Raw genomic sequence first — 144,179 nt, 5'->3', positions numbered from 1 at the left:
TCTCCTAGTCCATCTTAGTCTGGCAGCTATGCCGAAACCTGTTCAGCATCATAGCAACATGCAAGCCTCCACTGACAGATGGGTGGTGGCTGCTCGTGAGGTACATTGGGCTGGGAATCAAACCCGGCTCTCCTGCATGGAGTGCAAAGGTTCTACCAGTGAACTACCAGTGCTCCCTTATGTACTTTAGTAACCATATTATCTCAGTTGGGATCTAAGATTTGCCAGTTTATAACTGTCTCAGCTGCTGCTAATTCATTGATCTCTGTAGTGGTTGCAACAGCTGATATCTTTTGGACTTTCTTCAGTGGTTAGCGTCTTTGGCATTTGTGGCTTTACCCCCATTGATGGGCTCTTGCTATAAACTAAATATAGGTGAACCAAATTATTTGAAATGCAATAGAGCTTTCAAATAAATCCTCTAGTTGCTCCTTTGCAAAGGTAGGGATTCTTTTACAAAGCCAATAATCTCTTCCTGCACAGGCTTTGTAAATCTGGAATTCAGTCTATTGGGCTTGCTTAAAACAGGTAGACCCTTCCATATTTGCAACTCTGAGTGCTAGTCTTTTGGCTTAATTTTAATTTAAAGAATCAAGAGTAGATTGCTCCAATCACGCTTAGGTTTTGGCAGACTTGATGGTTACTGTGTAAAGAGTAATTTGGTGTAATGTGGCATGGGGGTGAAACTGTGCTTCAGAGTAATATATATGGTCCAGATTGCTACATGGGTAAATTTTGAATACCTTTGACTTTCTTCTAAAATTTACCAGGATTTTTGGGAGATTGCACTCTACAGAAAACAATCAACCTACCTCCATGAACAACTGCCTCCCTTGCCATGAGATCAGAAGAAATGGATGGTTATTACGGAGCGTTTTTGATCAAAGATTCTATAGAAGAATTTTGATTAAAGGGGGAAGAATATGAAACAGAACCTCAAATTCTCCATGTAAGCCAGACTTTCTAGAGCTATTGAGGCTGTATGAACCCACAAAACTATCACCCTGAGATAACCTTTAAACTTTAAACTGAAATGATCCCCTTTTGTCTTCTTTGAACCAAAAAAATAGTTTATCTTCGTAAGTAAAGTATGTCTACCTTGAGCATTATGCTCTTTTAAAGAATTATCTATGTGAGATCCAGTTGACAACAGCAACTCAAAAAGTTAGATGAGAAGCTTAGAGGGCAGTTTAAGTCTAAGTCAATGGTGGTAGAACAATTTGGAGAATGATGGGGAGAATGGTTCCACAACTTGGAGAATGTAATCAATGTCAATGAATTGTACATGTAGAAATTGTTGAAATGGTGTATGACTGTATATTTCACCAAAATAAAACGCACACACAAAACCAACCAACCAACAAAAAGCCAATACTCCACATAACTAAAAAAAATGAGCACTAAACCTCTGATTCTGTTCACAGAGTGGCAGCAACAAGAACGGATGAAGCTAGCACAGAGATATACAGGCAGAGCAAAGAAATATCTACTGTGATGTAAAACAACACCACAAAGATAGAAAAGGACAACATTAATTGAAGGAGAATTTTTTTTCTAACCTGTAGGATATAGAGCTAAAAATAAGGCCTCCTTTCTATAAAGGAAGACTGGGTCATGTCCTTTAAATTTCTCCTTTGTGCCCCTCAGTGCCATGCTTTTATCTCGTATCCCTTGCCATCCAACCCTCCAGGGAGGAAAGGAATCTGGCTTTGTCCCCGCCAGAACTTCAAAGCAAACGCAGCGCTTTGTCTCAGCGCTCTATCACCTTCACGAAATGCTGATACATTTTCTACAGAGGAAATCGGTTGGTGGGAGTTCAGGCAGGATTTGCAGAAAAAGAAAATTCCTTCCTGCAACCAAGATAGGATGCATTTAAAGTCATCTCCCCCAGGATAAAGATTCTGCTATCCTGGTCCCACGGAGGCCTGGTGATGCAGTGTTTAAAGCACTGGGCTGCTAACTGAAAGGTTGGAGGTTTGAACCCACCAGCCACTCCTCTGGAGAAAGACGTGGCAGTCTGCTTGCGTAAAAATTACAGCCGTGGTCTTCTATTCATCTGTTATCAATTCAATAAACATTTATTGAGTGCAAAAAAATTTGTATGTATATTACAGCCTTGGAAACTCCATGGTTCTACTCTGTCACGTGGAGTCATTATGAGTCAGAATTGACTTGACAGCAATGGGTATATTGGTCCCAGGATAAAACCCACCCAAACCCACTGCCTGTCTGTTTGTTTTTCTTTCTTTTTTTGTATTATTGTACTTTAGATGAAGGTTTGCAGAACAAACTAGCTTCTCATTAAACAATTAGTACACATACTGTTTTGTGACATTGGTTACCAACCCACGCCATGTCAACACTCCTCTTCTCGACCTTGGGTTCCCTATCACCAACCTTCCTGTCCCCTCCTACCTTCTAGTCCTTGCCATTGGGCTGGTGTGCCCTTTAGTCTTGTTTTGTTTTATGGGCCTGTCTAATCTTTGGCTGAAGGGTGAACCTCTGGAGTGACTTCATTACTCAGCTAAAATGGAGTCCAGGAGCCATAGTCTCAGGGTTTCTCCAGTCTCTGTCAGGCCAGTAAGTCTGGCCTTTCTTTGTGAGTTAGAATTTTGTTCTACATTTTTCTCCAGCTCTGTTTGGGACTCTCTATTGTGATCTCTGTCAGAGTAGTCAGTGGTGGTAGCCGGGCACCATCTAGTTGTGCTGGACTCAGTCTGGTGGAGGCCATGGTAGATGTGGTCCATTAGTCCTTTGGATTAATCTTTGCCTTGTGTCTTTGGTTTTCTTCATTCTCCCTTGCTCCCGATGGGATGAGACCAGTAGAGTATCTTAGATGGCCACTCACACCAACGCTGTAAATCTTTATGGAAGCAGACGGCAACATCTTTCTCCCATGGGGCGGCTGGCAGATTCGAACCTTGGACCTTCTGCTTAGCAGCCGAGCTCTTTAACCACTGCACCACCAGGGCTCCTTTCCTAGGATAAAGACTGCAGTATTGCTGGCTTTGATCCTACAGACTTCAAGGGTTCCTCTCTGGAACGCTATGCCAAGCAACAAAGGAATTAGGGGGGAAAAAAAGAAAGAAAGCCCACCTAAATACACTGTCCCACCAACTGCCTACATTTTTTTCAAGATTTTGAGCTGAATGCTCTTCAGCCTGATGAATTTTCAAAAGGAAAACTCCAATTCTGACTGCTCAGCTCAGTCAACCTCCTTGAGCTTTTCTCTCGGGTTCTTGAAATCCTCAGTGTGCTTTACAGCTTGAAATTGAGAGGGAGGGCATTTCAGGGGATCAATCACAGATAATAGGAGGGCTCTGTGCTGCTACAGCTTAAAAGAACACTGTTTTCAGAAATCATGAACAAGAGCACCATTAGGAGCATTTAATTATTTCTATGAATACATTATGAACTCCTCCATTGCCAGAACTAAAAACTGCCTTATAATGGCATTTAAATGAATTTCATTCCGTGAAAATGAGACTTGAAAATCAAACAGGCAAACAATGGCATTTTTTTTCTTGTTGGCTCCTCAAAACTGTTGTTTCATCCAAACACAAGATGAACGTTGTTCCTGTCATGTAAGACGTGATATAAACATAACTTTCCTCACAGTTTCAAAACCCTAGTTTTGTAATATTCCAGGGCAACTCTAACTACTTCAAGAATATTGTGAAATCTTAAAAAAAAACTCTACACAATTGAATTGAAAATATAAATACATGGCATGAAGAATTTTTAGAGGTGGAATCACCAATCGCTAATTACAGAAATGTAGTTCTTCAACTGTGAATATACTCAAAACATGAATTGTTGTCAATTGCCCAAAGGCCTGGGATCTAAAGGATGCCAGATTGAGCTATAAATACCAAAAAATAAGAAAGTAAATAAACATTTCAAGTATATTCAACTTTGTTGTTGTTGGGTGCTGTCAAGTAGATTCAGACTCAGAGTGACCCCATGTGACAGAGGAGAAGTACCCTATAGAGTTTTCTTGGCTGTAATCTTTACAGGAGCAGATCACCAGGTCTTTTTCCCCAGGCACTACTGGTGGGTTTGAACTGCCAAACTTTCGGTTAGCAGGCAAGCACTTAACCATTGTGCCACCAGGAGATACATATATATACTTATACAGGTAGTCCCCAACTTATGACATATTCAAGTTAAACCACACTGTCATGGATTGAATTGTGTCCCCCTAAAATATCTGTCAGCTTGGCTAGGTCATGATTCCCAGTATTGTGTGATTGTCCACCATTTTGTCATCTGTTGTGATTTTCCTTTGTGTTATAAATCCTATTTCTATGATGTTGACGAGATGGGATTAGTGGCAGTTCTGTTAATGAGGCAGGACTCGATCTACAAGGCTGGATTGCATCTTGAGCCAATCTCCTTTGAGGTATAAAAAAGAGAAATGAGCAGAGAGACAGGCTGACCTCATACCACCAAGAAAGCAGCCCCAAGAGCAGGGCGTGTCCTTTGGACCTGAGGTTCCTGCACAGAGAAGCTCTTAGACCATGGCAAGACTGATGACAAGGACTTTCTTCCAGAGTCGACAGAGAGAGAAAGCCTTCCCCTGGAGGTGGTGCCCTGAATTTGAACTTCTAGCCTACTAGACTGTGAGAGAATAAACTTCTGTTTGTTAAAGCCATCCACTTGTGGTATTTTTGTTATAGCAGCACTAGATAACTAAGACACACACTTATGACAGTCTTTTTTTTTTTTTTGTACATCTTATTGTTAGTAATATGTACTACATAAAATGTCAAAATATAGTGAGACTTCCTCTCATGTATTTTGGACATGTTATCAGGCAGGACCAGTTCCTGGAGAGGGACATCATGCTTGGTAAAGTAGAGGGTCAGCGAAAAAGAGGAAGACCCTCAATACAATGGGCTCATACATAGCAACAGTTGGAAAGATAGGGCAGGACCGGGCAGTGTTTCGTTCTATTGTACGTAGGATCACTGAGTTGGAACTGACTCCATGGCACCTAACCACAACAAGTTTATATGTAATGTTTCCAAGCTCAAAAACAAAGATCGGATTTTTAAGGATGCTGATAATAAAAGGCAATAATAATGAAAACTTAAAAAAAAAAAAAGGTATATATATATGTTGTGACAGAGCCCTGGTGGCGCAGTGGTTAGGCGTTCGGCTGCTAACTAAAAGGTCGGCAGTTCAAATCTACCAGCCGCTCCTTGGAAACCATATGGGGCAGTTCATCTCTGTCCTATAGGGTCGCTATGAGTCAGAATCAACTCAACCACGACAGATTTTGACTCTTTTATATGTTGTGACACAGTCTTTTGCTGGAGCAATACGCAGCCATTTGCAATGATATTTACGAAGAGTTGTGATGCTGGCAAAGTGTTTCGTAGTGAAAAAAGACAAAAGCCAAATGGCATATATAGTATTAGCATAAATATATAAAAGAAATGTAGAAAACAAGACTAGAAGGAGAGATGCCAAATATTTTAATGGTGTGTATGTGGAGGGGGTGTTGGCTGGGGGAGGACTGGGTTATGGGTGGAATTATTTTTTTTCTGCTGTATGTCCTTTCATATATTTCTAATGAGGGTGTATTACTTTGGTATTTGTGATTTTTAACAAAGCTTAAAAAGAAAACATGGATTCATTGCTATGCCTTCCCTGAAGTCAGTCGTTCTTAATCCATTTATTATTTTTGCGAAGGTTCACGTTAGAGAAGCCCTTTGTTGTTGGTGGGTGCCGTCAAGTGGATTCCGACTCCTAGCTACCCCATGTGACAGAGTAGAACTGCCCCATAGGGTTTCCTAGGCCGTAATCTTTATAGGAGCAGACTGCCAGGTCTTTCTCCAGAGGAGAACCCCCAACCTTTTGGTTAGCAGTCAAGTGCTTAACTATTGCTATGTTATATGCAGACTTCCTCCAACGGTTGTTGTAGTCACTTTGCCAAGAGAAGGTGGGTGAAAAGGCTAACTGGGGCAGGTTTCCATCTAGACGCAGTACATGGTACACTGCATGTATCTGTTAAATGACTGTCACTGATTATTGAGGGTTATTTTAATGGGTAAACAAAAATACTCTTTTTAGAAAATGTTCTACATTCTACTTTTGTGAGTAGCATCTGGGGTCTTAAAAGCTTGTGAGCAGCCATCTAAGATACTCCACTGGTCTCACCCCGTCTGGAGCAAAGGAGAATGAAGAAAACCAAAGACACTAGGGAAAGATTAGTCCAAAGGACTAATGGACCACAACTACCACAGCCTCCACCAGACTGAATCCAGTACAACTAGATGGTACCCAGCTACCACCACTGACTGCTCTGACAGGGATCACAATAAAGGGTCACAGACAGAGCTGGAGAAAAATGTAGAACAAAATTCTAACTCACAAAAAAAGACCAGACTTACTGGCCTGACAGAGATTGAAGAAACCCCAAGAGTATGGCCCCTGGACACCCTTTTAGCTCGGTAGTGAAGTCACTCCCAAGGTTCACCCTTCAACCAAAGATTAGACAGGCCCATAAAACAAAAGCAGACTAAAGGGGCACACAAGCCCAGGGGCAAGGACTAGAAGGCAGAAGGGGACAGGAAAGTTGGTAATAGGGAACCTAAGTTCGAGAAAGGGAGAGTGTTGACATGGCGTGGGTTGGTAACCAATGTCACAAAACAGTATGTGTACTAATTGTTTAATGAGAAGCTAGTTTGTTCTGCAAACCTTCATCTAAAGTACAATAATAATAATAATACTCCTTTTATTCCTTCAGGAAAAACCAGATGGCTTAGAGCCTAGTGAACAGCTTAAAAGGGTGTGCAGGCAGAAAACAGGACAGTTCCAAAAAAGAGGCTTTGTTTTTATTTCAATAGAAGCTGAGCATCAGAAGGGACTTCTTTTAATGGGAAGCTCTGCCAGAATTGGGGCTTGAACTGAGGGTCCAGATGAAATAGCGCTCTGGTATTCACCAAGAACAGCTTGGCCTGGAGCAAGAGTAGAAGAAGAACGGGACTAAAAGAATACAGACTTTTCAGGAGTCTGGATGACAGTAGACCAAAGCAGACCTGACTTGTGAGGATGGACAGAGCTCTCCAAGCCACAGGCCTGAGTCACCTGAACCAAAACCAACCCAACCAGTTGCCATGGAGTCAGCTCTGACTCATGGTGACCCCATGTGTGTCAGAGAAGAATTGTGCTCCATAGGGTTTTCGAAGGCTGATTTTTTTGTAAGTAGATCACCAGGTCTTTCTTCTGAGGCACCTTTGGGTGGACTCAAACCTCCAGCCTTTCAGTGAGCAGGTAGGCGTGTTAACCGTTGCACCACCCAGGGACTCTGAACCAAACTAGACTCTATTTTGTTACCTATAACCACCTACCCATGGACAGATTGCACCCTTGTCAATTACCCTCATATAGAGGAAAGTTATCTTCATCATCACGCTCAAAAAGACTGGCCTGAGAGTATGTTGTTATCATGATGATGATGACCTACCAGAGAAAAGTACAGGGAGGATGATGTAAAGCCCAAGGCACAGAGCTGCCTGCGCTGCTGTGGCTCTCTCCTGGAGGTACCTACCACAAGTAACAATGCTGGTTAAATTGGTGTTCCTTATTGGGGCTGAAAGGGGCCCAGGTGGTGCAACTGTTAAGAGCCGTACTGGTAGTTGAAAGGTTGGTGGTTTGAACCTCCCCAGTGGCTCCACGGATGAAAAACCTGGCAATCTGCTTCTGTAAAGATTGCAGCCAAGAAAATTCTATGGGGCAATTCTACTCCATCAGAGCCCAGGTGGCACAGTGGTTAAGAGCTTGGCTGCTAACCAGAAGGTCGGCAGTTCGAATCCACCAGCCAATCCTTGGAAACCCTGTGGGGCAATTCTACTCTGTCCTACATGATTGCTATGAGTCAGAATCAACTCGGCAGCCACGGGTTTTCTACTCTGTTACATGGGGTAGATATAAGTCAGAAACAACTCAACGGCACCCAATAACAACATAGGTAGTTGCTTGGGAAGGTCGTATTTCAATGTATAAGTCTGTCTCTGTAACAGCATCACTGTCTTTGCTGTAATTCTTTCCCATATATGACGACCTGCCATGCCTGCTGTACAGGGCAATGGGACTGATCTGGTCCTGTTGGCTCTACTGTAAAATATGTCCAGGATCCAATGAGTTTCTGTGATGGAAAATTTTGGAAATGGATGGTGGTGATGGTTGCACAACATGATGAATGTAAACCGCTATTACTGAATTCTATGTGTAAAAAAATGTTTAAATGGCAAACGTTCTGTTACATGTATATTTACCACAATAAAAAAATTTAATGTTGAAATGGGAAATATTTTACTACATATTACATTTTTACTACAATAAGAAGTGTAAAAAAAAATAAGCATATGTATTACTACTAAAATATAGACGTTACTGCTCTCAAGTTGACTCCAACTCATGGCGGCCTTCTGGAAACCAGAACAAAATGCTGCCCGGTCCCGTGTCATCCTCAGAATTGCCAGTATGTTCAAGTCTATCGTTGTAGCTGTTAAGCCAATCCATCTCACCTCGGGTTTTCCTTGCCCTGCTGACCCTCCGCTTCACCAAACATGTTATCCTCATCCAACAATTGATCCCTCCTGATGACATGTCCAAAACAAGCGAGTTGAACAATGTTCTGTAGTGATGCGTAAAGTTTTCATTGGTTGATTGTCAGAAGTTGATCCCCAAGCCTTCCTTCCTAGCCTATCTAAGTCTGGAAGCTCTGCTGAAACCTGTCCACCATTGGTGACCCTGCTGGTATTGAAATACCGGTAGCATAGCTTCTAACGTCATAGCAACACGCAAGCCACCATGGTACACAGTTATTGTGTCCCATCTTCCTGTGTCATTTTATTCATAACACTTAACACAATCTGAAATGGCCATATTTATTTTAGTTATTTATTTGCTTGTGTCCTTCTTGTTGTTGTTGCTAGGTGATGTTGAGTTGGTTCCAACTCATAGCCATCCTATGTACAACAAAATCAAACACTGCCTGGTCCTGCACCATCCTCACAATCTTTGCTATGTTTGTGCCCATTGCTGCAGCCACTGTGTCAATTCATCTCATTGACGAATTTCGTTTTTTTGCTGACTCTCTACTTTACCAAGCATGATAGTCCTTCTCCAGGGACTGCTCCCTCCTGATAACTTGTCAAAATTACGTGAGATGAAGTCTCCTCGCCTTCCTCCCTTCTAAGGAGCATTCTGGCTGTACTTCTTCCAAGACAGATTTGTTTATTCTTCTGGCAGTCCATGGTATATTCAATATTCTTCACCAACACCATAATTCAAAGGCATCAATTCTTCTTCAGTCTTCCTTATTCATTGTCTAGCTCTCACATGCATTCAAGGTGATTGAAAATACCATGGCTTGGGTCACACATATCTTAGTCCTCAAGGTGATATCTTTGCTTTTAACAGTTTGAAGAGGTCTTTTGCAGCAGATTTGCCCAATGCAATAAATCCTTTGATTTCTTGATTGCTGCTTCCATGGGTATTGATTGTGGATCCAAGTAAAATGAAATCCTTGACAACTTCAATCTTTTCTCTGTTTATCGTGTTATTGCTTTTTGGTCCAGTTGTGAGGATTTTTGTTTTCTTTATGTTGAGGTGTAATCCATACTGAAGGCTGTAGTCTTTGATCTTCATCAGTAAGTGCTTCAAGTCCTCTTCACTTTCAGCAAGCAAGGTTGTGTCATCTGCATAGGACATGTTGTTAATGAGTCTTCCTCCAATCCTCATGCCGCGTTCCTCTTCATATAGTGCACTTCTCGGATTATTTGCTCAGCACACAGATTGAATAAGTATGATGAAAGGATACAACCCTGACACACACCTTTCCTGATTTGAAACCATGCAGTATCCCCTTGTTCTGTTCGAACGACTGCCTCTTGGTCTATGAACAGGTTCCTCATGAGCACAATTAAGTGTTCTGGAATTCCCATTCTTCACGTTCTTTCCTTTCTTGTGTATTATTTGTCTCCCCATACTAGAATTCCAGCTTCACAAGAGCACAGATTTTGTATCTCTTGTTCACCACTTTAGCATTGATGCTTAACACAGTGTCTTTTCATTGTAGGTGCTAGGGGTTTGTATTAAAGCAAAGAGCAATCAGTGGTTTTGTATAATGTTTTATTACCTTTCCCCAATGCACCCATGTTTCCAAAATATTTTCACCTGCTAAACTGCATTAGTAAAGTTTTTATTGATGAGCAAGTTAAAGTTTGTGTTAATAAATTTTTCCTGTGAGATAATCAATGCCACCACATTCCAGCCAAAATCTAAGAAATTTGACATATGATTTCCTGGATGAGTCTCATCAGTCATAAACACACAATTTCTAGTAATCTTTTTTTTTTCCTTTGGTGAAAACATACACACCAGAACATCCCCCAACACAACTTCCACACTCACCACTCAATGACATTGATTACATTTTTCACGTTGGGCCACCATTATCGCTATCCTTGCCCAGAAGGTTCTACCGCCATTAACATAAACTCAATCCCACCCAAACAAAAATTCCCCCTGTTCCCATCTGTCCCACCCCTTGGTAACTGTTAATAATCTTTGGTTTCTATATATTTGATTATTTCATATAAGTGAGATCATACTGTATTTGCCCTTTGCAACTGACGTTGCATAATGTTTTAAGGTTCACCCATGTTGTGGCATACATCAGGATTTTGTTTCTTTTTACAGCTGCGTAATATTCTATTGCATATATATACCATATTTTATTTCTCCATTCATCTGTTGGTAGACATTTCGGTTGTTTCTATTTTTTGATTATTGTGAACAGTGCTGCAAAGAGCCTCGGTGTACAGGTTTCTGTTTGTGTTTCTAGCATTGGAATTGCTGGGTCCTATGGTAATTCTATGTTCTACTAATCTTTTGAAAGGGTTGAAAGTATCTTAAGAATTCCTTCTCTCTTCCCTATTACCATCTGTTCAGATTCCTGATGTCAATAAACACAAGCTGAAAATCTCATGGATTAATCTTTGTGAGTTTTGCCACTCTAAGTTTCTATGATTCTGTTGTTGTGAGTTGTCATCCAGTTGGGTCTGACTCATGGCAACCCCACATACAACAGAACGAAACATTGTCTGGCCCTGTTGCATCTTCACCATTGCTGGTATGCTCGAGTCCATTGTGGCCACTGTATATTGTGAGTGCCTTCCAACCTAGGGGGCTCATCTTCCAGCACTATAATGGACAATATTTTGTTGTGAGCCATAGGGTTTTCATTAGCTACGTTTTGGAAGTAGATCTCCAGACCTTTCTTCCTAGTCTTATTCTGGAAGCTCCACTGAAACTATAGGTGACCCTGCTGGTATTTGAAATGCTGGTGGCATAGCTTTCAATATCACAGCAACATGCCAAGACATCACGGTGTGATAGTGACAGATGTGTGGTGGTCTATGATTCTAGGAGATACTAGAATGTGTCAGCTGATAAAAAATCAGAAGTGTCACCCTCCATTCAGAACCATTTTGCCTTTACTTGTCTATGTGACTAAAGTGAATCCAAGATCCACAGCCAGTCGGGTTAGTTGAGCTAAGAAGGAAGGCTGAGCCAATACCATCCACCTTAGCTAAGGAATCCATGAATTGTCCCATAACAAAGGCTCCGTTCCAACAATGAGAGGCCCCTATCCTTGATATGAAAGCTTTATTCTATCTTGTAGTCAGCAAAAAGCTTTTACAAGAATGAAAACAAACACATCCATGGTGCTATAAGTAAAGGGTGGATAAGGATCCAGCTCAGAGGCATGCCAACGCCACTCAAGAACGGGGATCATCCAGCAGCTGCTCAGAGAACTGCAGCACATCCCTGACAGTGGAGAAGTTTCATTTTATACTTGGCGTCCTAGGAATTATTATTCATACAATTTGTTGATAAACTTGAATCCTCATACATTTATTTACCACAGGAACTGGAACAAAATAGTACATGCCAATGTAAAGAACATGCGCGCGCGTGTGCACACACACACACACACACACTCGAGTATAATTGGAGCTTAAATTTTTCTTTCTTTATTTTATTTTTGGTGAAAATACACACGTCAAGACAAGCTTCCGTTTAACAATTTCATCACGTATTGTTCAGTGACACTGGTTACATTTTTTACATTGAATCAACATTCTCTGCTCCAATTTCTGCTCTAATTGTTTCACCCAGTCTTAGGCTGGGTTCTCTAGAGGAGCAAAACCAGTGAAGCGTATATATAAATAAAGATAGACAGATTTATTTCAAGAAAATGGCTCACTCAGTTGTGGAGGCTGCCAAGTCCCAAATCCACAGGTCAGGCGTCAGGCTGGAGGCTTCTCCTGACTCACATGGTTGCAGGGGCTGACCATAGGTCAGGCAGAAGGCTACTGGCTCATGGGGTTGTGGGAGCTGGCATATTTCAAAATCTGCACATCAGATGGCAGCTTACTGGCTCACATCGCAAGAACCAGAGGTCAGAAGATGACGAGTCAGATGCAGTACGGAGAGAGGGCAAGCTTTGCCAGAACAACCATATATATTGGATGCAGGTCACACCCCACAAGGAAACTCTCCTTTCAACTGATTGGCTGCTCACATCAGATCCCAAAATGGCAGATGATTACATAATATCTGCCAAACCACTGAGAATTATGGCATAACCAACTTGACACATAACCTTAACCATCACACTTCCCCATTAATTTAGACTCACAGCTCCCCTAAACTTATCTATGCTTTAGAGTTCCTGTTGTTCCTTTGGTCTCATATAGATCATTTTTTAAAAGAGCACAATACTTAACGGTGACTTTCTTTCCTTTTTGAGCTAAACTTTTTTGTTATTGTTGCTTAAAGATGACTCCAAGTTTCAGTTCAAGGTTTAAGGAGTATCCTTGGGCAATAGTCTTGGGGGTTCCTCCAGCCTCAATGGGTCCACCTAAGTTTGAATTATTTGGGAATTTGAGGTTCTGTTCCACATTTTTTCCCTGTCTATCAGGATCCATCTATTGTGTCCCTGATTGAAAGGTTCAGTAATGGTAACCGGGCACCATCCAGTTCTTGCGATCTCATGCTAGAAGAAGCAGTGGTTCATGGACGCTATTGGTCCTGTAGTCCAGTTGCTTCTCTGATTCTTGGGTTTCCTCCTTCCTCTGTTGTGAGGCTTAGATTTTTGCAAAGAAAAACACCTTCAACAACAACAAAAGAAACTTTTCCCAAAGTATTTTTATGATTACTATTTGGTGTATTCTAAAGGAACAAGCTTATTCAGAGCACACTGGCATGTAACTTAATCACCATACAATACAAGCCCAGAAGGCCCACCAGGAGGGGGTAAAGGCATACTCTGGCTTCCAGCAGAATTACCCTTCATTTTGCTCAATGTGCAGCCTGGAAGAAAATACCAATTTGAAATTCAACAAGCACCTCTTTGGAACACTTTTGAAAAATGAGCTTTGGGCCATTTGCTTAAGTCATAAAGGGATGGAGGTTGCAAGAAAAAGAAGGGTAAGAAGTCACTAGATATGTTCAAATTCCAAGCATTTTATAGTGTTGGGAAATGTGTTTAAGCTGGCCATCACTTTATATTAATAAATGTTAGTGGTGTGATTGGTTTTCAAATAAATGGTAAAAATTGATTTTTAATTTCTTTTACTATTTCACAACGTAGATCTGCCTGTAATTGTATTTGTACAGAAGGTAAGAACACCCTTTTAGGAATAAGACAAACCCAAGGATTTGATGGGTAATTTATATCTTTAAAAGAAGGTAAACTCAAAGGCCACCCTTTTCTTAAGCCAACAATTTATTTCTAGGTCCTGAAGCTACTTCTCTGCTCTTGATGTGTACGGAAGAAAAGTGTATATGCATGAGCGAAGTAGACTGATCCTTTGTTCTTCTGAGGTTTCCATTCCACTTGGCCATTAAGGAATTAGCACAAACTGCCACGTGGTGCTATTTCTAATTGTCCCCTGCCCTTTTCCTTAGAATTAAACAAACCTGAGTGTGAATCCTGGTGACCTTGAGAAAGTCATTTAACTTTTGAGTCTTCATCTGTTAAATTGGGCATAATACTGTGGCCTCATGTGTGGGCAGCGGTGGTTCAGTGGTGGAATTCTCACCTTCCATGCGGGAGACCCGGGTTCAGTTCCTGGCCAGTGCACCTCATATGCATCCACCACTCATCCCTCAGTGGAGGCTTGTGTGTTGCTGTGAGGTTGAACAGGTTTCAGCAGGGCTTCCAGACTAAGACTAGGAAGAAAGGCCTGGCAATCTGGTTCTGAAAATCAGCCAGTGAAAACCCTATGGGTCACAATGGTCTGATCCTTAACTGATCATGAGCAACATTTCATTTTCTTGTGCATAGGGACCCCAAGTTATCAAGTTGTGGGCTGATATGATGCAACAAAGAACAACACCAAAATATGGCCTCACAGGGTTGTTGTAAAGATTACGTGAAATAAAAGTGTAAAGCCCCAAACACCATGCCTGGCTCGCGGAGGTTACTTGTGGGGAGGTTACTGGCTTCCCTTCTGCTCCTTCCCTCTTTTTTCTCTCTATTCTCCTCTTGTCTTTTCCTTCTCTTGTCCTCACCTTCTATGTCCTTAAAATGCACATATGTGATACAGTCCAGGAAGGTTTGGTGGTGAGGTGGGGGAATATTCCAGGCCCTTCCTCCTTCGGCTGCCTGATGAAAGCCCCGTGCGGTATGAAGAACTACAAGTAAAATAGCTCCACGCATTCCTTCATTTCTGTGACTTTGTAACTGGTATAATTCCCCCTGGACAAGTTAACAAAAAAATCCAGGCATAACCAGAGTTGAGGGCCATGAGGAGATGGGGAAGGTCAAAGGTGCTTGCCCTGCACTCCTCCGAGAAGCAGAGCAGCCAAGGGGATCAATGTCATCCCCTGCCTCTTGCCCAGGGGATGGCACCTGTGTTTGCTGCTTGTATTTTCAGTTAGCTTACATTTTTGCAAACTGTATGTATGGATGTTACAGATTGAACTGTGTCGCTCAGAAATATGTGTTGCAAATCCCTGGTGGCACAGTGGTTAAGAACTCAGGCTGCTAACCAAAAGGTCAGCAGTTCGAATCCACCATCCGCTCCTTGGAAACCATATGGGGAAGTTCTACTCTGTCCTATAGGGTCACTATGAGTTGGGATCGACTCAACTGCAATGGGTTTGGTTTTTTGGTTGTATACCTGTGGGTATAACCCCATTTGGGAATGGATTTTCTTTGTTACATTAATAAGGCATTATTAGTATAGGGTGTGTTTTAAGTCAATCTCTTTTGAGATATAAAAGAGCAGAGTAAGTAAGCAACAAGCAAGTAGATATGGGGGAAGATACACGCCGCATGAAGATCACCAAGGAATCAAGGAGCAGAAGCTGAGAAGAGACAAGGACCTTTCCCCAGAGCAAACAGAGAAGGAAAGGCTTCCCCTAGAGCTGGAGCCCTGAATTCCAACTTCTAGCCTCCAAAACTGTGAGAAAATAAATTTATGTTTGTTAAAACCATCCACTTGTGGTATTTCTGTTATAGCAGCACTAGATAACTAAGACAATGGGTATACTGGTTCTCTTCTGTTTTACGTTCGACTTATATTCTATACAAACCAAAAAAACCAAACCCATTTTGGTCAAGTTGATTCCGATTCATGGCGACCCCATGTGTTACAGAGTAGAACTGCTCCATAGGGTTTTCTTGGCTGTAATCTTTATGGAAGCAGATCACCAGGCCTTTCTTTCATGGTGCCACTGGGTGGGTTTGAACTGCCAAACTATAGGTTGGTATCCAGGGACCTATATTCTATATAGCACCCAGAAGTATTTTGGATGAAGCATGCTCTGCACTCTCTAGGATTTATGGAAAAGATAACTTGGCTAAAAGATAAGGAATAATGGAGATTCTAATCAATAATGAAATTACTGGGAATAGTTATTCAAATCTTCAGACTAGCCTCATGCTCACTGCCAAATCCGTCTTTGTTCAAATTGCTGCAAGGTTTTGAAGTACTTACTAAATAAAGCATTTTAGGGAAATTCCTCATGCTGGATTGTCTATGAGCAGGAAGTAATATTTTGTCTCCACTTTGGAACTAGTGTGGAATCCATGTGTTTTCCTTTTCAAGCTAAATCTGAGCGTTTGTGATTTCAGTTTTGTTGAAAGAAGACAAGACACAAATTCCACTAAAATCCCAAACGCAGAATTGTGAAATGTGCTTCTGGGGCTTTAAAAATTAACAAAATAGAAGAATTAGATGGTTCCTGGCTACCACTACCGACCTTTCTGCTCAGAACCACAATAGACGGATCCTGATAAAATGGGAGAAAAATGTGGAATAGCGCTCAAATTCTTAAGAAATCCAGGCTTATTGGATTAGTTCAGACTAGAGGACTTCCTGAGACTATTGCCCTGAAATACCCTTTAAACCTTGAACTAGAATTATCCCCTGATGTCACCCTGTAGCTAAACAACAGATTGGCACACAAAATAAAGAATATCACCCGTGAGTAATGAGCCTCTTTAAAAAATCATCTCTAGGAGACCAACTGGTCAACATCTACTCTAAAGCAAAGATGAGAAGGTAAGGGGGCAGGGCAACCAGAGCACTGGAAATGGTACAACCAGAAGGGAATGAATGAGAATGAGGACACATTGTGAATAATTTGTGTAGAAATTGTTCAGTGGGAACCTAATTTGCTGTGTAAACTTTCAACTTAAACACAATAAAATACTATTTTAAAAATTAACCAAATTGCTGTGTTACTCTCATTTCTACAGGATCCTGATCTCACTGAAGTACCTATACGCTCATTTGAATGGCACTCGGGTATAAGCTGAGGGATGGAAAAGCAACAATAGGGGACATAACAGAAGGAAACACACAGAGGAACATTTCATGAAAAACGGAAGCACAGTGACAAAACAGACAATTCCTCACCAAACCGCCAGAGAACTCTGAAACCCACTGTTAGATCTGGGCGTACCCAGGAGCCGGGGGCAAGCTTTGTTTATAAGTCAGGAATGGTAGTGATTGTATACTGATTGTACTTTCCTTGCTCACCTAAGACAATCCAATGGATCTTGTAAGGCAATGTGGTCCCAACAGGGTTGTTAGGAGAGTCCTGAGATGCAGTACCCACCTACGGAGCTTTTTTAGCGTCTTCAGTTGAGTCTGCGAGCAACTGCTATGCGGTGGACCCTCACAGGGTACCAGAGAAGGTTAGGATTTTAGATGCCTATACATGATACTTTAAGAGGTGGATACCTGGAACCCTCTGCCCCCAGCTCTTCACTTGGCTGGCTCTTTTTCATTTGGGACTCAGTTCAAATGTCATCTTTTTCAAGACCTTCTTTGATGATTGTTGTTAGTTAACCATCAAGTTGGCTCCAAACAAAACAGTGCTCACGTTTGTTCCCGTGTTATGAGAGTTGTTGTTAGTTGCTGTCGAGTCGACTGCGACTCATGGCAACCCCGTGTGCAGTGGAATGAAACGCTGCCTGGTCTTGTGCCATCTTCGCCATTGTTGGTATATTGGTAAGGCCACTGTGGACTGTGAGTGCCTTCCAGCCTAGGGGGCTTATCTTCCAGCACTGTATTGGACAATATTCTGCTGTGATCCAGAGTTTGCATTGGCTGATTTTCGGAAGTAGATCTCCAGGCCTGTCTTCCTAGTCTGTCTTAGTCTGGAAGCTCTGCTGAAACCTGTCCACCATGGGTAACCCTGCTGGTATTTGAAATACTGGTGGCATAGCTTCCAGAGTCACAGCAACACACAAACCACCACAGTATGACACATTGACAGACGGACGGTGGATTACCCACTCTAAAGCCACCCTCCCCCAAACATCTGTCACTTTTCATTTCATTATCCCATTTTACTCTTTTTATAGCATTTTAACTACCTAAAATTACTTCACATATTTATTAGGTTACCTGTTGGGTATATTCACTGTCTCCCCAACTAAAATACAAGCTCCATGAGAACTGGATCTTGTCTGTCCTGTAGGTGCATGCGCCCTGGTGTCTGACACTCAGGAGGCAAGAGCAGAGGTCTTACCTGCCAAGGATGCCGCAAGACCACATCATTTCCAAATGTCTTGCCCTCGGTCCTTCTGAGGCTGAAACTATGATTGATAAAGGTTTAGGGAGGGTTATGGACTACATGCTTCCTAGTTCCAGAGGATGAGTAGAAGCTAGTCAGATGAGGAGGCAGCGAAAAGACATACCAGATGGAGGGGTCAGTTTGTGCAAAATCACGGAAGTCTGAAAGAATCTGTCGAGTCCTCAGATTTGCAAGTCTGTTGGTGTGACTGGAGCGAGCAGGCATTGAAGGGTGGAGAAAACCCGTTGCTAAAGAGTCAATTCCGACTTGTAACGACGCTATAGGACAGAACAGAACTGCCCCATAGGGTTTTCAAGGCTGTAATTTTTACAGAAGCAAGACTGTCATATCTATCTCCCGTGGAGGGCTTGGTGGGTTTGAGGCACTGACCTTTCGGTTAGCAGCTGAACACTTAACCACTGCTCCACCAGGGCTCCTGACAGGTGGAGAGAGGTTAAAAAAAAAAAAAAAAATCTGGCAGGATGGAACAATTGAGGTATTTAGCAAACATGGAAAGATGGTATCATAGAAAAGTGTGTGTCATTTTTTGAAAGATAATGAGTGCGAGCATTTCTAGAATACCTCATGTCTATCAGGCAATGTGCTAAGTGCTTTACAAACTATTTTATCTGGCCCTCCCAACAACTGTATGAAATAGACACTAACATTCACCATATTTAAGGTTGAGGAGCTCCCATTGTACACAGGTTAAGTAAACTTGCCCATGGCGCTGGTGAGTGATAGAGTTGGAATCCAATCTCAGGCAGCCTGACTTCAGAGCCATTCAAGAGCAAGGGAGTGGCCGATAGAGTCAAGGAGTCAGGTAAGTGGTCAAGGACGATAAGACCTGACATATGTCCATGGTATTTGGTAGTTAAGAGTCTGTGCCTGTGAGTCTGAGTGAAGTGTGAGGGAAGGCGAGGACGCTGAATGCCACAGTGACTGCGACAGGGCTGTCATGCATGGCCTTGATAAATGCACATTGCACAATTCCAGGAGGTACTGTTCATAGTGACTGCTATTCGAATGACTCCTGCGGTTGTGTAATGTACAACCTGTACAAGCCTACACAGCAGTCCTGAATGAGGGTTAGATTGAGCACATGGATGTACTCCCATCTACTTGGAAGAAGCTTGATGCTAAGGAAGGAACAAGAAAGGGTAGGACTTAGAGCAAAGCATTGAGAAATGGGAGAGCTTATATATATATTTTAAGATGGAAGAAATTTGAGCCTATTTCCATGCTATGGAGAAGTAGATTGTTTTGCCTGGGATAGTCCCAGCTTACCTGTTGTCCCAGAATAATTGTTAATAGTGCCCACTTTCACACTCTGATTGTTCCTGGTTTGGACAACATATTATACAGTCACCGTAGGTGGAAGAACTAGAGGAGAGGGAGAGGCAGACGATGTAAGAGAGGAAAGTGTTGTTTGCTGGTACAAAGAGGGGATGGCTCCCAGGCCAGGCAGAGGGATAAGGCTTCCTCTGAAACAGGACAAGTGATAGGTAAGAGAATGTGTGGATGATAATAGGTAAGGGGCTGATACAAATTTGTGAGATTTCTTACTTGATCTCTTTTCTCTGTGAAGCAAGTGGCCATGACGTCACAGTCCAATCTGTTGATCATGAGATCACCTTTTCATAAATGTGATTCCATTGGCTTCTGTCAGAAGAGGCAGACAGGAAACAACCGAAATGCCCATCAACCGATGAATGAATAAACAAAATGTGGTACATACATACAATGGAATATTATTCAGCCATAAAGAGAAATGAAGTCTTGATGCATGCCACAACATGGATGAGTCTTGAAAACAACATGCTGAGTGAAACAGTCAGTCGCAAAAGGGCAAATACTGTATGATCTCATTTACGTGAAATACACGAATATATGGAGACCAGACCAGAGGATACTGTGCAGTTTAAAATCAGGAAAGGTGTGTGTCACGGTCGTAGCCTTTCACCACACTTATTCAATCTGTATGCTGAGCAGATAATCTGAGAAGCTGGACTATATGAAGAACATGGCATCAGGACTGGAGGAAGACTCATTAACAACCTGCAGTATGCAGATGACACAACCTTGCTTGCTGAAAGTAAAAAGGACTTGAAGCACCGATAAACATCAAAGACCACAGCCTGCAGTATGGATTACACCTTAACATAAAGAAGACAAAAATCCTCACAACCAGACAAAAAAGCAATAAAAAGACTGAAATTGTCAAGGATTTCATTTTACTTGGATCCATAATCAACACTAATGGAAGCAGCAGTCAAGAAATCACATAACATTTGGCATTGAGTGAATCATCTGCAAAAGAGCTCTTTAAAGTGTTAAATAGCAAAGATGTTACTTTGAGGACTGAGGTGTGCCTGACGCAGGCCATGGTGTTTACAGTTGCCTCCTATGCATGTGAAAGCTGGACAATGAATAAGAACTACCAAAGAAGAACTGATGCCTTTGAATTATGGTGTTGGTGAAGAATATTGAATATACCATACACTGCCAGAAGAAGAACAAGTCTGTCTTGGAAGAAGTACAGCCAGAATGCTCCTTGGAAGCGAGGATGGTGAGACTTTGACTCATGTACTTTGGACATGTTATCCGGAGAGATCTATCTTTGGAGAAGGACATCATGCTTGGTAAAGTAGACAGTCAGTGAAAAAGAGGATGACCTTCAATGGGATGGATTAACATAGTGGCTGCAACAACGAGCTCAAAAATAACAAGGATTGTGAGGACGGCGCCAGACCAGGCAGTGTTTCCTTCTGTTGTACATAGGGTTGCTATGAGTCAGAACCGACTTGACAGCACCTAACAACAACAACAAGGCGTGGAAGGGAGGGGGAAAGGGAAAGTCTTTGCTTAGGAGGCACTGAGCTTCTGTAAATGGTAGTGGAATGATTTGGAAAAGGATAGCGAGAATGGTGGCACAATGTAGAGAGAGAAATCAAGGTCACTAAATTATACACGCAGTTGTTGTCTGCCGCCGAGTCAATTCCGACTCATAGCGACCCTATAGAACAGAGGAGAACTGTCCCATAGGATTTCCTAGACTCCTGTAATCTTTATGGGAGCAGATCGCTAGGTCTTTTCTCCCATTGAGTGGCTGGTGGGTTCGAACCGGTGACCTTTCAGTTAGCAGCGAAGCACTTAACCACTGTGCCACCAGGGCTCCTTATACATGTAAAATTGTTGAATGTTTTGTTGTGTATATTTTCACCACAAAGAAAGAAAGAAAAGGCAGACAGTGTGGATGACTTTGTGCTGAGTGTGAACAAATAATTGAAAACACAGGCTCTTAGAGAAGTTGGTTTACAAATGTTAATATTATATGTGAAAATGTTGGCATAGCAGAATGACCTAAAGAGACAAATCTAGACCATCAATAATTGAAATGTGCATCACTGTATCCTCATTTCATGATGGTAATTATGCTCAGAACTTATTATTGAGAGATTAGTATGGGCTAGAAACTGTTCCAAGTTTTAAATCGATATATTTTAATATAATGTTCTAAATGTATGCACTTTTCTATTTTTATTATTCCTTTTTTTATAGATGAAGAAATTGACTAACACAAGTTTACACATCACACATTTAGTGGAGTCCCTGGGTGGCACAAACGATTAAGCGCTTGACTACTGGCTGAAAGGTCGAAGGTTCGAACCCACCCAGAGGCTCCTCAGAACACAGGGCTGGCACTCTGCTTCCATAAGGTCACAGCCTTGAGAACCCTATGGAGTAGTTCTACTCTGCACACATGGGGTCACCACGAACTGGAATCAACCGGATTGAACCTAACAGCAACAAGAACAACACGCATGTAATAAACGGCAGAGTCAGAGTTTAAATGCAGAGCCCATACTCTTAATCAATATGTTATTTCTTTATTTTCCTCTCTCTCAGTACAATCTATCTATTTAAGTCCATTTCAGGCCTTCTCCTTTAACAGTAGCATTAAGTCGAAGTTGTCGTGGTGATAACCTAATGATGTCTGAATTTCCTCCAAAAGATGAGTAAATGGACAGGAAGGCTCCTGGTATGCTAGACTACCAGTTGCCAGTTGCCATGGAGTGGATTCTGATCATGGTGACCCCCATGTGTGTCAGAGTAGGACTGGGCTCCATAGAGTTTTCAATGGCTGTGATCTTTCAGAAGTAGATCACCAGGCCTTTCTTCTGAGGCACTTCTGGGTGGACTTGAACCACCAATCTTTCGGTTAACAGCTGAGTGCTTAACCATTTTTGCCACCCAGGGACTCCTACGTGAGACTAGATGTCCACTTAACAGGGTGACCAGCTCTCTGTATTGTTGTCACTCCTGTGAGACAGTTAGGCTCTATGTAATCTCTGATTGGCATGCAGAGGAGGTGCGTGGTAAGTGGGTTATTCAGTTTAGGAAACATGATCATGCCATTCAGCCACGTGGGCAGTTGCTCAATAAAGGCTGACGGGAGAATTGAACCAGTGACGACAACAGCCACCCTGGCTCCAGTCATTCTCCGACAGTGACAACCTCACTGTCGGTGTGATACACTGAACACCTCCAAGAGCAAACTCTAGGCTTTGGAGAAACCGCTCCTTGATTCTTTTTTCTACTGTTAAATATTAACAGAATGAGCAGTGGGTTTATTGATAAAACCCAAAAACCAAACTCACTGTGGTTGAATCGATTCTGACTTATAGCGACTCTATAGGACAGAGTAGAACTGCCCCATAGGTTTTCCAAAGCTGTAAATCTTTACGGAAGCCGATTGCCACATCTTTCTCCCATAGAGCGGCTGGAGGGTTCTAACCACTGACCCTTCGGTTAGCAGCTGAGCTCTTAACCACTGCGCCACTAGGGCTCCTTATGCTAGAGGTTACTGGGGCACCGAAGAAAGAGAACTTACAATTCACGCCACAAGATTAGTGTTAAGAGTTACTTGCCTACACTCGGGAATATAATGCTTATATAAAATTTTTGGATAGAATTTTATTTCTTTGGGCACTTAAAAAGAGTTTTTTGATTGCATAACCCCATGATCAAGTGCTGATTTCGATGACAATGAAGACCAGGATTAATGATTGTGTTTTATGATACCAATTTGATAATAAATTTTATACTTATTTGGTATATTTGTCAAGACTTAACACAAAATTATTTTGTAACTGAAAAATTATATAACTCCGCTAGGAATCATTCCATCTTTTTGGTTCTTGGAACATCCTAGAGGAAACTCATTCTCGTGTACATTTGAAAATTACAAAGAAAATGTGGCTGCTTCTCAAGAAGTTTCCATTTCCTCATTTGTAAAAAGATGGAGATGATGTCACCTCTAAGGTTCCTTCCAGCTTTAGAGAAACAAAACAAAACAAACCCACTGCCATTGAGTCCATTCCAACCCACTGTGACTGTGGTCACAGGTCCCCTTTACAAATCACCACTCTCTTCAGGTATTTTTAATCACAAAAAATACTTGACCAGAGACAAAGAGGCAAGGCTTCCAGAAGGAGTGGGCTTACACAGTGCTTCTCAACCATGGCTACAACCAATTGCCATCAAGTCGATTCCAAATCACAGTGACCCTATAGGACAGAGTAGAGCTGCCCCACAGGGTTTCCAAGGATGTAGTCTTTACGGAAGCAGACTGCCACGTCTTTCTCTCTCCTTAACTACTGCACCACCAGGGCTTCTTCAACCATGACTACACATTAGAATTACACAGGGAGCTTTGAAAAATACCAGCATCAAGCCCCACCCCTGGAGGTTCTGATTTAATTGATCTGGAGGAGGGCTCCATCAACTGTCTTTTTAAAAGGCTTCCAGGGATTTTTATAGGGAGCCAGGCTGAGAATCTTTGGTTAGCAAAGTGTAGGGCTAACCGGGCTAGAAGAACTTGCAGTGTGTGTGTACATGGGGCTCCTCAGGAGTAAAAGGAGCCCTGGTGGCAAGCAGTTAAAGTGCTTGGTTACTAACTGAAAGGTCGGTAGTTCTAATCCACTAGTCGTTCCACAGGAGAAAAGACCTACCTATCTGCTTCCCTAAAGCTTATAGCCTAGAAAACCCTATGGAGTAGTTCTATTCTGTCACATAGGGTCACTATGAGTTGGAATTGACTTGACAGCAATGGGTTTGGTTTGGTTTTCAGGAGTGAAAATAGGTAACCCAGCTTGTCCTCTCTATTCCCTCGCCTTGTTATTGTCATATAGCTTTGAGTCAGTTCCAACTCATGGTGACCCTAAGTACACCAGAACAGAATACTCCCAGTCCTGCGTCATCCTCATAATTGTTGCTATGTTTGAGCCCATTGTTGCAGCCACTGCGTCCAACCATCTCATTGAAAGATGTCATGGATTGAATTGTGTCCCCCCAAAAATGTGTGTATCAATTTGACTGGGTCATGATTCCCAGTATTGTATGATTGTGTACCATTTGTAATCTGATGTGATTTCCTTATGTGTTGTAAACTCTATCACTATGATGTACTAAGATGGATTAGTGGCAGTTATATGATGAGGTCTACAAGATTAGGTAGTGTCTTAAGCTAATCTCTTTTGAGATATAAATGAGAGAAGTGAGCAGAGACACACGGTAACCTCATACCACCCAGAAAGCAGTGCTGGTAGCAGAGCGTATCCTTTGGACCTGAGGTTCCTGTGCAGAGAAGCTCCCAGAACAAGGGAAGATTGATGACATGGACCTTCCTCTAGAGCCAACATAGAACGTGTTCCCCTGGAGCTGACACTGTGAATTTGGACTTGTAGCCTACTGGACTGTGAGAGAATAAACTTCTCTTTGTTAAAAGCCATCCATTTGTGGTATTTTCTGTTACAGCAGCACTAGATAACTAAGACAGAATTTGGTACTGGGAGTGAGGTGCTGCTCTTACAGATACCTAAAATGTGGAAGAAGTTTTGAGACTGTGAATGGATAGAGGAGGGGCAGGAACAGAGAACCAACAGCAGCAGAACCAGGGGACCAGCGCCAGTTGGCACTGGAGCTGAGCCACGAAGCGAGAGAGCTGAGTGCCTGTGTGCAGGAGGCTTCCTCGCAGAGAGGGGTGCCTCCAGGCAGTTACCGACGGAGCTAGGCTTGCCAACCCATAGAACAAAAGAGCTGAGTGCCTGTGCACACAAAGCTTTCTGGCAGAGTGAGGTGCCTCTGGGCACTTACCAGTGGAGCTACAGAGCTCTGGAACACTTGCCCCAGCAGGGCAGATGCGGGCGTGAGGCCCAAGGAGCCGAGAGGCCACACAGGAAGCAGAAGCTGAAGAGACAAGGAACACAGGAAGCCGAGCTGCCTCAGTCTCAAAAGGTATGGCCAGGACCTCTGGGGTTTCAAAGGGTGGAGCCATGGCCTCTGGTGTTTCTAAGAGTAGAGTTGCCACTCAGATGGACTGGGAGAAAGATGCATCTAAAGCAGAGGGAGCAGAGTTGCTGTCCCAGTGGGCCTGGAAGGCAGAGCTGAAGCCCAGGGCTGAGAGGCCTCCACTCAGAATCTGGAGTGTGGCAATACCTAGAGTCTGGAGGGCAGGGCTATTGTGTAAATTGTCTCAGACAACAGAGGATTATTTTCAAAGCCTTGAGGGCTAATGTAATGTGTTCTGCTAACTTGCTTGGTGCCTGTTATCCCTTCTTCTCCCCCAGTTTCTCCCATTTGTAATGGAAATGCTTAGCTTGTTCCTGTTCTGCCATTGTGCCTTTGGAAGCAGAAAACTTTGTATTCTAGATTTCACAGATGAAGAGGAATTTTGGGATTTTGGACTTGCAGTTGATTTAAGACTTCTGCTATGATACGATGGGATAAATACGTTTTGCATGTTGCAAAGATGTGATTTTTTGGGGGGCCAAAGGGTGGAATGTCATGGACTGAACAAAGTCCCCCCAAAAATGCGTGTATCAATTTGGCTGGGTCATCATTACCAGTATTGTATGACTGTGTACCATTTTGTAATCTGATGTGATTTCCTTACGTGTTGTAAACTCTATCACTATGATGTAATAAGATGGCAGTTATACTGATGAGGTCTACAAGATTAGGTACTGTCTTAAGCCAATTTCTTTTGAGATATAAAAGAGAGAAATGAACAGAGACACACGGGAACCTCTGACCACCAAGAAAGCAGTGCCAGGAGCAGAGTGTGTCCTTTGGATCTGAGGTTCCTGTATAGAGAAGCTCCCAGACCAAGGGAAGATTGATGACACGGATCTTCCTCCAGAGCTGACAGAGGAAGCATTCCCTTGGAGCTGAAGCCCTGAATTTGGACTTGTAGCCTACTGGACTGTGAGAGAATTAACTTCTCTTTGTTAAAGCCATCCACTTGTGGTATTTCTGTTAGAGCAGCACTAGATGACTAAGACAAGGGACTTCCTCTTTTTTGCTGACCCTCTACTTTACCAAGCATGATGTCCTTATCCAGGGACTGGTCCTTTGTGTTAACATGTGCAAAGTATGTGAGACGAAGTCTTGCTGTCCTTGCTTCTAAGGAGCATTCTGGCTGTACTTCTTCCAAGACAGATTTGTTCATTCTTCTGGCAGTGCATGGTATATTCAATATTTTTTGCCAACACCATACTTCAAAGGCATCAATACTTCTTTGGTCTTCCTTATTCATTGTCTAGCTTTTGCATACATATTAGGAGACTGAAAATACCATGGCTTGGGTCAGGTGCACCTTAGTCCTCAAAGTGACATCTTTGCTTCTCAACACTTTAAAGAGATCTTTTGCAATAGATTTGCCCAACGCAATACATCGTTTGATTTCTTGACTGCTGCTTCCATGAGTGTTGATTGTGGATCCAAGTAAAATGAAATCCTTGACAACTTCAATATTTTCTCCATTTATCATGGTGTTGCTTAGTGGTCCAGTTGTGAGGATTGTTGTTTTCTTCATGTTGAGGTGTAATCCATACTGAAGGCTGTGGTCTTTGATCTTCGTCAGTAAGTGCATCAAGTCCTCTTCACTTTCAGCAAGCAAGGTTGTATCATCTTCATATTGCAGGTTGTCAATGAGTCTTCCTACAATCCTGATGCCACATTCTTCTTCATATAGTCCACCTTCTCCAGTTATTTGCTCAGCATACGGATTGAATAAGTATGGTGAAATGATACAACCTGACACACACTTTTCCTGACTTTAAACCATGCAGGGGCCCTGGTGGCACAGTGGTTAAGAGCTTAGTTGCTAACCAAGAGATCAGCTATATGAATCTACCAGCTGCTCCTTGGAAATGCTGTGGGGCAGTTCTACTCTGTCCTATAAGGTTGCTATGACTTGGAATCAACTCAGCGGCAATGGGTTTGAATTTTTTTGATTTAGTATCCTGTTGTTCTATTTGAACGACTGCCTCTTGGTCTATGTATAGGTTACTCATGAGCACAATTAAGTGTTCTGGAATTCTCATTATTTGCAATGTTATCCATACTTCGTCGTTATCCACACAGTTGAATACCTTTGCATAGTCAATAAAATACAAGTAAACACCTTTCTGGTATTCTCTGCTTTCAGCCAAGATCCATTTGACATCAGCAACAGTATCCCTCATGCCACATCCTCTTCTGAATCTGGCCTGAACTTCTGACAGTTCCCTGGCAAAGTACTGCTGCAACCACTTTTGAATGTTCTTCAGCAAAATTTTACTTGGGTGTGGTATTAATGATACTGTTTGATAATTTCCACATTCTGTTGGATCATCTTCAGAATGGGCACAAATATAAATCTCTTCCAGTGGGTTGGCCAGGTCTTCCAAATTTGTTGACAGAGATGAGTGAGCACCTTCAGCGCTGCAGCCATTTGTTGAAACGTCTCAATTGGTATTCAGTCAGTTCCTAGAGTTTTGTTTTTTGCCATTCCCATCAGCATAGCTTGAACTTCTTCCTTCAGTACCATCTGTTCTTGATCATATGCTACCTCCTGAAATGGTTGAACGTCAACTAATTATTTTTGGTACAGTGACTCTGTGTATTCCTTCCATCTTCTTTTGATGCTTTCTGAGTCGTTCAACGTTTTCCCATAGAACTCTTCAATATTGCAACTTGAAGCTTGAATTTTTCTTCAGTTCTTTCAGCTTGAGAAATGCCAAACATGTTCTTCTCTTTTGGTTTTCTAACTCCAGGTCTTTGTACATTTCATTATAATACTTTATTTTGTCTTCCTAAGTTACCCTTTGAAATCTTCTGTTCAGCTCTTTTACTTCATCCTTTCTTCCTTTTGCTTTAGCTACTCAACATTCAAGAGTGAGTTTCAGAGCCTCTTCTGACACCCATTTTGTTCTTTTCTTTCTGTCTGTCTTTTTAATGACCTTTTGTTTTCTTCATGTATGATGTCCTTGATGTCATTCCACAACTTGTCTGTTCTTTGGTCATTAGTGTTCCATGCATCAAATTTATTCTTGAGATGGTCTCTAAACTCAGGTGGGATATACTCAAGGTTGTATTTTGGCTCTCATGGACTTGTTCTAATTTTCTTCAGCTTCAATGTGAACTTGCATATGAGCAATTGATGGTCTATTCCACAGTGGGCCCCTGGCCTTGTTCTGACTGCTGATATAGAGCTTCTCCATTGTCCCTTTCCACACATGTAGTCGATTTGGTTCCTGTGTTTTCCTCACTCATTCTGGAACGCTCTGCGCCGGCATATGTGTCATCTTATATTTTGTAACTAGTCTTGCCTATGTAAATCAGCTTCAACAAGCTGCCTGCAAGCAGTCTTGAAAGGCACTTGGCTCTGACTGTCTGCTTGCTTGGCCAAACAATAAAGTTGCCTTTCATTCTCCCCAACTCGGTGTCTTTTGGCCCCAATGGAGTCATGCTGAGCAGAACCCGGGGTTCCCAGAAACAGGAAAACCAGTTAGGTGAGGTCCGCGTGTATAGTCGCCATTTATGTTGTTGAAAAAAGATATTTGAAATGAAGAAGTCGTTGGTCTTGAAAAATTCTATCATGTGATCTCCGGAATCACTTCTGTCACCAAAGCCATATTTTCCAACTACCAATCTTTCTTCGTTTCCAACTTTAGCATTCCAATCCCCTATAATTAGCAATGCATCTTGATCGCATATTTGATCAATTTCAGACTGCAGAAATTGGTAAAAATCTTCAACTTCTTCATCTTTGGCATTAGTAGTTGGTGCATAAACTTGACTAATAGTCATATTAACTGGTTTTTTCTGTTGCTGGGAACTCCGGGTTCTGCTCGGTACAGCTCCATCGGGGCCAAAAGAGACCAAGTTGGGGAGAATGAAAGGCAATTTTATTGTTTGGCCAAGCGAGTAGACAGTCAGAGCCAAGTGCCTTCCAAGACTGTTTGCAGGCAGCTTGTTGAAGCTGGTTTACATAGGCATGATCAGTTACAAAATACAAGATGGCACGCATGCAGGCGCAGAGCATTCCAAAATGAGTAAACACTTTCTAGGACCTGGGTTCAATCCCGCATGAAGGAGGAACTTAGCCATTTTTGTTCATTAGCATGTCAACTCTTCACCCAGGGGCTGAGAATTTATCATGCATTAGGCAGTTAATGAGCTAATGGTCATCTGGACTGCCAGGATGGAGGGCAGGACCTGTTTTAGTCGGTTTTGGCCAGCCTGTGGCTGTTTCTCTTCAAGGAGATTCTGAGGAGGAAAAGAAACAAATCCAGGAAATGGGCTGGGTGAGGGGCTGTCTTGAGACTATGAAAAAATGGCTCTATGGCTGTAGCCCTGTCTTATCCCTTGTAGGCATATGGATATTATCCTATTACTGACAGCACTGTACTTCAGGATAGACCTTGGAATGTTCTTTTTGACGATGAACGTGAAGTCATTCCTCTTTAATTTGTCATTCCAGCAGAGTAGACCACGTGATTGTCTAATTCAAAATGGTCAATTCCAGTCCATTTCAGCTCACTAATGCCTAGGATATCGACGTATGTGCGTTCCATTTCATTTTTGACGATTTCTAATTTTCCTAGATTTGTATTTCGTACATTCCACGTTCCAATTATTAATGGGTGTTTGCAGATATTTCTTCTCATTTTGAGTCATGCCACATCAGCAAATGAGGTCCTGAAAGCTTTACTTCATCCATGTCATTAAGGTTGGCTCTACTTTGAGGAGGCAATTCTTCCCCAGTGGTATTTTGAGCGCCTGCCAACCTGAGGGGATCATCTTCCGGCGCTATATCAGACAATGTTCTGTTGCTATTCATAAGGTTTTCACTGGCCAGTTTTTTCAGAAGCAGACAACCAGGTGCTTCTTCCTAGTCTTTCTTAGCCTTGAAGCTCAGCTGAAACCTGTCTACCATGGTGACCCTGCTGGTATTTGAAATACTGGTGGCATAGCCTCTAGCATCACGGCAACATTCAAGCCACCACAGTACAACAATTTAATTCTATTCCTCATATCCAACCTCCTTCAAGAGCACAATTCTCAAAGCTACAAACACATGCACGTTCATTCTGCCCTACCCTTGATCTTAAAGATGAAGGGAGGAAAGTCCATTACAAAACCCAAAACAAATTACCTTTAGTTTCAGCGACAAGACCTTGGCCAATTGTGGTAAGGTTTAACATTTCTTGAGACATTTCCTAGGTGCCAGGCACTGTGTTAGGAGCTTCAAGTAGGTTTTCTCGTGAGAAGTATATATACGTACCAGTGGCCATCACATCTTCTCCTATTCATGGCAACCCAACTCATGGCAACCTCATGCGTGTCAGAATAGAACTGTGCTCCATAGGGTTTTCAATGGCTGACTCTTTGGAAGTAAATCACCAGGCCTTTCTTCTGAGGCCCCTCTGGGTGGACTCGAACCTTCAACTGTTCGGTTAGCACTCGAGTGAGTTAACCATTTGAACTACCCAGGGCTTCTGAAAGGAAAAACACAAATTGAAACTAAGGGGTTGTAATTCTCCCTGTGGAAAATAAGGGAAGAGTCTCCCCTTCTCCACTGTTCCTTCCGAATTCAATTTAGCTACACGCATCCCCTGCTTTTCCAAAGTTCACTTTACGCTACTTGGCTTTTATGAAAGACCCATATTAGTACCTGTTTTCGCTAACCGAAAGAAACATGAAGAGGATTTTTTTGCTTTTACTGAAAAAATGCCAAAAGCAGAAATAGCATTCAGCGTACATTTTGCCCCGAGCAGTTCAAGAGGCAGCGCCCACCCCGAGTAGTGAGTGTGGCATGGCCAAGCTCCTTCTCCGGGAACTACACTCAGCATCTCAACATCAAGCTGCCATAGGCATTGAACTGTGTAGCAGGAACGGATCACCCAATAAGCAAGGTACACAGGGCTTACTTGTGCTTACTTACTAATCTGTAGTGCACAATTTCACATGGATTATGATTAGTAAGATTAGTAAGTAAACACAATTAAGCTTGTGTGTGTACCTTGCTTACTGTAAGCCCGTGTGTACCTTGCTTACTGGTTAATCTGCCCTCGTGTGAGCACCTGTGCTTTATCTCCATTTATTTTGTACATCCATTAGCAAGATGTGTCCTAAGGTATTGGAAAAACCTAAAGGAGCTCATAAGGGTTTTATGTGCTATTTGGTGTGATTTGTTGGGTTATTTTTTGGGTTTGGGAATGCTCAAAAATTTTCCCCATATAAATTAATGGTAATTGCTTCTTCATTTTATGCCATTTTGGTTTATGAAAGGTTTCGTAGGCACACTCTACTTTCAGATAGCGGGTGAAACCTATAACTTGTCATTGTAAATTGTTTCTTTGAAAAGTGTATAAATCTAAGAGGTCTCCTCAAAGATCTGGCAGCTATCTCTTGGAAATGTAACTTCAGGTGAGCCTCCCCTAACTTCCTGTTTCCTGGAAGGAGATTAGCGTAAATGTAGGTAGCCCAATAAATGAACGTAATGGAATGTATCCCCTTAGCTGTATAATGGTTAGGTTTCCTTTCTGTCTTTGCAATCTCTTTAGCAGATTCCCTGTAACACATCACATTCTGGTTTAACGTTTATTCAATAATAATATTTTCTTTCTCTTCCGTTTTTCTGGCGAGGTTTTCTGGGGTGGGAGCAGATTTTGTTCTTAGTAACTTTCCCCTAACAACTTCCATTAGAAGTTTAATGTAATTTTTTAAAGTAAGCCTTTGAAGAGACTTTTAAACTGGAATCAAAGAGGAGGCTTAGCTTAAGAAGAACTTAGACATGGCCAGAGTTGTGGCACAGTGGTTAAGTGCTCAGCTGCTAACTGAAAGACCAGAAGTTTGAACCCACCAGCCTCTGCAAGGGAGAAAGATGTGGCAGTTTGCTCCCATAAAGATGACAACCTTGGAAACCCTACAGGGGCAGTTCTACCCTGTCCTGTAGGGTCACTATGAGTTAGAATCAATGTGATGACAATGGGGTTGGGTTTTGGTTTAGAGTTATGATGGAAGACCCTCAATGAGATAGATTGATACATTGGTTGCAACAACGGGCTCAAACATAGCAACGACTGTGAGGATGGCGCAGGACAGGGCAGCATTTTGTTATGTTGTACATAGGGTACCAACCTGAAGGCACCTAACAACAACAACAACAGAGTTGTAATCTTCTTCACCGTTGGGCCCCTGACCATGGGGTATGACCATGACAGAGTGCCAGCTGCTCTTTGTTGGGAAAGTCTGGAGTTCCAGGTAGCTGCAGACCAGGCCAGCCTTGGGCAAAGCTGGATGGATGCAGCAAAGCCTGTCTTCAATGATCACGCTTCCATTTTCCATACCTGTGGCTGATGTGTCCTGGAGTCCTCACCCTGGCATTGGTGCAGACCTTCCCTGCCACTTGTGACATTCTTCCACTTCCTGATCTTTAATAAATGACAATGGGTGGTATAATGAGATAGTGAACTAAATTAGTACCTGATGAAACATTACTAGCTTTATATAGGAGCCCTGGTGGTGCAGCGGTTAAGTGTTCGGCTGCTAACCAAAAGGCTGGCAGTTCATCCACCAGCCACTCCTTGGAAACCCTATGGGGCAGTTCTACACTGTCCTATAGAGTCACTATGAGTCAGAATCAACTTGAGGGCAGTGGGTTTGTTTTTTGGGTTTTTTTTTTGGCTTTATATAGGGTAATGCTTCCATCTAGTTCAAATTCACGTTTCCTTGAGAAGACCTCTATGGAATGATCCTAAGATGGAATTCATTTGAGACGTCTTAGATGGCAGATGGAGGAGATATGTTTTAACAACTTTATGCAGATATAATTTACGTATCATAAAATTCACTCAAAGTGTACAATTCAATGGTTTTTAGTATAGTTACAGAATTGTGCAACCATCAGCAAAACCTAATTTTAGAACATTTTCATCACTCCCTTCAAGAAAACCTTGTACCCTTGAGCAGTCTGTCACTCGGGGAGATACATACATATGTGTGTGTGTGTGTGTGTATATATATATATATATGTATATATTTGTACTTAAGATGAAGGTTTACAGAACAAACTAGCTTCTCACTGAACAGTTAGTACACATATTGTTTTATGACATTGGTTAACAACCTCAAGACATGTCAACACTCTCCCTCCTCCACCTCGAGTTTCCTATTACCAGCTTTCCTGTCCCCTCCTGCCTTCTAGTCCTTGCCCCTGGGCTGGTGTGTCTCTTTAGTCTCATTTTGCTTTAGGGGCCTAGTCTAATCTTTGGCTGAAGGGAGAACCTCAGGAGTGACTTCATTAATGAGATAAAAGGGTATCCAGTCTCTTCTAGGCCAGTAAATCCAGTTCTTTTTTGTGAGTTAGAATATTGTTCTACATTTTTCTCTAGCTCTGTCTGGGACCCTCTATTGTAATCCCTGTCAGAGCAGTCAATGGTGGTAGCCAGGCACCATCTAGTTGTACTTGGACTCAGTCTGGTGGAGGCCATGGTAGTTGTGGTCCGTTAGTCCTTTGGACTAACCTTTCCCTTTTATCTTTAGTTTTCTTCATTCTGGGGAGATATTTTTAACAGGCCATGAATGTCATTCACTATCCTTTCAGGAACTGATACTCATAGACTCTTAGAAGATTTATTTAAACATCCTCAGATGAAGACACTGAAGCTCAGAGAGGCAAAGAATCTTGGTAAACATCACAAAGCTAATTCTCTCAGAGTCAGCTCTTTGGACTTCCTGTGAAGTGTTAAACAAAAATCATATTAAGCCAATTACAGAAATTGATTGAAGTTTATTGAATATATGATTTGCAAATCAGGATAACATTTTGACTAGAGTGTCAGAAATATTCTGAAGAGGAGAACTTTCAAAAGGGTGGGAACAGAACCGATAAACAAACTTGTGGTCAGGAAGGATTTTCATACAGCATCGTCTTGAAGAACAATTAAAATAGTTACTGATTTACCCTAAACAGCTCCCATTCTGACCTTTGGAGATTGAATTCTTCAGAACAGCACAATACAGAGGCAAAATGGTCTTACTAGTTTATCTAGACCATTGTTTGACTCAAAGGTGGCTTTTAGGAACCAGTTTTTCAAGGCTCAGGGTTCCAAAGGTCATTTAAGGGCAATGGCCTGTATCGGTTACCCCATCTTCCATGAAAGCCAGAAATCTGGATTCCAGGAGAGTTAAAACGAATTTGTCAGAACTTATTTTTCCCAGCACAAAACACTGTGTCGTTCACTTCCTTCAAACTGATGCTAACGATAGGTTAATGGTATCAAGATGTTACTCTTCCCTGCTGTGGTCAGATAGGCTCCCTTCTACAAACTTCCACCTCACCTGCCCCAGTCCAGAAGCGGAAAGTGAAGACATGACAGTGTGAAGACATCTACAGGCGCGTGGGGTAAATGCTACATCAGGCTGTAACTGTGTCAAGGAGGAGTTATCATGAGCTTTATTGAGAATAATGTCTCAACGAGTCTTAGAAGAGTCATTGTAAACACAGCAATATGCAGTGACTTTACTTTAGAAAGGTGCAGCTTTTTGGCATGGCGGCAGTGGTAAAAAAAAAAAAAAAAAAATCAAACCCATTGCCGTTGAGTTGATTCCAACCCATAGCAACCCTAGCTGGTAGCAAACAGCAGCTTCACGTGTCAGAAACATCAAGGGCTTCATGGGCTGGTGGTGGGAGTCATTACAGCCCTCCCTGTAGGGTTGCTGGAACATACAGCAGAAAACAAACCAAAAAAGCCCATTGCCATCGTGTCGATTCTAACTCACGGTGACCCCATGTGTTACAGAGTAGAACCACTCCATAGGGTTTCCTTGAATACCAGAAAGATGTTTACCTGTGTTTTATTGACTACGCAAAGGCATTCGACTGTGGATCGCAGTAAATTATGGATAACACTGTGAAGAATGGTAATTCCAGAACACTTAATTGTGTTCATGAGGAACCTGTACATAGACCAAGAGGCGGTCGTTTGAACAGAATAAGGGGATACTGTGTAGTTTAAAATCAGGAAAGGTGTGTGTCAGGGTTGTATTCTTTCATCATACTTATTCAATCTGTATGCTGGGCAAATAATCTGAGAAGCTGGACTATATGAAGAACGCCAGATCAGGATTGGAGAAAGACCCATTAATAACGCACGGATATGCAAATGACACAATCTTGCTTGCTGAAAGTGAAGAGGCCCTGAAGCACTTACTGATGAAGATCAAAGACTACAGCCTTCAGTATGGATTATTCCTCAATACAGAGAAAACAAAAATCCTCACAACTGGACCCATAAGGAACTTCATTATAAACAGAGAAAGGGTAGAGGTTGTCACAGATTTCATTTTGCTTGGATACATAATCAACACCCATGGAAACAGCAGTCAGGAAATCAAACAACATATTGCATTGGGCATATCTGCTGCAAAAGACCTCTTTAAAGTATTGAAAAGCAAAGATGTCACTTTCAGGACTAATGTGCGCCTGACCCAAGCCATGATATTTTCAGTCACCTCATATGCATGCAAAAGCTGGACAATGAATAAGAAAGACTGAAGAAGAATTGATACCTATGAATTATGGTGTTGGCAAAGAATACTGAATATACCATGGACTTCCAGAAGAACGAACAGGTCTGTTTTGGAACGCATACGGCCAGAGTGCTCCTTAGAAGTGAGAATTCTTCATCTCATGTACTTTGGACATGTTATCAGAAGGGACCAGTCCCTGGAGAAGGACATCATCGTCGGCAAGGGAGACGGTCATCAAAAAGGAGGAAGACCCTCAGTGAGATGGACTGACACAGTGGCTGCAACAACAGGCTCAAACATAGCAGTGATTGTGAGGATGGCGCAGGACAGGGCAGTGTTTCCTTCTGTTGTACACAGGGCTGCTATTAGTTGGAGTCAACTCGACAGCACCTACAACACAAGAATCTTTATGGAAAAAGATCGCCAGGCCTTTCTTTCATGGTGCTGCTGGGCGGGTTTGAGCTGCTAACCTTTCAATTAGTTGTTAGGTTCTAGCAGATTGATTTTGACTAATAACAACCTCATGTGACAGAGAAGGACTGCCCTATAGGGTTTTCTAGGCTGCAACCTTTACGGGAGCAGATCGCCAGGTCTTTCTCCCACTGGGCACTTAACCATTGTGTCAACAGAGCTCCTGTGAGTTGTAGTTGACTCAATGGCAATAGTTTGAATCTTTACAGGAGCAGATCACCAGGTCTTTCTCCTGTGGAGACTCTGGGTGGATTTGAACTGCCCACCTTTTGGTTAGGAGCCAAGCGCTTAACTGTTGCTCCACCTGGGGACATTGAAAAACAGCAGAGGAAGTGTGAACCGGTGCTTCTGTTAGTCCTGCCAGCTTCCCCTTCTTGCCTCTCTACTTACAGTGGCACTTAGGCCCAGCAGAGCACTGAGCAGAGAGGTCACTGGATAAACGCCAGGGCTAGGGGTGGGGTGGAGGACTAACTTTCAAAGTGTGTCCCAATATTCCTTCTGAACTCACTGATCAATGGAAGCACTTTCAACTGCCCGTATTTCCTGGGATGCTGTGGGGGAATGTTCTTTGTGGGTGCTAAACATGGAGAATGAGCACCCATGTAACAGTTGTTGGATGCCGTTGAGTCGATAGCGACCCCATTTGACAGAGCAGAACTGCCCCATAGGGTTTTCTAGACTGTGATCTTTACAGGAGCAGATTTCCAGGTCTTTTACCTGAAGAGCTGCTGGGTTGGTTTGAACCGCCAACTCTTTGGCTAGCAGCCAAGTGCTTAACTGTTGCTCCACAGGGGCTGCTTCCAAATAACAGAACCAAAAAAAGAAAAAACCAAACCCATTGTCATTGAGTCGATTCCGACTCATAGTACAAGTAATAGAGGACCTGGAAAATCATGTAGCTACAGCCTCCAAAATATCTAGACAAAGTCCCAAAGCCCAAAATCAGAGTGAGATTCGGGCCTTGTTTTCCCTCTGCCATTTGTTTCTTTGGGAATCTGCTCTACCTTGCTTCTCCCCTGTTACCACCCTAACTCATCACAGGGTGATGTAGGCTTCTTGGAGGGCTTGGAAATTTTCCAGCCAGACTACTCAAAGGGCAGGTACTTCAAACGTCCTGAGAGTTTGCAACCTGATGAGGCAAAAACCTGCCTGGAGTGATGACTGTGGGAAGTGAGACTGGCTGCTAGACAACGAGTTCCCTGAGGATAGTGACTGGATCATTCCTTTTTTTAAATTTCTGGTGCCTAGCTGTTTGTTTGCTGAATGAGAGAATGAGTAGTAACACTCCACATCAAATGGTGCCGATTATTTACAAAGCACATGATCTCATCCTCACAACTGCCCCAACTTTATCCCTGCAAGGTAGGCAAAAGCGTTTTACAGATGAGGTCATATGGCTGCAGGCAGGAGAGGTGGTTTTTCAGACTCTAAATTCATGGTCATTTTTATACAGGTGGCACAAACAATTACGCACTCAGCAGCTAACTGAAATCTGGCAGTTCCAGTCCAATCAGAAGCACCTCTGAAGAAAGATCTGGTGATCTACTTCCAAACATTAGCCATTGAAAACCCTAAGGAGCTCAGTTCTACTCTGACACACACAGGGTTGCCATGAGTGGAACTGACTTGACAGTGAGTGGTTATTGGTTGTTTCTATAGTACCCTGCCAAAGGACTAAGAAAAATTTGAATAGAGAGATTCAGATGGATATTGGTAGCTTCTGCCTTGTGTTCCTAAACCTGTTGTTGTCGTTGCTGTTAGGTGCCCTGGAGTCAGTTCCGACTCATAGAGACCCTACGTACAACAGAAGGAAACGCTGCCCTGTCCTGTGCCATCCTCACAGTCATTGTTATGCTTTAGCCCATTGTTGCAACCACGGTGTCAATCCATCTCTTTGAAGGTCTTCCTCTTATTCGCTGACCCTCTACCTTACCAAGAATGATGTCCTTCCCCAGGGACTGATTCCTTCTGATAACACGTCCAAAGTATGTGAGACGTAGTCTTGCTGTCCTTGCTTCTAAGAAGCATTCTGGCTGTACTTCTTCTAAGACAGATTTGTTCGTTCTTTTGGCAGTCCATGGTATATTCAATATTCTTCACCAACACCATAGTTCAAAGGCGTCCATTCTTCTTCTGTCTTCTTTATTCATTGTCCAGCTTTCATATGCATATGAGGCGATCGAAAACACCATGGCTTGAGTCAGGGGCACCTTAGTCTTCAAGGTGACATCTTTGCTTTTTAACACTCTAGAGAGGTTTTTTGCAGCAGATTTGCCCAATGCTATGCGTCGTTTGATTTCTTGACTGCTGCTTCCATGGACATTGATTGTGGATCCAAGCAAAATGAAACCTAAACCTGGGGTAGACATATTTTTCACCTATGACTCTCAATAATGTCATAATTTTAAGCTATTTGCTAATCATTGCAGATGTTTCCAGTTGCCATTGAGTCAATTCTGACTCATGGTGACCCCATGTGTGTCAGGGTAGAACTGTGCTCCATAGGGTTTTCAATGGCTGATTTTTACAGAAGTAGATTGCCAGGCCTTACTTCTGAGGCATCTCTGGGTGGACTGGTACCTCCAACTTTTCTGTTAGCAGCCGAGCACGTTGACAGTTTACACCACCCAGGGACACTGCAGGCGTATAGGTTTTCAATTACATTATGAGTTAAATAGACTTTAGGGACTAGCCTGTTAAACTAGTGAATCCCCATGTTTGTAATAGCCATTTCCTGATACAGATTTGGCACAACAACTATTGTATCTAATGTAGTTTTTGATAAGTTCAATTAACTGGACTGTAGCTTTATAGCCCAGGGTCTTGAAGAAGCACATGTTCGAACATTCTCACTGCTTAATGAGATCCCTGTTTCTGCTGAACCTCTGTGACCTTATTGGAAATCAATGATTGCTTCTGATCTTCTAAATGTAATTGTGAGGAGACCTAGATGAAATCACTGTACAAAATGCTTTGAGATTGTAGGACGTCTGGAGAGCATGCTGTAATTAAAAGAAATCATTCTGTCTGAAGGTATACCTTCCTAAACTCTGTGTGCAGATAGTGCTTGAGGGAATTTCTCTCTTCAGAATCATTTACCTCAAATAATGCTTGATCACAGCACTCTTGGTATAAGGTATCACCTAACTCCTGGTCAGTAGCTCATCTCAAGCAGGGAAGGGAGCTTGCCTTTCCTAGCAACTGTTGCTACGAGGGGCGTGGCGAGGACGCGTTACGTGCCCCCCGCCCCCACCCGCGCAGACTACAATTCCCATGATGCTCGAGGGTGGTCTTCGTAGAGACGCACTTGGTTGGGGCTGGAAGCGGCGGCTGCGGGGAGGGGGGGGCGTACTTTCTGCGTGTCGCCGACTCCAGCTGGGGCCGCTGCCGCCGCCGTCGCCGCCGCCGCCGCCATGTTGGCTTGAGAGGCGATGACAGGAGGCGGCTGCGGCGTCTCGAACTGAAAAGTGGCAGCGGAGGAGGAGAGACAGAACTCTGAGAGGAAACAATCGCCGCGTCTTCCGGGGAGCTCCGCGGGGAGGGGAAGGCGGAGACGGGGAGGCGGTGGCGCGGGAGGCGGGGGAAGACGAGGCGCCCAGAGAGCAGGCGCTGCCGCCGCCGCCGCCGCTGTCTAGAGGCGCCCGCAGCCTGACCCGAGGCGGGGGCTCCCGTCGGGCCGAGCTCGCTTCACGCTCCTCCCGGGGCTCCGCTTCGGCTGCAGACAAGTTCCATGCCCTTGAGCGCGCGGCGCCGCGGCTCGGCTGTCCTGCCCCGGCGCGCGACCTGAGCCGTTTCCCCGCGCCCTCCGCGCGCTCCTCGGCGGCCCCTCGCGCCGCCCGTGTCGATGTGTAGCGACATAGTTATCTGTGTACTTACACACCGGGCATTTTCCTCCTGCCTAATGAGGACTTGACTCGGGAGCGACCGTGAATCATCGCCGGGGCAGGGAAAGGAGGAAGGCGGATTTAACTCCCTCCCACCCGCTCCATGTCCGTGTGTCACTCGGCGGGGTCCACCTGGCGCGGCCGGTCCTGGGGCTGCTGCTGTTGACGACGACGACGACGACGGGGCTGCTGCTTCTATCCCGGAGTCTCCGCTGCGCCGGCCAGACCCAGCTTCTGGGGACTGTTCCTCTTGTCGCCTGCACCTCGGCCAGGCGGCACTTGGGTTCCAGAATAACTTCGTTTTTGGAAAGCACATCGCGAACCCCTCCAAATCGTGAAGATTTCTTTCTGGAGCGTGAAGATTTCTGCTCTTTTTGTTTGTTGTTGTCTTTTTTTTCCTAACACATCTGGGTATCTATCAAACGGCAAGATGTCCAGTAATGTCCCGGCGGATATGGTAAGTGGAGGAGAAATGCTGGCAGGATTTGATTGAATTGTGGTTTCCAATCCTGTTTTATCAGAAGGGCTGCAGGCATGGGGTGAAGGTTTGCGGGGGACTGTTGGAAAGCCACTGTGCTGGGGGATTTGCAGAAGTTGGTGCTTCTGGTTTTCCTCTTTTCGAAAGTATAGTTTTTTAGTCTGGATTTTCTCATTTGATTGTGTTTTTACACCATCGGAGACAGTGGGGAAAATGGAGCAAGGTATCTTGAAGTGGAGAAAATCTCTCTTTGCGAGAAGCCTCGGAAACACTGGTATCTTAACGCTTCGAAAGCGTCGGTGACAGTGGGGTGTCCCTAGGAGCCACACAGGGAGAGAGGGAAACGGGAATCGAACCGCCATGACCGAGGAGAGAACATCCATGCTGTAGGTGCACACTTGGTATTTTTTCAAGAACAGGGATGTCCTTTAAGGAAAAGTCTACTCCAATTTGTATTACTGCTGAGTGCTTTTGGAAATTTCCGAGTGAGCAAGTGTGGCATCGGGAGTACTAAGACGTTTTGGAGTTTTCACAAATCTAGACAGATCTTTCAGTGAACATTCCAGGACTTTTAGTACCAAATATTCGACTTTTACAGCTGATGGAATGTGTTTTTCGAGTCTTTATCATTGCGTGTTTGGAACTTGAAACAGAAAGTCCTCTTATTTATTGACGCTTATCTTCTTGTTTGTAAAGGTTGAGGTTGTGACTGTTGGCTATCAGTAACTGTAGGCTTCCAGTGCTGGAGGGTGGGCTAGTGTGACTGTGAAATGACACTTTGTAGCCGGGAGGGCAAACATAATGCAATTAACAAGAAGACGAATAATCCTGTTTATGAAAGAATTGAAGTTAACATAGTTATGCTCACTTTTATTGAGTTAACGTTTGAGTGTGTATTCCAGTGAAAAAAGGAAATTGAATTTTGCTGCTGATTAAATTTCAAAAAATGTCAGATGTTTCCATAGTAGCAAACTTTATTTACAGATATTGAATAAAAAATTAAATTCCCCTAAACGACACATTTTGACCTTGGTTTAAAAACATTTTGCTTCTGTCTGCTTTTCCATTTAATGTGCGATTTAAATGCAAGGAACCACAACGATCTGCCTCTCGGGTGGCCACACAGCAACCGTACGTACACTCTCCTTCCTGAGTCTTAAAACCCATGCATTGTCCTTTGGGTTTTCCTTTCCTTTACCGTGTGCACGCATGAAAATGGTCTGCCTGGTTCAGGGCGGCTGGCCATGATTTCCTCCACGTTGCTCTGGAAGTTGGCTGGGGAGGTCTCTAGACAGAGCTGTGAAATGCTAGTTCTTGTGTTTGATGAGCACTCTGTGAACTCATCCCCTCCAGCAAAGATCTACTCTTTCTGAAGCCTCCATTTTACATCACCATGCACCCTGCAGGATATGTTCACCCGAGGTACTGTTTATTCTGTTACGGAAATTGTCATGAAATAGATTTCTGTCATTAAAACAGTGCCACTACTTTCTTTAGGCCCAGCGATGAGGAAGAGCTGGAATGTGCGTAGTTTCAGTCACAAACTGAGATGATTTGGGGAATAGGTACTGCTTCCAAGTCAGAATGGGATCGGAAGCTACTGTTCACATCAGGGAACTTGGAAGTAGTGGCAAGGTTTTGTTACACTAATAAAATAATAGCTGCGTTTATAAAATAGAACTATTTCTGTTTTAGACTGTATTTTAAGGCCTTGAGGATTTTTGTGGTGCTTTGAGATCGCTTGATTAAAGGTGATATGCAAGGGCAAAGCAGTATTATGTAATAAACATATAATGCCCTGATGATGCGATTTCAGGGCTCAGATTAGATTGTTCTGAGTATTTTTTATGTCTCCTTTTCTATCTGTTCAACTTGTTGGAGGTCTTGAGATTATTTTTCCTGGGTTAAAGGTTTGTAAACCTTCATTTGCTATTACTTAACCTTGTATTTTTGCTTACAAAGTGCTTTCGTTTGATATGCGCCTAGAATTCTCAACTTTTTGAAATATAACATGATAAATACTGGTTAGAAGTTGTTGGTTAAGTACTTCATATTTGCTACACTTTTCATATCAATAATTTACAATCTGAATTTACATTCATGAGTTAGAAATGAGAACAATTTTACCGCTCTTTGAATCTTGAAAAGCCAGTCTCCTTACCCCTACCTCCCATCCACAAACAAAGTGACATTTCTTTGCATCTTAGCTCTAAATTGATTAGGATACATACTGTTAGAATCCAGGAAACTTGCAAGTATGCATAGGTAGGTTTTGCTAGGTGAAGTAAAATTTTAAGGTTTTTAAGCGTTGTCAGTCAGTATGTGCAATTTAGAAACCAACGTTTCGCTCTTTTATATTTTGATGGTGTTTGTCAGTTGTATAGGAATAATCCTATTCGACGGGTGGGGTGGAGGAAAAACTACTGTCATGGTTTCATTAGAGATAATCCATTCATGAGCTACAGTAATTGCTAAATTGATTAATGTTTTTGGTAGAGTTGTCTCAGGGTTATGATTCTGACTCACTTTAAAATCGATTTTTTTTAATCATTCCTTTTTGTTTTGTAAATATAACTCACCTTTAAAATTTATTTTTCAACGTTTAATAAATTTTTGTTTACCATAAGGAGTCTCATATTTTTAATAATCCAAACTTAGCAAGTCAGTTGTTTTGGAGGGGGAGTGGCATGCCTAGTGAATGGATTTGCTGTGCTCTTTTAGAAAAATAACTTGCATTTGGTACTTTTCCAGTTAACATTCATTAAAAATATGTCCTATAAATAGTATCAATATTTTTGCATAAAATACTGGTTTTTCTTTTGCTAAGAGTAGTTGAGTTTGAACTAAGATTTACTAATATCTCAGTGTAATTTATTTGTGAAACAAATCTGAAAATAGCCAAACAGGATATCATTATAATACATTATTTAAATGATTCATTTCCTTTTTTTTTTCCTCAGCCAGAATCATCGTTCATAATGAGGCAGTATTCATTGTTTATGACTGTTGCATGGATTGTGTTAATGACTGTAGATTTTCTGCTAGAAAACTATTTGCCCCCTATATTAGCAAGGCCTGAATCTGGGTAGATAAGGTGGTAATTTTGTTTTCGGGATTGTCATTTCTGGAAAGTTATCAAGAAATAAAGTATTGTATCTATAAAAGTATCATGTACAATGTGTGAGCTACTATTTAGAGCTTTGGACTAAAATTATACTTTACAATATCTTAAATCTGAAAAACCTACCTAAGAAAGGAATTGGCACTGTGAGAATAATGGCAAAGCAATTTTGGTATTTGAAACATTTTAGTTAATAAAACATTTAAAGAAAAGCCCTGTATCTTTTAAAGCTGTTAATGTTGAAATTATAGTAGATGCAGCATTTTTAGTTTTGAATTAAATAAGATAATGACAATTTGAATTTTTTCAGTACATTTTATGTGCTTAATGAATACTGTGATTTCTGTTATCTCTTCCATCTGTGGGAGAAATATTGGAGCCCTCTGGTGGACAGCAAATAACAAAAATGAATTTCCTTTCAAATTGAACTTTTATCATTTTTTCAAGTTAAGGTGAGGTGATAGATGTTGTTTATACTAGAGAAAAATTGCCTTTGCTAGAAAAAGGTCCAGAGAATAAATTAGAATACATTGAGATCTAACGCCCCCCCCCCCCAACACTTTTCTCTCTTTACTTACAGCTCTTCTTTCCCTCTTCTGCTAGAGATCTTACATCAAGTCTAAGTTGGGAGGTTTTCTGAAGCTAAAGAGTGATAAGTGCCACTTACATATATAAGTGTGTGAATTGATGAACAGCTTAATAAATGCATCTGTAACTGGATGTTTCTCCAGGTTGTTTTATTTGGATGTGCCTTATATTTGGGGTTTTGAAGTACACATTTTTATTAACAAAACAAAAGACAAAGTATTTTTCTCTGCTTTGAATGCCATTTCCGTTCCAGCTCTCTGAATCCTTCCGTACCTCCTGTCCCTCTCCTCTGTGAAAACAGTTTAGTTCATTCTAACCCACAGTGATCTTTCCTTCCTGTAAACTGTTTCCTATCAATGTCTTTGACATTCTTTTACAATATAAAACTTATATGAATATAAAATCAAAAAACCAAACCCAATGCCATTGAGTCAATTCCAACTCATAGCGAGCCTATAGGACAGAGTAGAACCAGCCCCATAGGGTTTCCAAGGAGCAGCTGGTGGATTTGAACTGCCAACCTTTTGGTTAGCAGCCATAGCTGTTAAGATCTGCACCCCCAGGGCTTCTATATGAATATAAATCATATTTATTCTATCTCCCATACTTTTTAAAATAGAATAGAGTTTTAATTAAACTATATTGAATTTTCTTGACTGAGGAGGCATTATTTTCTTGTTAATTATGTTGTTTGTTGCTGTTAAGTGGATTCTGACTCATGGCAACCCCATGAGTGCACCGTAGGGTTTTCAATGGCTGTGACCTTTTGGAAGCAGAATGCCAGGCATGTCTTCCAAAGCACCTCTGAGTGGGTTTGAACTACCAGCCTTTCCACTAGTAGTTGAGTGCTTAACCATCTGTACCAACAGGGACAGGTAAATATGCTCCATACTGGTGCTACTACTGTTAATTAGTAATGGTGTTAAACACGAAGTCTGTGATGTCTCCTTCTATTGTTGTTGCTGTTAGATGCCGTCAAGTCAGTTCTGACCCATACCGACCCCGTGTACAACAGAACCAAACGCTGCCCAGTCCTGCACCATCCTACAGTCATTGCTGTGTTTTAGCCCATTGTTGCAGCCACCATGGTGTCAGTCCATCTCATTGAAGGCCTTCCTCTTTTTTGCTGACTCTCTACTTTCCCAAGCATGATGTTCTTTTCCAGGAACTGGTCTTTCCTGATAACATGTCCAAAGTACATGAGATGAAGTCTCACCATTCTCGCTTCTAAGGAGCATTCTGGCTGTACTTCTTCCTGGACAGATTTGTTCATTCTTCTGGCAGTATGTGGTATATTCAATATTCTTCGCCAACACCATAACTCAAAGGCATTAATTTTTCTTTAGTCTTCCTTATTCATTGTCCAGCTTTCGCATGCATGTGAGGCAATTGACAAGACCATGACTTGGGTCAGGTGCACCTTATTCCTCAGAGTGACATCTTTGCTTTTTAACACCTTAAAGAGGTCTTTTGCAGCAGATTTGCCCAATACAAAACATCATTTGATTTTTTTGACTACTACTTCCATGGGCATCTGCTTCTATTATCACTTTAAATATGAACAATATTCTTTTACTATTAAAGCTGAAAGTTACTTTAAATTAGTGAATAAAATACTGATGGCTCTCCTGGTTTTCATAATGTAAAACACTAAATGTGATTTAGGAAACTAAAGTATACACTTCTTAAATATGCTCTTCATTTTCAAATTTCTGTCATTCTGGGGGAAGAAAAATGAAAGTGATGGTAGAATTCACAGTAATCTGTAAACTATGGGAAACAAGTCATTCTGAACCAGTGGGTTTTCTTAATACATTAAGGTTGTGTTTTGAAGTATCCCAGTCTAACAACTTTGGGTTATTGTCCTTTTTGCTTAAGCAGAATGTACTACGCATAAGTTAACTTGTTTTTCGGTCACTTAGAATCATCTTTGGAATAATATTAATTCAGTTCAGTGACCATTTATTGAAATACCTCTCTGAGTAATTTTTTATTATTCTGTAAGCTACAACTGTGATACCTTCAGGACCTTACATAGATTGTAAAGCTTGGTGCCCCTTCACTAGATCCAACCAAAACCAAACCATTGTCACTGAGTTGATCCCAACTCATAGTGACCCCATGTGACAGAGTAGAACTGCCCAATAGGGTTTTCTTGGCTGTAATCTTTATGGAAGCAGATCACTAGGCCTTGCTGCCATGGTGCTGCTGGGTGGATTCTGTCACAGAAATTAATAGCAAATTTCTTGCTTCGATTTGGGGGTTTTCTTACCCATGAAACCAAATGCTCACTTTAAAGAAATTCCTGACCAAAATGAACCCACCAGCAGCTTTTCTTTCACCCAGAGTTGCAAATCCTTTATTTCCTGTTTGAAGCCTGGCTTACTAAATTTGAATTTCAAAAGATATGGCTAGGTGGAGGGACTGAGACCATCTTGTGACCTGGTAACAGTTGATCTCAGTAAAAAGGGAAGGGTAAGAGTTCAGTCAATCATATTAAGATTAGCCAATGGGTGATCTTCTGTATTTCTCCCTCCTCTTCTCTTTATAAGCCTCATTGTACCTAGCTTCTTCAAACCATTTGCTTTTCCTGGAATCAGAATGATTTCCCTATATGCCTATAGAATATCTGCTCTGAATAAATCTTATATTCAAATTTCGCTGAATGAGTTTTGATTATTTTTTAACAGTTCCAACTACCAACCTTTAGCGCCACCCAGGGACCTTTCTTTTTTCACTAGATCAGTGGTTTACAGAGTGAGGTGAGGCAATAGTCGCTTCAGGTGTGAGAATAAAAATGTTAGACATCTGCGTTTGTTTTGTACCCAAAAAGGGTGAGGGCTGAGCTTTTGCGTTAACGTATGGATGGCTGTGAGGCTTTCCTGGGTCCACATTCAGGTGGTCACAGGGAGTGTGGTTTGCTGAGGGAAGATTTGGGAATTCTGGAATGTAGAGGCCAAGAGCAGCACTGTGGGTTTCTCAGCCTTTTCGTACTTTTTCTGTTGCAGTATATCATGTGGTTACTTTTAAAAATACTTTAAAAGAAGAATCTGCGATACTTTGTATTGAGATAGGGAACAGCTGTGAAATTGTTTTATACAGAGGTTCACTTGTTTACGTATTTTAAAGAGTTTTAGAACTCAAAGATGAATTACACTTTTTTATTTTAAAAAACAAGGAGTGTTCTAGATATCCTGACCTTTGTTGTGATGAGAGGAGGCTCTCAATAGTGCGCTACCTAGCAGGTATCTTTGAAAAAACAAAACAAACACTGAGTTGTCTCTTCAAGGCAAAATTGACATTTCAAACAATAATTGAGAAAATGCCTGCTTTTTGGAAGAAACTGATGTTATGGAGAGAGCATTTTGAAAATGTATGGGTGTTTCTAACCTGTTGAAAAATCTTCCTTAGAAAGAATTTCAGTGTACTTTGGACCCGTTTATTAGAAACTTAAAAAGCAACATCAGGAAAAGTATTTTAATATTTAAAGATATTTCTGTTTTAATAACATGGACATCAAGTAACTTGCCTGTTTGGTGGATAGACTGGAAAAGTGATATCATGACTTAGTAAACCAGTTAGTGACGTATTCTTTCACATAGATCTATGCATTTTTGTGAGCTGGGTTGTTTGCAGTTAAGTCAGCTCTTAAAAACCAAGTTCACAAGTTGGGAATCCAAGGTTTTTAAAAATAAAGGGGCATGTTCAGTAATAGTGCTTTCATTCAATACATTAACAGTAGTAGTATTTTTTAGTGATTGCAAAGTTAATTGTGTAAAACTTGTGAAAGCCAGAAACCTGCGAAAGAAGGAAAATTCAAGTATTTTCCACTAAACAGAGAGCGATGGAAAAGTGGTACCTGCACCCTGTCAAAGGTGGAAAACTTGCAAGACCTGGAAAAACAAGGCAATCCCATCAAGTTCCATCTCTCACAGGTTTCACTGTAATTAAAACAGTTCATAGTTAAAATAAAAAATAAATTAAAACAATATTTTTATCTTTTGATTTCTATTTTAGTATATACCTTATAAAATACATAATATATTACTTATAAGTGAGTATACATATATTGAAGATATATGCTTAAGTATTTTATAGTTGTGGTATTCAATCGAAAAAATGTAGAAGCCACTGCAAGATAGCTTCAGATTTCTGAGCATTTTAAGTTCTTGTGTTACCAGGTGGAAACCCCAGGTTCTTACTCAGCGTGACTTGTATTGGCCAATAAATGAGAGACCCGAGGTGGGAGAACAAGAAAGGCACCTTTATTTCATTGTTCAAGGAAATGGAGTCAGGGCGGGCAGGCAGGTTACTTTTAAAGGGGTTTACAAGTAGGAAGTTCATAGAAGTTACGTCAGCAACATTCTTAATCATACTACGCAAGCACAATGGGGTTTACATATAACCTTCAAGCAAAAGCAGGATTCAAATGCAGAGCTGGGGTGGGGGTGGGGTGGGGTGGTGGAGAGCCCAGCAAAGGAAACGATTTTGCAATACAACACTGTAGGGGAGGAAGCCGGGTCAAGAGCACTGTGGGAGCTCTGTCTCACTTGTGTTTGATATTTTTAGTTTTTCTGTCTCCTGCCCTTTGAGCAATTATTTCTTTCTACGGTCAGTATATGGAGCCTGGTGGCGCAGTACTTAAGCACTTGGCTGCTAACTGAAAGACAGGTATGTCATTGGTTTGTGGGAGAAAGATGTGGCAGTCTGCTTCCATAAAGATTACAGCCTTGGAAACCTATAGAGTCACTGTGAGTTGGAATCGACCTGATGGCAATGGTTTTTTTAAAATGATCAATATGCCCACCTGTCCCTCTCAACTATTTACAGTGGCTGATTCTAGTTTGCTGTGGGTGTGGAAGCCAGGTTTCCAAAGTTTGTTAGAATAATGTGTGTCAAAAATGAGCAAATAGTGTACAAATTGGATTTTCAGAGGTTGCTTAACAAAAAATAGTGAATGAGCTTTATTTCACAGACTTGATCCACGTCTCTTTTGATTGTTTAGAGTTCTGTTTATTGGAGGAGGGCAGATTCTTGATAGTGAAGTACTAGATAGATGATTAAAAAATAAAATTACATGTATAGTTTTATTTCGAATTCATAGGGGAGAGAGAACTAATATTTGTTGTGTACTTGCTGTTTACCAGGCATGATGCTTGGTAATTCACATTTAATCCTCACACTGACCCTGGATAAATATAGGTGATACTATAGATAAACTGATAATGCTCACCAGATGAGGCCCACCAGGAATGCACCTGTAAGGAAGAAAGTTAGGTTTATGAACTTGCTGCAGCCCGGAAGAGCACGTACCAGAAGAACCACGTGGCGTCTCAGTAAGCAGGGAGGAGATTTTTGTGGGGTTGGAGCTCTGGATTGAATGCTGTTCATGCATGAAGTAGAGGTGGTACAGTAATTGGGCCTCAGCAGTCTTTGTTACGGAGGTGGGAGAAATGAGGTGGGCTGTGGGAGTCATTGGTAAGAAAGCAGCAATCACTCAGAGGAAGGGGGTTGTTAGTTATTTTGGAGCTGTCCTGTGACCTCGGTCTTCTGTTGGCCTTGTCTGTGTCTGTTGGAGACATCACAGTCTGATTATGAGCAGACTGATTTTTCACTTTCTCAGAACCTAAGTTCAGAGAGGGTAAGGGACTTGTTTGAGGTCACATAGTTAATGAAAAGTAGAGCTAGGATAAGAATCTGGGTCTGATGGCAATAATGATAAACACACTGTACCCCTCCCCCCACCATACCAGAGCAAACAGCAGTAAATTCCTCACGCACATTTCCCAAAGCAGAATGCCTCCCTCTGATTCCTTCCCAACACCTTGCTCCAGGCAATCACTGCTGATTGAGCTAGATAGACTAGGGATGAAAGCTGTTTTGTATATCTCTGTAAATATACTATTAGCCTCTGGGTCAGGATCATTCTAATGAAGGTGGGTTGTCTTATTGATTGCTAAAATTAAAGGGCATTTTCTTTAACCTGTTGTGTATATTTTTGTTATACAATTGAATATTTTCGTATCCATTTACCACTTGAAAAACTATTACTGCTTTATATATGTAACAAACAGATTGACCTGTAAAGGACTTAATGCTTTCAGGGCATTTTATTTTTATCTTCATACTGTGAACTGCTAATGTATGATGCAGCTTCTTTACTGATTGATTCAAATCTGGTAGCATTTTAAAATGGCCTAACTAGAATATATATGTGGGCAATTTTGTGACTAGATTTTGAGAAGAAAATGTTCTTTCTGCTGAAGAAAATTGTCCAAGTTTGGCATTATATCTTTTGTTTATGTACCTAAATGGAGGTGGCAATTCATTGTGTCTAACAAAATGTTCTCTCATGAAAAATATTTAATTTTCTTTACTTTCATATAAAATTAGTGTTTTGTCATAGACATATTGCTACTTTCATAGCCTACTTTTTTCATTTAGCCATATCTCATGATAATCTATCCATACAAATAAATATAGAACTTCGTTGTGTTTTTGAACTCATGCTGATGTACATAAATTATTTAGCTAATTTCGTATTCATGGACATTTAAAAGCTATTATAAGCAATGATATAGTGAATATTCTTAAACATATCTCTGCCTTGTCTGATTACTGTATTTTTTACACAAATAGCTCTGCGTTACACGTTTGTTGCCAATCCCACAACCCTTTCCCTTGGTGTGTTATTTTCCTAGGTGCGCTATGCACATTATTTACATGGGAGTGTTACTTGCAAAAATACATTATTTCTTTAGGATAAAATTCTTAAAAATGTAGCTCCTGTGTTAAAGGATATGTATTAAAATTTTTCTGTGGGGAGGAGAGAAGGGAAGATACATATTCCCTGATTTTAAAGAACCATTGAATTTCTGGATAAATGTAACTTATTCCATATCCATTATCTTTTTAATATGCTATTATTGTTGAGTGCTGTTAAGGAGATTCCAACTCATAGCGACTCCATATGACAGAGTAGAACTGCCCTGTAGGGTTTTCTTGACTGTAATCTTCATTGGAGCAGACCTCCAGGTCTTTCTCCCATGCAGCTACTGGGTGGGTTCAAACCACCAATCTTTGGGTTAGCAGCCGAGCTTAACCCTTGTGCCAACAGGACTCCTTTTTAATATGCTAGTGTTGGGGAAAAGTTACAAAAAAAAAAAAAAAAAATCTACTCTCATCCCAGAGAACCTCGCCATGAACATAACCCATCGGTAGAAAAGAAAAGTTTTATGATTGAATAAGCGTTAAACCAGAATGTGGCGCATCACAGGCAGTCCTCTAATGAGATTGCAAAGACAAAAATCTTAATCTTTTATATAGCTGAGTGGCTACAACTCATTACACTCATGTTTAGGATAAAATTGTTAATTTTCCAGTATGTTGTGACAGGATGTCTGAAGTTATGCTGATCTCTTTCCAGGAAACTGGGAGGTAGAGGTGTGAGCTTCCATGATTACCTTTCAAGGGATGGTTCCCAGGTCTTTGCGGAAACATCTTTGGTTTACATACTTTTCAGAAAGACAAAAGATTTTACCATTACTAGTTATCTAACTAGTTTCTAGTTATCTGTCTTGGAGGAAGTACAACCAGAATGCTCCTTGGAAGCAAGGATGGCGAGACTACCTCTCACATACTTTGGACATGTTATCAGGAGGGATCAGTCCCTGGAGAAGGACATCAAGCTTGGTAAAGTAGAGGGTCAGCAAAAAATAGGAAGACCCTCAACAAGGTGAATTGACACAGTGGCTGCAACAATGGGCTCAAGCATGACAGTGATTGTGAGGATGGTGCAGGACCTGACAGCGTTTCATTACGTTGAACCTAGGGTTACTATGAGTCGGAACCAACTCTACGGCACCTAACGAGAGTTAACTAAAGTGAATTCTGAAAGAACAGGGGAGTACAGGAATTTATTCCCTTATTTTCAACAGGGAGAATTAAAGCTTATTTTCGATTGGTATTTGTCTTTACTAGATTATTTTGTTTAGAATTTTTGCATGCAAAAGATTGGCTAGTAATTTTAATTTCTTGTGAAGTCTTTGAGAAATTTCGGTATCAAGGTTATGCTGACCTCATAAAATGAGTTGGGAAGTGTTTTTGTTTTGTTTTTAATTCTCTGGAAGAGCACGTGAAGATTGATTTTATTTCATCCTTAGATGCTTGGAAGATTTCACTGGTGAGGCCCTCTGGAGTTTTGTTATGGAGGTTGAGACTATTTCGCAATACACATAAGGCTATTCCCATTTTCTGTTTGTTTGTAATTTTGGCAAGTTTTGCTTTTCACAGAATTTGTCTGTTTCATCTAAATTTTCCAGTTTGGGGTAAAGTTTTCCACAATATCCTTTTATTAGCTTTTTCATGTAGTATCTGTAGCGATGTCTGCTTTGAAAACTCTTCCCTCTTATTGGTAATTTGTACTTCCTCTTTTTTTAATCTCAATCTTTTCAAAGAGCCAAGTTTCAGATTTAAAAAATTCTGTTTCCTGTTGATTTCTACTTTGACCTTGATTTATTTCTTTCGACTTTTTTTGCGTTTTATTTGCTGTTCATTTCAAATTTCTTGAGATGGATGCTTAAATCATTATCAGTCTTTCTACTTTTTAAAATGTATGTAGTTAAGTCTATGAAATTTCCTTTTAAATGCAGCTTTAGCTAGACTTATGCATTTAATATGTTATATTTTATTATTCAATTCATACTATTTTTAAATCTTCATTGTGTTGTCATCTTTGACCTATGGGTTATTTAGAAATATATTGCTTAATATCTGAACATCTGGGGATTTTCTAAATCTCTTTTTGTTATTCATATCAGTTTAATACTACTGTGGTCTAGGAGTCCCTGGGTGGTGCCAAGCACTCATGTACTAACCAAAAAGGTGGGTGGTTCAAACCCACCCAGAGGAGCCTTGGAAAAAAGTCCTGGCAGTCTGCTTCCAAAAGGTCACAGCCATGCAAACTCTGTGGAGCACAGTTCTACTCTGCACACATGGGGTGGCTCTGAGTTGGAATCGACTCAATGGAAACTGGTCGTCTAGGACCGTTCATTCTTAGGATTTCACTTGTGGGTAATTTTATGACACTTGCTTTATGGTCAGTTTTAAGAAAATCGAGCACAGTATTCCATATGTATTAATTCAGAAAATTTATTGTCGTTAGGTGCCATTGAGTTGGTTCCAAGTCATAGTGACCTTACGTACAACAGAACGAAACACTGCCCGGTCCTGTGCCATCTTCGTTGCTATGTTTTGTTCTAGGGTAAAAACATCACGAACGTTAGTAGAGCAAAAAGAAAGTTTTATTTGACATGTATTCAAAAAGGTAAAAGTAGGAAACAGACAAGCATGCTGCTACAGCCATGTCCAAGGGATGTTACAGAATCATCAGTGCATATTAACATTACAAATGGGCAAAATCATTGAAAGATTCACCTTTTCACAGATTGGTTAGAAAATTTGATCCTACATAGGTACAGGTTTCAGGACAGTCAGGGGGGTCTTCATTGGTCCAACAAATCTTACTCTTCACTAAATGCTAATAAAAAAAGATAAGAGTGGAAAAAAAGGTAAGTGTGGGTCTTTTGTACTCTGTTTTATGATTTGTTTCTGTGAAAGGTTCCCTAAAAGATGTTTTCCAAGATTGTCCTAGCTATTGTCTTTATACCTCAGGGCACAGTTGATGTGTCCTTGTGAGTCCTTGTGAGTCCAGCTCCAGCTGGGTCACATTTTAGTACAGGGAATAATGGCTCCAGTATTATCTCCTAAATCATCCATCTCCTTGAGGGTCTTCCTCCTTTTCACTGACCCTCTGCTTTACCATAGAATCCTTCAGTATTACAACTTGAAGCTTGAATTTTTTCTTCAGTTCTTTCAGCTTGAGAAGTGCTGAGTGTGTTCTTCCCTTTTGTTTTTCTAACTCCAGGACTTTGCGCATTTCGTTTTACGTCATCTTCTGGAGCTGCCCTTTGAAATCTGTTCAGCTCTTTTACTTCATCATTTCTTCCTTTTGCTTTAGCTACTCGATGTTCAGGAGCAACTTTCAGAGTCTCTTCTGACATCCATTTTGGTCTTTTCTTTCCCGTCTTTTTAGTGACCTTTTGCTTTCTTCATGTATGATGTCCTTGATGTCATCCCACAACTCATCTGGTCTTCGGTCATTAGTGTTCAGTGTGTCAGATCGATTTTTGAGATAATTTCTAAATTCAGGTGGGATACAATTGTACTTTGGCACTCATGGACTTGTTTTAATTTTCTTCAACTTCAGCTTGAACTTGCATATGAGCAGTTGATGGTCTATTCCACAGTTGGCCCCTGGCCTTGTTCTGACTGATGATACTGAGCTTTTCCATCCTCTCTTTCCACAGATGTAGTTGATTTGATTCCTATGTATTCCATCTGGCAAGGTTCATGTGTATAGTTACTGGTTGTGTTGTTGAGAAAAGGTATTTCCAATGAATAGGTCGTTGGTCTCGCAAAGTTCTATCATGCAATCTTTGGCTTGTTTCTATCACCAAGGCCATATTTTACAACTACTAATCCTTCTTCTTTGTTTCTAGCTTTCGTATTCCAATCACTGGTAGTTATCAATGCATCTTAATTGCATGTTTGATCAATTTCTTGATCTTTGGCATTAGTGGTTGTGCGTAAATTTGAATAATAGTCATATTATTAACTGGTCTTCCTTTTATGCATGTGGATATTATCCTATCACTGACAGCATTGTACTTTAGGATAGATCTTGAAATGTTCTGTTTGACAATGAGTGCGATGCTGTTCCTCTTCAGTTTGTCATTCCCGGCATAGCCCAACTCAAAATGAGAAGAAACAGCTGCAAATATCCATTAATAATCAGAACGTAAAATGTAAGAAGTACGAACCTAGAAAAATTGGAAGTTGTCAAAAATGAAATGGAATGCTTGAAGGTAGATATCCTAGGCATTAGTAGGCTGAAATGGACTGGTATTGGCCGTTTTGAATCAGACAATCGTATGGTCTACTATACTGGGAATGACAAATTGAAGAGGAAAGGTGTCTTAGTCGTTGTCAAAAAGAACAAATTTATTAATTATGTTCAAATCTATATTACTGACATTTTTGTCTTTTTTTTAATCAGTTAATTGAGAAAAATGTTAAAATGTCCATCTTGGCTTGTGGTTGCATCTGTATATATTCTTCTAGTTCTCTGAGATTTAGCTGCAAATAAATTTGAGATTATTGTATTTTCCTGTTAGATTGATCCTTTTATCATTATGATACTTTCATCGTCTTTATCTCTGGTAATAATTCTTGCCTTAAAGTCTATTTTTTTTTCTGATAATAATATTGCTTTTTTTTTTTGGCTACTCTTTCCATTGTTTCTCTTCAACTTTCTTTTTTCTTACGCTTAAGATGACTCTCATTAAGGATCATATAATTGGGTTTTGTTTTTTATTAAGTTTGATAGTATCAGTTTTTTACATTTAGTACACTTACTGTACTATGTTATGTCGGTTTAAATTTACCATCTTAATGTTTATTTTCTGTTTGCATCATTGGTTCTTTATAACTGCCCCCCCATTCTTGCTTTCTTTTTGATTAATCATCCTTTTTTTTCTTTCCTTATCCTGTTTTAGCTTGTTTATCTTAAATTCTTTTATTATTATTTTACTGCTTAACCTTGTTGTTAGTTGTAGTTGAGTCAGTTCTGACTTATGCTGCCCCACTGTGTGCAGGGTAGAACTGCTTCGTAGGATTTTCAAGGCTGTGACCTTTTGGAAGCAAATCGCCAAGCCTGTCTTTCAAGGTGCCTCTGGGTGGATTCCAATTGCCAACCTTTCAGCTAGTGGTGGATTAATGGATTGTGCCACTCAGGGACTCCCCCTGCTTAACCTGGAGTTTATAATATGCATCTTCGACTTATTTGAGTCTATCATAAATTATTACCTTTAGTGCTTCCAGGATAATGGAAGTGCCTCACAACAATTTAATCCCATTTGTCGCTCTTCCACCTTATGCTTTGTTTTAAACTCCAAAAGACATTATTCTTGTTGTTGTTTTGGTGATAATGATTGTGTTGCTGTTGTTAAAACAGCCATTACTCATTTCAGCTTGTCCTCACATTTACCCTTTCTGGAAGTTTTTGTTTCTTCCTGTTTTACTGTATTTGCATCTGGGTGGTTTTCCTTTTGTCTGAGGAGCTCCCTTTAGTATTACTTTTAGTACAAGTCTTCTGGTGATGAGTTCTCTGTTCTTGTTTGCCTGAAAAGGTGTTAATTTTACCTTAATTTTTAAAGGGTCTCTTCTTTCAGTACCTTTGAGATGTTATTGTATTCTGGCTTCCACTGTTTCTGTTAAAAAGTCAGCTTTTGGTCTTATTGCTGCTCTTTTGAAGTTACTGCATTTTCCTCTGGCTGTTGTTAAGGTTTATTCTTTGTCTTCGGTTGGCAGCAGTTTTTACTATTATGTGCATGTGTGTGGCTTTTATGTAATTTTTCTGCATGGTGTTGTAGAGCTTCTTGAGTCTGACTGCTGTCTTTTGTCATTTTGGGAAATTACTTAGCTAGTGTCTCTTTAAATATTGTTTCCATCTTATTTTCCCCTTTCCTTCTGGGGCTCCAGCTACATGTATGTTAGATCATCGCATTGTTTCCATCCTTTTTTCCCCTCTGTATATCAGTTTGAATATTTCCTGCTGACCTTTCTTCCAGTTCACTTATCATATCTTCTCTGTCTAATATCCTGTTATACCCAGTTTATTAAGTTCTTAATTTCAGTCCTGAAGTTTACACAGATTCAAGTTATCTGGTGGAACTGTCTATGTTTTCATCAAATTTTTGGAGTGTATTAGTTATATAGTTGTGTAAAGTTCCTGACTAATGACTCTAAATCTAGATCACCTGTGAGCTTATTTCTGTGGTCTGATTTTTGATCATTTGATCCTTTTTCCTGGGATGTCTAGTAATGTTTTATTAACACTGTGATGAAAATTTATAGGGGGTCTGAATTGTTATCTTTCTCCAGATGGGATTTAATATTCTCTGGCAGGCAGTTAGAAAAGCATTGATCACTTTGATTCATTAGTGATTGATAGGATATGAGGCCGAAGTCAGGGCAGTCAGGACATAAAATAGCCTTCCGACTAGTGCATAGGAGCCCTGGTGGCGCAGTGGTTAAGAACTCAGGCTCCTAACCAAAAAGTTGGCAGTTTGAATCCACCAGTTGTCCCTTGGAAACCCTAAGGGGCAGTTCTGCTCTGTCCTGTAGGGTTACTATGAGTCAGAATCAACTTGATGGCAACGGATTACTAGTGCATAAGGAACCCTGGTGGTGCAGCAGTTAAGCAGTTGGCTACCAACTGAAAGGTTGTCAGTTTGAAGCCAACTAGCTGCTCCACGGGAGAAAGACCTGGCAGTTTTCTGCTGAAAAGGTTACAGCCGAGAAAACTCTATGGGGGCAGTTCCACTCTGTAACACATGGGGTTGCCATGAGTTTGAATCGACTCCACAGCACCCAACAACAACTGGTGCTTCGTACTTCTCAGGTCTCAGTTGAAAGTTGAGAGTATTTACCAAGATCCCCCTAACTTGGCAAGCACAGAATTTCAATTTTCTCTCCTTAGTATTGTGAGGCTAATAAAAACTCTGCTTAGCTTTTTAGCCTCTTTGCAATGTCTTTTTGCTAGGTTTTTCTGCCTTTACAGCCCATTGAGTTTATGATTCAGTACATTCCTGGAGGGTAAAAGATGAGCAGGATGTTGGGCTCATTTCTTTGAGGTTCCTTTTTATATGGCTCTTTGAAAAGATTGAGATTAAAAAAAGAGGAAGTACAGATTACCAATAAGAGGGAAGAGTTTTCAAAGCAGACATCACTACAGATACTAAGCCATTAAGTCTGGTCTTTTTACTAGAATTTGAGTTCTGCACCCTACCTTTCTCCTGGTCCATCAGGGATCAGGGGATATTGTTTGTTTAAGGTTTAAAGATTATCTCAGGGCAGTAGTTTCAGGAGTTTATCCAGCTTCCATAGCTCCAGAAAAATCTGGATTTTATGAGGATTTGAATCAGGAATTTGTTCAGGATTCTTCAATAGAATCTTCGATCGAAATGGTCAGTAATGATAGCCAGGCACCATCCAGTTCTTCTGGTCTTCTGGTGTCTTAGTTATCTAGTGCTGCCATGCAGAAATACCACAAGTGGATGGCTTTAACAAAGAGAAATTTATTCTCTCACAGTCTAGGAGGCTAGAAGTCTGAATTTACGGCGCCAGCTCCAGGGGAAGTCTTTCTCTGTTGGCTCTGGGGAAAGGTTCTTGTCATCAATCTTCCCCTGGTGTAGGAGCTTCTCAGCAGAAGGATCCTGGGTCCAAAGGATGTACTCCGCTCCTGGCACTTCTTTCTTCGTGGTATGAATTCCCTCTCTGCTCAAGGTACAACCTAATCCTGTAGATTGAGTCCTGCCTCATTAACATCATAGAGGTTAGGATTTACAGCACATAGGATAATCACTCAGATCACAAAATGGTGGACAACCACACAATACCAGGAATCATGGCCCAGTCAAGTTGACACACATTTTTGGGGGATGCACTTCAATCCATGACACCTGGCAAAGGAGGCAGTTGTTCATGGAGGCAGTTAGCCACACGTTCCATATCCTCCTCCTGTTCCTGACTGTTGGTCTTCCCCGGTTGCTTCAGGCCTCTTCACTATGTCTTAAAGCTAATGGTTATGATTATAGTAATATTTTGATATTTCAGCTTGAGTGTTTTGCCTGTGTTTAACATTTCCCTGAGATCTGAATAATAGCCAAAATGTCTGGAAAAAAAAAAGAAAGAAATTTGTAATGGAAGCTGAAAGTGTTTGGTGCCCTTAAGAGGACTTAAAATACTTGCAATGATGAATTGCTGGTGTGGCTGTCAAGTATTGTGAGTGATTTTTCAAGCTACAGAATCTCTCATTGCTTTGTGATTGTAAATAGAAAGAATGTTATAATTAACTGAAAGGTTGGCAGTTTGAATCCACACATAGTTTTTGTTCTCATTGTCTTCCTCACTACCTTGTGCAATCAGCACATTACTGGATGCCACTGTGCCACATAGATCCTGCCATCAGTCAGAGCCAGTCATTTTTCTCTAATCTCTCTCAGATCAATGTCCTCTTCTTTATCTCTACTACCCTCAATCCACGTCTTCATCCAGATCTCTTTCCCCTTTATTTATCTGCTGCTATCTGCCTTCCAAGAATCTTGGTGACTCAGTGGTTAAGAGTTCGACTGCTAACCAAAAGGTCAGCAGTTTGAACCCACCAGCTGCTCTTTGGGACAAAGATGTGGCAATCTGCTTATGTAAAGATTAGTCTTGAAAACCCTGTGGGGCAGTTCTACCCTGTCCTATAGGATCCCTATGAGTCGGAATCGACTCGACAGCAGCGTGTTTATCTGCCTTCCACTCTTTTCCCAGGTTTGTCTTTTGAAGACACAGATCGAATCATTTGACTCTTCTACTTCATGATGGCTGGCTATCTCTTACAGGCTAATCCAGGCCACGCTCCTTGCCATGGTGGTGTTGAGGCTCTTGGCAGTTGGGCGGCACTCCAGCCTCATCTTCTGCTTTCGCACCTTTGTGCATACATACCGTACGTTTGAGTTGTGATGAACCCTCTGCTTGTCCACAGACTTTCCACTGTTATGTTCCTCTCCTTTATCCTTGCACATCCTTCCCTTTCTGCTTAGAGTGCGCCTCTCCTCTCCCTCTTGCTCCATTTGCCCCTGAGACTTGTCCTCACTGCAGTGTTCATGTCTTACAATTTCGTCAGGCAGTTGAGTGACTCTGTTATGTGTAGCACGTGCCGGAGCCCTAAACCAAAAGTGGCAGTTGAGGAAAGCTGACTCCTTGGAGGGGACCAAGGGAAAATAACCAGAGTGGCATATTCCAAATGGTCTCAGATTGCTAAGCTTTTTAGTTTTACTTAGGATTTTTCTATTTCCTCTCTTAATGCCAGCCTTCATTTTTTGCTACTTCAGCAACTGGTTTGTTTTTTTTTGGTCATCACTATATATACTGTGATCAGCCTTCCTTTTAACTTTCCTGATTTTAGTCTACTCTAATACAGAAAGATACATAATCAAAGAACAAATAGTGTAGGAACTGGGGAGTCATCTTTGATCTCTCATTAATCCCAATAAAAATGTGAAATTGGCCCTCAGGAAAGAAAGTAGGGCTAAAAATATAAATTAGTGTGGGCATTTGATTGACTAAAAAATAATATCAGTATGAGATTAGATGAATTCACCAAGGAAGGGAGGGAGGATTGTCCAAAAGTACAATGTCTCGATTTAGGGACGGAGGAATAGAAAAGAAGTGAAAAAAGAAACAATTATTAAAAATAAATAGCTCACTTGTCATTTAAGTCCTAAAAGGAGAAACTGGCGAGAAGGAAGAGTGCTCAGCAATAGTAGCTATTGCAGAGGTGATGAATAAGGACAAATTTTAATACATTTTATGTATTTTGATGAAGACTGTATGGGTCTTAACTCATTGTTAAGTATCTCGATGTGGTCAAAACAGTGTCATATAATAGCAAATATAACTCTGATAATTGTCTTCCATATTGAAGTGATAGGCATAGAAGGATTCATTATGTCTAGTATTTAAAAAAATCATTACAGTTTTTCAATTTTTGTGTCTGTATTTACCTTTTCCCAACTCTTTCTTCTTCTTTTTGGAGATTCTGTCTTCTGGACCAGGCTGCAGATTCTGGGCTTTATTTATTTATTTAATATTTTATTGTGTTTTAGGTAAAAGTTTACATAGCAAATTAGGTTTCCATTTAACAGTTTTTTATACAGCTTGTTCCATGACATTGGTTACATTTTTCACACTGTGTCAACATTCTCATTATTTCCATTCTTTTTGTTCTGTTTCCATTAATTTAGCTTCCCTGCCCCTCCATAGCTTCTCATCTTTGTTTTAGGGTAAATGTTGACTGTTTGGTCTCATATAGTTGATTATTTAAGGAAGCATCAGATTCATGGGTGATATTGTTTATTTTGTAAGCCAGTCTATTGTTTGAATGAAAGGTGATGGCTGGGAGTGGCTTCAGTTCCAAGTTCAAACAGTGTCTTAAGGCAGTAGCCTTGGAGGTTCCTCTAGTCTCTATAGATCCAGTAAGTTTGGCCATATTTAGGCATTTGAGTTTTGTTCTACAATTTTCTCCCTTTTTGTCTGGGACCTTCTATTGTATCCGTAGTCAGAACGGTCGATAGTGGTAGCCAGAGGCACCATCTAGTTCTTCTGGTCTCAAGCTAGATGAGGCTGTGGTTCCTGTGAGTTATTAGTCCTGTGGACTAGTTTCTTCTTTGAGTCTTTGGTTTCCTTCATTCTTTTTTGTTCCAGACGAGTAGAGACCAATAGTTGTATCTTCCAAACTCTTTGTCAAAAGGTCTTGCTTTGCTGCTATGCATGATCTGGACAAGCATTAATAGTACTTGATCTTTTGCTCTGAAATCGGTACTTTTTAATCCCACACAGGTGAATTTCTCTTTTACCTAAGGGAAGAATTGTTGGTTCAGTAGCAACCATTCAGTTCATGCTTTGATGCAGAGATGTTGTTTCTTGTTAATTTTCCATACCCAGAGAAAGATAGTTTTGCTAAAAATTTGGGACACCTTGCCTCTCAGAGGTGCTGTACGACTCCTAACTGGCATAGAAAGCAAGCAGATGGCTGTTTCAGTTCCCAACGTACTGTCTGCAGTACTCCTTTGGGACTTAGGACAGGCAGCCAAGACAAATAAGAAACTGGGAGAATATTTTCCCAAAATCTCTTTATTCTGAAGTAGGGATAGGTTCACTCTTAAGTTGTGCATAATGAAGATGTGGGCTTTTTATTATGTTTTCGTCTTTTAAATTATGCCAGCACACAAGTCATTTCTCAGAACCTGATGGATATCCAGCTGACGTCCTTGTGGGATCACTTGAGTGGTCATCCTAGGCAACACTGTTTTGAAGATAGGTGGATGGACAAAAGGAGTATCATTCTACCCTGAAATGGTAAAAACCCTTTTCTCATTTCCCAGGTAACTTGAATAACTTACAGAAGTTATATTTATCTGAGAAACACACTAAAAATAACCACAAGTACAAAAGGAAGATGTCCCAGAACAGTGGTACCTGCTTCGACTCTGTTTTGAAAACAGTCATTATATATATGGTCAGATATTATTAATTTTAGCCAGAAGAGTAGTTTTCCTAATTTTACTATCTTTGTTGTTTTATTAGCCTGAACATTTAATATTTTTTAAAAATAAGCTTTTTAGAAGTTAAGGTAATCATAATTGTGCAATAACAAGTAGGGTAATGTGATTGCCATTCAGCAATAAAGGAACTGTAACTTGTCTTCAATAGTAAAGTGAATGACACTCATCCTTTCTGTGATTTCTCGGTGTACTTGACCAATGGTTTCTAAAGGGGAGTGTTTATCTGGCCTGTCTTGTTTTGTCACTTTTTGGTCATACTTTTTTTATGTTATTTGTCTTCATTTAAAAATCTAAACTTTATTGCTTTATTTTTGTCTTATTCTCATTTTGTAACTGATTAGAAAAGCAATAGGTTTATTGTAAAACATATAAAAGACAACATTTTAAAGGAAGTAATACCATTTATAAAGTTTTGTCACTTGGATATAAAGGCTGTGAACACTTTTGCTTTTTACCTGCTGGACTGTTTCTGTATGTGATATATGTAAATGTGTGTGTACATTTGATGGTTCATTTTGAAATGTTGTCATTTGGGGATTCCTTACAGATCAAATTTAAATATTTATGCATCCTCTCGTAGGCGGTGTGCATTTACTCGGAAGAAGACATTTTAAGTCTTTGCGTTTTTCCAAATAATAAAATAGGCTGCTTATTTTAACATATCATATATGTACCATTTTTCCTTTTTACATTGTAACCTTTACAATGTAATACGTTATAATACGGATATACCAGTGACTGGAAACATTTTTTTAATTTTAATTCAGTAATTTCCTTAAAAACAAAACAAGACACAAACTTACCTAAGTCAGAGTACTTTATTTCAGTGGAATCAAGGGAAGGAGGAGTTTGAGGTTATTTATATTTGAGATTTGTAGGGACGCTTATTTTAAAGTCTTTCTGATCTCACATAAGGACTCAACTTTTTATTTACTTTTTTCCCCTCCAGTCAGTACTTTGCTTTAGCCTGTTTCTAGGTTTGGAAATATGTGTATAGTATTAGACAATAGGAACTTTATGCATCTCTATATTTGACAAGATTTTTAAAAATAATCTTATACTTAAAAATTTATAGTACATTTATTCTCCTCACCCACCGGTTAAAAGTAAAGTATAAATAAATCTGTAACTGTATGACTTACAAGGCTTGTACATACGGTTTGCTTTTCAGAAATCACATTTGTGTAAAGTTCATTGACTTTACAGAAGCATTACTGAGTTCAGTCTCTGACAGCGTCTAAGCTACTTTGCCTGCCAGACATATTCACTAAGGCAGCATATTCCAGTGATGGTCTTCTTAATTATATCAAAATTAAGGACATCGATATTATTTCTCAACAGTCCTGAATGAGAGCAGATTTCTACGTTTTATAATTTAAGTAAGTTAACAGAGGGCTCTAAAAGACCAGCTGCAATCACCTGAAAACTGCTTATGAAACAGTTCTTAATCTCATCTAAATTCATAGAGAGCCATTGTTTGTTGGTAATTCTATTTGGAGAATTTTTGTGCAGTCAGATAATTCGGATTATTTATTTCTGTATAGAGTCAGTATGACACTGTAAACCAAAAGCATGTTTAAAGAAAGCTAGTCAAAGTTTATATGTGGGCTTCCATCAGATATAATGCAAGTAAAAGGTTTTTATTGACATACTAAACTTTGCTACCTGTGGAATACATATTCAATGAAAAAAATGACGCACAGTAGAAAACTCAGCCAGGTAAAATTCAGTCTGCAAAGCAATAGTAGCACCATCTGTGGCTTTATTTCAGAAGTTTTAAACTTAGACCTTCCAATAAACTTTTGCAGAATAGCTGCAAAAGATGTTACCTCCGGCTTCTTGAGCAGTTTGATGAGTCACCCAAGAAGCATGATTACTATGAAATGACAATAATAATAATAATAATAATAATAATAATAGTTATAATGTACACAGTAAACAACAAATTCAGTTCTGATGTGTATACAGCTTTACTATTTGAATGAATAACAAGGAAGGTATTTTGTTTTTCTCTGTGAAGAATTTAATGAAATAAATCAAACAGATATATAATCTACAAATAATAGGTTAAAAAAAAAGTGTCCAACACTGAAGCATGCTCAGATTTCATAGTCTTTTATAAAACGATCCTTTTCTTACTTAAGTCAGTAAGCCTTCCTGTCTCGTGCCACGTTATTTTCAACATATAAATATGATTTAGCTAGCACGTATTGAGTGCTTCACGCATATTAACTCAGTAACATTTCTCCACAAGGCTATGAGATAGGTATTATTATTATCCCCATCTTATAAATAAGGAAACAGAAACGTGAAGAAATTAAGCAATTTATTGGTAACTAGTGGAGCCAGGATTCAAACCCAGACATTCTGTTTCCAGGGCCTGTTAGGTGACAGAGTGACATCTGTGGAATTCTGGGAAGGTGTACTGTGCTGTTGAACACTACATATATTGGAAACAAGGCAGTTCATTTTGTGTAGGCATGTGGTAAGATTATACAACAAAAAGACAGCATTCATCTAACAAGTAATGGCAGATAAGCTAAAGAATTGACTTCTGTATCTTTAGTATACGATTAAGTTTACTGTTTCTATCCGCTTAGGATCATAAACAAGCGTACTGATATGTCCAGTGTCCATAGTTAATTCTTTAGAAGCGAAAGATAATTGAAGGGGGAAAGAAAAGCTTAATATATAATGTTTTACATGTCTAATACCTTTTCAAATACAGGAACCATGAATGAAAAATAAACTCCAGGATTGCAAGGAACCTGGGGAGCAGTCTAAACCTAGAATGAATTCTGTAATCCTGTGAAAAGTCAGTGAGAGTCTGCTCATCTCTGGTACATCTTTTTTGCAGGGTCACTACCATATAGTCATATCACTAGGGACTTCATTAAAGAAGCTTCTTTCCAGAAAAGAAATAAAACACCCTGTGTTGGAAGTACTATAAGTTAAGAGATACGTTAGGCTTATCCAAACACCATGAATCATTCCATAAAGTTTATTTGTAGAACCTTTTACATTTCTGAAGTGGTTGACATTTTTATCCTTGCAGTTGTCTGTAGAAAAGCCTTAGGGGGTGGGGGGGGGCATTATTGTCCTGGAATTATCCCTGTGGTGGAGGTCTCAGGTCTTTTAATCAGCCCTTTGACGTTAATGAATGTTGGTCGTTAATTCTTTTGAGGGGTGGGTGATCCTTGGATCTTTTCTGAATTATTCCTCTTATGTGTTCCTGTCTTTGTTTTCTTTTTTAAAAAGTGATGTCCTTTCTTGTGCAAGAGCATAGTTTTTGGAAAATACTCATAAAAAAGAAATTTATGTAATTTGCAGTTCCCTAGTATTTTAATTCATTATTATATATAAGCAGTAATTATCCAGGATCAGTTCAGAAAATTTAACTGCTTTATTATTTGAAATAATGAAGCCTTCTAATCTTATGAATTGGTAGATTAATTTTTTCCAGATTTATAGAAGTACCAAGATAACAACCTCCTTAGTTTATGAACTTGAGGGAATCTTGTATTCATAGGTAGCTGTATTTCTTTTGCACTCTATGACCGTGTTTCTTTATTCCGGGACTTCTGGTATGGATACATACTGCAACAAAATACCTAACTTGGCCTTTCCTTAGCTTTTTTATTGCATATTTCTCTTTTCTGTCGGAGAGCTAAATCAGCAGCTTTACATGAGGTTTCACTCAACTTTTTAAAAATATAGTGTTCAGAGAGTCACTTAGGTAACATTTTGTAAACAGTTATATTTTAATTTTTTTAATGAAAAATTTCAAATGTGCAAAAGTAGAGAACAGCATAATGAACCTCCATGGAACCATATCCTAGCTTTATCAGTAATCAACTCCTGGCTGATAAGTGTTTTATCTCTACCTATAGCGGCTAAGAGTTCCGCTGCTAGCCGAAAGGTAGGCAGTTCGAATCCACCAGGTGCTCCTTGGAAACCCTGTGGAACAGTTCTTCTCTGTTCTGTAGGGTCTCTATGAGTTGGAATCAACTCAACAGCAGCGGGTTTGATTTGGTTTTGGTTACACCTACTTTGGAGTCCTGGTGGTGTAGTCGTTAAGCAGTTGACTACTAACCAAAAGGTCGGCAGTTCGAATCCACCAGCCGCTCCTTGGAAACCCTATGGGACAGTTCCACTCTGTCCTATAGGGTCGCTGTGAGTTGGAATCGACTCAACGGCAATGAGTTTGGTTTTGATTTTTTATGCCTACTCTAGGAGCTTTGGTGGAGCAGTGGTTAAGCGCTCGGCTGCTGACCAAAAAGTCAGCAGTTCGAACCCACCATCGCTCCTTGGGAGAAGATGTGACAGTCTGCTTCCATAAAGATTACAGCCTTTGAAACCCTATGGGACAATTCTGCTCTGTCGTTTGTGGTCACTATGAGCTGGAATCCCTGTCAGAGCTGTTGATGTTGGTATCCGGGCACCATCTAGTTCTTCTGGGCTCAGGCTGATGGTGGCTGTGGTTTATGCAGTTCATTAGTCCTTTGGACAAATATTTTCCTTGTGTCTTTGGTTTTCTTCATTCTCCTTTGCTCCGAACATGCTGGGACCAATAGATGTATCTTAGATGGCAGCTCACAAGTTGTCAAAGTTTTATATCTATTTTGGTTATTAGATTCTTGTTGAATATATGGTTTCTTAAGATATTCTTCCAGTCGATAGCTTGTCTTGTCACTTTTTTGGTAAAGTCTTTTGATGAACAAAAGTTTTAATTTGGATGAGGTCCTATTTATTTATTTTTTGTCTTTTACTATTTGTGCTTTTTTTAATTATATTTATTATATTAGATAATCCATTGTTAAAAGCTAGGTCTGACAGCTTTACCCCTGCTTTTTCTTCTAGAAATTATGTAGTTTTAGTTTGCACATTTAGTTCCTTAATCCATTTTGAATTAGTTTTTGTGTATGGTGTGAGACATGGATCCTGTTTCATTTTTCTACGCATGGAAATCTCAGCACCATTTATTGAAGAGACTCTTCTTTTCCCATTAGATGGACTTAGTACCCTTGCAAACATCAGTTGACCATAGATGTGTGAGTTTATTTCTGGGCTCTCAATTCTGTTCCATTGGTCTATATATGCATACTGTTACACTAGTACCAGGTTGTTTGATTACTGTAGCTGTATAGTATGTTTTAAAATCAGGAAATGTGCGTCTTCCTACTTTGTTCTTGTCTTTCAACATTGCTTTAGCTATTTGGGGCCTCTTGGCATTCCATATAAAGTTGAGAATTGATTTTTCTAATTCTGTAAATAAGGCTGTTGGAATTTGATCAGGATTGCATTGAATCAGTAGATTGCTTTGGGTAGTATTGACATCTTAACAATATTAAGTCTTCCATTCCATGACCATGGAACATCTTTCCATTTATTTAAGTCATCTTCAATCTCTCTCAGTGGTGTTTTATAGTTTTTGTTGTATAAGTCCTTCATGGCCCTGGTTAAATTTATTCCTAGGTATTTTATTCTCTTAGATGCTATTGTATATGGAGTTGTTTCCCTAATTTTCCTTTCAAATTTCTCATTGCCGGTGTATAGAAACCCAACTGATTTTTGTTTGGTGACCTTGTACCCTGCAACTTTGCTAAATTCCTCTTTTAGCTCTAGAAGCTTTCTTGTGGACTCTTCAGGATTTTCTATATATAGGATCATGTCATCTCTGAATAGAAATAATTTTACTTATTTTCCAGTCTGGATACCTTCTATTTCTTTTTCTTGTCTTATTGCTCTGGCTAGGACTTCTATACAATATTAATGGAAGTGGTGAGAGTGGGCACCCTTGTCTTGTTCCCAATTTCAAGGGGAAAGCTGACAGTCTTTCTCTGTTAAGTACAATGTTGGCTGTTGGCTTTTCATATATACCCTGATCATACTGAGGAATTTCCCGTCTATTCCAATCTTCTTTAGGGTTTTCATAAAGAAAGGGTGTTGGATTTTATCAGATGCTTTTTCTGCATCCATAGAGATGATCATGTGGTTCCTTTGTGTTGTTCTACTGATGTGGTATATTACATTGATTGACTTTCTAACGTTGAACCGTCCCTGTATTCCTGGAATAAAGCCCACTTGGTCGTGATGTATGACTCCTAATATGCCGTTGGATTCTGTTCGCTGGTGTTTTGTTGAGGGTTTTTACATCTGTATTCATAAGAGATATTGGCCTGTAGTTTTCTTGTGGTGTCTGTCTGGTTTTGGTATGAGGGTTGTATTTGCTTCATAGAATGAATTAGGGAGTATTCCTTCCTTCTCTATCTTTTGGAGGAGTTTAGTTTAAACAGTATTGGTGTCATTTCTTCCTAAATACTTGATTTAAAGCCTGTGGCCCAGGACTTTTTTTTTGTTGGGAGGTTTTTGATCTCTGATTCAATCTCTTCGCTTGTTATGGGTCTGTTGAGACTATTTTGAGTCAGTTTGGGTAGATTGTGTGCCTCTCTGAATTTGTCCATTTTATCTAGGTTATCCAGTTTGTTGCCATACAGTTGTTTATAATATTCTGTCATAATTCTCTTTATTTCTACCAAGTCAGTTGTAATGTCCCCTCTTTTATTTCTTATTTTGGGTATTTGTATCTTTTCTCTTTTGTCTTTGTCAGTCTGGCTAAAGGTTTGTCAGTTTTATTGATATTTTCTCAAAGAACCAACTTCTGGTCTTATTGATTCCCTCTGTTGTTTTTGATGTTATTTATTTCTGCTCTGATCTTTGTTATTTCCTTTTTCTAGTAGGTTTAGGCTTAGTTTGTTCTTCTTTTTCTAGTTCCTGGACTTGTCAAGTTAGGCTGTTGATTTGAGATCTTTCTTGTCTTTTCATGTAGACATTTATTGCTATAAGTTTCTGTCTGGGTGCTACCTTCGCTGCATCCCATGTATTTTAGTATCTTGTGCTTTTATTTTCATATGACTCTTAAGAAATTTGTGATTTCTCTTTGGATTTCTTCCTTAACTGCAAAAGAAAAACCAGACCCATTGCTGAAGAGTCGATTCTGACTCATAGCGACCCCATAGGACAGAGTAGAACTGCCGCATAGGGTTTCCAAGGAGTGGCTGGTGGATTCAAACTACCGACCTTTTGGTTAGCAGCTGAGCTCTTAACCACTGTTGCCACCAGGGCTCCTCCTTGACCTGCTGGTAGTTTAACAGTGTGTTGTTTAATTTCCATATGTTTGTGTGTTTTCCAGGGTTTTTTTCAGTTACTGATTTCTGGCTTCACTCTGTTGTGGTCAGATAAAATAATTCTGTATGATTTCAGTGTTTTTAAATTTATCAAGACTTGCTTTGTGCTAAAATGTGGTCTGTCCTGGAGAATGATCCGTGTGCACTGGAGTAGAATGTATATCGTGCTGTTTTTGGGTGGAGTGTTCTATATAGAAATAGTTCTTGAACAGAGAAATATCTTCAGATGATCAGTTGGCTTTAATTTAAGAAATAATTAATTTTCCACATTCCTTTTTGTTGGAAGAAAAGAAATAGTATTTGTACACTCTGGTCAAGTGACCTAAACCATTTGGTCTTTTTTCCTTGGCTTTGTAAGAGATTAGTAGTTATTTAAATAATTAATGTTAAGTGTCTCTGAATTCCTGTGGTTTGAAGGCTTTACAGATATTATTAACTTTATCTCTTCCTGACTGAAGAGGATGTGTGTGATAGTATCTTATTTTCCTTAGTCAGTCTAAATTTAGACTTCTTGATCATGAATTAGAAAGCTTGTGAGTGTATGGGAACTAGAGGTAAGGTATGACTGTTTTCTTATTTCTAGCTTTTTGTCCTTCTTTTTTTCACCCCATTGTGTAGTTAAGGGTGAATGCAGAGCTAAATGCTGGTGTAATGCAGCCTCTGGACCAGTGCATTTACACATAATGTATTCTGTATTGTTGTTGTGTGTTCTGTTGAGTGAATTCGGACTCATAGCAATCCCATGTGACAGAGTAGAACTGCCCCATAGGGTTTCCTAGGCTATAATCTTTATGGAAGCAGATCTCCAGGTCTTTCTCCCACGGAGCTCCTGGGTGGGTTCAAATTTACAACCTTTCTGTTAGCAGCCTAGTGCTTAACTGTTGCACCACCAGATTTCCTGATACTCTGTTAGGAATGAATTGTGTCCTCAAAAAGTGTGTGTCAACTTGGCTAGGCCACGATTCCCAGTATTATGTGGTTGTCTTCCATTTTATGATTTGATGTAATTATCCTGTGTGTTTTAAATCCTAATCTCTGCCTGTGGTTAATGAGGTAAGATTAGGTTATGTTAAAGAGGATTAGGGTGGGATACAACACTGTTACACAGGTCACAGCCCTGATCTTATGTAAGGAGAGTTTCACTGGGTGTTGCCTGTATCACCTTTTATCTTACAAGAGATAAAAACATAAAGAAGCCAGCAGAGAGACAGAGCCCTCATACCACCAAGAAAGAAGCACCTGGAGCTAGCCTGTCCTTTGGACACGGGGTCTCTGCTCTGAGAAGCTCCTAGATCAGGTGAAGATTGATGACAAGGACCTTCCCTTAGAGCACCATGAATTTGGACCTCTGTCCTCCTAAACTGTGAGAGAATAAACTTCTGTTTGTTAAAGCCATCCACTTGTGGTATTTCTATTATAACAGCACTAGATAACTAAGACATATCCTATACTAGGGATTTAAGACAGGGACTAAAAAAATCTGAATGAATCACAGTAATTGGTGGAACTGGCAGCTGCATCAAATTTTTAAAATAAACTTTTGTAAACAGTTCAGGCTAGAACACGTGAACTCAATGAAAGCAAAAGGTTAAAAAAAAAGTTCAGTGAATCAAATCTAATTTTGAATGCTAGGCTTTACAGAAAAAGCGTTTTGTTGTGTCTCATTGCCATTTACCCAGCTCCCCACCCTTTCATCTGTCAAAACCCTGGCTGGTTGTGGATTGGTGTCAGTTGTGGACTGGAGTCGGTACTGGCCCCCAGCCCAAGTTGGTACGTGCATGCGTGCATACATGCAGTGTGAATATGTACTTAAAGATCCCTTCTGACAAATGCAACTGTTTTAGTATTGATCTTCTGCTGACTGGAAATGTTTTATCCAGAGTACGTTCTGTTACTGAGTTGGGTAACAGAGTGACATTTTAAAAAATCCAAAACTTTTAGAAAACCAGTCCTTTCAGATACATTGAAGCTGTTCTTTGGTTTTGGTCTCGTTCCTGTTCCTCCCCTGACCCGTTCTCCCATTCCCAGCACTACACCAGCATCATCATAACCAGCTGGGGCATGGGAGAGAGACTAAGCAGTGATTAAAACATGAAAGCAAGTCTGGATGGCTTGAATGATGTTTTTTTAAAATTCAAGGTTTCTGCTTCTTCTACATCTGTCACACAGGAGGCAAAGTAAACAGGGAAGCTGGAGTTTCATTATGACAATTTATATTTTCATTTTTAAACAAGATGTGGCAGTGTGCTTTTTTTATAGCCTACTGAACTGTAAAAACAAAAACCAAATCTGCTGCCGTCGAGTCGATTCCAACTCATAGCGACTCTTAAGGACAGAGTAGAACTGCCCCATAGGGTTTCCAAGGAGCAGCTGGTGGGATTAAACTGCCAACCTTTTTGTTAGCAGCCGTAGCTCTTTACCCACTGCACCATCAAGACCAAGGAAATAACAACAAAAGTCTCCAAAGAACAGAAAAAATCACACCAGTGATTGTAACTAAATTTATAAGCATTACTCCTAAAATATTTCCAGAGTTCAACACTTAGGGTATTATTATGCTCTTATTTAAGATGCAGTTTAAAACTGATTATCTCAGCCTGTCATGGATTGAATTGTATCCCCCCAAAATGTGTATCAACTTGTCTGGGCCATGATTCCCAGTATTTTATGAGTGTCCACCATCTTGTCATCTGATGTGATTTTCCTATGTGTTGTAAATCCTGTCACCATGATGTTAATGAGATGGATTAGTGACAGTTATGTTGATGAGATCTGCAAGATTAGATTGTGTCTTAAGCCAATCTCTTTTGAGATATAAAAGAGAGAAGCAAGCAGAGAGACAGGGGAACCTCATACCACCAAGAAAGCAGCACTGGGAGCAGAGTGTGTCGTTTGGACCCAGGGTTCCTGTGCAGAGAAGCTCCTGGTCCAGGGGAAGATTGATGACAAGAACCTTCCTCCAGAGCCGACAGAGAAAGACTTCCCCTGGAGCTGATGCCCTGAATTTGGACTGCTAGACTGGGAGAGAATAAACTTCTGTTTATTAAAGCAATCCACTTGTGGTATTTCTGTTATAGCAGCACCAGATAACTAAGACACAGTCTATATAGCAAGAAATTTAGTATCGGCAGGCAGCTTCTGTGATAAAAACACCTTACTACTAGTTTGTTCCAGAAGTAAATTTCCTAAGCTCCATTATTGTATTCCATAATATAATCAGTTTCTTCAGTACTACATTGCTTTAATGGAGGGGAAGAAGGAACTCTGTATAAAGTAGTATAATAATAAATAATAAAAACAATAATGTTAATCTTAATAGTTTTTATGTATTTCTTTAATAAGTTTGCCTTTGCTTTAAGTTTTTAGGGCTTATCCAGGCTCTGATTCTTATTGAACATTATTTCTTCTGCCTCATTGAAAAGAAAGATTTATAACTTTTAAAAGGAAAAAAAATATCCGAGCAAAGAGAAAATAAAGGTAGAATACTATCATAGGGCTAACTAGCGAAGTGTTCCTTAAGATCCTATTACAGATTACTCAGGTTTGGCGAGAAGTTTGACTCTGAGCTTCCTATGGATACGGACAGAAAGAGGTTCCTGCTCAAAGGTGAGATTAGCATTGCTCATAAAATGAGACTAACCATTGCTTAGGGATAAGATGTTTCTCCTGACACTGATTTGGAGGAATTTGTTCCATAGGCCTTTATAAAGAAGGCAGGCTAATAGCTCTTTCCAAGTAAATATAATAAGGGGTCTTGAGTGGTAAAACTTCTAGTCACAACTGGACAAAAATGATTTTATTTATTTATTTTGTTGTCGAGAATATACACAGCAAAACATACAATCAATTCAGCAGTTTCTACACGTACCATTTAGTGATGCTGAGTACATTCTTCGAGGTGTGTAACCATTTTCACCTTCCTTTACTGAGTTATTCGTCCCCTGTTAACATAAATTCACTGTCTCCTAAGGTTTCGTATCTAATCTTTCGACTTGCTGTTGTCAGTTTGATCCCATATGGGTAGTTTTTAAAATAGCATAATGCTTAAGGTGCACATTTTTTACTACTTAAGTTAAACTCTAGTTTGGTTTTAAGACAATTTCAGGGAATATTTTTGGTTAAAGGTTTAAAGATTATCTCGGGGCAATAGTTCCAGGGGTTCACTCAGCCTTCATGGCTCCAGGAATTCTCAAGTCTATCAGAATTGGAAATTCTGTTCTGCATTTCCCCCCTTTTGATCAGGATTCTTCTATAGAATCTTCGATCAAAATGTTCAGTAATAGTAGCAGGGCACCATCCAGTTCTCCTGGTCTCATGGCAGAGGAGGCAGTTGTTCCTAGAGGCAATTAGCCATACATTCCCTATCCTGCCCCTATTCCTGACTCTTCTTCCTCTGTTGCTGCAGGTGAATAGAGACCAATTGTTGTGCCTTGGATGGCTGCTTGCATGCTTTTAAGACCCCAGGCGCTACGCATCAAAATAGGTGGAACACTAAACATGTTATTAGGCCAGTTAACTGGGATAGACTATGAACCCATGACCCTAAACCTCCAAACCAAGAAACCAAATCCCATGAGGATTTTGGTTGTACTTAAGCAGGCTCAGTAGCTTTTTTTTTTTTTATGGCTGTTATAAATATGTCTGTCACACAGCTTTTGCCAATTCAACTTTTTACTTGTGTACAACTTACAGAAATGATTCTTTAGAGAACAGTGCTGTCCAGTATAATGCAAGCAGCATATGTAATTTAAAAATTTTTAATAGCCATGTTAAACTTTAAACAGGTAAAATTAATTTTAATAATGTTATCCAAAATATTATCAGTATATACAAAATATTATCATCTCAATAAGAAGTCAACATAAAATTATTGATGATTTGTTACATCTTTTTCACAGTAAGCCTTCCAACCCTACTATGTATTTTACACTTAACAATACATCTCAATTCAGATGTCAAGTTTTCATTAGAAATAGTCTGTGTTTATTTTATTTTAAGAATATTTTATTGTGAAAGTTTACACAGCAATTTAGGTTCCTGTTTAATAATTTCTACACAAATTATTCAGTGATACTGGTTACATTTTTCACAATGTGTCGTCATTCTCATTCTGTTCCAGTTGTACCATTTCCAGTACTCTATAGTTTCTGTGCCCCCTTACCTTCTCATCTTTGCTTTAGAGTATTTTTGACCATTTGGTCTTCTGCAGATGATTTTTCGTAAAGAAGCTAATTACTCAGGAGATATTCTTTATTTTTTGAGCCAATCTGTTACTTGGCTGAGAGGTGACCTCAAGGGATAATTTCAGTTCAAGGTTTAAAGAGTATCTGAGGGTGATAGTCTCAGGGAGTTCTCTAGTCTCAACTGGTCCAGTAAATCTGGACTTTTTTAGAATTTGAGTTCTGTTCTAGTTTTTTCTTCCGTTCTATCTGGATCCGTCTATTGTGGCCCTGATCAGAATGATCACTAGTGGTAGCCAGGCACCATCTAGTTCTTCTTGTCTCAAGGTAGATGAGGCCATGCTTCATGTAGACTATTAGTACTGTAGATTACGTTCTTCTCAGGATGTTTGGTTTCCTTCTTTCTGTTTTGTTCTGGACGAGTAGAGGCCAATAGCTGTATCTTAGTCTATATTTAGATTTCATAAATATAATTTCAGTAAATGAATAGAGAGAATTGTGGACTTCAAGACATAGACCTGATGGCCCTTTTGGAAAGACTTCTTGAAGGGCACGGGAATTAAGCAAGGCCTTTAAGAATGGAAAAGATTTAGATGGGGAGCATTCCTGGTATGGGAATATTAGCACAGTTTCAACCATCATTGGAGAAGAAATTGTGAATTGAGGTGGAAAGGCAAAGTAGGGAGAAAACCTTATTTATTCAGAGGTCAGCATGAAGACACTCTGGCCTTTGAGAGAAGGTAGAGAGTTACATCAGTTAGGAATGCTTTTAGCTGCAAAAATAAACAAACTTTAAAAACGTAAATAATAGGTCTTTCATCAATAAAGATATTAAATTATCTTACATAATAAGAAATCTGGAGAAAAGCAGTCTTCAGGGCTGATGTAGCAGCTTAGTGACATCAAGTAGCCAGGTTTTTTTCTGTTTTTGGAGATGGGCTTTTCATCCTTGTGCTTTTTGCCCTATGGTTTCAAGATGGCTGCTGTAGCTCCAGCTATCACAACCAACTAAAAGGCAGGAAGGGCAGAGGGGTAGAGTGGAAAGCATGCCAAGTATAGCCCAACTACCATTTTCCTTCAGCAGCTCTCTCCTCTTGTAAGCAAAGGATTAACTTTCCTAAAAGCTCCCATCAGTCTTCCCTAAAATCTCATTGTCCAGAACTATGGCACATGGACACCCTGTAACTGCAGTGGACTTTGCTATAGCTCTTATGTTCTCTTCCTGTATTAAATATTGCTTCATTTAAAAATACTCTTACTTAGGGACGAATGAAACAAACATGGCATGTATCAGTAAGTATTGTGTTTAGCTATTTAAAAAGCAAAACCAAAAAACAAACCAGTTGCCGTCAAGTTAACCCTGACTTATGGCGACCCCATGTGTGTGAGAGTAGAGTTTTCAAGGCCATGATCTTTCAGAAGTAGATTGCCAGGCCTTTCTTCTAAGGCACCCCTGGGTAGGTTTGAACTACCAATTTTCTTCTATTAATAGTCAAGTGCTTAACTATTTGCACCACCCAGGGATTTCTGTTTAGCTATTAGTAACTGCAAAATCCACCTAAACCAAAACCCATTGCCGTCAAGTCAATTCCAACTCATGGTGACCCTGTAGTACAGAGTAGAAGTGTCCCATAGGGTTTTCCCAAGGAGCGGCTGGTGGATTTGAACTGCCAACCTTTTGGTTATCAGCTGAACACTTAATCACTGTGCCACCAGGGCTCCAAAAATCATACCTAGTGGCTTAAAATAAGTAATAATGATGCTTCCTGCAGCAAGAAATCTGGAAGGTGGCAACTCGGGGCTGGTACAGTGGCCTGAGGATACCCTCAAGGGACCTGTCTCCCTGCTGTACTTTTCTTAGCTTGTGGATTTCCTCCTCATGGTCCAAAGATCACTGTACTTCCAAATATCATATCATGTTCCGGGTGGTAAACAGACGGAAGGGCAAATGGCCTTCTCTAGCCAAGTACCTCCCCTGGTACTTTAACCTGTACTGCATTGACCAGAGTATATCAAGGATTCATGCATAGGTGCTGGAAATTTGAGTTGATCTCCTTGAGGCCTGTACTGTGGAGGCTTGGAGTTTGTAACTGTTCACAATGATTGAAAGAATACAACACCAACATAATAGGCAGCCTGTCTAACTGAGTAGTTATGTGCCTCTCAACGGCACTCGTGCAGCCTCTTTTTCCTAAGCAGAATGCTAGTTCCCAATCATAAATTGTGTTACATATAAACAGCATTGGTTCAGGTACGGCAAATCATGTGCTTTAATTGAATTCTAAGTATCCAGCTCACATGTAGAAAACTCACTCTTGTAGGAAAAATGCCTGTATTTTCACTCAGTAGAATATGAAGTGGTCATTAAGTATTTATGAAGGCTGTGTACAAAATATACTGTGAACCACTGGCTCTGTTCTAAGTCGCTAGCAATCTCCAGGTTACAGATCCAAAGGACACTTCTCAGCCTTCACCTTACTTGACCTCTTAGCACTCAAAACCAGTAGACCCTCTGATCCTCCTTCAAACGCTTTCTTCTCTTGGCTTTCATGACCCCATATACATGGTTTTCCTGCTGTCTCATAAGCTACTCCGTCACAGTTTCCTTTGCCAACCCTTTATTTGATTTTTAAATGTTAGCGTTCTTCAGGGCTTGGTCTTGGGCTCTCATCTCTTCTGTCTCTTCTCTCTTTTAGGATAAGATCAATTCCCTGGCTTTAAATACCACTTAAGGAGTCCTGGTGGCATAACAGTTAACCACTTAGCCACTAACCCAAAGGTTGACAGTTCAAACCCACCCAGCCGCTCTGCAGGAGAAAGACCTGGCGATCTGTTCCCATAAAGATTACAGCCTAGAAACCCCTATTGGGCAGTTGTACTCTGTCATATGAAGTTGTATGAGTCAGAATTGACTCCACGGCACCCAACAGCAACAACAAATACCACTTAAATGCTGATGGCCCTCAAATTTATATTTCTGGCGCAAACTCTCTCCTATGAATTCTTTAATCATACAGTTAGTTATTTTCCTTTTTTTTTTTTAATCTCACAGACTGGCATGGATTGAATTATGTCCCCCCAAAAATGTGTATATCAGTTTGGCTGGGCCATGGTTCCCAGTATTGTGTGGGTGTCCTCCATTTTGTGATTGTATTTTTATGTTACAGAGGATTAGGGTGGGATTGTAGCACCCTTACTAAGGTCACATCCCTGATCGAGTGTAAAGGGAGTTTCCCTGGGGTGTGGCCTACACCACCTTTTATCTTACAAGAGATAAAAGGAAAGGGAAGCAAGCTGAGAGTTGGCGGACCTCATACCACCAAGAAAGCAGTATCAGGAGCAGAGCGTGTCCTTTGGACCTCGAGTCCCTGCGCGGAGAAGCTCCTAGTCCGGGGGAAGATTGATGAGAAGGTCGACAGAGAGAGAAAGCCTTCCCCTGGAGCTGACATCCTGAATTTGGACTTTTAGCCTACTTTACTGTGAGGAAGTAAATTTCTCTTTGTTAAAGCCAACCACTTGTGGTATTTCTGTTATAGCAGCGCTAGATCACTAAGACACAGACATCGCAACTTTATGTTGCGTACTAGAGATTGGCATCATCGTTCGCCCAGTTGCTTAAAACTTATGTGGAGTAATCTAAATTCCTCAGTTTTCTCCATCATTCACATCCAGTACCTCAGCAAGTAGTGTTGTTTTACCTCTAAAATATGTAAAAACCAAAACAACCTGTTGCTGTCAGTCAATTCCAACTCATAGCAACACTGTTGGACAGAGTAAAACCACCCCATAGGGTTTCCAAGGCTATAATCTTTACAGGAGCAGCTCTCCAGTCTTTCCCCTGTAGAGTGGCTGATGGATTTGAACCGCTGACCTTTTAGTTAGTAGCGAGCGTTGTAACCACTGTGCCACCAGGACTCTAAAATCATACCTAATGTCAGCATGTTCTCATCACTGCTTCCACTCTAGTCCAGTCTGTGCCATTTCAACTGAACCATTGGAACAGCCTACTAACTGGTCTCCCAACTTCTGTTCTCTCCATAGTTCATCCGTATAATGTCCAAGGTGATCTTAAATGTAAATTGCATCGTGTACTGTCCTACTTAAAACTGTTAATGGTTTCATCTTACACTTTGGGTAATATTCGGAGTCCCTCCCATAGCCCTGGAAGACCTGGCCGCTGCTCGCTCTTCACCCTCATGTGTTCCCCTCTACTCTGTCCTTATTACTTGTCTCCTGTTTCCTCAGATGTGCTAAGTTTTTGTGTTTTTTTTTCCTTTTCTGCCTTGCAGTCTTTGTACATGCTGTTCCAACTGCCTAGAATGCTCTTAATGCCTAATTTTTGCATTTCTGGCTTCTACTTCAGGTCTCGATGCAAGTATCACCTCCTCAGAGAGGCCGTCAGTGAAGGCCATCCTAGAGTTCCCTGTCCCCACATTTCCTATTCTAGAGCCCCATTGTTTCCTTTATAGTACTTTCCCACCATTTGTATTTTGCTTGTTTACTTCTGTATCTGCCATCCTCACTGTTCTGGAAGCTTCATGAAGTCAGAGATCTGTGTTTTTTAACCCTGTGTACCCAGTGTGTCCATAGTAGATGCTCGAAGTAAATTTTTTTTTTTTTAACCAAATGTATGATTAATACCATGGAGAAATGCTTTTATTATTTTGGGGGAAAGCAAGAAAGAAAAGTTTTTATTTTATTGCGCATTATTGTAATTGTGTTAAAAATGTTAATTGTAGTCTTTAGGTAGTGAGAATCTGATTTAAAAAAATATTTATTTTGTTGTTGTTGAGACTATACACAGCAGAACAAATGCCAGTTCAGCAGTTTTTCCACGTACAGTTCAGTGACATTGATTACGTTCTTTGAGCTGTGCAGCCCTTTTCACATCCTTTTCTGAGTTGTTTCGCCCACATTAACATAAATTCACTGCCCCTAAGCTTCCTGTCTAACCTGTCCAGTTGCTGTTGTTAATTTGCTCCCATGCGGATAGTTATTTAAAAGAGCACAATACTCAGACGTTTTTTACTAGTTAAGCTAAATTATTATTTGATTTTAATAAGACTTAAGGGGATATTTTTGGTTTAAGGTTTAAAGATTATCTTGGCAATAGTTTCAGGGATTCATCCAGCCTCCATGGCTCCATAAAGTCGGGATTTCATGATTTTTTTTTTTTTTTTTAATTAACTTTTCTAATACCCACTGCTGTCAAGTTGATTCTGACTCTTAGCCACCCTATAGGACTGAGTACAACTACCCTGAAGAGTTTCCAAGGCTGTAAATCTTTACAGGAGCAGATTGCCACATCTTTCTCCCATGGAGCGGCTGGTAGGTTGGAACCACCAACCTTTTGGTTAGCAGCTGAGCACTTAACCACAGAGCTATCAGTGCTCCAACTTTTCTAATAGGGAAGAAAAACTTAAAAGCTCTTCTAACTTGCAGTTTTACATCTAGACATAACTTTGGAAATGATTTAAGGCAACCATTACCTTCCTAATAAGGGAACATGGATAATAATAATATGCTGTCTTATATTTTTACAAAAAGTTTTAGGGTTTACAAAATGCTTTCACATGCATATTGTCACAGTTGAACTTCAAAATAGTCTTCTGAGTAGAGTGTTTAACCCTTTGTAAGCCCTGGTCTTGCCACCAGGCATGTGACCTTGGTTTAAGTCATCTGTGTAGTGAGAAAACAGTCCTAAACCAATGTTGATAGTAGTGGTATTATAGCTGAGAAAGTTAGCCCTCAGAAAGGTTAAATGCCATGTCCAGATGTTAAACAGTATTAAGAGGCAGGGCTAATAACCAGACAAGTCTGTGCAGTATAATGGAAAAATCTAGGACTTAGAGTAGTAATGTATTAGAATGTCTTTATAAATCCTGTGTGTGTGTGTGTGTGTGTGTGTGTGTGTGTGAGTGAATGAATATTTGGATAGGCATTTACTGTTTTTTCCATATGCTGTCCTAGAAACCATGCAATAAATTGAAAGTTATTTTCCTATAATAATGATGTCATATTTGGAATTACATCCCCAATTAAGGAATCAGCAGTAAGTAAATAAAAATATGGACAGCAATATGTTCTAAAGGCAATTGTACAGTATTTAAAATTCTGTAATTATTTAAAATAGTAAAAGCACTCTTTAAGCTCATTAAATGGGCATATGTGCACTGCATGTGTTCAGTATGTACAGAGCAAATAAGCATACTGTGGCTCCTTTTCATAAATTTAATACAAAGTCAACTTATTAGCTCTCCATTAAACACCAATTGGTTTTTACCGTGTTACGATTTGTAAGGACTTTTAGAAGGTGATTTTAATGGTCCAGGATCATTAATGAAAGCTGCCTGTACAGTAACTTCTTTTCCTTCAATTTCCCCTTTAGCAAACAGGCTTTCAGAATTTCATCATATACTGTGGTGCAGTTGTTAGACACTCGGCTGGGAACCAAAAGGTTATTGGTTCCAACTCACCAGCTGCTGGACGAAGACAGATTACAGCCTTGGAAACCTATGGGGCATTTCTTCTCCGTCCTGTAGGGTTGCTATAAATTGGAATTGACTCAGTGGTAATGGGTTACTGAACCCCCTTAGAAGTACTACAGAAGCTGTTTAATGCATGTTAATGATGATTGTGGTTTTTACTCAATAAAGGAATTCATAAAATAGATTATTATTACATAATAGTAAATTTATCCATTAAAAAGCAGTAAATAATCTTTCTAAAAATTTAAAAATATACAAAATTCTTAAAAGTGGTGGAAAAGTCATACATATTACTATCATCCAGATATAATCAGTGTAGATATTTGATTTCTTTCTTGCCAAACCAAACCAAACCCACTGCCATTGAATCGATTCCGACTCATAGAGACTCCAAAAGACAGAGTAAAACTGCCCCATGGGGTTTCCAAGACCGTAATCTTTACCGAAGCAGGCTGCCATGTCTTTCTCCCGCAGAGCGCCTGGTAGGTTCGAACTGCTGACCTTTCTTTTTTTTTCCCCCGATGATTTTTTTTTTAATTGAACTTTAGATGAAGTTTTATAGAACAAACTAGCTTCTCATTAAACAGTTAGTACATATATTGTTTTATGAAATTGGTTAACAACTCCATGACATGCCAGTACTCTCCCTTCTTGACCTTGGGTTCCCTATTACCAGCTTTCCTGTCCCCTCCTGCCGTCTAGTCCTTGTCCCTGGGTTGGTGTACCTTTTTAGTCTCAGTTTGTCCTATGGGTCTCTGGAATGACTTCAGTATAGGGCTAAAAGGGTGTCTGGGGGCCATACTCTCGAGGTTTCTCTAGTCTCTGTCAGGCCAGTAAGTCTGGTCTTTTTTTTAAGTTAGAATTTTGTTCTGCCTTGGAATTACTGACCTTTCATTTAGCAGCCGAGCGCTTAACCACTGTGCCATCAAGGCTCCTCTTCTTACTTGCCGGTCTTTGCAAATAATGTTTAAAGGTAAATCTTGAATCAACTTTTTACTTCCTTCTTCAGAGTTCTGTTTTTTTTCAGAACTACAAGCATAGCTGATTGTTTTTAGATCATATACAGCCCACAAGGAAGCAGTGATGCTATTACGACTCCCCACTTGACACTATGTTTAATTATTAAAGTAATTCATACTGCATTGAACAGTAGTAAAAACAGTCACTGGGTAAAAACAACTACTGGATAAGAAAGTGCTTCAAAATTCATAGAATTAATAAGACAAACTGAACACAGATTTGTGGTCAAAACCAGTAATTTGGTGGAAAGTAATAAAGGAAGGGATAAAGGCAGTGAGGATTGAAGTGTGAGGTATTGGAATTACAGAACTCAGGAGCTGTAAGGGAGCTGGGCTGGCAATCTAGATTCTTGTCCAGCGTCCCCATTTTATCGGCTAGGGAGTCAGGCCCTCAGTAGTGAAGTAACTTAACGAAGAATATATAGCCAATTAATTTGAAAAACCAGGACTAGTAGAATCCAAAATCCCTGAGTCCAGCTAATTGTCCAGCTAATCTTCTTTCTCCGATAAACCAAGCAGCAAAAGTGGGCCTAACTTTATAGAAGATGAATTCTACAAATGTTAACATTCATTATATGAAGTTTGTGGTACCTATAATCTGTTTAACAGCAGAGTTAGGTTTGTGGGGCAAAGGAATGAAAATACGATAAACTTTCAGACAGCCTAAATTCAAATTCTTATTGGTATCAGATCTTTCCAGTGATTTCATCTTTTTTTAAAATTTTTTTTATTGTTGAGAATACACACAGCAAAACATACCAATTCAGCAGTTCCTACATATACCATTCAGTGACATTGATTACATTCTTCAAGTTGTGCAACCATTCTCACCCTCCTTTTCTGTGTTGTTCCTCTTGCATTAATATAAACTCACTGCCGCTTAAGGTTCCTATCTAATCTTTCAAGTTGTTGTTGTCAGTTTGATCCCAGATAGCTAGATTTTAAAAGAACATAATACTTAAGGCAGGCATTCTTTACTAGTTAAGCTGAACTATTGTTTGGTTTTAAGAAGACTTCAGGGCATATTTTTGGTTTAAGGTTTAAAGATTGATTATCTCAAGGCAAAGTTTCAGGGGTTCATCCTGTCTCCATTGGCTCCAGAAAATCTGGATATCATGAGAATTTGAAATTCTATTCTGCATTTACCCTCTTTTGTTCAGGATTTTTCTATAGACTCTTTTTATCAGGATGTTCAGTACCGGTAGCTGGGCACCATCCAGTTCTTCTGGTCTGGCAAAGGAAGCAATTGTTCATAGAGGCTATTAGCCTCACATCCGTTTCCTCCTCCTTTCCTGGCTCTTCTTCTTCCTCTGTTGTTCCAGGCAAGTATAATTTCATCTTTTTTAAAGTACATTACATATTTGAGTCATTGTTAATTATAATTAAAGTGATGTAACATAGTATATATGGAATATTAATTTGGAAATACATCCCAGTCCACAGTAGAGAAAAAAACAAAAAGATACAGACTATTATTATAAGGTATAGGAACTGTACCATTGACACAAAAGCTACTGAATAAAGCATTACCAATCAAAAAAGACAGTAAAATGAAATATGAGCATGCAGAGGCATCACTTAGTCAGGAGAGACGACAAAGCCAAGGCCAATTGTAATCCCTTCAAGCAATAGCCATTTGATATCAGAGGCAAATTTTAGAATAAAGAAAAAGCTTTTAATTCAATCTATATATAAGCCAAGGACTCCTCGCTTAGTATTTGTATTGAAGATCTTGATCCAGTTCAAAAAGGATTTGACTGGTGTCAGTAAGTATGTGGCACCTTTGCCACCTTAGCTCTCTGCCCCTCCCCCCATCCCCACCCCAGCCTTCCCCTTTGCCCATCGCAGACATGGATAATTAATCACAACTCACTTTACACTGAGCCGGAGAGGGCTTCACAGGCCTGATTAATGGGAGTGTTTTTGGCAGCCACTAAAAATCAATAGAAATTGGCAAGTGATAAAAACTGTTCTCTAGCATTAGATATTTTCTGGTTTTTGTCCTTTCTGAAGTTGACTAATGTAAAAGTTAAGTCTATGAATAACCAATCAGAAGGAAATGAACTACCTACTAGCTGAGGAAAAACCACTCTTTTTTTCCTCCACGGCATAATTTTATCCAGTTGGTTAATTTGCATAGAATTTGCTAATGTAAGATACAAGATGCTACTTTGTGTGCACATCAGTTTTCCTCTAGAACGGCCTTTCCAAAGCCACTAGTTTTCTAGAAACCCTTCGTGTAGTATTAAGAAATGGAAGGATTGCTTGCAAAGAATTATTTTTAAATCTAGCCTGTGTATAATTTAACGTTGGATAGTGGCATGGAAATGGTGTATAATGAGTATTTAAAATTGTGCTCTGTCTTTTCAACTTCTTGAATGTCATGATGTTCAGCCATTCACATAATAAAAAAATAAGAAAGGATAATTTATCTGAAAATATAACAGTAAAAAGTTCATACTTGTTCTTATTGTGCTAAGGGAGTGATTTTTCCCCAAAATTTAAAGATTATTTTTAATGAAAAAGATATACCTAGCCATGTTTCTCAAAGATAAGGTGGTACTGGTGATAGAAGGACCTTTTTCAAAATAGAGAGGCCTGTGCTTTCATCCTGAGTCCCTGCAGAGGGGGCCCAGGCCTATAAATGTAACTTGAAAAAGCTCCTAGATGATTCTGAATGTTCATTGCCCTCAAGGACTGCTGAGATTTGGGAACTTTAGAAATTTAGGTGAAAAATTAAAACTGAAGTTTGTTTTTCAAACAGTTCTAAGGTGGAGATTACTGTGGAAATCTGATGAACATTTAGTTCTTCCATTGTCGTAAAATAAGCAGACATGCTTACTTTGATATATGTTTTACATAAACTATCAGGAGTCGTATTTCAGAAACTTTAAATACCTTTTAACCATTGTGTAATGTTTTTTATAAAGGGTTTTTAAAAATTGTTAGTTTAATCTGATTGAAATGGTCTTATGGTTCTGATTCTGGTGGTAACTTTGATTTTTTATTTTTGGTTCTTTCAGGTTAACTAAGGGGTCTTGGATGCCTGAAATTCAGGATTATACGTAACCAAATTGTGTGTGTTCGTGTACACATGCACAAGTATATGTGAGCCCCCCCCCCCACCACATACGTGTGTATGTTGATCAGATCAGTACAGTGTAGGGTGATGGAATGAATCATAGATGTTTTATAGATACAAGAGTAAATCATGCTTGTTGTAGAAATTTGGGGAATTAGAGAAGAAGGTAGAAAGTTAAAATCACCCATTACTCTATTACCCAGAGATAACAGCTATTAATATTTTACATGTTTCTTTATTTCTGTCAATGCTATAAGTACAGTTTTATATTTTGCTTTTTAAGATTAACATTATGGAGTGATCATTTTCTCAGGTTAGTAAATATTCTTTAAAAACACAATAATTGAGTCTTAGTGTCATAGAAAATACATAAAATGCCTAGCACAGTGCTTGATTGTAGCATTCAACAAATACAAGTTCCCTTAGAGTTGGAAAAGTCTTACAGGATATCTTGAGTCTGATCCAGTCTTCTCCCTAGTACATCAGACATTTAGCCCTCTGGTCATCTACAGAGGTACTTATTGCGACGTGAGACTCATCTCTTCACAAGCTAACTTGTTTCTTTTATTTTCAGCTCTGATTATTTGCTTTCCTATAAACATCTTCCATTGGTCCCAAGTATGCCTTGAGAACCACCAAGGATTAGTCTGTATATATTCTTCACTGTGATAACCTTTCAACTCTGTATGAAGGTAGCTCTCATGCCTGCTTTTCCCTAAGTCTTTACTTCTCTGGGTGGTTTTTTCTTGCTCTTCTCCTAACTGTTATTTATTGTAAAAATATAGTAATTTTTTAAAAATCAAAGTAAGATCAGTTAACCCAGTCTTCCCTTTATACAACAAGTATTTTCTCTTACAGATTTTAATTATTTTACGTGATTTTACTCATAGTTTAAAATGTAATTTTTTTAAAATTTCAGTTCTCATAAATTGTATGGTTCTCCTTCCATTCATCCCTTCTTTCATTGTAGAAAGAATAGATCTTCCTTTAAAAAAAAAACAAACTTCTAGAGGTAAAATTCACATAAAATTACCCATTTTAAGATGATCAATTCAGTGCCGTTTAGTACATTCACAATATTATGCAACTACCACTACTGTCTAATTCCAAAACATTTCCATCACTCCAGAGTAAGCTCCCTGACTATTAAAGCAACCCTCCCCACCCCAGCACCAGCAGCCACCAATCTGCATTCTGTCTCCATAAATTTGTCGGTTCTGGATATTTCAGATAAACGGAATCATACAATATGTGACCTTTTGTGTCTAGCGTCTTTCACTTAGCATTATGTTTTGTAGGTTCATCCACATAGTAGCATATTCTTCATTTCCCTTAGTACTTCATAGTACATCATTTCCCTTTATGGCTGAATAATAGTCCATTGTGTGTATACCACGTTTTGTGTATCCATTCATCCACTGATGGACATTTGAGCTGTTTTCTACCTTTTGGCTACCGTGAATAGTGCTGCTATGAATATGTGTGTGCAAGTTTTTGTGTGGACATATAATTTCATTGCTCTTTCGAGTGGAGCTGCTGCGTCATGGTAATTCTCTAACTTTTGATAAACAAGCTGTTTACTATATCTTTGTTTTTTAAATTGTAATTTAATTTTAAAAGTCTTAAGTGTTTAAGATCTATAGCTGTTTATTGGCTTTACTTTTAAAGAATTAAAAAAAAATAAAGCATACAGAATTCAATTTTTAATAAAAATTCCACAGTTTTAGCATTGTCCTCTTTAATATACGATATATCCGGTATAGTTTTAGTCTTTTGTTCATGGAAAGTTAAAAAAAACTGTAATTTTTTTTCCTACATTGGAGTAACTCATCAAAATAGTCACTGAGCAGATTCTTATATTCAGATTTTAAGATCTTTCCACTTAAACACACACCATGTGACCAGAGAGTCATTTTAGGAAACTTTATTCTCAATTCATTGATTCTGCCATTGCAAAACATACTTTCACTTTTGGGGCATTTTATTTTTTAGAATATTCACAATTGTAGAATTTGTCCTTTGAGATTTAGACCTATTTTGAAAACATGCAAAACTCATTCAAAATAAAGTCTTAATACGTAAAATGATAAACTGCATGAACTGTTCTAAGCATGAAAGAAAAAGGCAAATGGCGTTTGTAAAATAAGAAGACAGTGTTTGTGTATATGTAATGTGGAAGGGAGATAATGGCGGAGAAAAAGAGGGAAGTAGTCCTAAATGGGATCTGAAAATGCTTCCAAAATACATGTTTTGACTCTTTTTCTCCACCAATGGCAACAATTGCGGACATCCGGTCAAAGGGACTGCTTTGAAGAAACATTCATCTGCACGTAGAGTTCTGTCTTTTGTTACAGACTCATAATTTTATAGCCTTTGTATGTGGAAGCAAAGAAATAATATGTGATACTGTAATTTATTGAATTTAGATACTGTTAAAACATTTTACATGGCACAGTGGTTAAAAGCTCAACTGCAAACCCAAAGGTTGGCAGTTCGAATCCACCAGCTGTTACTTGGAAACCCTATGTAGCCACTCTGTTCTGCCCTATAGGGTCGCTATGAGTCGGAATCAACTCAGTGGCAACAGGTTTGGTTTTGGGTTTATATATCTTCAATTAGTCTTATTCTCAAATGATTTGAAATACCCTTTTTTGCTCAGTACTTTAAAACATGAAATTATTCTGTTGCCCTAGATTTCTCCAAGAATGTGGTCTTGATAATTCAAAAAGTTAAAGGCCTTAGCCAAGTGATTGTCACCCAGGGCGATTTTGCTTCATTGGAGACATTTTTTATTGCTGTTACTTGGGGGCTGGGCGCCCATGGCACCAGTGAGCAGAGGCCAGGGAGGATGTTATGTGGCCTGCAGTGCACAGGACAGCCCCAACAACAAAGAATTATTTGGTCCAAAGTAGCAATAGTGCTGAGATTGAGAAACCCAAAAACCATAAAGTACTTATAAACATCTTACAGTTTCAGAGTTCCTTTTGCTAAATTACTTCATTTGAGAAATAATTTGTGTATGCTTTGTGTAATGGTTATGCCAGAGCATAGTAATACCACTTAGAAGGTTTTGCTTTTTCAGATATTTTATGATTATGTGATTCAAGCTATCTTATCCAGATTTCAGTTATCAGAATAAGAATTTTTTAAAGATTGAAAAATTAGTAGAGTGAATGCAGATGTTTAGGGGACCTTGAGTGTCTGGAATGAGGATTGGAATAATAGTTGGTAAGCGGATGGACGTTTTAGGGTGCCTCTGCAGTAGCTGCTGCTGTGCTTTTTATAGACCACATGGTGACCCTGGTAATTATGGTCTCCTTCTCATCCTCTCTAATGGCCTCCCTGATGATTTTATTGACGTACTTCAGGGAGGATGATCAGCTGGTTTGGTACTTGTACCACGCCTTCATTAAGGATGATAACACTACCACAAATATCCACTCATGAAAAACTGCTACCACAAATACCCACTCTGTGAAAAACCAGCCAGTGGTGGAGAGGAAGTAGAAGGAAATAAAGACACAAAGGAATAGAAGGCATTGTGATTCCTGCCCTTGAGGAGTTTACAGTCTAGTTGAGGAGACAGATAGCTTCCATACATGTTTAATTAATACTCAGAGGATTTACAGATCTAAATGTATGGGGAGCCTGATATATAAGATAGGAAGTAATTGAGCAAGGTTAGGAAAAGGACAAATCAAGGGCAACCATTCTTTTTGATTGAAACTAATTACTCTTATATAAATATACGACAATAATGTAGAGCCTTAGAATTTACGATGAATGTTTCATATTGATTTTATTTGATCTTTGCAATAACCATAAAGGTAAATGAACAGATATGTAAATTAAAATGCATCCCAAATGCATGTAGGTAATATATGTAAGGAGCCCTCGTGGTGCAGTGGTTAAGCATTTGGCTGCTAACCAAGAAATCGTCAGGTTGAATCCACCAGCTGCTCCTTGGAAACCCTATGGGGCAGTTCTACCCTGTCCTGTAGGGTCGCTATGAGTCAAAATCGACTTGACATCAACATATTTAATATATGTAATGTAACTTAAATTATAGATTTGAACTTATTGAGGTTGTGAAAATATATTGGGAATGTCAGTATGGAATTAGAAATGTTCCATCTCTAGCCCCATCCTGGCCAGTGAACATAAATTTGTAAGGACACATTAAAGAGTAGAAGAGAGATTCCATCCAGATAACCACATCTTGATGAAAATATCCTGTGAAGACATTACCAGTTGCCAGTCAGTTCCTACTCTTGACTACGCCATGTGTGTCAGAATAGAACTATGCTCTCTAGGGTTTTTTTTTTTAAATTGTGCGTTAGGTGAAAATTTACAGCTCAAGTTTAATTTCTCATTAAAAAATATTTTTTTTCATTAAAAAATTTATACACACATTGTTTTGTGACATTGGTTGCAATCCCCTGAATGTGACAGCATGCTCCCCCTCCACCCCGTGTTCCCTGTGTCCATTCATCCAGTTCCTGTCCCTTCCTACATTCTCGTCCAGCTTTTGGACAGGAGCTACCCATTTGGTCTCATACATTTGATTGAACTAAGAAGCACGTCCCTCACGTGTGTTATTTTTTGTTTTATACACCTGTCTAATCTTTGTCTGAAAAGTAGACTTCAGGAACGATTTCAGTTCTGGTTTGCAGACTGTCTGGGGGTTCCTCCAGCCTCTGTCAGACTAGTAAGTCTGGTCTTTTTACATGAATTTGAATTCTGTCTACATTTTTCTCCTGTTCTGTCTGGGTCTCTCTGTTGTGATCCCCATCAGGGTGGTCACTGGTAGTAGCCAAGCACCATCTAGTTCTGGTCGCCAGCTGTTGGAGTCTCTGGTTCATGTGGTCCTTTAGCTCCATAGGGTTTTCAATTGCCTGATTTTTCAAAAGTAGATCATCATGCCTTTCTTCCTAGGTGCTTCTTGATAGATTCAGACCTCCAACCTTGCAAACAGGGTAACTGTTTATACCACCCGGGGACTCATAAACTTTAATTCTAAGATTCTGTCGGTGTTCTTGAAACCACATTTTTCTCACCAGCTAAGCCTGTTTACTTGGCTGTGAGCATAATGTCTCCTTCATAATGGAGCAAAGCACCCAGCACAGAATTTTCTCTCTTCTCTGTTTCCTGACCCAAAATATACAGTTTTGGTGGGGAGACAACAAAGACAGACAAACTGAAAAACTAATACTAAACTGGGGGGAATAAGAAAAATACCACATTAAATTTTTTTTCCTTTAGAGCCTATTGTCATGGATTGAATTGTGTCCCCCCAAAAATGTGTGTATCAACTTGGCCTAGGTCATGATTCCCAGTATTGTATGATTGTCTACCATTTTATCATCTGATGTGTTTCCCTAAGTGTTGTAAATGCTATCACTATGATGTGATAAGATGGATTAGCGGCAGTTACACTGATGAGGTCTGCAAGATTAGGTAGTGTCTTAAGCCAATCTCTTTTGAGATACAAAAGAGAGAAGTGAGCGGAGAGACACGGGAACCTCATACCACCAAGAAAACAGTGCCGGGGAGCAGAGTGCGTCCCTTGGACGTGAGGTTCCTGCACAGAGAAGCTCCCAGACCAAAGGAAGATTGATGACACGGACCTTCCTCCAGAGCTGACAGAAAAAGCATTCCCTGGAGCTGACACCCTGAATTCGGACTTGTAGCATACTAGACTGTGAGAGAATAAACTTCTCTTTGTTAAAGCCATCCAGTTGCGGTATTTCTGTTAGAGCAGCATTAGATGACTAAGACACCTATTTAATAAGGTTGTGTTTTCATAAGGCATTTCCACTAATTAATTTATAAATAATTAAGTTACAAGTACATTAACTTCTTATTCCATGACTCTATAATTGAAATGCCAGTGGATAAAGAGAAGAGGTTCATAACAAACCGTGTTCTCTTTATATGACAAGACTTCCTACCCTCCAGTTTTTTCCTAAAACCTTCCTGCAATTTCTCTAAATCTAGAATATAAAGCCCTCAGGGGATAGCAGCTGAGTTTAGAACAGTACCTAGTGAAAAGGCTGAAAGAAACTGCAGGTAACACCCTTTAGTAGATTGGCCTTACCTGTTGTGATCACAATTCAGACCAAGTCATGAAAGAGATCCAAATTAAATCGTATATTAGTTTAACACCTAAAAGAATTGTGGGTAACAAGTTATGGATGACATTTAGAAGAATGGGAATTCCAGAACACTTAATTGTGCTCATGAGGAACCTGTACATAGATCAAGAGGCAGCTGTTTGGACAGAACAAGGGGATACTGCGAGGTTTAAAGTCAGGAATGTTGGACGGAACAAGGGGATACTGCGGGGTTTAAAGTCAGGAAATGTGTGTGTCAGGGTTGTATCCTTTCACCATACCTGTTCAGTTTGTATGCTGAGCAAATGATCCAAGAGACTGGACTCTATGAAGAAGAACGGGGCATCGAGATTGGAGGCAGACTAATAAACAACCTGCAATATGCAGATGACACAGCTTGCTTGCTGAAAGTGAGGAGGACTTGATGAAGATCAAAGACCACAGCCTTCAGTATGGATTACACCTCAACATAAAGAAAACAGAAATCCTCAGAACTGGACCAGTAAGCAGCATCCTGATAAACGGAGAAAAGATTGAAGTTGTCAAGGATTTTGTTTTACTTGGATCCACGATCAGCACCCATGGAAGCAGCAGTCAAAAAATCAAAAGACGCATTGCACTGGGCAAATCTGCGAAAAAACTCTTTAACGTGTTGAAAAGCAAAGATGTCACCTTGAAGACTAAGGTACGCCTGACCCAAGCCATAGTGTTTTTAGTCATCTCATATGCACGTGAAAGCTGGACAAAGAACAAGGAAGACTGAAGAAGAATTGACACCTTTGAATTGTGGTGTTGGTGAAGAATATTGAATATACCGTGGACTGTTAAAAGAACAAACAAACCTGTCTTGGAAGAAGTACAGCCAGAATGCTCGTTAGAAGCAAGAATGGCAAGACTACTTCTCACATACTTTGAACATGTCATCGGGAGGGATCAGTCCCTGGAGAAAGACTCGTGCTTGGTAAAGTAGAGGGTCAACGAAAGAGGAAGACCCTCAGTGAGCTGGATTGACACAGTGGCTTCAACAGTGGGCTCAAGCATAGCAGTGATTGTGAGGATGGCGCAAAACTGGTCAGTGTTTTTTTCTGTTGTGCATAGGGTCACTATGAGTTGGAACCGACTCAACGGCACCTAACAACAACAACAACAAAAGAACTGTGGCCCTAAAAGATAGGAAATATGTGAAAAGGCTTTTGTAACTAGCTTCTTTCACTTAGCATAATGGTTTCAAAGTTTGTCCATGTTGTGGCGTGTATCAGCACTTCATTCCTTTTTATGGCTGATTAATACTCCATTGTTTGGATACACCACATTTTATTTATCCATTTATCAGTTGATGAACATTTGGCTTGTTTCCACTTTTTGGCTCTTATAAATAATGCTGCTATGAACGTTCGTGTACAAGTTTTTGTGAGGATATATGTTCCAGTTCTCTTGTGTGTATACCTAGGAGTAGAATTTGCTGAGTTACATGGTAACTCTGTGTCTGACATTTTGAGAAACTGTTTTTCAAAGTGGCTGTACTATGGTGTAGTGATTAAGAGTTATGGCTGCTAACCAAAAGGTCGGCAGTTTGAATCCACCAGGTGCTTCTTGGAAACCCTATGAAGCAGTTCTGCCCTGTCTCGTAGAGTCAGTATGAGTTGGAATCAACTCAACGGCAACAGGTTTGGTTTTTGGTTTGACACCATTTTACATTCCCAGCAACAATGTTTAAAGATTCCAGTTCCTCCACATCTTTGTCTTTTTGATTATTGCTATCCTAGTGGGTTTGAAGAGGTATCTCATTGTGGTTTTGATTTGGATTTCCCTAATGACTAAGTGATGTTGAGCATCTTTTCGTGTGCTTATTGGTAATTGAGTATTGCTTTTGACTTGCAATTTTTAGGTCAAAGTTTTGTAAGTATAAATAGTGCTAGAACATTTACGAGAATTTAAGGTTCACCATTTTTATAAATTAAACTTAGTAGATTTTTAAGAATTAGTAAGTAATTGGGAAGATTTGCCATCAGATAGTTAAAAAACTTAAAAAGGAAATAGAATCTATTCACTTAGTAGTTGCAGTTTAAAATGTAAGTAATTAATCAAAGGCCACCAATATGGGATAGATTTTGCCATACTTGTAAATTGAATAAAATTTTCAAGCTAACTTTATAAGTTTAATGGAGGACTGACTTTTTAAATTTGTAACTCTCGTGAATCAAATATTAATTTTTAAAACTAAATCCGAAGTAAATCTCTAAATACAGTGAAACCTGTGAGAGCCGAAATACAATGGGACTGCCTTGTTTTTCCGGATCTCGCACATTTTCCACCTTTGACGGGGTGCAGTCTTACCACTTTTGTGTCACTTTCTCTTAGTGAAAGATATTTGCGTTTTCCTTCTCTGACAGGTTTCTGCCTTACACAGGTTTAGGCTTTTGCAAGTTTTACTGTACTATTTTCTGTGCATAAAAAACCACCCCTGGTGCAGAAGCTAACTCCAGGGGCTCCAAAAATAGCTCACATGTTCAGCCTTTTAGCACACAGTTAAATGTTTATCATCGAATTGCTCCTATTGTGCCAGCTCTAGGAAGCCCCTTCCTTTGCAATGGATCTTTTCAACCTTCTTTATCTTCTGTTCTCTTCTTATCTCTTATGGCTCTCTGTCCTAAGAACTGAGCAGCAGAGCTAAATTATTTTTAATGCCATTAAAATTATTTCTTCTTTTAAAAAACAAAAGACCTCCTACCACCACTTCTTACAGATATTTCTCAGTATTGGTTTTACATGAAATTGGGAGTGTGGACTTGGTGTAGAGACCTTGGTGTTTTAGTTTAGCTTGTGCTTGGACCAGTTGGCTTGGAGCATTCTTAGGCAAGTTACTTGCTTATAGGAAGTATAGTTTTAGAAATGCCAGTATGATTTACAAGTAGTTACTTATCATTTTTAGACAGGTTTGATTACTCTGAAGCCAACTTGCAAATCAAGGGAGAAGCAGGCATTGTCCCTAATTTCAGGGTTCTTATACTGTAATCGGGTCCCTGGGTGGTGCAAATGGTTAAGTGCTCAGCTACAGCCAAAAGATTGGCATTCATATCCACCCATTGGCACCTTGGAAGAAAGGCCTGTCAGTCTGCTTCCAAAAGATCACAGCCACTGAAAACCTATGGAGTAGTTCTACCCTGACACACGCAGGGTTGCCTGAGTTGGAATCCACTCGGTGGCAACTGGTTTGGTTTTGGTTTATAATGTAATGGTACATAATGTGTTCACTACTGTTCTACCTGGAGGGCAATTTCTGGCTGGTCTGCTTACTTACACCTTGGTCATGGGGCAAGCTTTTTCTTTCATACTCCTGTTCCCACACAAGGTCCCCAGGTATCCAGGAATGTTGACCTCCCAGTTGTCCGCAAGTTGTGGGCTGGACAAGCAGTCCATACACTCCACCCCCAGTCCTTGAGCCAGAGGTCCTTCTTTTTCGTTCCACTTTTGTCACTTTGTTTCTTTCACTCGTCTGAGTCACCATTTAGCATTCTCTCCATCTTCCAGCTCATCACTCCTGCCCCATTCTTCTCGTCTTTGCAGAAAAACTGGTCCCACAAGCACACCAGTGAATCTTTCTGATTCAGACCTATATTAATACTGTAGTTTCTTTGAATCTTTGTTTCCTGGGGTGAGGAGATGGTACAACCAGGATTAGTACTGCCAGGAGAGCAGTTGTGGAGGGAAATTTATAGAAAATGAACAGGTTAAAATATTGGGCTATAACCCACGCCAGTAAGTAAAACATACAAGACAGCACTAAGAACTGGAGTCAGAGGTTAATTACATATATTTCTGGAGTGATTAGAAGAAGTCGTGGCAATATTTGCTCTGACAATTAACTTCTTGACAATAATTTTTTTTTTTTTTTTTTTAATCAGAACAACTCAGGTTTATTTGGGAAGCATAATTTTGGAAAGAAATGGGGCAATCCAAATGTCTCATCTTACCCAAGGGTCCTGATAATATAGACTGATCCTGAACTAAATTCTGTGAATTGAGCAATTCATTAAATAAGGTTTAATAGAGTAAAGTAATGTAACCACTTGACTTTAGAAGAACCTTAAAATATTACATGAGCCATCTGACTTTAAACTGTGGTAGACTTGAAAAATTGGATGCTCTGAAGGCTGACCTAAAATTATATCTTTATTTAAGCTGAGTGTTTTCATTATTTACAGTTTAAAGAAAAAAAAAAAGATGCATCTTTAGATGAGTGCGACAAAGCAGCACTTTAAAGTTTATACAAGTTGTATTCTGCATGTACACTAGATTGTCATTATTGTATCTCTATGTAACAGTCTTCTGAAATATCTGTATTAAATATATTTATTTTGAATTCATTTTGATACCATTTCATTTAAGATTTAAAAACTCATTAACATTTTTATGGAAATAACATGTGCCTTCTATATTTGTTTGCCAACCATTCCTTCCCTACCCCCTCGAGTTATTTTCACAAGTGCTGCTATGCCAATTTTTTTTTTTTTTTACATGTTGCTGTAAAAATTAGTGTAGCGCGCTTACAAAAATACCTCATGTGGGGGAGGGAGTGGTTGTCAAACAAACAATAGAAGGTGTTGCCCGATTAGAGTCTGTGCCCTGGAACAGTCAAGTCAGTGAAATATACTCCAAGTCAGAAAGAGAGAAATTTTATTTAGGAGGTGGCACCAACGGGGCATCCAAGAGCAATACAGGCTGTCTTTATGGAGTCCTGAAAGGCAGTTTTACATTAGAGCTTATATATGATTTTTACAAGGGTTAGCAGTGACTTTGTAGCCTGCAGATGGCATGGCCGGATGAAAGATAATTACAAGAGACTTTATCAGACAAAAGAGATACATGCCGGACATCTCCTTATCAGACTAAAGATATACTTGCCAGACATCTGGGCTGTAATCTACAGGTGGCCTCACAGAACAAAGCAAAGTCATTAACAAAGGTATGTGTGAAGGAGAAGGCAAGCCGGGGAAAGAACTTACAGGTTCATCATGGTGTTGTGTCAAGTTCTCAATCACACCCATTTTAAAAAGGAGAGAACATGCTGTGGAGGATTAGGGTCACGAAGGCATGCGTTATTTGTGTAAAAATAACAGTAGTCCATCTTAAAAAATGTAAAAGAAATTTTTATAATGATCGAAGTTATTCTAACTCTTGATATAATCAGCATTGTCTTTGGAAGCTTTGACTTTTTAACAGTAGTAGTGGTCATTGGATTCACGAATTTATCATGGCTTTACTAGGCTTACAGGTAAAATTAGTTTTTAAATGTACATGGTTTAGTATAATTCTTGTAGCCCTCATATTTTTCATTACGTATTTGGATATGCTATATAACTCTTTGTTTTTATAGAAAATCAGTGGAATATTCAAATCAGAATAATTTTATGGAGATACTTATTTACCAAGTATTTTTATTCATATGAGAAAGCTAGTTAATATAACTATAGGCAATTACATAAGATAGTTTATGGAGAAAAACATTTTTCATATTTTGAAAAATATGTTTTCCCTTTCCAGAGACTGTGGAACGTGATGTAGGATTTTAGTAAATAACTGACATTATTTTCATTCTGAAAAGGAGCTAAAGAGAAATAGAGATGTGTGTGCACCTATATTTGCTATCAAACAACAAATTTGGGTTGTATTGAGCTGCTCTCAACTTCTCTCATATTTCTTAGCTGAAAATGCCTTGATAGGATTGGAGAATACTTTCTGAAGACATACATCTCAGAAATCTCTAAGAAATCCAATATAGGCACTCTCTGAGACATAAAAGCTGTGAATATCTTGTGATATTTGTCCATCCTCCTAAAAGTAAGGTCTTCCCATACAGACATTCTTGACTAGCTACCCAGCTACCCTTTGCCAATGGTGCCACCTAGCGTCCAGCATGCTATCTGCCCAGGGTTGCTTTCTGCAACCCCTTTTTCTTCCTCCCTTCTCTTACTTAATAACCAAATTGTTCTTTAAACCTGTTGCCAGTCGAGTCGATTCCAACTCATAGCAGCCCTAAGGTAGATACTCTTACTTAACACTTGCCCTCTATATCTAGTTTATTACCCAGCTACATCAGGAAAACCTCTTACGTTCTCTTACCCTTCTTTCTGTTCATTTATTCCATTTATGAATCAAAAAAGGATCTTCCTTGTGGCTATGAGTATTGCCATTAATGCTTCTGTATATCTACATATAAAGGAAAGATCCAGTTTTGAAATGACATTTGGTATCCTAAAACAAAAATCATTGCTATCAGTCTTTGAAGCCTTTGAAAATAAAAAGAATAATAGCAAAAACTGATATACCGTTTACTATGAGACAGTCACATTCCTAAGAACTTTTTCTGTATTAACTCATTTATCCTTAACAGCAGGTCTATGTGGTAGATACTGACATCATCCCCATTTTACAGATGAGACACAGCTGATAAGTAGAGGGCTAGGATTCAGACCCAGGCAGTACCCGAGAAGTTCTTTCATAATATTCCCAAAAGTCCTTATCTTCCTTATGTCAATTAACTTAAATTGTCTTTTCTTAAATACCAGCATTCAAAGCAAAAATAACTGTTTTGTTCTACTTTTTACAACTTTTTTAATGGTTATAAGCAATTTAACATAGTGGTTAAAAGCACAGTCAGAAGGCCAAATCAGGATTAAAGCCCAGCTCTGCTACTTCTTAGATGTTTGACCTTGGGCAAGTTATTTAATTTCTCTTTACTTTAGTTTCTACCGCTGTAAAAATGGATATACCTATTGCCATCGAGTAGATGCTGACTCATAGCAACCCTGTAGGACAGTAGAACTGCCCCCATAGGGTTTCTAAGGAGCTGCTGGTGGATTGGAACTGCCAACCTTGCTGCTGGTGGATTGGAGCTGCCGACCTTTTGGTTAACAGTCGAGCTCTTGACCACTGCACCATTAGGGCTCCAGAAATGGGTATAATGATAGTAATTTCCCCACGGGGCTGCTGTGAGGATTAAATAAGGCCATATATATAAAACACCTAAAGGGGATCTGACATATAATAAAAGTTATGTGTGTTAGCTATTATTAATAATCTTATTACTTTTCACTGCATAGTAAGTGTATTTTAGTCATATGGTTAGATTAAATGTAATCCGTGTTACAAAAATTTACAGATGAAGCCTTGGGATGCAAAAATTTGCAAATTAAAATCAGTTTGGATCAAATTAGGGAACGCTGGTGGTGCAGTGGTTAAGTGCTCAGCAGCTAATTGAAAAGATCAGCGGTTTGAACCCACCAGCCACTTGGAGAGAAAAAGATGTGGCAGTATGCTTCCGTAACGAGTGCAGCCCTGGAAACCCTATAGGGTAGTTCTACTCGTGCTGTAGGGTCGCTATGAGTCGGAATCTTCTTGGTGGTGGTGGGCAGGATCAAATAATTTAGTATGTGCTTGATTAAAGCCATTGATTATAGAGTTGTTCTCAGAGTCATTAGGTCCTGTGTACATAAAAGCTTATGTATCAAAATCACCAATTCCATTCATGAGTGAATAGCTTGAGTACTTGAATGTGAAATGAATGTTTGCTATCTTATCATTCAGGAGCACCAAGAAGAGAATATTTTGGCTCAAATACATAATAACCGTAATGGTCACCTTCAGTAGAATTCTGCCCGTGTTATTTTGTAGTCCTGATGATGCGTCTAATTCTCCCCCAAAACTGCTGCAAAAAATCAGAATCACATGTATATCCAATTTCATGATCTTAGAAGCATACATTGAAATGCATCTGCTCATTTCTTTTGCTTTTGTAGGTTTTGAACATTTAAACAGTCACATAGTAGGCAAATGATTAACAGACTGCAAAAGAAGGGAATATCCATATACAGGAAAATTTCTATGAACAAATTAGACAATTATACAAAGACTTGGACACGAAAAGAGCAGAATGCACTGTTACCAGAGTAACAATTCAAGGTGAAAACATCCCTGGCACTGCTCCATAAAATGTCAAACCAATATCTTTTTCCAAATTTAGAAACTTTGGTTCACAGTTTTTAAATAATTGTCTAAGGTTATAAAGAAACCAGGAGATAGATACCAGTTGCCATCGAGTTGATCCTGACTCATTGTGACCCCATGTGACAAAGTACAACAGCCCCATAGGGCTTTCCAGGCTGTCATCTTTATGGAAGCAGATTGCCAGGTCTTTCTTCCATGGAGCCACTGGGTAGGTTCAAACCCCCGACCTTTTGGTTAGCAGTCGAGTGCTTTAACCACTGTGTCACCCTTAAGTATGACTGCCCTCTGACTTGAGCTGTGCGCTCACCAATGACCACTGAAACACAGTCCTCAAGGACATGTGAGGAGTTTCAAAAGTTCATCTGTCCTTAACCATTTCTTTAAAAAATTTTTCCTTTTTAGCTTTAATTTGTACTTTAGCACTCGACAGTTCCATTATTTCTCCTCATTGCAGCCATCTGTTGCGATTTGTTTGCTCTCTGTTGGTAATACTTAGTGTTTTGCTGCTGCTGGATTTATATTCTGTGACAACTATAATGAACACTCAGAAAGTGTACATAGATGCAGAGTTTTATGCTATATATATTTTTACATTTTATTTTGTTCTTGAAATTAAACAGAAAAACACATCAGTTCAACAGTTTCTACATGTACAATTCAGTGACATTGATTATGCTGTATTTTATCGATAGTTTTATTTCACACCACATAGTAACGCTGATGTGTTCATCACACTCACCCAGCTCATCTCTGCTTGCTGTGCAGAGCTCTGCTGCCGTACAGTTTGCCATACTAGTCCGAGGTAAACCGATAAGTTATTTATTAAGGTTTTCAAATTTAATCAGTAATAATTAATAAAACACAACTGTATTCAAGTAAGAATTATTAAATATTCCAGAACCATTAATTCATAAATGAGAACCTCAACATTAAGAGCAATGAGCTCATGGCTATCTGGGGCACCACTAAGTGACAGTATCACTAGTCGCAGGTTGATGCGGATTGTCTTTGGGAGCTGAATAAGCTGCAAAGCACAGGCCACAGGAAACAATCGTTTTCTTCATAGAAAGAGAGAATGTATTCTTCTTAAACAGGAGAGTTTGCTGTCACTTCTGAATAATGGGTTGACTGACAAGCATATTGTAAAGAATCAGATGATTTTTAAATGCTTTTTTCCCTCTTCAGGGCAAGTGCTTTTTGTTATCGCTGTGGTCTGTTTCAGAGTTTCTAGTCTGTGGCATTGTGTATGGAAAATAGGGAGTATGTCATCACCTGACTGTACATAACAGTTAAAGATATTAGGAAACTTTTTTTTTTTTTTGGTGGTAATTTTTGGTAGATCCACTTCCTGGTTATACATAAAGTGTCCTATTACATGTACATTATTGAAATGTTTTCGAAATGTTGACTATAGTCTGGCATACGCTGATACCTTCATCATTCGTTTTCTACTAGTTAAACACCCACTGGTTTTCAGGCACTGTGACTGAGGTTAACTACATGAGTTTATTTAGAATGCCCATCTTCTCCCTTTTTTGAAATATCAGTAGAATTTTCATTGGGAAACGAGACACAGCAAAATACACCTCATCCTTGAAATTGTTTTGCAGCCTCACACGTAAGAAATTGTGTTTGGTGCTAAGAGAAGTATTAAAAAGTTTTAAGATTGGACCGTGATTTAATTAGGCAGTTAAGACACATATATAAACTGTATCTTTCTACAGTAAATTATGTGATCTATACAGGGTGACCTTTTAATTGTCTAAACAGGTACTTTTGAGGATAAAAGGAAGCGCTGCTTATAACAGTAGTGAAACAACAGTCATAAACCAGAATTGTTCCAAGCAGTCATGGACACACAGTTGCCAGTGATTGGATAGAAACTCTGAAGGAGGAAGGAATGAGCAGTGTAGCTGGAGCCACATCGGCTTCAATGGTTGGTGTCAGGAAGTCATTTCAAAGACTATTGCCAGGATGAGATTTATAATTAATATACCAATTTGTCTGGCATAGAGATTCGGGTAGGGACCTGCGTGATCTTAAGCAGTCACTTAACCTCTTAGTGTCCCAGTTTATGTTTTGTGAGGTGGAGATAACAGTACCTATCTCAGAGGGCCATGTTAGGGTTAACTGTACCTCATGCAATGTACTGCAGAGCACTTGGCAGGGATCAGTAAGTGTTAGCTATCTATAACATACTGACAGCTTCTTGCCTGATAAAAGCTTTAGGCAGTGTGCAGGATGGGCTGGGGATAAGAGATACGTGACAGGGAATTTGAAAGAATTTAGTAACTGTCTAAGGGGAGATGAGATAGAAGGGCAGGAGTCACTGATGACTGTGCCTCCAAGCCTGAATTACTGGGAGACAAAGAGAATTCAGCGGAAGTGATTAAGTCGGGAGGAATGCTTGTTACTTGCGGGTAAATAAGTTCAAATTTACACATTGATTTTGAGGGGAAAGACTATCCATTAGAAACAGCCAGCTAGCAGTTAGAGAAATGAAAGTGATGCTTTCTGCAGAATGAGTTTGGGGATAGTCCAAACAAGAGACCATTGGAGCCTTGGGAGTAGATGAGCTCTCTCAAGGAGAGAGTATTGGGGTTGGGGTGGGGGGAGAGAAGATTGATGAGGGAACACTGATAAAGCCCATATTTGGAGTACAAGAGAGAAAAGAACAACTGAAGAAGGATCAGAGAAGCAGGAATCCTCATTGCCTGATTCCTCATGACCCTAATGATTCTAGAATAGAGTAGAACTGCCGCATAGGGTTTCCAAGGCTGTAATCTTCATGGAAGCAGACTGCCACATCTTTCTCCTGCAGAGAGGCTGGCGGGCTCAAACCACCAACCTTTCAGTTAGCAGCTGAGCACTTAACCACTGTACCACCAGAGGTAGTATTTTCCAAGCTGTGCTTTGCCATACACTAGGTCTGTGGGATGGTAACAGGCAACATGGAAAAGAAAATTTGATTCTGTGGTCACATACTCCAGCTGTATTAGATAAAGTTAAACAAATTTGTTCACTGCAGGAATTTCCTAGACTTTAAAAAACGTATAATATTATTAACTGTGGTAAGTAAATATATCAAAACAGTTGCCATTCAACCTTTTTTCCATGTACCATTCATTGATATTAACTATGCTCGTCATGTTGTGTAACCATTACCACTATCCATTTCCAAATTTTTCTCTTACCCTTAATAGAAGCTCAGTGTCTCTGGGCTTTTAATAAGTTGATGTACATGGCAGGTCTCCATGAGGGGAATATATGAAGCAGTGTTTCCCAGATCAGATTGCTGAATGCTTTTCTCTCCAGAATCCTCATGGGGCCTAGTGTTCCAGAAAACACACTTCGGGAAACTTGGTGTAGAAACGTAGAAACCTAGTGAGGAAAGACTTTCAAGAGGTAAGGAATTGCCACCTGTGTCAAATGTCGCAAGAGACAAGGAAAATGAAAAAGGTGAAGAAGCCATTTTTTGTTATTAGTTGATCATATGTGGCCTTTAAGAGTACAGTTCACTAGTGTGGCTTCAATAGGCATTGGTTATAGGGAATTAAAGAAAAGGAGCCCTGGTGGTACAGTGGTTAACCACTCGGCTGCTAACTGAAAGGTTGGTGGTTCAAACCCACCAGCCACTCCATGAGAGAAAGATGTGACAGTCTGCTTCTGTAAAGATTACAGCCTTGGAAACCCCATGAGGCAGTTCTGCTCTGTCACATGGGGTCACTATGAGTCGGAATCAACTCGACAGCAGTGGGTTTGGTTTTTTGGTTTTATAGGGAATTAAAGCGTTAATGATGAGGAAATGAAGGCAGTGGGTTTACATCATTCTACCTCTATTAATTAATTCGGGTATAAAGTGTGACCGACAAGAATAACTTGGTCATTACTGACTGTTTATGTGTCCTATGTATATTATTTTATTATACATAATAAAATTGTTATATTTCTAAATAACATGACCTTTTTTTTAATGCGAATCACATGATATTAAGCTGAAAAGGACCTTAACAACCATCTAAAACAATCCCTCAGAGAACTATTAGTATTCCTTTCATGGGGCAAAGACACACATTAAAATTATTTTATAGCCACGGCTATAGCATCTAGCCTAAACCACTGTCTCCATGATGTTTTAAAAGTATATGGGGAAGATAAGCCTTATTCATCTTTGTATTGATACAGTGTCCAACCTACATGAAGTTTAGTCTAATTAATATTAAAGACCATCCCTGGGTCTGTCTTGCTCTTCCACATATAGCAGTGATACAAATATTTAATTTACAATTGTGTTATAAAGGGGGAAAATAACTTTGATATCCTCTAACAGTAGATGTAAATAGATTATTTTAATCATTGCTCTTTCAACATTTTTCAAGATACAATAGTATGACGTAGGACTGATGACTGACTTTCTATTACAAATAAAATTTGTTTCCACATCAATACACCATACTCAATAAATTTGAAAATCAGTAAACAAATACCCGTTGCAGTGACCTGTTTGTATTAGCCCTGCTGCCTCCTGCGGTGGTTGAATGTAAACCCGAAGTACTGTAGAATCAGAACTATGTTTGGATCATGTTTGTGTCTTCTGTAGCACCTAGCTTAGTGCCTTGTGTTCAGTCTTTTGAAGCATTAGCTGAAAATAGAACAATCTTGAACACTCCGGTATAGGCCCTCGCGCCTTTCAGAGATCCACAATGCATTTTAACATATGAAAGATTCTGAGAAGTTTTGCAGTAAAGAAACATTTGACTTTTTTAGTCCAGCATTTCCAAATTTATTTTACAGTAAATAAGAACCCTTTTTCTGCTTATATCTACTTATATTCCGTAGAAGTTCCATGGCTCAGAGGAATGAAGGATTAGTTTTCAGTTAGTATGTAGTAGATTAATTAAGGAGTATTTTATCTCAAAAGCTGTGTGAATTCTAAGAGAAAAGAAAGCCCTTCTGGAGTGGCTGTTGCGAATGTGCAGAAGGAACTAGGGGAGGATTGTGAGGGTGTTTGCGGAGGCATTGAAGCTCATGCTGGAACAAACCCTGACCCAGGAAAGAGAAAACCTGGGTTCTACTTCTGCCACTAACTAGCTAACTCCTCAGGGCCTCTTGCCACTCATCCATTCCCTACCTATGAACTAGATAGGGGTGAATTCTGAGATTCTCTCCCGTTTTCAAAGTTATTGTGTTGAATGATTGAGGAAGTAGTATTGAGAATTTGGAGCAGAAGTAGCTTCAGTAAACCATAGAATAAGTAGGAGGGAGAGAATCTGGGACTTGGCACCCACAGCAAAAGGGGAACCCCCGCCAGGGGTATATTGTGGAGAGGTTCAAATAATGGCAAAGCCAAGAAAGTTTTAGAAGTGAGACATCTAAAAGATGCATCCTATGTCGTACCTGAATTTCATTGGAGTAGCTAGGTGATTAGGGAGAACAGAAACTATTACATACTGGGTGTCAGAATACGGCCTTGCTAGAACTGTATCAAATGAGATAATATATGTAAGGAAAACTTCGATACATTGTAGGTATTCAGTAAATGTTAATTCCTTTCCCATCATTTCAGGCTGTCTTGGCAAAAAACTTCCACCGTCATGTTTCACTAATGGGAGATGGAGAGAGGAAGAAAGAATTGTCATCTTCTGAAATACATGAAAACCGATTATGACTAGAGAAAAAACTACCCTCTCCTTCCCCCTAACGTCCCCTCTTGCTTTGCCGTTGCCAGCTCCTTTTCTCCTATCTCTGGTTTAATATCTTCCACGCTTGGTTGACAGAACCAATTGTACTGAACTGTTGTTCTTAATTTAGTGAGTCATGAGACCTAAAAATCCTCTTCAAAACAAAGGTTTCCCTAGATACAGATCCAGAGCCCCAGAGGGAGTGCTTTCATTTCATTCAGATTTGCTGTTTAGTGGACAGCATGTATAGGAAACTGGACTGCTGTTAACATATTGTAATCTGGTTAAAGCAGTTAGTTTGGATTCTCTGTGCAGGTTTTAAAGGGAGATCCCTTTAAAACCTGTAGTCAGGTTTCAAAGTGATATAGAACCACAGTCTAATTCAGAAGTAACATGTATTCTAAGTTTACAGGATTTGGGATTTGAAAAAAATTTTAAGAAGAAAAACCAAACCCACTGCCGTTGAGTTGATCCCCACTTACAGTGACCCTGTAGGACAGAGTAGAACTGCCCCGTAGTGTTTCCAAGGCCGTAATCTTGAAGCAAACTGCCACATCTTTCCCCCCAGAGCAGCTGGTGAGTTCGAATCGCCGACCTTAGGGTTAGCAGCCGAGTGTTTAACCACTGCGCCACCAGGGCTCCTCTACCAATTAGTAAGAATGCTCAAGAAAACAGAGCTCAGTTTTCTCATGGAATTTTAATTTTATCAGTGTTTTCCAAATTTATTTTAGAGTAAATATACGTTGTGAAGTATTTAAAGGAGGAGCATTACATAGTAGTGATATTATGATTTATTAAACTGATGATGGTTATGATGGTGACAATGAGAGAGAATTTATAATAGCTAATCAGGTGCTCACTATATGCCAGGCACTAAATGCTTTATACATTTTGTGCTGTATCATTTGATTCTGAAGTATATTTACAAGAACCTAAAGATTTCTTTGTTTCTTCACTGATGTGAGAAAAAAAAAATCAATCTACATAGCCACGTAGGCTAACTCACTGTTATTATTAATTCATCTTTATAACCCCAACAGCTTCTTGTTCATGCTCAGCACTCAGAAGGTAATTTAATTTATAAATAGTTGAATGGTTCATATAATTTAAAAAGTATTAAATGTTGCTTTGGAATGTAGTTGTCTATTTAAATTTTAAAATGAGTTAAATGTTCTGGAAATTCATATTCCAAGTAAAATGAGGCGATGTTAATGTTTTACTTGGGCACTTAAGCTGGAGAATTCTCTGACCTACCCTTTACCTACGTCTCAGGGCAGGTAAATGTTTCTGCAGTTAAAAATAGGGAATCCCATTGAGTTTTCCACCTGTAAAAATTTAGTAGATTTAGTATTTAATATGTATTAAAGTCTGCATCATGCGAAATGCTAAAAATAACAGTGTAGAAAAAGATCCCATCCATAGCTTCAATCTGTTTAGCAAATCTCAGTGTACTTTGAGTTTAAGACTCTATACCTCAGTCTATTGAATAAAAGTAAATTCATAGAAGGAATTCAGATGTATTTTCTTATAAGTTAAAATCTGTTTTCACGATGCCTTATAATATATAACTTCTTCACAAATGTGATTGCTGCGCCATTCCATGGGGAATAAGAAAGCTTTCTTAGCTTCTCCAGTTCTAATTCGAAATTCTTTTCCTACTCTTTTATTAAAGATTCTGTTTCATTATTTCATCCAGGGATGATTGGGCTCAAGGGGCATTTGTTGTGCCATCACGTTACAAACATATAAGCCGAAATGTGTGGATTCGGGGGGAGGGGGAGAGCAGAGTGTTCCAGGCAGACAGAACGACATGTGTAAAGTCCCTGAGGCAAGTAAGAACTTGGCAGTTTTGAGGAACTGAAAGAAGATACATGTGGTTGGAGCACAGCACGGGGAAGAGCGGGTGAGATGGTTCCTGGTGCCCTTTGGCAGAGTGGTGAACAGCATGTACTTTGTTGTCAGCAGACCTAAGTGCAAATCTCAACTTACCCACTGATGAGAGCATATTGCTAAATGTCTCTAAACTTGTACCCATTACTCTTAAATGGGGGTAGAAATACCTTCTTCAGAGAGGGGCTAAACAAACGAAAAACCCCGGTGCCGTCAGATTGATACCGACTCCTAGCAACCCCATGTGACAAAGTAGAACTGCCCCATAGGGTTTCCAAGGCTGTAATCTTTACTGGAGCAAATCCTCAGGTCTCTTCTCCCTCAGAGCCGCTGGGTGAGTTTGAACTGCCAGTCTTTCAGTTAGTAGCCAAGTGCTTAACTGTTCAGCCACCAGGACTCCTTCAGAGAGGGGCTAGGAGTAACTAAATACAGTACCTGAAATACAGTAAGCCACGTGGTAAATGGTAAGCTGTTACCATTTTTGCTTTTTTATTCACTGTACCATAGCATACTCTGGAATCTCAGACTCACAGGGGCTTCCTTTGTATTATGTTTTTAATTCGTACAGCAAGTATGTATTTGAACACCTGCAATTCTATATACTAGCTACCCTTCTTCCCATCATTAGCCTCTCTCATAGCTTCAAGATTATGAAATCTTCAAGGGATTTCATATTAGTCTTTGGTAATTTGGGCACCAAGCACAGTGGCTGTCTGAGAAAGTGTTTGAATAAATGAGTGATTTAAAAAAAGGTTTATGAAATATATATAATTACTGTAGTTTTAGCCCTGCAATTGTTCGAGTAATTTCTATTTTAAATCAGTCCTCCTTAGAAAAATGAATACATTTCTCTTCCCCCTCATTCATTTTTCTTGTACACTGCAGTTTAAAAAGATTAAAATGGCATTTATAAATCCGTAACTCTAGAAAATGAAGGGAATATGCTTATCTATTTTAAAATTCATAGCATGGCTCAAAATAAGTCACTGATCAAATCTAGATCAAGTAGTGATTTTAATTCAATATTATTTTTGGAAAATGCTATTCATCTTCAAATGCAATTAAGAAAAATAAGCAGAGACAGACATATAATACCATATGAATTTTTAGCAAGCTGAGAGCTTCCTTTTTTTTTTGAGATAATTTTAGATTCACATGCAGCTGTAAGAAATAATAGAGATCCCATGTACCCTTCACTCAGTTTTGCTAATGGGAACATCTTACACAGCTATAGTACAATACCACAACCAGGAAATGGGCAGTAATAAAACCTACAAACTTTATTCAGATTTCTTCAGATTTCTGTGAACTGATATGTGTGTCTGTGTATCCATTTGTAGGAGCCCTGGTGGCACAGTGGTTAAGAGCTTGGTTGCTAACCTGAAGGTTAGTGGTTTGAACCCACCAGCCACTAAGCGGGAGAAAAATGTGAGTCTGCTTCCGTAAGGATTTCAGCCTTGAAAACCCTGTGGGGCAGTTTGATCCTGTCCTGCAGAGTCGCTATGAGTTGGAATTGACTCAACAGCAGTGGGTTTTGGGTGTATCTATTTAGGTCTATGCAATTTTATCACGAGTAGATTCCTGTGAACGCCACCATGGTCAAGACATACAGATCAGTTCTATCACAGAGATCCCTGTGCTGCCCCTTTATAACCTCATGCCCCCTAATCTTCTTCGCCTTATACCTCCTTCCTAACACCTGGCCACCACTAATCTGTTCTCCATCTCTGTAATGTTGTCATTACATAGATGGAGTCATACAGTATGTAACCTTTTGGGGTTGACTTTTTTTCACTCACCAGAATTCCCTTGAGATAAATTGAGAGCTTTTTAAAAGTGATTTGCAAAGAGGGCCTAACACCTTTCCCGCTGGCCACTTGCTTGTTACTGTCCTTTAGCAAAACAGCTGGAATGAGCACTGCATATAGTAGAGGCGCTTCTGCTGATCAGTTTCTCCACGAACTTGCATGTGAAATAGTCCCCCACTACTCATTTCATTCTAAGAGACTCTCCCAGGAGAATCTGGGAATTCCTTTTCTGATCAGCCTGCCGATTTCTCAGTGGGAAACAGCCGTATTTCTCTTAAAGGGCATAGTCCATCTCCATAATATCTGTTTCATTTCCAGTCACATTCCAGTCTGCTCCAACTTCCTTTCTCCCTCTTTCCTTCCCCTGCGTTTTTCCACCCTAATTGGAAACAAGTTGTTTGAATTAAGTTCTAGATGAGATTCCTCCCAGTTTATATAATCTGACAAAAAAAAAAAAAATTGGTAATTTGACTGAAAACCTTTTAAAACTTGAAATCACATGCGTGGAAGGGTTCTTGTTGTTTCCATTGGCCTCACTGGATACCATCATGGTAGTTGTTACCTCCCTAATAGTCTTGTTTTGATTTGTTTTGCCTCAAAAGTAATTATAAAACATGTAATTCATTTGGATGCTCTAAACCCCATGCCCTGGGAATTTTATTACACAATAGGAGCTCTGTCTCAGACCAAGTCGTTCAGAGCCCTTACTGATCATCTATCTGATTGTTAGACGAGCATGTACATGAAATGTGTCACATTTTAAGCTGTAAATGAGAATATTGTTTTTAACCCATTGTCAATGTGTCGGATCCCACTATACAAGCAGAGATTCTTTTAAGATATTTTATAGATTGACAGCTTGGCTTCAAAGAAGTAAGAAGGTCTTTCTCTCATTCAATGTTTAAATAGTTGAGACATTATTCTTTAAAGGGAACTAGCTCACGTTTATAGGAATTGCTGTACATTTACTGAAAAGAGCTAGAATTGACATCTTTAATCTGAACACGCCCGAGAAGGTTTTTGCTGTAAGACAGTAAAATCTGTGAAAGCTGGAACGTGTGTAAGGCAGAAACATGTCAGAGAAGGAAAACTCAAATGTTTTCCATTAAAACGAGTGATAACAAAAGTAGTGACTGCACCCTGTCAAAGGCAGGAGAGTTTTGAGAGCTGGAAAAACAAGGCAGTCCTGTCGAGTTCCAGCTCTCACAGGTTTCACTGTATATGAACTTAACCACTGACCAACCTGTGTCTTCAGGTGTTTATCTGGATGATTGCTTTCAAGGTGTTGTCTAAATGAAATGATGGGGGATTCGGTGTTTTGGTGTTCTCATCCTAAGATGTACTTGACTGCAGACTGAGGCAGAGTCATGCTTGTGGCCTAGGAACAAGGTCTTCTCATAGATATCAATGTAGGACCAAGTCAGGACCCATTCATTAATCTTCTCTATCAATAACCCAGTCTTTTTCTTTACTTGAAAACTAGGTACAGTGTACAGGTTAATATGGTCACTCAGAATTAATTTTACTTGTCAACATGCCTTACTAAATGATAGCATTTCTATAAACTGTGGCTTGTTGCTGACAGTAAAGCTGCAGAGTCCAGCAAATTAAAGATTGAGGTGTTTGCACAATGGAACTAACCACACGTCCACATGACTACTTAGAAAAGATTGTGTTCCGTTGCATTTTGCCCACTGCACTGTCCGTGTGCTAGAATGCCCAGAATCCTGAAGCCTGGATTTGAATCTTAGCTCTGACCTATCCATTCTCCATTTCCACTGCATCTTGAAACTGAAGAAACTGCAACGTTGGTCAGTCAGTAATTGTGGAGTACATACTATATGCCAGGCACTGTCCAGGCACGGGCTGTGATTCAGGCAATGTGTTACTTTACTCAGCAGCTTAATTTTGCGTGTTTATTGCTTTTATTTTCATTTGTGGGTTTAAGCTTTTTTCATGAAGCAGTCTTTAACTTTTACTGTCAGTTTTTCTTTCTGGTTAAATAAACATATGGCTGAATTATGATGAGGGACATAACTTCTTAGACATTAATGACTAAAGGATCCTTGTAAAGTTGTTTGGAAAAGATCCCATGTTAGTTCAGAGCATAATATGTATTTGTCAGTATTCATACATGAGGAGCACAGCCATGAATGCTCTGCATAGATGTTAGGTTCCTTGGTTGAAGAATCATTGATTACTTATTTGCCATAGGACATAAATAAAGTGGTGCTTTCTTACAATTTAATCATTTTTGCAAACTGCTACTTGAACTTTTTTCAGGTAGAACTTGCAGAGTTTCTGGATCATATTGCTTCTTTACAGCAGTGTGATTTCATCAAATCTCCTTTAGTAGGCTTTTTGGTCTGATTTCATTGACTTAGGAAAGGCATAAGAATCTCTTACTGGATATATTGAAAGGATCAAGGTGTTTTTTGTTTTTCCCTTTTATCTTTTTAAAAACTTTTATTGTGATGTACAAACAATACAGGTTCTCATGGAATCCAACTGAAGGTGAATGCAGAATTATTTGTGTGTATGTATGTTTCTAACTTTCAACAAATTATCAAATTGGCGAGGCATTGGTAGTAGCACTCATGACATGGGGTAGATAATCATCAGTGGCCCAGTATCTTGATGGTGCTTCAATACTTAGGCATCAGTCTATTCTCCTTGGGAACACTGGCATTTTAAAGATTTTTTGGTACTTTTTATAAGAAAAAAAGAATTGGTAACTGAAGAAGAGCGCTTGGGTAAGCTGGGATCTGGCACAGTTGAAACTGGAACAATGACACCCTCTGTTCTCTGCATGTAAAGAATCTGGGCTAGATTGCTTGGTCCCAGGGCTCCGCTCCAGACCAGACCTAAATTTAGGGCATCTTATTGACTCTCTTAACAGAGGCCCAGAGGTGTGGAAAACCATGTTTATAGTTCTGTGAGTTAGGGGAAATGAATTTTTATTTTATTTTTTAAATAATATCGAATGAGTCAGAGCAGGTAAAACTTACAAAGTGAGCATTTTGGAAAATATGTTAAAAATAGTATAAGAAGCCCTTGGGGTACAGTGAGTGGTTATGGGCTTGGCTGCTAACTGAAAGGTTGAAGGTTGAAATTCACCCAGCGGCTCCCCAGGAGAAGGACTTGACGATCTGCTGCCATAAAGATTACAGCCTAGGAAACTCTATGGGGCAGTTCTGCCCTGTCACATGGAGTCACTGTGAGTCAAAATCGACTCGACGGCATCCAGCAACAACAAGCAAATACATACTAGCTTGGAAATGTAAATCCAGTGGATCTCAGAATTTTTAGTTCCGTTATCCCCCTTAGTGTTCTTACTGTGAGTGAATCTCTGACCTTTGTCACATGCCCTGCTCTCCTACTAAAAAAAGAAATTATCATACAGTTTGAGGTTAAAGGAGCTACTATTACTGATTCCTCTATTAACCATTAATTTGGTTCATTTTTTTTTTAGGTTTGAATAATTTTTGTAGGATAAAAAGTTATACATAATTTCATGTTTTCTCTTATTTTTTTAAGGAGTACCAACTAAGTTTTTTTCTTTTTTAATGATGAGAATTTTGCAATAGAAAATTTGTATTTTATGGTAATAGTTATAACCTACACAAAAGTCCAATTCTGAGTACTGTTTAGGTAGTTGAATTTAGAAGCATATGCATTTTGGTTTTCTTTTGTTCATTTATTATGGCATATGTATGCGTGTATTTATTATTTATATACTAGAAGATAAAATCATATACTTCGATTTCCATTCTAAAAAAAGTTTACAGAATTTAACTAAATAAAATAAGCAGAAAGTGGCATTAGCAATAATTTATATTGTGATTGAAATAAAAAAGCCTTTGGATCTTTTTTTTTAACTTTAAATTCCAAGATTTATATTAAAAGAATCATTGTTTTTTCCCCCCCAGATAAATTTGCGCCTCATCTTGGTAAGCGGGAAAACAAAAGAATTCCTGTTTTCTCCTAATGATTCTGCTTCAGACATTGCAAAGCATGTGTATGACAATTGGCCAATGGGTGAGTGACTTTTTTCTCTTGAGAGTGAATAATGTTAATTCTTTATGTCCCCCCTTGTTTAACAAAAGTTTTAAAACAGTGACAAATATATAAAGTACAAAAGCACAAACAAATAATTGAGAATGTGGGGCCCAGACTTAAAGGGGAGACCATTGTACCCTTCCCTAGATTTTACCCTTTGCCTCTCTCATTGCAAAATGCAGGTGAAAGTAGCCCAGTGCAGAAGATCCCGGCTTTTGCCTTCGGACTGTTTAAATGTAAATGAAAAAATGTATTTTAAGAAGAAAAACTCAAAGTAGTTAATATACACACACTTTCGTATCTGTATCATATCTACTATACCAAAACAGAAAGTGAAAGAAAAGAAGAACTATCTTTAACAGATCATGATATATTCTCTTTGGTCTACTCTATACGTAGCCTGTTTAAAATTGAGTTTTATTCAAAGTTAGTTTCTAATTCCATGTCAATTCCTGTGTTCTCTGAACAAAGTCAAGAAGCTAGAAAGCCCACTTAATGTTTTCATTTTCAAGACAGCAGGTATCCATGACAAACAGAATTTTGAGTGAGTGTGGGGGGCGGGGGGTGGAGGGGGTACTCCTTCCTTGCTGTGATTCTGTTCTACGTAGGACACTGTCTCCTCCCTTAACCAAATCTTCAGCTTATGATCTTCCTTTGAACTTTCCCCAAGTGTCATCTTGGCCCTTTTTATGGCAGGCACCAGTCATATGACTGTGCCAGCTGATTTCAGCTAATTTTACTAGCAGAAGCAATTTAGACTGTTAAAGACTGAGACTTGTTTCAACAAAGAACACAGTGTGTATACAAAATGAATCATTTAGATCAGTGCTTCTTAACCTTAAATAATATATGGAGCCTTTTTAGAGGAAGAAAATTCTCATAGGTTTCCTAACTCTGACTTTAGCTATTTTTTATTATCATGTTATTTGTTTTAAAATGTATAAACATAAAACCCAGTTAAAACTCTTTATGCTTATAGCTTGTATCCAACCATAAAACTAAAACCGATCTATAAAGAAGATGCAACTATAACTCTAAAACCAATAATAATCAAATTAACATTAATGTACCAGGTGATGTATTTTTGCTGAAACCACATCAGTACTGGCACTGTGAATGCGGTACTGTTGAGTTTGGCGTGCTGACACTCCTGCATTTTGTGATGACTCAATTATCTGCCAGTTTACCACAGAACCTTCGTTTATACAGTGTACCAAGTTGTCATTCAACCTTCATTTAGCAAGAATGCATCCTTTAAGTATTAGGTTAACCTCTGTTCTTTTCTCATTAGCCCCTTGACAATTAAAGTAGTACTACTTGGCACCAGGACAATCATAAACAGAAATGCATACGTCGGTACCAAAATCCCAAGGCTCTATTTGATTGTAAGGTGATTCTTTGAATGACGTAGATAATCTCTTCCAGATTATCATGAAAATGAAAATACAGTTTAAAAATTCTTGAAGAGGACTTTGAAAACCAAAGGATCTATCTTTGTGGGTTCTCAGACCTGAGTTTAGGAAACACTGATTTAGACAAATACTTTCATGTACTGGAACATTCTTCCCATCAGTAGCCAAGTGAGTCAGTGCTAGTTAGTCAGGGAGGGACTGAAGCTAAAGGCTGTCACTAAGAAGAAGTTTCAGAAAAGTAAATTGACTAAACGTAGGGCTCATAGAATATTGAGTTTTCTTCATAACCACGACAAAGAGGTAACCTTCAGTATGAAAAGAATTTTAAATACCTGTCTGATAGTGATGTTCTGCTAGCTCTGTTCACAAGATTACTTTTAGTCAGTTTCAACATCTAGAGATACTGTAGAAAAGATAATAAAAGAAGACCAATAAGGTATCCTGTGCTCCCTCCCCAAAAAAATTATTTTATTTTGGCAATATTATTACTTGAGGTAAGAAAAAATACTTTTACCTTCATAATTGACTTAGATTGTTAAAATTAGTTTTATTTAACTTCTTAAAATTCCCCGATTAATGGTCAACAAAGGAGAGACTCAGTGCAGCAGGTCTTTGCCATAAATAATATCTCAAAGAATGAGCTGTGTTGAAAATTGATTATATCAACCCTTGGTTCATATTTCCACATAAAAGTTTTTGATTCCCGGTCTTTCCTCAGTTTGCCAAATCTGTTCAGCATTTTTAGACACTGCAGGGAATAAAAAATAATTTTAATTCCTATAAAATATTTAAACAAAGTACATAGGTCTATAATGTATCACATGAAGTACTAAAGGTCAGTAAAGGAAAATATTTACTGATGCTAATAATGTGTAGTAAATATTAAATCCATACAAGAAAATGCTTTGTACAATGTACTTCTGGGAGGAATTAGTTTTCTTTAGCATATCCTTATGCAGTTTAGTGAAAAGATTGCTAATAGATGGAGTAGTCAGACACATAGCTATTATTGGGCCAGATGTACTCCCCCCGACACACACAAAAAAAGTCCACTAAATATATGTTACTAAAAGCTGGAATTCCTCCTTCATCTTTAAGCATTGTCCTTCTGTGGGTGAGTCTCTAAATTTCAGATCCTTCAAGGCGGGGGGTGGAGGTGGGGGGAGGGAATAACCAATGAAGCCAGAAATCAGGATGCTCTTTTTATAAGATAATGAAATATGTGGATTCAAATTTCTGCATCTCAAAATAACACTTCAAATATTTGTAGAAATTGCACTTGCAGAATTTCATATTAACTGAGAAATTTGTATCTTTAGCCTTTTTTCTCTGTGGGTTAGACAATTACTGCCTTTTTTTTTTTCTATCTATGGAACACTTCCATCTAGACCAGCAATATCCTAGTAACCAGTAATTTGAGGACCAGTGAATTCAGTGTAATCCATACTAAAGTGTTAAGAGCTGATTTTATCTTTCTTGCTCAAGAGGAGAGACCTGGGATAAATGGCCACAAAGGAATGCCAGAGGGTAGGGAAGAGAAACAAGGAAAAAGCCCCAGGAATGGGCTGAAGACCGTCACAGATCCATCCCCCCAACTTTCTGCCACACCTGGGTCACTGAGAGGCAGCGGTTTCATCAAATTTTAATTCATATTCATTTTGACCCTCCTCTTTCTCTGCTGTTACTCACTCTTTTCAGAATATTTAGAACTTTTTTTTGCATTGATCGTTGTCTCCTTTTATGGGAAACAGCCATCATAATAGAATTTTTGACAAAGACGACTGAGGAATTCTTACATGTTTATTAAGATCCGAGCTTAAATAATTACATCTGCAAGTAAATGAAAATTACTGACTCCACGCCCTGTTCATAAGCGTCTCGTTCGCATAGCACGAGTATCCTTAAACCATTATTTTTTTGTATCTGATTTTTTTTATTGTAAAAATATACATAATACATTTGACAATTTAACATTTTTCACGTGTACAATTCAGTGACATCAATTTTATTACACCACTAATATTCATTGCCTAATTTTCTGTCACCATAAACAGAATTGTGTCTAATTTTTAAAATAATTTTTATTGTTGCAAATTTACACAGCAAAGCATGTCGTCAGTTTCTACATGTACATTTCAGTGACATTGATTACAGTCTTTAAATTGAGCAGCCATTCAAACCCTTCTTTTCCTAGTTATTCCTCCATAATTAACAAGAACTCACTGCCCCTCAAGCTTCCTGTCTAACCTTAGGAGTTGCTGTTGTCAGTTTGATCCCAGATAGATAGTTTTTTAAAAGAGCACAATACTCAAGGCAGACATTCTTTACTAATTAAGCTAAATTATTGTTTGGTTTAAAGAAGACTTCAGGGAATATTTTTGGTTTAGAGTTTAAGGCTTAAACCGTTATTTTAACAGAGTGATGTTCCATACTTTTCTATAACACACGTTATATGCTGAAATTAAATATTCTGTTAGCCATCCAGCCCACCAGTTTAGTTTGTCTTTTGGTTATGTTTGTGTACTTCTCTAGCTTTATTTGTAGATTACCTTCTAATATACGCTGTATTTTGTGTTTCTTCTAAGTATATTCTGGGTAAAATGAACTGAAGTTGTGTCTTCTGTAATATTTACTAGTTGACTTAAAAAAAGACAAAGTAATAAATCAGTATTATCCAAAAGTAAACACTTAATTTTTTTGTTATTTTCAATATCAATTTATTAATTCATTTAAAAATCTTTATTAAACCTATTATTTCAAGCCTTGAATATACGTTTTAAACAGGTTACAGTAATGAAACATTATAGTCCTCTCTGTTGATAACAGGTAACTGAAATTAATTTTCAAATGGTATCTCTTTACTGGGATTAGATTTTTCTCAACTCATTTGCTTTAATTTTGTAAACTTCAGGACTACAACTTGGCACCTTTTAGTATCGTTTACCAGGCGAAAACTAGTCTTGTTATTTAGTGAGAAGAACAAGCAGGGAACAAGGCTGCCGTCAATGTGTGCTTAGCGGTGTCTGAATTATTTGGAATTTCAAAGCGTTGTCTTTGTCACACTGTCTGGTTGGGATCTGAATTTGTAGAACAGTATAGTAGTACCTTAATTATGTGTTGAAATGCACCTGACCACCTCACTGGATTCTTTTCAGACTGGGAAGAAGAACAAGTCAGCAGTCCAAATATTCTACGACTTATTTATCAAGGACGCTTTCTACATGGAAATGTCACATTAGGAGGTAATAGTCACCTTTGTAATGGGATTTAATGTCTGTCTCATGATGACACTCTTTCTTCCTTTTAAGTGCTACTGTCTTTGATTTTACTAAAAATTATAAAGTCAAAGTCAATATGAATTATGTCCATTACTTTGGTATGCTTAGGTGACGTAAGTGGTTAAGAGTTCGGCTGCTAACCAAAAGGTCAGCAGTTCAAATCCACTAGGCGCTCGTTGGAAGTCCTGTGGGGCAGTTCTGTTCTGTCCTCTATGGTCACTATGAGTCGGAATCAACCCGATGGCAACGGGTTTGAGTTTGGTTTTGGTTTATATTTTGTATTCTGTTAAATTCAATTTTAGTGCCATGAAAGTGTTTCTTACCTTGTAAAATAAACTCTATCCCATTATAAGTGGGAGTCCATACTTATTATTTTATAAATGTTATTATTTTATTATACTTCTGAATAACAATTTGAATGTATTATTTTCTAGTTAAAATAATGCACACAGACTAGAAATAGTTTATAATTGGTTTTCAAACATAGTAATAAATGGATCTTTCAGTTTGACTCTAAATGATATAATTGCTAATCATATGAGAATAAAAGTAAATGACTAAAATTAGAGAGGCAGTATAGTGTAAATTGAAGAGTAAATTCTGGAACCAGACCGTCTAAGTCGTATCTAGTTCCACCGCTTACTGGCTGTGTAACCTTGGGCAAGTTACTTAACCATTCTGTGTCCCAGTAGCCTCATCAATAAAATAGGATAACAGTAGTGCCTACCTCATAGGTTGGGAGGGTAAATTAGTTTATATATTCAAAGCATTTAGAATAGTGCTTGGCACATTAGTAAACTCTCAGTTGTGATTGGAGAAATGTAGCTCAATGGCGCCCCCTTCTGGGGTACATTTTCTATCTTAAGCAAAGTTTTTGTTCTGTTTTTTTTGTGTATGTCTTTCTGATATACTCAGATAATTAGAAATTTGAAGGCAATTAAAGGTGATTCATTTAAATATGTTTTTGTTTAGTCTTTCATCCTCTCTACTGGACAGTGAAATATTCAGTCCATTTTTCTTTAAAAGTAGAATATGTTTATTCATTCACCATGTATTTATTGTGTTCTTCCTGTTTGCCAGCCGTTGGGGATACAGGGCTGGACAACATAGCATCTAGAGCTCTAGTATTATGGAGGAGAAACAGAAATGAAATCCACTTTTAAAACACTGTGTGGTAAGGGCTGGAGTAGATGTTTGCAGATGACATGACAGTAGCGAGTAGGTAGAACAAGTCCCGATATACTCTCACACACAACAAGTTTTGGGGGCAGTGGGGTAACTGGTCTAAAAAGTGCTTCTGTCTACTGCGAGGTATCTGCTATTTAAATAAAGCTTTATTTTGTTTGTGTTTCTTCTTCTTCTACCTCTTTGTATGATTAGAGGGACCAACCTTTAATGAATTAATTGAATATAGCTCTCTGGCTATATTGTGCATTCATTAAGGATGGGGCCATATTTAGCCCCCCCCCCCTTTTTTTAACCCCCTATAGCTCACACAAGAACTTGAGTGAATTAACAGTTGGTAAATGTTGCTTAAGGAATCCTGGTTGCACAGTGGTTAAGCACTCGGCTGCTAACTGAAAGGTCAGCGGTTTGAACCCACCAGCCACTCTGGGAGAAAGATGTAGCAGTCTGCTTCCATAAAGATTACAACCTTGGAAACCCTGTGGGGCAGTTCTGCTCTGTCGTGTAGGAGTTGCTCTAAGAATCGACTCAACGGCAATGGGTTTGGTTTGTTTTTTTTTACTGACTGTAGATAATACAGAGACAGCACACGGGGATAACAACTGTCTTCAAATATTTGCAGGACTGGTGTGGGAGAAGGCTTCAGCTTGCTCTGTGTGGCCCAGTGTGCTAGACTTAGAGCCAATAGCTGGGAATCAAAGGCAGACAGATTTCTATTCAATATAAGGAAAAAATTCTGAACACATTTAGCCTCCTAAAGAAAAAATGGACTGCCTTGGGAAAGAGTGAGGTCCTTGTCATTGGTTATATTCAAGCAGTAGGTGACTGAGATCGTGGGAATACATATTATAGGGAGGAGTCAGTCATCACTGAAGGCTGAAGTGGATGGCCAGACTGGGAAACCTGGGCATTCTCTGCCATTCCTGAGATTGTACGGCCCAGTAAGTTTCAGGTTTACATTTTTGGTTATCAAATCTCTTAAAACATAGCCTTGAATCCCCTTTTTTGAGATGGAACTTTTTAGACATATATAGTTTCAATCCACTAAAGTAAAGATGTGGTAGCAGTCTTAGTAACTGGAGGACAAATAAGAATAGTATCAGCTAAAAGTTGGATATTCAGTACATTCCAGATCAGTGCTTTCCCAAGTGTGATTCTTAGACTGTGGGTGCGAGAACCACCTAGGATGCGTATTTAAAAATGCGCATTTCCCCATCCCCCAACTCACACCTCCCAATCTGATACTGAATTGAAATCCCGGGTGATTTTGATTGACACTAAAGGTCTGTTCTGGAAATACTGTACAGTGTCATAGTAGAAAGCAGCTGTACCCACAGTGAAGGAAAAGCATTTTAAAGTCCAGTATCTCTCTTCCTTCACCTTTAATACTGTAAGCATCAATATCTACTGGTTCTAGTTAAAATTCAAATGGAGAAAAAAAACAGTCCCCACCAGTCAAATGCGTAGCTTCAGGTATAAGCCACTCAGCATCTGTCCAGTCCTGTGCAACATTTCTTTAAATTTACAGTTCAGTTCACTCATGTATTTCTGAAATTCATCTTCCTTGGCATCTCAGAGTGATGATCCTGGTAATGCTTCTTGGTGCCAAACTCTGAACTAAGCACTTTCCATGCATTGTCTCATTTAATTGACACAGCTGTAAGGGGCAAATAATAGAATTAATATCTAGGTTAAGGGATCCATTTACGGTTACTACCTAGTGCCGTCAAGTCGATTCTGACTCAGTGACCTCACGTGACAGAGTAACACTGCCCCATGGGGTTTCCAAGGCTGTCATCTTTACAGCAGCAGACTGCCACGTCTTTGTTTTGCAGAGCGGCTGGCGGGTTCAAACCACCAAGCTTTCGTTTAGCAGCTGAGCACTTAACCACTGCGCCACCAGGGCTCCTTGTTGAAGGTTAAGGAGAGGGTGACTTGCTCGGTGTGCAGAGTTGGCAGAGACAGGATTATTAAACCAGGCTGGCCTACTGGAGCCAAGAGGATAGTATGAGAGTGACATACGGTTTGCTGTGTGTACATTTGAACTTCAGGTCAAGGTTCAGGTGTTGGTTAGGCTGTACTTATGCATTTGATGAAATTTTTAATATAAAGTCTTATTTGCATTTTAATGTTAAATCAGGCCTAGGAGATCACCCCTCTCTGCCCAGGAGGGAGAACTCTTTTTTCCCCCTCCTAGTGTATAGTGAAGGTATGCTGGGGCCGTGGTGCTTCATTTGAACGTCAGCACTTAAGAGAATGAAGTGTGGCTGTTCGTTGTTGTCATGGTTGTTAGGGGCTGTCTAGTCGGTTCTAACTCGTAGCGACCCTGTGTAGAACAGAACGAAACACCGCCCAGTCCCAAATCATGGCTGTCCAACTTTAAATAAAATGGAAACTTGCCTTGATTACATGAGATATAATACTGACAATATCGTAAAACAATATGTGTACTAACTGTTTAATGAGAAACTATTCTGTAAACCTTCATCTTAAATACAATAAAAAATAATATTGAGGATAATTTGGACTCTTTTTTAAAATTTAACTATCATCCTATAAGGGAGGATTTAAAACACAGGTAGTACGAGGGTCATACTTGCTAAGTAATGATCTTCAGCTATTTAGTTAGTGAAGATAAAGTAGTTTGGGATGTCAGAACTAAAACATCATAACTATGGACACAACTCTAGTAGCTGGCAATACGGGCTGCTTCTATTTTTAAACACAGAGTAACAAAGGGATTTGCTATGAAACTTGATGTTTGTATTTCCTTTAGTGGCTCATGAATACGTGAGCGTTTGTTATGTTATTGTTTCTATGTCTGAAATATGTTGTAATAACTTTTTTTTTTACTTAGGAGTGAGAAAAATCTTTGAAAAATTTGATTAGAAAACAATGATCTTTAATAATGCCAAAACTACCCTTTTTAAGAACATTATTTTCTAACTGAAGAATACAAGGTTGAGAATAAATATTTAAAATTAAGTTTGCCATTTCTTCTAGTCTTCGTTATAGTAGCCTGTTCAGTGCGGTAATTTTATTAGGTGACTGACATGTAATTAGATTTAGAAACAGATATCTCCCCATGTAAACTTTTTCTTAATCTAGAAAAAGTATTCTTTAAAAAAAACCAAACAAACCATTTTTATTCTTTTTGTTTTCCACCCTAAAGGCTATCTCTGTCATTAACTAATTATGTATTTTTTCAAATCCCTTTACTTAAACATTATGGATGTATGTGTCAAGCCAATGGCCATAGCTGGGAAGAATAGTTTTTTTGACTTGTAAAGGCTGTTTCTGGTAATATTAATCTGATTTCATTTAGTAAAGTAGGTGCTCTGCATGGTCAGAAGCTCAGTCTTTCGAGGAAAGCATACAGAAAGCAATCCATTTTTTAAATGTTTTCAGTTCTAGTTAGTGATTCCACCGAGTCACTGTGTATGTAACATATTGTTTTCTGCTTTTCACGTAGCGTTAAAACTTCCTTTTGGCAAAACAACAGTGATGCATTTGGTGGCCAGAGAGACATTGCCTGAGCCAAACTCTCAAGGTAAGCCAGGCCCTGGAGACATTCCTCGCTGGAGCCGCGGAGGCAGGCATTCCAGAATGTCTTGGTTTTTCTTGGACATTCTGAGGGAAAGGAAAATTTTGTAGTTTATGAATAGAGCTTGTCTAGCAAATAACCAGACATTTTGGAAACAGGCTAAAATTACAGGAGCGTTTGTTATAGCTTTTTAATTTAAAAAAATGCAAATATTAAAAAAGCAAAAACTGTTTCTTACTAGACTTGGTTCCCCCTCCAAAGGTAACATAAACAAGACTGTTCTTCATTTTCCCCAGGTCAGAGGAATCGTGAAAAGACTGGAGAGAGTAATTGTTGTGTAATCCTGTGAACACTGTCTGCCGTGTCTGCTGAGTGTGCGTGTTGGAGTCGTTGTCTTTCATGCTGCTGGGACAGAAGACACCCACCATTGCTTCAGAAACCCCTAGAACAGCCTGCCTGTCGACTCATGGAACTGAACTATTACACGAACACTGTCATCTTTTCTCATGAAAGTCAAAAGAACCAGGAACGTTTTTCACTATGATTTTTTGTTTCTCGTATTTTTGTTTATTTGAGCAGTTTTAAAATACGTTGGTTTTTGAATGCAGTCAACCTCCAGGGGAAAAGTTAATAAGTTATTTTCCATAGCAGAAACCATTTTGCTTCCACCAAAATGTTCATCACCAGAACTAACAAATCAAGTGTTCCAAATACAGTTTGCACTAAAAAAAAAAAAGATTGACATGATTTTGCCTCAGCAACAGAATTTGTAACATGGTTTATGGCACCTAGAAATACTCATAGATACAGTTCCACACTGGAAGACACTCAGCAGTTAGCAGAGTTAATTACTGGGCCAACTTGAGAGGAAAAAATGGAAACGAAACTAAAACGTTGGGTGAACCCTTTCCTACCAGAGTCAGCCTCGGGGCTGCGCTGGCACAGAGTCCTAGACTGAGTGTGACTACTTCACTGCAACACGTGGAAACGAGCAAACAAACAACAAAACGTGCCTGTTGTCTAAAGTGCTCAGCAGAGGGCTGATGAAACTCATTTTATTCCTTTACCACGTGCACTCTCGGGTCACAGTAACCGAGTGCTTATTTGTACCGCACAAAAAGGGACGAGAGTGCGTTTCCTAGCCTTAATATGGGAGGGGTAAATTCCTGTCGCTCATAGGCTTTTATGATTGTGCATAAAGATTAGAAAACCTCATTTACTGATCGATTTTATGTATTTAAATATCAGCAGATTGAATTTTTCCATAATTATTGCTCATCTGTAACGGTGTCCAGTGTCATGCATACTCATTAGAGCTCAATTGAATTCTTAAAAATTAAAAAAATAAAAATAAAAAAACTCCATAGCACTAATTTCGTTTCTTTATGTAGTTTGCATTTGGTATTAGTGCTTGCAATTGTATTAAAATCAAAAGCTGGTTTTTTAAGGCAGACATGATTTAGGATGCCATTCTTTCTTTTGTACCAAGAATTTAAAAATTAATATGCTAAAAATTTGCACAGCACTAAAGCATGAGCTAGTTTCATCTAAACCTGTAAAAATATAAAAGATTTTTATATTTTTTTCACTGGGAAGAAATCCTTCCTGGGTGAAATTACAAATATGTGTAGAATATATTTAATAAAAAAAACTTATAAAAATACCTAACTATAGAACTTAAATATAGATTGGCGTGTAGTATATAGAACAATATTCCATATAAATAACTTTAGCCTTTATAAAAATGAAGTTACAGGCTGGCATTATGTTCTGAACTTAGTGTCATGGCCCCTATGAACATGAAGTGTAACTGGTTTCAGACAGTCATCTTTGTTTAAATGTAATCAGGTTATTTTGTTCATTGTTAATGCTTTGATGAAAAGGCTTTATATGCAGTAGACCTAGGAAAATAGTGTTCATACTGATCAGAATTAAATTTGTATAGAGCAGAGTTTTAAAACAGATGTAAATAGCACTAAACATTTTCTTTCTGCAACCTGTACTTATAGATTCTTTCTGTAAACTAAATAAAAAAATATGGTAGTGCATTTTGGTGGTAATTTTCAAGGTCTTGATTAGGTCGATAATTGTTGAAGCACGGTCCCATCCATGTTGAATTTTTTTCTACTTTTCTTTCTGAATCCTTTCCCATTCCTCTGATTCATAATTTACCGCTGGTATCGGTGTGTGCCCAGTGTCCATCTGGCTCATTTGTGCACGGTCACAACAGTGGATGGAATTACGTCTCTGTCATCACGAAAATGTTACATTCAAGAGATGTTACATATTTACATGCTATGTTGACTGTAACGCCAGTGTGAATCCTTTCACTATTCACTAAAGAAGAGTCTGGTCATTACTTAATTGGCAATTAAGCCACTTATGGCTCTACTTTTGTAAAACAAACTCTTGGTAATTATTGTTTATACCTATTTTAATTCTGATCACTCATCTTTTTTTCCAAATTTAAAGACTATCAATTATTACTGAGGTTTTATGATGGTAAAAATATATGTGTATTCTCTACTGGTTTTCAAGATGTTTCTCTGGAAGTCCCCACATTATGTTTTTCCCTTCTCTTCCACAAGACCTCTCAATTTAGAGCTTGCTAAATGGGATAACCTGGTGCATTTGTAGAGAAAGAATTATGTCACTTAATATCAAATATCATAGTTGTGCGCACTGAAAAAGAATAAAAAGTAGCAAAATTATATATGGAAAACACCAAAAATTTAGATACCTTAATAGCATGTACATGAAACTACTTAACTACTCCTTTTAAGACAGTTCCTTGGACTGCCTGATGATTACAATGCCTGATTACAATATGATTGGTCCTATCCAAGGCTGCCGTTGAAGATCCCTCTGCCCAGAATAGCAGCTCGCTTATGTGAAGGCGAGATCTGACAAATCGAATCGTAACTCGCCTCTCTCCACTGAATTGTCCTAGACTTTGAGCAAGGCAGAGCTTCTCTTCTTTATTAAAACCTCAGCATGTCTCCCCAGTTGCAACCATTTGCTTTCTCTTCAACATATGTTGCTTCCTAATCTCCCCCATGAAAATGATAGTGTCTAACATCATCATTCACATTAAATGAGGTTTTCTCTTTACAAACATTTCTTCTTAGTTTTAATGAAGTCATCTTGACCAATGTTACAGTATTTCTGTTCTGATTGTGATCAAGTGTTTAATGTGAAAAGAAATTAAAACTTTCTTCATCTGTTGTAGAATATTTCCTTTCTTTTAAATGACTCCCATTCATTCTTTTGGTGTATTTTCCTGTTTTTTATTTCTCTGCTGTTTCTCTTTTTTCCTTTCTCCAGCTTATTTTATTACATTCTTGAGTAGAATTCAGCTTTGTGCCAGCCTTTACTCTGCCGTATTTTACTAAAAGCGAAGAGAAGTGACCAACCGAAATTTAGGAGGCTTTCCTACAATCTTGGTAGACAATAGGCAGACATGTCTTCACTTCTTTCCCATTATCGTTTTGTAGTGTAGTCACTTGTTAGCTGCACAGAGTAATTGAGGGGTGGAAGGAGAACTTGAGAAGAAGACATAGAACCTAAAATTATGGTTGAAATAGTTCGTGGACAAAATTCAGTGAAAAACATCTGGTTCTTAGATGTTGTTAGGTGCTGTCGAGTCAGCTCCAGCTCATAGTGACCCTGTGTACAATAGAGCGAAACACTGCCCAGTCCTGCACCATCCTCACAGTTGTTGCTGTGTTTGAGCCCATTGTTGCAGCCACTGTGTCTATCCATCTTATTTGAGGGTCTTTCTCTTTGTCGCTGAACCCTCTACCAAGCATGATTCTTAGATAGCAACGTTTAAACCAGTATTAGGTTGTAAAACAGATTTAATTTCAAATAATGTTGTTTTGTAGACATTGATGATGATATCAAATGTCCTTTATATATGTTTTTTATATTCTACTTCTTTTTCAAAATGACAGACTTAAAGAAATAAGGAGTAGACATAGTAAATCAGCCCTTGGAAAAAGGGATTGTCAATCTCTTTCGTGTGATCCAACCAATAACAAAGGAGAGGGCAAACACGTGTACGTGTGTATACGTGTTGTTGGTTGCCATTGAGTTGGCCCTGACTCATGGGATCCGCATGACAACAGAATGAAACGCCCTGCCCTGTGCCATCTTCACAGTTGTTGGTGTGCTCCAAGTCCATTGCTGTGTCCGCTGTGTATTTTGAGTGCCTTCCACCTTAGGGGACTCTTAGTGACCCCGTGTGACAGAGTAGAACTGCCCCATAGGGCTCCATATGTGTGTGTGTGTGTGTATATATAAGTATAGCTGCTTCCATAAAGATTCTACTCTGTCACATGGGGGTCCCTGAGTCAGAATCGGCTCGACAGCACCTAACAACAACATATTTCTTAAAATAGCAGCTGTGGAGTTTTTTTTTGTTCTGAAGTTTGTGGCAGAGATTTAACTGGCTTTGAAATCCACGTTCAAACAGGATTCAGTGTCTGACTTTCTATGTTCCTTGAGGCTTACTTTGGTATAAGGGAAGTCTACAATGTAGTGAGGGATTTTGCACTGAGGGGACAAAATCTAGAGGGAAAGGAATAGGGACTGGCCATAAGCTGAGTTGGCACCTCAAGGTTCCAATTGCTGTTTCTACACTGTCCACACCTTGCATATAATCATACCATTTTTTTGATTTACTCAGTTCTCAGCTTTCTACTAGATCAGAAGACAGCTTCTGATAAACAACAGTTTATCCAGCATTCAAGAGCCGGGGCTTGGTTCCCCTCACCCTCTCCCTCCCTTAAGGGAGAAAAAAAAAAACCTCGTCGCCATGGAGTTGATTCCGACTCACAATGACCCTATAGGATAGGGTAGAACTGCCCCATAGGGTTTCCAAGGAGCAGCTGGTGGATTTGAACTGCCAACCTTTTGGTAGCAGTCTGAGCTCTTAACCACTGTGCCACCAGGGCTCCCCCTTCCTTACAACATGCTTTTTACCTGGGATTGCTTAACTGAGTTCCACTGGTTAGGTGCCACTTGCCCCCAGTGATTCTTAGATGCATTTTAAAAAATTGATAATTTTAGCACTTCTCCATTTTGATTGATGTTGTCATTCAGGCCTCAGGTTTTAGAGACTAGCTGGACTTTGAAATCAGGATGACATTGAGTTGGGTGACTTTGAACAAGCCCCTTAGTCACTGAGCTTCAGTTTTTTCCATATATAAAATAAGATTGATACCTATTTTGTAGGATTGTTATACCAAAACCGAAACCCATTGCAGTCAAGTCAATTCCAACTCATAGCAACCCTAAAGGACAGAGTAGAGCTGCCCCACAGGGTTTCCAAGAAGCAGCTGGTGGATTTGAACTGCCAACTTTTTGGTTACTAGAGTGACCTCTTAACCACTGTGCCACCAGGGCTCCAGATTGTTAATAAGGGATCATTTTTAAATAAACACTAGAATGCTACATATAGTGCCTTGCCCAAGAAAAATTTATCTGGTGGACTGGCAAACCTATCAAAAGGCTTTATACCAGAGACGATGTGCTAGGCATCAGCAAGCACTCTAAACTTTGTGAAAGTTGCTGTGCTAGTTCCCAGGGGTGCCATAACAAAATGCCACAAACTACGTGGCTTATAAGGAGCCCTGGTGGCACAACAGATAAGCACTTGGCTGCTAACTGAAAGACAGTTGGAACTCACTCTGCCCAGCTGCTCTTCGAGAGAAAGAGGTGGCAATCTATTTCCATAAAGATTACAGCCTAGAAAAACCTATGGGGCAGTTCTGCTCTGTCACACGGGCTCACCATGAGTCGGAATTGACTGGCCAGCACCCAACAACAACAGGTGGCTTTATACAAACAAAAATGTATTGTCTCGGTTCTGGAAGCTGGAAGCTCAAATCAGCGTGTTGGCCGGGCTGTGCTCCCTCTGAAGTCTCTAGGGGAAGAGCCTTTCTTGTTTGTTCCAGCTTCTGGTATCCCCAGGTAGCCCTTGGTTTATAGATGCACCTTCACTTGGCTGTTCTTGCTCTGTCTTTCTGTGTCTTTTTTTTGTAAGGACACCACTGAGATTGGATTAGAACCCATCCTACTCCAGTATAGGAAACTCTGGTGGCACAGTGGTTAAGAACTATGGCTGCTAACCAAAAGGTCGGCAGTTTGAATCCACCACTCTATGGGGCAGTTCTACTGTGTCCTATAGGGTCGCTGTGAGTTGGAATCGATGGCAGTGAGTGGGTACGTCAGTATGACCGCGTGTTTACATGTTTACTGTTAACATCCTCGAAGACCCTATTTCCAAACAAGGTCACATTCACAGGTACCAGGGTTTAGGACTTCAACATAAATTTGGGAGGAAGTGGCGGGGAGACACAATCCAGTCTATAACAACAGCTTACAAAAAGGTCAGAGAAAATGTGTGGGTGATTCTGCATCCAAAGACTTAAAAGGAAGACAAGAAGTGGGGAGATCTCAAAAATAAACCATGTACTAAAGGAAAAAGAGGACCCAGTAATTCACCACTGAAACTTACCTATTTACCAGGATATAGAGTGTGGACAAGGAACCCTGGTTGTGCAGTGGTTAAGCACTTGGCTGCTAACCAAAATGTTGGCAGTTCAAACCCACCAGCTGCTCCATGGGAGACAGATGTGGTAGTCTGCTTCTGTACAGATTACAGCCTAGAAAACCCTATGGGACAGTTCTACTCTGTCCTGTAGAGTCGCTATGAGTCGGAATTGACAGCAACGGGTTTTATTTAAGGTATGGACAATAAACAAGGAACTGGACGTTTTAATATAGGACATACATCTAAATCTGAGATGGGCTTCATTGACTAGGATGCAAAAATACACATATACATTGTTCAAAAGAAATAGATTTAATAAAAAGGGTGGGAAAACATATGTCAAGAAGACACATAACGTGGAAGTTCATAGACCCGAGCATGGAAGCAGGTGAGGAGTATCTGAATAACGATTGGAAAAAAGACAAAAATATGGTGATGCGGTTATACTAAACATCTCTTCTCCAGATTAAGGCTATCAATTCCTGTTCTGAATCTGTATTAGGAAAACACGGAGGCAAGATATTGTGGTGATGAAGTAGTTCAGTTATACAGGCCTTTGCTGGGAGCCTTACTCTGTTAAAGGAGAGAGTCTTGACTTGCTGACAATTCCATCCCATTAGATTAACAGAAGTAACAGAGGAAAAACTGTTTCTCTGGGTTTCATTTTAGCCCAGAAGGAAGGAATCATTCTAGTAAAAATATCACGAGCCCTGGTGGCGCAGTGGTTAAGAGCTTGGCTGATGACCAAAAGGTTGGTAGTTTGAATCCACCAGTAGCTGCTTGGAAACCTCATGGGGCAGTTCTACTCTGTCCTATAGGGTCGCTATGAGTCGGAATTGATTCCATGGCAATAGGTTTGTTTCGGTTTGCAGAGAAAATAGCAGGGCTCCTCAGATACTGCAGTGATAAAAGCTAAGTGAGGCAGACTCTGTTGGTTGCCTCCCCAGCGTCCCCCACCCCTTCCTTGCTGACCGAACCCTGATGTTTTGGAGGGGAGGAGACTGTTGATTCCTCTCCCCATGTGACTCATGAGTTGTGACCTTATCCCACCTCCGGGGGTGGTTGTTAGGGGCTGGCAACTCATAGCAACCCCACGTGACAGAGTAGAACTGTCACATAGGGTTTTCTAGGCTGTAATAGGGTTGCTATGAGTCGGAGTCAACTCAATGGCACACATCAGCAACAGCAATCTTTATGGGAGCAGACCTAGTGGTCTTTCTCCTTCGGAGTTGCTGGTTGGCTTTAAATCGCCAACCTTTCAGTTACCAGCAGAGTGATTAACCATTGTGCCTCCAGGGCCCCAGGCGTAACGTCAATCAATTCCTTATGATGTGATTGGTTTAGGGGTGGTCACGGGACCCGATCCTGGCAAATGAAACGTGAGGGGAACTCTGCCGACGGCGTTTCTGAGAAATGTTCCCTTACCCTTAAGGAAACCTGAGACAATTTCCTTTGCTTCTGGGCATTGTTTTGACTAATACAGCTATCGCCACCTTGAGGCCCACAGGGGAGGTCACCCACGAGCAGAGCCAACACAGCGCTGTATCGCAGAGTGGAAAGAGAGAAGGCCTGGCCCTTGAGGACATGGGTCAGCCGCTGATTTTGCCAAGCATGAAGCGCCGATGCGCTAGACTTTTCCACAGGAGATTTAATCAATGTATGGATGTTTTCTCCTCATTCCAGCCAAAAGTAGAAGAAAGTGCTAGGCATCAACATAGAGTCCCAACTTTATGAGAGCAGCTTACAAAATATCAAAGAAAATATGAGGAGTATTCTGCGTTAAGATCTTTCGCAATAAATCTCTTACAACAGAGCCACAAATGATTCTGCCCATGAAAAGACGTCCAAAGAGACCATTGTGGCCCCAAGTTAGCTCTCTGATCTCATAATCAGAAAGGTGTGAGAAGATGGAAGTTTGGGTGTACAAATCAAGGGTGACTCTATTAAGGGACAAACATCTCTAAGAATAAGGTTGGAAAGGTCTGGAATGAGCTAGAGTTCATAGAAAATGAAAAGCACATGTTTGCTGTGTTTAAGACATACACACACAAAACAACAAGACAGAGGAAGACCCCTGGTTCTCGGCCCTGGATGTGCATTAGAATACCCTGGGGAGTTTTTGTTTGTTTAGTTTTTACTTTTTAGTGTTGAAGCGTGAACTTCCCATCCAGCGCAATCTGAACAGATTTATGGCGTGGAGCAGATGACCAAAAAGAGAACCACCTACCAAGAAAACCAGGGAATCCAGTGGAAAGGTGGGAATAAGTACTGTTAAACTGGAATTGAACACCAAACTAGAGAAAGGAGGCAGGAAACGGGCCCAGCGACTTGTCAAGTCACCACGCCAAGATGAAGCATATTTCAGGATTCTAAAGGAACTTGTAAGGAGCCCTGGTGGCGCAACAGTGAAGCATTCGGCTGCTAACCAAAAGTTTGGCAGTTCAAACCCTCCTAGCAACTCTGCAGGAGATCACAGTTCTGCTCTGTCACACAGGGTCACTATGAGTTGGAATCAACTGGACAGCACCTAACAGCAACAAAGGAATTCTCACAGTAAGACTGTCCCTCTGCACCCCTCCTGGAGTACCTGGCTAGTGCAAATGGTTAATGCACTTGGCTGCTAACCAAAAGGTTGGAGGTTCGAGGCCACCCAGAGGCACCTTGGAAGAAAGGCCTGGCAATCTACTTCTGAAAAATCAGCTGTTGAAAACCCTACGGAGCACAGGAGCACAGTTCTGCTCTGACACACATGGGTGGCCATGAGTCGGAGTCATGGTAGCTGTTTTTTTTGCCCACTTCCTGTTCTCATTGTCAGGAGTGCAGAAGGAGCCTCTGACCCCCCTCCTTCGCACTTGCCACCTCTCTCAGCCTCACCACCATCTGCTCAGAGGCCACAAGAATCCCCAGACAGCCAGATCACTTCTCATCACCCTCACTGTAATCCCCATATGACCCTGGGTGCACTTTCTGTCCCCATGTCCTACCACACCCCAGCCCATTCCAGAAACCTCTCTAGGACAGAGGACCCATCAGAGAGCTGCTGTACAGCCTCATCATCTTCTCTGAAAGTTCTCACTTTCTTGCTCTGACCCCTAGCTCTCCCCTGAGGATACTACATCCCCCACAGCCCTTCAAGTATTTTATTTTTAAAATCCATTATACGTTGAGTGCTTACTCAGTGACAAGCTCTGGTCTGTGGCCATGACATAGGCCCATTTTACAGGTATTAAAACAGGCTCACAGAAGTACAGTTTGTTGTTTGAACTTAAACCCATTGCGATACAGTCAATTCCTACTCAGAGTGACCCCATGTGACAGAGTAGAACTACCCCGTAGGGTTTCTAAGGTTATAAGGAACCTTTGTGATGCAGTGATAAAGCTAACCAAGAGGTCGGTGGTTCAAACCCAATGGCCGCTCTGTGGGAGAAAGTTCTGACAGTTGGCTTCTGTAAAGATTACAGCCTTGGAAAGCCTATGGGGCAGTTATACTCTGACTGGATGGAATCAACTAGACGGCAACAGGAATCTTTTGTTGTTGTTGTTGAGAATATACATAGCAAAAAATAACCTGTTTCAACAGTTTCAACATACACAATTCAGTGACATTGATTACATGCTTTGAGTTGTGAAACCCATTCTCACCTTCCTTTTCTGAGTTGTTCCTCCCCCATAATTTAAACTCATTACCACCTAAGTTTCTTATCTAATCTTTCCAGTTGCTATTGTCAGTTTGATCCCATATAGATAGATCCTGAAAGAGCACAATGCTGAAGGCAAACATTCTTTAATAGTTAAGCTAAGCTATTGTTTAGCTTTAAGAAGACATTAGGGGGTATTTTTGGTTTAAGGTTTAAAGATTATCTCAGGGCAATAGTTTCAGGGATTCATCCAGTCTCCATGGCTCCAGAAAGTCTGGATTCCATGAGAATTTGAATTCTGTTCTGCATTGTCTGCTTTTTGATCAGGATTCTTCTACAGAATCTTTGATCAAAATGTTTAGTAATGGTAGCTGGGCACCATCCATTTCTTCTGGTCTCATAGCAAAGGAGGCAGTTGTTCCTGGGGGCAATTAACCGTACATCTATTTCCTCCTCCTATTGCTGACTCTCCTTCTTCCTTTGTTGCTCCAGGCGAATAGAGACCAATTGTTATGACTTGGATGGCCACTTGAAAGTTCTTAAGACCCTAGGCACTATGCAACAAACTAGAAAGTAGAATAGAAGCAGTAAACGCAGGTGACGGAAATCTTCTTAGAAGCAAATTGCCAGGTCTTTCTGCCACCAATCCACTGGGTGGGTTCAAACCACCAACCTTTTGGTTAGTAGCTGAGTGCTTAACCACTGCACCACCAGGGCTTCTTTGTTTGAACACAGAAGGTTCTTTTCCCCAGGCAGAGACTCTTCTTAAAAATACACCTTAGTGTTTTTTCTACTTTCAAAATGGATATTTATTATTGAGTATCTCATGATTATGAAAAAGTATAAGAAAAAATAAAACTATCTATAATCTCACTATTCAGAATCAACTCGTAATATCTTTGTGAATTTCTTCTAGTATTCTCAATTAATATGTACACATTAACATAAAAATAAAAGCACATTATATAGTTTTTATAATGTTTTTCACCTCTAATACATTAGAGATGAAAAACATTACAAAAACTGTGTATATCCCAAGAATATTAAATCATTGTAAACACATTGTTTGTGGTTATGTAATACTCCATTCTATAGACATACCCTTTTTATTTATTCATTTAATGAATGTTTAGTGTTAAAACCACAATGGAATAGCACTATACTTCCACCAGAATGGCTAAAAGTTAAAAGACTGACAATACTAAGTGTTGACAGGGATGTGGAGCAAATGAAATGTTCATATTTTCCAAGTGTAAATGCAAATTTGAACAACCATTTTTGCAAAACTATTTGGTAGTATATACCAAAACTAAAAATCTGTATACCCTATGATCCAGCAAAGGAGCCCTGGTGGCACAGTGGTTAAATGTTCAGCTGCTAACCAAAAGGTCAGCCGTTCAAACCCACCACCTGCTCTGAGGGAGAAAGATGTGGCAGTCTGCTTCCAAAAGATTTGTTGTTGTTGTTAAGTGCTATTGAGTTTGTTCAGACTCATAGCAACCCTATGTACAACAGAAGAAAACACCCTGGTCCTGCACCATCCCCACAATTGTTGCTATGTTTGAGCCCATTGTTGCAGCCACTGTGTCAATCCATCTCGTCAAGGATCTTTCTCTTTTTCGCTGACCCTCTACCTTACCAACCGTGATGTTTTTCTCCAGGGACTAGTCACTCCTGATAACATGTCCAAAGTATGTGAAACGAAGTCTCATCACCCTTGCTTCTAAAGAGCATTCTGACTGTACTTCCAAGACAGATTTGTTCTTTCTTTTGGCAGTCCAAGGTATCTTCACCAACACCAAACTCAAAGGTGTCAATTCTTCTTCGGTCTTCCTTATTCACTTTCCAGCTTTCTCATGCATTTGAGGCAATTGAAAACACCATGGCTTGGGTCAGGTGCATCTTAGTCCTCAAAAATGACACCTTTGCTTTTTAACACTTTAAAGAGGTCTTTTGCAGAAGATTTGCTCAATGCAATGCGTCGTTTGATTTCTTGACTGCTTCTTCCATAGGTGTTGATTGTGGATGCAAGTAAAATGAAATCCTTGACAACTTCAATCTTTTCTCCGTTTATCACCATGTTGCTTATTGGTCTATGTCTTAGTTATCTAGTGCTGCCATAACAGAAGTACCACAAGTGGATGGTTTTAACAAAGAGAAGTTTATTTCCTTACACTAAAGTAGGTTAAAAGTCCAAATTCAGGGTGGCAGCTCCAGGGTAAGGCTTTCTCTCTCTCGGCGTTCTCCTCAGTGTTCCCCCGGACTAGGAGCTTCTTGGCGTAGGGACCCCGGTCCAAAGGACGCGCTCTGCTCCCGGCACTGCTTTCTTGATGGTATGAGGTCCCCCTGTCTCACTGCTCACTTCTGTCTTTTGTATCTCAAGAGATTGCCTCAGGACACAATCCAGTCTTGTAGATCAGGTCCTGCCTTCCTAACACAACAGCCACCCATCCTCCCTCATTAACATCATAGAGGCAGGTTTACAACATACAGGAAAATCACACAGTACCAGGAATCATGGCCTAGCCAAACTGATACACACATTTTTGGGGGGACATAATTCAAACCATGACAGTCTAGTTGTGAGGATTTTTGTTTTCTTTATGTTGAGGTGTAATCCACACTAAAGGCTGTAGTTATTTATCTTCATCAGGAAATGCTTCAAGTCCTCTTCATTTTCAGCAAGCAAGATTGTGTTACCTGCATAACACAGGTTGTTAGTCTTCCTCCAATCTCGATGCCCCGTTCTTCTTTATATAGTCCAGCTTCTCAGCTTATTTGCTCAGCAAGCAGATTGAATAAGTATGGTGAAAAGATACAACCCTGATGCACACGTTTCCTGATTTTAAACCACGTAGTATCCCCTTGTTCTGTTCAAACAACTGTCTCTTGGTCTATGTACAGGTTCCTCATGAGCACAACTAAGAGTTCTGGAATTCCCGTTCTTTGAATATTGTCCATAATTTATTATGATCCACACAGTCGAATACCTTCGCAGAGTCAATAAGACACAAGTAAACATCTTTCTGGTATTCTCTGCTTTCAGCCAGGATCCATCTGACATCAGCAATGATATCCCTGGTTCCACATCCTCTTCTGAATCTGGCTTGAATTTCTGGCAGTTCTCTGTTGATGTACTGCTGCAGCTGCTTTTGAATGATCTTCAGTAAAATTTTACTTGCCTAAAATATTACAAAATAACAAACTAGGCTACATTCAACAGCATAATGTTGAGTGAAAGAAGGCAGACATAGAAGACACACAATGCATTATCTCATTTAAATAAACTTCCTGAACCCACAAAACTATGGTGACAGTGGTCAGGATAATGATCACCTTTGGGGAGGGTGTGCTATTAACTAGGAGAGGGCACAGGGGAGCCCTCTGGGGTGCTGAACATGTTCTGTATCTTGAAATGGGTTGTTGTTATTTACAGGTATACTTCGTTCTTGTTGTTGTTCTTGTGTGCCATTGAGTCAATTCTAACTCATAGTAACCCCATGTGACAGAGTAGAACTGCCCCATAGGGTTTCCTAGGCTGTAATCTTTATGGGGGCAGATCACCAGGTCTTTTCTCCCATGGAGTCACTGGGTGGGTTTGAACCACCAACATTTTGGTTAGCAGCCGAGTGCTTAACCATCACGCCACCAGGGCTCATTGCAGGTATAATACACATGCAAAAATTAATCAGACTGAACATTTAATATTTGTACACTTTATTGTACGTAATTTTATAAAGTAGGATAGACCTCAATAAAAATAAACCAAGAAGAAAGAAATATTTCATGAACACCTACCATGTGCCAGGAAAAATGTACAAAGTTCCTGGGATCCAATGGCAGAAGTCCAGGTCTCCTCTGAGCTTACTGTATTTCCATCCTACACCTAACTTAAGACATTTAGGTTATTTCAAATATCTTTACACATTAACCAATAGAAGAAATTGCTAAGGAAAGATCTCAAATGCTTGACTACATGAATAATATAATTTAAAATTTTTCCCCCAACTTTGTAATTGAAAAAATTCAAACCTACAGAAAAGTTGTGCAAATCATATGATGAACACCTATATATTATTTATATATGTGTGTGTGTATATATATATGTATATATATCAAGGGAGCCTGCTGGTGAAGTGGTTAAGTGCTCGGCTGCTAACCAAAAGTTCAGCAGTTCGAATCCACCAGCCATTCCTTGGAAACTCCATGAGGCAGTTCTACTTTGTCCCATGGGGTCACTATGAGTCGGAATTGATTCGATGGCCACGGATTTGTTTTTTTTTAATATATATCAAGGAGCCCTGGTGGCACAATCGTTAAGCACTGGGATACTAATCCAAAGGTTGGGGGTTCTAACCTGCCAGCCACTCCACAGAAGAAAGATGTAGCAGTCTGCTTCTGTAAAGATTTGGAAACCTGTAGGGCAGTTCTACTCTGTCCTATAGGGTCGCTATGAGTCGGATTCGACTTGACGGCAATAGGTTATATACACCAACAGGAAGGCCTGGTGGCGCAACGGTTAAGCACTCTCGTGCTCACTAAAAGGTAGCCGGTTCAAATCCACCCAGCAGCTCCGTGGGAGACAGACCTGGCGATCTGCTCCCGTAAAGATTACAGCCTAGAAAACCCTATGGGGCAGTTCTACTCTGTCTCATGGGGTCCCTAAGAGTCGGAATCAACTACTAACACTACCACCACCACAGCCAACACACACACACACACACACACACACATAATTCATCATTTGTTAACATTTTTGCCACATTTGTTTTCTCTCTTTATGTAGAGAGAAATAGATGTAATACAGAGGTAGAGATTTTGGGAGAGTGAGCTGAATATTTTGACTGTGGAGATATCATGACACTTTACCTCTAAATACTGTAACCTATATTTTTTGAAAAACGTGAACATTCGCTTTCATTTCACATTCGGGAAATTTAACAATGATTCAAAGTATATTACTTAAAATATAACCAATATTCAAATTTCCCCAAATGTTTCAATAATGCCCTTTAAGCTCATTTTACCCCCAGTCTAGGATCCAGTCAAATATGATGCATTTCATTTAGTTGTCGTGGCTGTTTTGTCTTCTTTACCCTAGGAGAGTCCCCTAGTTCTTTTTTGTCTTTTTTGAAATAATACTTTATTGTGTTTTCAGTGAGAGTTTGCACAGTAAATTAGGTTCTCATTTAACAATTTCTGCACAGATTATTCGGTGACATTGATTACGTTTTTCACAATGTGTCAACATTCTTATTTATTCCGTTCTGGTTGTCACATGAGTTCTTTATTTTTTATTTTCCTTCTAAATTTTATTGATTTTGTTGTTGTTGTTGAGAATATACACAGCAAAATGTACACCAATTCAGCAGTTTCTACACATACAATTTAGTAACACTGATTACGTTCTTCGATTTGTGCCGCCATTCTCATGCTCCTTTTCTGCGTTGTTCTTCCTCCATTAATATAAACTCACTGCCCCTAAGATTCCTATCTAATCTTTCGAATTGTTGTTGTCAATTTGATCCCACAGAGATAATTCTTAAAAGACCATAATACTCAAGGCAGACATTTAATACTAGTTAAGCTGAACTTTTGTTTGCTTTAAAGAAAACTTCAAGGGATATTTTTGGTTTAAAATTTAAAGATCATCTCAGGACGATAGTTTCAGGAGTTTGTGTACCTTCCATGGCTCCAGAAAGTCTACAGTCCATGAGATTTGAAATTCTGTTTTGCATTTCCCCACTTTTGATCAGGATTCTTTAATGGAATTTTTGATCAAAATGTTCATTAATAGTAGCCAGGCACCATCTAGTTCCTCTGGTCTCATGGCAAAGGAGGCAGTTGTTCATGGAGGCAATTAGTCACACATTCCATGTCCTCCTCATATTCCTGACTCTCCTTCTTCCTCTGTTTCTCCAAGTGAATAGAGACCAATTGTTATGCCTTGGATGGCCGCTTGCAAGCTTTTAAGACCTCAGGCACTACACAATGAACTAGGAGGTAGAACAGAAGCACTAAACATGTTATTAGGCCAATTAACTGGGATGTCCCATGAAATCATGACCCTAAGTTTTTGTTTTTGTTTTTTTGTACTTGAAGGCATTGTTTCTGAAGGGTCTAGGACAGTTGTTTGCAGCCTCTTGAGCCTTTTGACCCACACACCGCTGTTCCTTTTGCTCCCCATTGGTCCTTCAGAACTTTCTCCCAGAATCTCATGTCATCACACAAGAGTACCCATTACCTTGTCGTAACCTTCTAGTCATAGACTCCTTGCTGTAGTCTCTACTGACCCCAGGTTACTCTTTTTCATTCCTTGGATTTTAACTCTTGGTTCCCTATCACTCACTCTCTTCACCCCTACTTCTCTTTTAATTCTTGGTGATTTAATCCACATGGAAGGATGATCCTTCAATTACCTTGTTCCCTAATCTCCCTGCTGCCTCAGCCATTCACTCCCTTCCTCATGCTCTAGGTCTTTTTATTACCAGTGACGGCAACCCCACCACAATCTCAGTGTCAAACTTCCCACTTTCCACCATCTCCCACCTTCCAGCTCACTCCGTCTGGCAGCCTGATACCAGCAATACTTCCCCCACTCCCACGTAGGTCTACAATCCATTGATCCTCCTACTTTGTAACTCTGCTTGCCCCTCATTATGGATTGAATTGTGTTCCCCCAAAATATGTGTTGTAAATCCTAACCTCTATACCTGTGGTTAAGATCCCATTTGGGAATAGGGTCTCTTTGTTATGTTAATGAGGCAGTATTAGTCTAAGGTGTATCTTAAATCAATCTCTTTTGAGATATAAAAGCAGATTAAGCAACTAAGCAGGCAAGCTGAGATGGGGAGAGATAGACGCCATGCCACGTGAAGATCACCAAGGAACTGAGGAACAGAAGCTAAAAGGAGACAAGGCCCTTTCCCCAGAGCTGACAGAGAAAGAGCGCCTTCCCCTAGAGCCTTCTCCCTGAATTTGGACTTCTAGCCTCCTCAACTGTGAGAGAATAAATTTCTGTTTGTTAAAGCCACCTACTTGTAGTATTTCTGTTATAGCAGCACAAGATAACTAAGACACTCTTCATGACTTTACTTCTCTTCCTACACAGCTAAATTCAATGGACCTTCTTTATAATCCTCTCCTTTGTATGTACTCTGAGCTCCCTTGTCCTTCTGCTGCTCTGTTTCACAAAACCCTCGTTGTTGGTGGCACGGTTGAGTCAAATCCAACTCATACCGACCCCATGTGACAGAGACGAACTGCCCCATAGGGTCTTCTAGGCTGTAATCTTTACAAAGCAAATCACCAGGTCTTTCTCTCCTGGAGCTGATGAGTGGGTTTAAACCACTGACCTTTCCGGTAGCAGCTGAGCACTTAACCATTGTGCCACCAGGGCTCCTTGACAAAACAGTAAACCTACTTAAATCTGATTCTTCACCCACTCTGCACTTGTATCTGTACCAGCCAAACAGGGCTAGAGAAAAGCACAAACTATTTGGACTGGTCTCATTTTAAGAGCATGACTACTAATCCCAAGAGAGTTCATAGTGCTGTCTAGCAATTATTCCACCTTCTTCTGGCCCATTCCCTCTCACACTCAGTTGATGACAGTCCCTCCACTTCTCCTCCCACCCTTCCACTCCCTTCTTCTCCATCCTGGCTTTTTATTTCACTGAGTAAATGGAAATAAACAGAAATTTCATAAGCTCTGTCCCTCTCTCCATACATACAACTTACCAGAATCTGTAAACATATGCTCTGCCTCCTTTCATGGGGACCTATGGACAACAGAATGAAACATTGCCCAGTTGTGCGCCATCTTCATGATGGTTGGCATGTTTGAATCCATTGTTGTGGCTATTGCGTTAATCCATCTCATTGAGGGTTTCCCTTATTTTCACTGACACTTAGCTTTTCCAAACATGACGTACTTTTCTAGCAATTGGCCCTTTCTGATGATGTGTCCAAAGTAAGCAAGCTGAAGTCTCACCATCCTTGCTTCTAAGGAGCTTCCAGTTATATTTGATCTGTTCATTCTCCTGTCAGTTCATGATATATTCAACATAAACAATATCATAATGAATGAAAAAAAAATGAAGTTGTCAACCGTTTCATTCTACTTGGATCAACAGTCAATGTCCATGGAAGCAGCAGTCAAGAAATCAGATGACATATTGCATTGGGCAAATCTGCTGCAAAAGGCCTCTTTAAAATTTTAAAAAGCAAAGACGTCACTTTAGTGATTAAGGTGTGCCTGACTCAAGCCATGGTCTTTTCAATCACCTTGTATGCATGTGAAAGCTGGACAGTGAAAAAGGAAGACAGAAGAAGAACAGATGCATTCAAATTGTGGTGCCGACGAAGAATGTTGGATATACTGTGGACTGCTTTTTTTGTCAGATGACCCTGTTTGAGGTCAACCCTTTGAATTGTCCATTAGTTCCCATTCCTCTACCTACTTACTCAAAGACATCCGGCAATTCTCCATCTCTTACACATCATCAACTTTGTTCTTTCTACTGAATCACTCCCATAAGCATATAAGCGTGTCATTCCTTTCATTTAAAAAATAAATAAAATTAAGATGCTACACTTCCGTCTCTAGTTTCCACCTTCTTCTTTTAAATCAATTTTATTGACGTATAATTTGCATGCAATAAAATGCAATGCAATATTTTAAGTGTATAATTCAGTGTGTTTTGACAAATGTTTACACCCTTGTATGCACCACCATAATCAAATAGCTATTCATATTTTCTATTTTGTCATATATCAGTTTTGGTTATAAGTGTCTTTCAAGAAATTTCTCCATTTCATGCAACCTGTCAAATTTATTGGCATAAAGTTTTTTTTATGGATTGAATTGTGTCCTCCAAAAATGTGTGTCGACTTGGCTAGGCCACAATACCCAGTATTGTGTGACTGTCCACCATTTTGTCATCTGATGTGATTTTCGTATGTGTTATAAATTCTATCTGTTATGTTAATGAGGCAGGACTCAATCTCCAAGATTAGGTTGTGTCTTAAGTCAATCTCTTTCAAGATATAAAAGAGAGAAGCAAGCAGAGCGACATGGGGACCTCATACCACCAAGAAACAAGAGCCAGTAGAATAGTATGTCCTTTGGACACAGGGTACCTGTGCTGAGAAGTTCCTCGACAGGGGAAGATTGATGACAAGGACATTCCCCCAGAGCTGATGGAGAGAGAAATCCTTCCCATGGAGCTGGCACCCTGAATTCGTACTTCTAGCCTCTTAAACTGTGAAAGAATAAACTTCTGTTTGTTAAAGCCATCCACTTGTGGTATTACTGTTATAGCAGTATTAGAAAACTGAGACAGTTGTTAATAATATTTCCTTGTTATCGTTTTAATGTCCATAAGATCTGTATTGATTTCACCTTTTCACTCCCAGTACGAGTAATTTGTGTCTTCTCATTAGAGGCTTATTGCTTTTATTGCTCTTCTCAAAGAACTAGTATATTGTTTCATTGGTTTTTTTTCCCCTATTGGATAGCCATTTTCTATTTCATTGATTTCAACTCTTATTTTTTATTATCGCCTTCCTTCTACTTAAATGGTTTTAATGTGCTGTTCCTTTTTGTAGCATCTTAAGTTAGAGGTATGGATTGATTTTTTTTTTTCCTTTTAATATAAGTATTTGAAATATAAATTCCCCTGTAAGCACTGCCTGGACTGCATCCCACAGATTTTGGTATCTTGTGTTTTTATTATCATTCAGTTAGAAAAGATTTTAATTTTCTTTGCATTTTCTACCCATGGATTATTAAGTAATTGTATGGTTTATTTCAAAGTAGGGGTTTTCAAATATCTTTTTGTGATTGATTTCTAATTTAATTCCCTTAAAGACAGAAAACATGCTTTGTATTATTTCAATTCTTAAAATTTTAAATTAAAAAAAATTGAATTTAAATTCTTTAAATTTTTTGACCCTTGTTTTATGGCTCAGCATATGGTCTATCCTGATGAATATTCTATATGCACTTACATAGAATGTGTATTCTGCTATTGTTGGGTTTAGTGTTCTATAACTAAAGATCAATTAGGTCAAATTTATTAATAGTGTTGTTTATGTCTGACTGTTTTTTTTTTTTTTTTGTCTGCTTCTTCTATTAATTACAGAGGGAAGAATGTTGACATTTTTAATTTTAATTCTGTATTTGTCCAATTTTCTTTTCAGTTCTGTCAGTTTTTGCTTCATGTATTTGAAGCTGTGTAATTAGGTGCATAAGCATTCAGGATTTCTTTACCTCTTTGACCCTTTTATCATTACAAAGTATTCCTCTTTATTTCTCATAATAATAGTTGTTCTGAATTCAATTTTTCTTCTGATGCTCATATCACCACTTCAACTTTTTCATGATTAGCATTTGCATAGTATATCTTTTTCCATCCTTTTATTTTTAATATATATGCGTCTTTATATTTAAAATATGTTTTTAATATACTGCATATAGTAGGCTCTTGTTTTTTAAATTTAGTCTGACAATTTCTGCTTTGTAATTAGAGTATTTATACCATTCACATTTAATGTAATTATGGACATAATTGATTTAAAGTCTTGACATTGTTTTCTATTTGTCTCATCTGTCCTTTGTTCCTTTGTCCTGGTGTTGCAGTGGCTAAGCACTTGGCTGCTAACCAGAAGGTTGGCTGTTCGAACCCACCAGCCACTCCTCAGGAGAAAGATGTGGCAATCTGCTTTTGTAAACATTACAGCCTTGAAAACCCTATGGGACAGTTCTACTCTGTTCTGTAGGGTCACTCTGAGTCAGAATCTACTTGTCCACAATGAGTTTTCCTTTGGATTGGTTATTTTTCATTTTATCTCTACATTTAGTTTAATGGCCATACCATTTCTTTTCATCTAGTGCTTGTTCTAGTGTAGACAATGTGCATCTTTACATTATCGCAGTCTACCTTCCAATAACATTATGCTACTTCACACATAATTCAAGAACCTGAAAACAGGTTATTTTCATTTCCCCTTCTGTCTTTTGTGCTATTGTGCCATACAGCTTACCTTTATAGAAGTCCCCCAGACAAACGTATTGTTATAATTATTGTTTTAAATATTCAGTTATCTTTTTTCCACCATTATTTTTTTTTATTGTACTTTAGATGAAGGTTTACAGAACAAATACTTTCTCATTAAACAGTTAGTACACATATTGTTTTATGACATTAGTTAACAACCTCACAACATGTCAACACTCTCCCTTTTCGACCTTGGATTCCCTATTACCAGCTTTCCTGTCCCCTCCTGCTTTCT

General features: G+C 39.5%; 1 protein-coding gene across 1 annotated transcript; it reads left to right on the top strand.

Annotated features, from left to right (window-relative positions):
- The first annotated feature begins 39,797 nt into the window (after positions 1–39,797).
- Positions 39,798–123,444, top strand: UBL3 (ubiquitin like 3). The gene is made up of 5 exons (XM_004384154.2): positions 39,798–40,794; positions 113,142–113,250; positions 117,839–117,925; positions 122,619–122,696; positions 122,987–123,444. The coding sequence occupies exons 1-5, from the start codon at positions 40,768–40,770 to the stop codon at positions 123,037–123,039; spliced, it is 354 nt and encodes a 117-aa protein (XP_004384211.1). The 5' UTR covers positions 39,798–40,767; the 3' UTR covers positions 123,040–123,444.
- The last annotated feature ends 20,735 nt before the right edge of the window (positions 123,445–144,179 follow it).

Source organism: Trichechus manatus, unplaced genomic scaffold, assembly GCF_000243295.1.
Source record: "Trichechus manatus latirostris isolate Lorelei unplaced genomic scaffold, TriManLat1.0 scaffold00118, whole genome shotgun sequence".
Lineage (NCBI taxonomy): Eukaryota > Metazoa > Chordata > Mammalia > Sirenia > Trichechidae > Trichechus > Trichechus manatus.
Note: the sequence above shows the minus strand (reverse complement) of the source record. Positions and strands in the feature narration are given on the sequence as shown.

Excerpts from the sequence above, each read along its gene's own strand:
- UBL3 (XM_004384154.2), top strand. The coding sequence starts at position 40,768 with ATGTCCAGTAATGTCCCGGCGGATATG. Across the intron at positions 40,795-113,141 it reads GTAATGTCCCGGCGGATATG|ATAAATTTGCGCCTCATCTT; the intron begins GTAAGTGGAGGA and ends TTTCCCCCCCAG. Across the intron at positions 117,926-122,618 it reads TGGAAATGTCACATTAGGAG|CGTTAAAACTTCCTTTTGGC; the intron begins GTAATAGTCACC and ends CTTTTCACGTAG.